Source organism: Myxine glutinosa, chromosome 7 (assembly GCF_964187855.1).
Source record: "Myxine glutinosa chromosome 7, kmMyxGlut1.1, whole genome shotgun sequence".
Lineage (NCBI taxonomy): Eukaryota > Metazoa > Chordata > Myxini > Myxiniformes > Myxinidae > Myxine > Myxine glutinosa.
In genome coordinates this window covers 35135602-35263473 of record NC_136267.1, presented here as the reverse complement: position 1 = coordinate 35263473, position 127872 = coordinate 35135602, and the positions used below count along the sequence as shown (strand labels likewise).

Below are 127872 nucleotides of genomic sequence, written 5' to 3'. Positions count from 1 at the left end.
ATACTATAATTTCTGAAGTTATTCTTCACCTTTGAGAGGTCGGGGCCACAAAACGATAGTCGCACGATATCTTGAAAAGTTATGGACAGATTCGGACGCATTGTGATCAAGCATTCTGAGTATTGCGCTGCAATACATGTCCTCTACCGGCAGTCTGTCATCCGGAAAACTGTTGGGGAAATTACCAAAGTTCAAAGTGCCATAACTTTGTCAAAAATGATCGAAACGTCGTGAAGTTCGAACTTGATCTGTAACTTGTCATGAGGAAACCATGTGCCAAGTTTGAAATCATAAGCATTAAGAGTATAGAAGAAAAAAAAGTCCGAAAAACTGTTCTTTGTGTGACACTGAGTGACTGACAGACGGAGGGACGGAGTGCAAACCTATAGTCCCCTCCGGTGAACACCGGTAGGGGACTAATAAGCCCGCAAGGTCACTCCGTGGAGCAGCCTGCACATATTGCACTATGTGTGAATTATATAATTACCAACTCACGGGCTGAGGTAACTCGGCTAAAATTATCCAATTTGCACCAAATAAAGTTTATGAATGGTTGCACAGACCCCTATTTCTCACTAAAAGTGGAAACAGAATGTAAATTGGAGTTAAAACAAGGAATATTAACAGCTTTGACTTACCGCACTCCAAATTATAGTCCGGAAACTGTTGGGGAAATTACCAAAGTTCAAAGTGCCATAACTTTGTCAAAAATGATCGAAACGTCGTGAAGTTCGAACTTGATCTCTAACTTATCATGAGGAAACCATGTACCAAGTTTGAAATCATTATCATGAAGAGTTTAGAAAAAGAAAGTCCGGAAAACTGTTCTTTGCATGACTGACGGACTGACGGACGGACTGACGGAGGGACGGAGGGCAAACCTATAGTCCCCCCCGGTGCACACCGGTATGGGACTAATAAAAGGAATGGACTGAATGTTTGTATGATTGTTTCCTGAATTAACTTTTTTTTCCTGAATTTTCCTGAATTTCCTGAATGGACTGAATGTTTCCATGTGAACAAGCATTCTGAGTATTGCGCTGCAATACATGTCCCCGACCGGCAGTCTGTCATCCGGAAAACTGTTGGGGAAATTCCCAAAGCTCAAAGTGCCATAACTTTGTCAAAAATGATCGAAACGTCATGAAGTTCGAACTTGATCTGGAACTTATCATGAGGAAACAATGTACCAAGTTTGTAATCATTAGCATTAAGAGTTTAGAAAAAAAAAGTCCGGAAAACTGTTCTTTGCGTGACGGACTGACTGACAGACTGACTGACAGACGGAGGAATGGAGTGCAAACCTCTAGTCCCCTCCAGTGTTCACCAGTAGGGGACTAATAAATGGAAACCTAAAAGACTCCGAAGACCCAAAACACCCGAAGACCCAAAACACCCCGAAGACCCAAAACACCCCGAAGACCCAAAAACACCCCGAAGACCCAAAACACCCCGAAGACCCAAAACACCCCGAAGACCCAAAGTGCCCCAAAGACCCAAAACGCCCCGATCACCCAAGCACAACCAACCCCTACCCCTTCCAAAAACCACCCCCATTGTACTCCACATGGGGCCTACACTATCCTTCGAGTCTGTTCAGGATCAAGTAAAGTACTAAGATGTCTTTGAAAGGATCATCTGACAATCCTACCCATCTGTCTTCTTAACAATCCTCTTGAAATTCATGCACAAACTCTTGGGTCTCACTGTCAGCCATTTTATTTATGGAGCAAACCACATTTTAAAGCTCATTTCCAAAGCCAGCTGCTTCCTGGACATCGGTCGTGGTAAGTCCTTCCTTGGTACACCTGAACATTTATCCACCTTCAAAGCCTCCATCCGCAGCTTGGAGTACTCCTCTCCCCTCTGGTCTGTGCCTCTGTCTCACCTTGCTCAATTAGCGACATGGAAACTCAGGACTTTAAGATAATTGGAATTTCCCACGGCGAAGCTGAGTCGATTGGCCTATCACTTTCACATCACAAGCAGCTCGGTGGTCTCTGTATTCTACCACCTCCTTCCTGGTCTTGCATCCCCTGCTCTTTCTTTCCATGCTCTCTCCCCTCCTCGTCCCACCTCAAAGTTTCTGCAGTGTGCAGGCGATCAGCCAGCAACCCCCTTTTGGTGAAACTTGGACTCCCTGCACAGCTCCATTCATTCTTTCCTCCTTCCCCCTCCCCTCCACCCTCGCTTCTCCCAATCCTCCCCCCTCTCCCCACCTGTAGAACGAACTTCCGCATTCCCCTCAATCTCAATCTTTCCTTCAGGGTTCAAGACGCATGTTCACCGTCTCAGGTCATCCTCCATCCAAAGCTATCATCTTTTTACCCCCACTAACCATTCCCAAGTCCACCTCTTTATAAGTTTACAGTTTTTCCTTCCTGAGAATTCCCAGTTGCATCCATCTTCTGCATCCCCTCTGTCCTTACCTAGACTTCTTTCTTTACCACATCCCTCGTTTCTCCAAGTCTCGCTCCATTTTGTCCCTCAACCCTGCCGTTGATGCCCCGTTTCCCCCCCCCCCCCCCCCCCACCCATTCTACTGTTCTTTATTTTGCTGTTACGTCCCGATCTGTTCTTTGTTCTAGCTCCTCAATGAGCTTTGACATGGTGTGCGAATGAATGAATGAATAACAAGTGAATCCTCTTGGATTGCGCTGAGGTTTGGGCATGGAATTTCTAGGAGGAAGTATAATTTGTATGCAATGAAAGTACATGTAATATGGGATCGAGTACGATCGAGTAAGCTTCACCAGTGCGCGTGCGCGAACTTACGTCACGTCGGCAGCGAGAAGGCGTTCCCCAACACGAACCAATCAGGAACTGCCACGCCCACTTATATGATCTCAGAATTCCTGTGACAGGAATTAGCGTTACACTGGCTGGAAGTCATTCGCTGGAGGCGCTTCCTCAGCGCCAATCACCAGTGCGCGTGCGCGAATTTACGTCACGTCGGCAGCGAGAAGGCGTTCCCCAACACGAACCAATCAGGAACTGCCACGCCCACTTATATGATCTCAGAATTCCTGTGACAGGAATTAGCGTTACACTGGCTGGAAGTCAATCGCTAAAGGCGCTTCCTCAGCGCCAATAAATATATATATTAAAGCGCGGCGTTACGTGCGCTGCTTGCGAGCAAGGAGGAAGCGGACAAGCGGTAACTTATAAGCGTCTTTATTTCAGGAGCTCACTGTAACACTGGCGCGCTCCGGGCTGCGCGCCCGGTGTATATCATGAGGCCACGCCTACCCCTCGGGCGTGGCCACCGCCCACTTGGTGCGCGGAATGATGTCACCCCGCCAGTGGGCTTTTGTGTCCGCCACAATATTACTCTACCTTTAACCTTTGAACATTCCAAATGTCACCCTAAACCTCAATCAATTAGACCTAATAACTTCATTTTTTTCATCATTACCCCTCCCCACTCCAACCCTAAATGGGGCCTACACTCTCCCTACCAAGTTTGGTGAAGATCAGTCAAGCCATTACAGAGATTCCCCCTCCCCCTATTTCAAATCCTCCCTTCCTACTGTAATAACTACATTTTCTTTTCTCCATAAATCCCCCACGGGGCTCCCATTCTGCCTCTGATGACACAACGGCCCATTGGGCTGACATGAGTGGCTGAACCCTAATATAGAGAACCCTATCTCTCCGCTCCCCCACTCCCCTACACCTATATTATTCCCCACAACCACCACCTGTTTTGTCTGTGCTCTTCCATCCTAAAAAAAAAAACACCTTTAGAGGCCATTTTTTCCCGCAAAGCGGGGGTTGGCCTTTTTCGGGCACCGTGGTTGTTGTTTTTTTTGGTTTTTTTGGTCCCCTTTTTGAAGCAATGTTTTACGGCCGGATGCCCTTCCTGCCGCCAACCCTTTCTGTCGCCAACCCTTTCTGTCGCCAACCCTTTCTGTCACCTTTTACGACAAGCAGGGAATTACAAGTGAACTGGTACTCAATTAGTCGACCTCGGAAGGATGACAGGCTGAGTCAACCCCCCTGGCGTTAATTCAGCAATCGACCGGGATTCGAACCCAGGATCCTAGGATCCTAAGCTGGCACCCTAGCCGCTAGCCCAACACCAGGGGATGACGATTTACGTCTCCCTCTCTGCCAACATGGACCATCTTGTAACCATCCATCCCATCTTGCTCTCTTCCTCGTGTGTGCCAATTTCAACTGTCACCATGCCAATATGGGACTTCCAAAATGACGCAATCCGCAATTCTTTGCGCACATGCACAGAAACTCATGGCAACAGCGTTCATCAGAGCACGCTAAAATATATCATGCGTGGGAGATAAGGAGTTGGCTAAAATGGCTCACAAAGCTTCCAAAATACAGCTTTTCCTTGTGTGCACGTTTATACCAGTTGCTATACCTATCCTCTCACCACTGGCCCACAGAATCCACTGTTGAGACAGTTTCCTTCAAACAACTCACCTTCTCTTCCTGGAATACAAATCCAACCAAAGGCAATCTCGGATCATTCCACAAAACCCGGAACGAGTGTGTCCACTCTCGGGAGAGCCAGAAAGCAACATCTGTCCAAACTCAAGATTGAACTCTCAAACCCGTCTCCTTCAAAGACCTGGTGGTGCCGTGTTAAGTCTGTCTCTGCCTCTGGAGTATGAACCAACTTTAGAGGCCATTTTCCCCGCAGAGCAGGGGTTGGCCTTTTTCGGGCACTGTGGTCCCCTTTTGAAGCAATGTTTTATGATTGGATGCCCTTCCTGCCGCCAACCCTGTTAGTCGCCTCTTGCGACACACAGGGAATTACCAGTGAGCTGATACTCAATTTGCCGACCTCGGAAGTATGACAGGCTGAGTCAACCCCCCTGGTGTTCATTCAGCGATCGACCGGGATTCGAACCTAGGATCCTAGGATCCCAAGCCAGCACCCTAACCGCTAAGCCAACATCTGCCTCTGGAGTATGCCGCCCCTTAATCCCTTCCCTCACTTCAAATAACACCACAGCTTACTCTGCTCATGAGAAGACAGAATAGTCAATTGTGTTTGCTTCCAAATATTGTGTACCCAACCACTCACTCCCTACACCTACCCTACCCTCATACCCAACTGCTCCTGGATACTCTTTTTCTCTTGAAGGTGGAGATGCTTTAGGCAAACCTCGACTCCGATTCTGCAACTGGCCTGGACGGCATCAGTGCATATGTCCTAAAAAAAAACTGCTCTGCTGCTCTTGCTCATACTCTTTCTGCTGTGTTCACTCGATAGTTCTCTTTTTGTCAATTTCCCTCCGCCTGGAAGTTGGACAATGTCACTGCAATGCACAAACATGATGCCAAAACGTATCCTCTTAACTGCAGGCCCATTAGCTTGCTTCCAATTATAAGCAAGGCCATGGAATCTATAATGGCAGTTGACATCAAATAGTTTTGTGTTTTTCTCGTGGACTGATCTCAGATCATCAGTTTGGTTTCAGGCCCAGTAATTTTACGCCCAGAAGACGTGCATGGTGTTGGTGTCATGTTTTCTGAGGAGTTTGTAGACAGTGTGGTGAGTGTGAATAGAGTGAGTGATAGGTTGATGATGGTGAAAATGATGATTGGAAAGCTCTTGGTGAACGTCATCTCGGGATATGCTGCGCAGGTTGGTCGGAGCGTTGAAGAGAAAGACAAGTTCTGGTGTGCAATAGAGAAGCTGATGGAAAACGTGAAAGATGAGGAAGTTGTTGTGGTAGGAGTAGACCTAAATGGACATGTGGGAAGGAGTATGGACGGTTTTGAGGGAGTTCATGGGGGTTACGGATATTGTGTGAGAAATGGAGAAAGTGAAAGGATTTTGGAGTTTGCTGATGGAGCTGATTTGTTGATTTGTGATACTCAGTTCCAGAAAGAGGATAATAAGCTTGTTACATACACGTCAGGTGGGTCGACGACAACGGTTGACTTACCTGATGGTGCGTTGGCGAGATAGGGGGCACCTCTTGGACACAAAGGTGATCCCGGGGAAGGAGGCTGTTTCACAGCACCACTTGGTTGTCTGCGACATAAGGGTGAAAGGTGCGAGGAGAGCATGGCGGGTGAAGTACCAACCGAGAATGAAGGTGTGGAGGTTGAAAGAGGTGACAGTGAGGGAGGCATTAAAAGAGAAGCTGAGTATGGTAGAGGATGATGTGGTTGAGCTTGAAAGTGGTTGGATGTCAATGAAAGATAGTCTGTTGGGAGCCGTTGGTGAGGTATGTGGATGGACAAAGGGACCACCGAGGCACTCGGAAACATGGTGGTGGGATGATGAAGTTGGAAAGAGGATTGACGAGAAGAGGAAGAAGTTCAAGGAGTGGCAGAAGGCGAAGGGTACGGGGGCAGAAAAGGCAGAGTATGAAAATTATAAGGCAGCCAAGAAGGCTGCAAAGAAAGAGGGAGCAAAGGCGCAGGAGGCATGTAGGAAAATGTTCGGAGAACGCTTGGATTCGGAAGACAGTCAGAGAGCGGTATTCAGGACTAGCAGAAGTACCCAGCATTGCCGGGTGGGGGTGAGAAGGGGTAAAGGGGGGGGGGGGAGGGGAGGGGAACGGGGGGAGAGCGAGCCCCTTGGTAAAGCGAGCGAATTTTTTTTTCATAGCGTCATAGCGATTTTTTTTTTCATAGCGTCATATCGTTCATAGCGTTCATAGCGTCATAGCGTTTCATTGCGTCGTAGCGTTTCATAGCGGCATAGCGATTTTTTTTGTCATAGCGTCATAGTGTCATATCGTTCATAGCGTCATATCGTTCATAGCATCATAGCGTCATCACGTGATCGCTCTGAGCGAATCAGCGCCCACCTGCTCTGATTCCGTTGATTCCGTGCGCTGAAATGCGCTGAGGTAAATATGAATAAAAAATATGGATCGTCAAATATTTTGAGTTCGGCCATGTTCGTCCCAGGCTCAATGGCCATGTCTATGCCAAATATCAAGCACGTAAGCCTCTCCGTTTAGGAGTCTATCGGTAACATTACACACACACACTGTGTTTTATATATATAGATTGCAAAGCATATAGCGAAAGAGAGGTGTGATGTGATGGGGGTGAGTTGCTTGAAGGATGAAGTGGGACAAATCGTTGTGGACCCAGATGGAATTAAAGGAATATGGAAGAGATGTATGGAAATGCTGTTGAATGCAGAGAATGAATGGGATGGCAACATTGAGAGTAACCCAGTTTTAGGACCGGCAGAGAAGATAACTGAGAAGGAAGTTGAGGAAGCGATAAAAGCAATGAAGAGTAGAAAAGCGGGAGGGCCGGCGGGAGTTGTGGGAGATATGTTGAAGGCAGCAGGAAGTTGGGGTGTGAAGAGAATGACAGAGATCTGTAATCTGGTGGTGAAAGAAGGCTGCATTCCAGTGAATTGGGAACTGAGTACCCTCGTCCCTCTCTACAAGGGGAAAGGTGACCCTCTGGACTGTGGCTCGTATCAAGCGATAAAGTTATTGGAGCATGGAATGAAGGTATTGGAGAGGAGGATAAGAAAGAAAGTGAAGATCGACGAAATACAGTTTGGATTTATGCCAGGAAGAGGAACGACAGACGCGCTTTTTATTGTAAGGCAGTTGCAGGAGAAGTACATGGAGAAGAGGAAGAAGTTGTTTCTTGGGTTTGTTGATCTGGAGAAAGCATCCGATGGGGTTCCATGCGAAGTAGTGACATGGGTGTTGAGGAAGTTAGGAGTGGAGGAATGGTTGATCAGAGTAGTGATGGAAATGCACGAAAGAGTGCGCACAGCTGTAAGGACGGGAACAGTGGTGAGTTTGAGGTGAAGGTGGGAGTACATCAGGGGACGGTACTAAGTCCACTACAATTTGGAGCTGTGATGGAGGTGCTGGCTCGGAACGTAAAGGAGGGTTTACTGTGGGAGTTGTTGTATGCAGATGATCTGGTGTTGATTGCAGAAAGTATGGATGGACTGAAGGAGAAGATGAACAAGTGGAAGGAATGTATGGAGACAAAAGGTCTGAAGGTGAATATCGGAAAGACGAAGGTGATGGCAAGTCGTAAAGCATGTGGTGAGGTGGAAAGAACTGGGAAGTGGCCGTGTGCTGTGTGCAGGAAGGGTGTCGGAGTGAACTCCATTCAATGTACAATGTGCGCCGAGTGGGTTCATCAAAAATGTAGTGGTTTGAGAGGGTCATTAACCAGTGTGGCAGCTACATTCAAGTGTAAGGTGTGCACAGAGGGAGCTGCTGATGAAGGAAATGTTGAGTTGGATGTTGGAGACGGCGTGAAGCTGGAAGGTGTCAAAACATTTTGCTATATAGGAGACATGCTGGATGGAGAAGGTGGATCAGACTCCGCAACGGTTGCTGGAGTGAGATGCACATGGAAGAAGTTTCGGGAACTGAGTGGTGTGCTGACGAGGAGGGGAGTGTCGTTGAAGCTGAAGGGAAAGGTGTATGCTGCATGTGTGAGAAGTGTTATGATTTATGGGAGCGAGACATGGGTGATGAACGGAGAGCAGCAACGAAGGCTGGAAAGGGTGGAAATGCAAATGGTTCGGTGGATGTGTGGAGTATCGTTGAGAGAGAGGAAGACAAATGATGAATTGCGAAAGATGATGGGAATAGAGCCTGTGATGGATGCTGTGAAGAGAAACAGGTTGAGATGGTTTGGTCATGTGTTGAGGAAGGACGAAAGTGACTGGCTGAGAAGAGTGATGGAAATGAATGTAGAAGGAAGTAGAGGAGGGGGAAGACCGAGAAAGACTTGGCTGAAGATGGTGGAAGAAGAAATGCGTGCAAGGGGAGATGCAGAAAATAGGGCAAAATAGAGATTATTGTCATGGGGACCGCAAGGCCAACCTTCGCTCTAGCAGGAACAATGGCCTTAAAATGCCTTGTTGTTGTTGTTGTTGTTGTTGTTGTAATACTACCTATGGACGTGCTGCTTATACTCTCCCAACAATTGATGGGAGTCCTGAATCTCAAACACGAGATCACACCCGTCTTTCTTATTTGAGCATTTGACAGTCTGGCACCACACCATGATCTCCAAACTCTCTACTTATGGAATCCAAAGCCACCTTCTCTCATGGATCACTGACTTCATCCTCTCCCGCATTCTGCACTTAGCTGTTCAAGGGATCCTCTCATATGCTCTCCCTTTCAAGTATGTAGTGTCCCAAGGCAGTCTTTTTTTTTTTTTCTTTTTTTTTTTAATACTGAATCGAGGCTCGTGAAAGAGCTGACATTTACTTCACAAACAAATCAACCAGACAAACAAAATATATAAAAAGAGGGAGCGGAAGACAAGAGAATGGGAAGCACACAAACACTTGAGAGCACACAACATTTAAGAGCAGGGAGATGTGTGGGAGGGAGAGGGCTTGGGGGGAGGAGGCGTGGGAAGGGGGTGCGGGGGTGGGAGAAGTATAAAACACAAGGACACCAAGGACTTCCAGGACAGAAGTTGGTATTTCAAAAAGTGGAATTGGGGTGAAATTATCGGGGATAGAAAAGATCAAGGTTTTGGATGGGGGAAGATAAGAGATGGTGGTGAACAGCTGTTTTAAAGACCTGGAGGGTGGAGTGGGATTGAAGAGAGTGAGGGAATTTGTTCCAGAGGCGGGAGAAAAGAGGAATGAAGGAGTGAAGGTGAGCAGAGAGTCTTGATTTTGGCAGTTTAACCATAAGAGGGTTGCAGGCAGATCTTGTGCGACCTGTAGGAATATTTGCGGGACAGATCCCAGAGAGAGCTGGGGGGGGCAAGGCCAGAGAGGAGTCGGTAGAAGACTGAAAGACCACCAACCTGCCTGCGGTGAGTGAGTGAGAGGCCCTTGGAGTTAGCTTCATCGCAGGAGATTCCAATGATTCTGAATGCTTTGCTTTCAACAGCGTGAAGACGAGCTAGGTGTGAGGCAGGAGCACCAGCCCAGAGGGGAGAGCAGTATTCCATTGAGCTGCGGATGAAAGCCTTGTACGTGGTGAGGAGCTCAGGTGTGCCAAGGAAGGACTTCGCACGACGGAGGATGCCCAGTCGGCGACTGGCTTTGGAGGCCAGATTTGAAATGTGGTTTTCCCAGGAAAGATCATGGCAGACAGTGAGACCCAAAAGTTTGAGTGACAGAACTTCTTGGAGAGGATTATTCAGAAAGTAGATGGGAGGGTTGTCCAGTCGGTCTTTTCGGAGAGACATCGTAAGAGTGTCAGATTTGTCAGGATTGAAAGACATGTTCCACTTGTTTGCCCAGTCTGTGATTTTGTCCAGGTCTGCAGAGAGTGAGGAGGCTGCAGACTGCCAATCTGAGGGATGAAGAATGGAGCGACAGAGAGTAGAGTCATCAGCAAAGAGATAGAGAGGATTTTCAAGAGAGTCGGAGAGATCATTGATGAAGACCAGAAAAAGCACAGGGCCCAGAACACTGCCTTGGGGAACTCCAGCCTGAACAGGAAGAGGAGATGAGAGAAACCCATTCAGGGCCACACGTTGACTACGACTAGAGAGGACGTCCGCCAGCCATGCGTGGAGATTTCCATGGATACCAACAGAGGAGAGTTTGGTGAGCAGAGCGGGGTGCCAGACCGTATCAAAGGCACGTGATTTGTCAAGGGAGACAGCTCTAATTTCCTGTTTGGCATTGAGGACCTCCATCCATTGCTGAGAAAGCAGTAGCAGCATGTCCAGAGCAGAGTGACCTGGTCTGAAACCAAATTGATGTTCAGAGATCAAGCCATTGGAGAAGAGGAAACATTTCATATCTGAAGCAATGATGGATTCCATGACTTTACTGATAATTGAGAGAAGGCTGATTGGTCTGTAGTTGCTGGGATCTGTTTTTGCACCTTTTTTGTGCAAAGCCTCAGCCTTGGTCCTCATTTTCATCAATTATCCTGATTCCCTGAGAAATCCTGCCTAAATCTTTGCTGATGATGCCACCATCTGCCGTATCATCACTCATCCTTCAGACAGCCTCTTCCCTCTCTGCAGACCTCGATCGAATCAGGAACTGGTTTAACGATTGGAATACGTCCTTCAACCCCGCCAAATCTCACACTTAGCCAGTCTCTCGGAAAAGACTGCCGGGCAAATCCTCCCATTTGCTTCCCAAAGAAACCACTTGAAGAGGTTAAGTCACTTACTTTTGTGCCTCACCATCAGCCATGATCTTTCTTGGGCAGACCATATTTCCAATATGGCTTCCAAAGCCAGCTGCCGACTGGGTATCCTTCATTGTGCGAGGTCTTTCCTTGAATCCATCTGAACTTTTGACAACTCGCAATGTTGATGGAGTATTGCTCTTTGGGCTGGTGCCCCTTCCTCACACTTTGCCCTTCTTGATGTCATGGAAAGCAAGGCCCTCAAAATCATTGGGATCTCCCACAACAAAGCTCAGTGTCTGACTGTTACCTTCATATCGCAGGCACTTGGGTGGCCTCTGTATTGAACCACCTCCTTTGTGGTCTTGCACCCTCAGCCCTCTTGGCTCAGTCTCTCCCAGGTTTCTGCAGGGTCTTTCTGCATGGTATGCCAGTAACCATCTTGTTAAACTCCCAAAATGCCGGCTCACTACTCACCTCCACTCGTTTTTTTTCTTTCTCTCTCTCGTCTGTGAAACCAACATCCCCGTTCTGTTCATTACCATTTTTCTGTTCTTCCGAAGCTTCAATACAGTCGTCACCACCACCCCATCCATATTTATGATCTCTTCTGTCTCAAATGACCACATTCCCAAGCACTCCCTTTTTCCATGTGATTGTGATTTTTTTTCAGCTTGTGTGCAGCTTGTTCACCCCCACGTGTCCTTCTCCCCTTCTCCTTGATCTCACTCTCACTTGTATTCTGCTGTTGGTGTTTCCCCTTTTCCATTTTGAGCTCGCTCTTCCCCAAGCATTGGTCATGTATACAAAATAATCTGTTCATTAAATTATTTGTTTTTTTGCATGAGAAACCAGTTTTACTCAAATTGTCGACTCTTCACTTGTGTTCATCACCAAGGTGAAAACCTTCAAGCAAAACGTTTTGTTTTTGTCATCTCAAACCCATCTCGCATTTATAAAATCACAAGACTTTCCTCGGTCATTAGAAGTCGTCGTAAAACGATACGGACGTGATTTTATTGGCTCGCATCACCCAACTAGCTAACCACGTTTCGCCCTCTTCTTCACAATTTTATTCAGGAATCCCTCCAATTGGCATTGATCGCCTTTGCTTCTTGGAAATGGTGTATGCGAGCTTGCTTTGGCAACTGTTTGCAGCTAAAAAACAGAAAAGATAACTTTTTATTACCCATTGGAATTATTGTCCCAATCACGTCACATTGTTCAATATCCGTCCATTTTTGTTGAAACAGATTCTCTGATAAAGGGTTTGTCAGAGGGTTATTAACTTCATTCTTTGTAAAACATCCTCTCAAGGCAAGAGATGCTTGGAAGCAATAACGCAAAATCAAAATGTAATTTTTCCGACCTTCTCCCCCCTTCCCATCTCCCTCCCTCACAATATTGCTAGATATGTCTGGATATCGATAATGATGGAGTGTTTGAGGCTTTCATTGTCACAATCAATCACGTCTGTTGTGTGGGAAAAAAAATTTAAATTATTTTTTGGAATGATGTTAACTTTACACATCTGGAATGCCCACCGTGATCGATATAAACTTTCTTATCGACAATTCGAGGCGTTCGGCCATCACATGAGAAGCTTTCTCCAGAGATCTTCCTCTGTCGCAAATACACTTTGCCATCATGGATAAATGGTGCTGAATATTCACCAGATCTTGTGGAATCGGTGTGTCTTTTCTCCCTTGTTCGGGCCGAGCTTGGTGAGGTACTGACTTGTTTTTACACCAATACTGTAGTTTCTTTTATGGATCATTTGAGTAATGTATTGTGCGGGAGGGGAGTTGTTGGATTAAGGGAGGGATTTACTTTTTATTAGTTCATGAGCCAGTAAATGTTTTGTATTGAACTTAGACATTCCTTTTACCTGTTTGAAGAACCAAATAATGTGGACATGTTGTTGATTAAACCAAATTTTCATTGATAATCACCTCCGCCACCAAAGGTGGACGGAGGTTATGTTTTCGCCCATGTCTGTTTGTTTGTTTGTGTATCTGTCTGTGAGCACTATATCTCAAAAAGTTATTGACGGATTTGGACAAAACTAGTGGATGAGTTGGGTAAGTGACAAGAACGATCCCATTAGATTTTGGTTCAGTTCCGGATCCAGATCCGGCCTAATGGTGGCATCGAACCCGTAAACTGTTCAACCTGACCGAGGTATGCGCTCCACCGAGTGCCGTTCTAGTTTGATCCGTGGTCATCTCTGCGTTTTTATTTTGCTCATTGGTTTAATTATAGACTCTTCATGCGAGTCCTTCATCAGTCCAGTCCTGCTGGCAGGATATGACGTGGTTTTCAACTCGGTTGTCTTCTTTGGCCTTTATTCTGTCTGATTAATTATTTTATTTATTTTCTACTTCTGTCTTTACTTTCCGAAACGAATTTGTCTTTTTTCTATCCTTGCAAGTAAGGGTTGGGTAGATGGACACAACAGGTACATTTGGAGGAAGAATGGACATGGGGAGGAAATGTCAAATAGAGGGTGGGGCGGAAGGTGGGGGGGGGGGGGGACTTTAGGTTAATAAACTGGATGTAAGGTCAAAGTCAGCAAGAGGAGTAAGGGAAAAGTGGGGATGAAACATAAAATGGAACAAAAAACTCAAAGGAGGCTGTGGGAGAGTGGGGAGAACACAATAACCTGGAAAGGAAGGGTGTCTAAGAGAGTTAATGAGAGTAGAGAGTATCATGAATATGGATGGGGGTGGAGGGAGTGACCTGTGGTAGTGGTGAACAGCAGGGAGCATGGAACTGAAGAATGAGGAAGTCTGGTTCACATGTGGGAAAAGAGGAACAAATGAGTTGAGGTGAGCAGTGAGCCTGGATTTTGGGAGTTAAACCAGAAGAGGGAAGGAGATCGTAGAAGACAGAGGCCACCAACTTGTCTGCATTATGACCAGGCATTTTGGCCTTATTGCCAAGGTGCAGATGTTTTGGCTTGACTATCCTTGCGGGATCATGGAGTTTGGTGTGTCCGTATGTGTGTTCATGTTTGTGTTCAGATTTGTCCCAATGTTTTGATTTATTTTATTTTTAACTTTTCATATCAAAAGAAATAACTCTGCCCAGAATTGAAAGAGAAACAACTATGTTCCGAAATGCATTTGTATACAAACTTGTGAAAATCCACCTGACGTGCACGAACCCTTTTGGATTGTTGATCTATGGTGTCGCCCTGTGGAGATTTCTCCTTCATAAGATGCTTCATAATATGCTGTTTTATTGGTGAAGCCAGTTGCAATTCCATCTTCTGTAAGGCTTGCAAACATCTCGATGACATCGGTGACCTAAAGTTATGAATGGCTGGCCTGACTGCAAGGATTAAACTCTCTGGGTAGTGGACATTAAGCGATAATCGAAAAATCAGAAGTGTAAATCTCCGTTTTGCATGTGAACTTCCCTCTCCCACCCAAGGCGAGCAAAGAGACTGGGTGGGTGCAAGTCGGCCGAAAGCCCTTCCTTCCCTTGCGACGCGTGGTGTCTATCGCAGTCACCCTTACCCAGGGTACTGAACTGCCCTGATGCTCCCAACGCCACACACCTGGCCCAGGCCCTTTAAATCGAGTCTTTCTCAAATTCCCAATCGAGTATTAGCTTGCCCTGTTGTGACACGTCCTCTGAATTCAATTTTTGGGGGGGGGGGGGGGGGTGGTTAGCAAGGAGTACCGTATTTACATAGCTCCTGTTATAGATTTTGTGGACTGTAGATCTTGTATTTTATTTTTTTGGGGGGGGGGGGTCAAAGTTGAGGCATGTGCATTTTTCTTTTTCACATTCTGTCCAAAATAATCTCTATCTAAAAGCTCAAGTACTGCTGCATGGATGTAGTTGAAATGACGAATATTTTTAAGAGTCAGTATGTCTGTTGGAATTACCAGCATAACTGGACTACTTCGCACTCAACCTCACTGCACCCAATGGATATTGTTACATCAATAAACCACGCTCGGAGGGCCGAGGTGGTGGAATTGCCGTAATACACCGATAGGACATCAAGACCAGCCTCATCTCAATCTCATCTGCTCCATCATTTGAACACCTGGCTTTTAAACTCTCTGGTCACACACAGTCAGTCATGGCTGTCATCTACCCCCCCTCCCAAACCACACCCATCATTCCTGTCTGACTTCTCCTACTTTCTGACCCAGCTCTGTTCCCTCTCCCCCTCAATCCTCCTCCTTGGTGATTTCAAAAGCCACATGGACTCCACTGACTCCACAATAACCACTGACTTCACTGATTTACTCACCTGCTTTAACCTCACTCAACATGTCAACTTTCCTACCCATAACCGTGGTCACATTCTGGACCTTGTCTGCTCTGCTGGATTAATTTTGCACCATCTCTCTGGCTCCGACCTCACCCTCTCTGACCACTTAGCCATCACTATGACCATCAACATCCCCACCCCAGCACCAAGGCATTATCGCACTATCAACTTCCGTAAGCTAAACGCTCTTTCACCTACCTCATTCTCATCCACCCTCTCTGAAAAAATGTCCACTTCTCCCTTCATTGACCTCCACACCCCTTCTGACCTCACTGACTACTACAACCACACTCTCTCCTCCTGCCTTGACCAGCTTGCGCCTATAAAAACCAAAACAGTTTCTTTCACCCATTCTGCTCCCTGGTTTACCCCTGAACTCTGCCTGATGAAAACTCGTGCTCGCCAACTTGAAAGACTCCGCAATAAAACAGGTCTCACAATTCACTCCCAAGCCTACAAGGACCACCTACAACACTACAAAGATGCCCTCTCCCGTGCCCGCTCCGCCTACTACTCTCAAATTATCCACTCTGGCTCTGGAAACCCAAAAGCACTCTTCTCTACAATAAGCAAACTCCTCAGCCCCCTGAACACCACCACCCAGTCATTCACAGTAGACAACTGCATCTCCTTCCTTTCATTCTTCCAATGCAAAATTGACAACATCTAGAACAGCTTAACCACCACCGCACCCGCTCCCCCTCAAACCACCTGCCCCCCTTATCCTGCCACGCCTGTCTCAGTTCTCCCCAGTCTCCCCTACTGACCTCTCTGAACTCCTCATAGGAATGAAAACTGCCACCTGCACTCTTGACCCCATCCCCTCCAGCTTTGTCAAGGACTCCCTGCTCTCTCTCTCCACTTATCACGACAACAATAAACTCCTCCCTGTCTCAAGGCATCGTCCCACCATCCCTCAAAATTGCTGCTGTTATCCCCATTCTGAAAAAACCTGGACTCAACCCTGACACCCTAAATAACTTCAGACCCATCTCCAACCTACCCTTTCTGTCAAAAGCTTTGGAACGCGCTGTAGCCACTCAACTCAAACATCACCTCTCTGCCAATAACCTGTATGAAACATTCCAATCCGGAATTCCGCTCCAACCACAGTACTGAAACTGCTCTCCTCAAAATCACCAACGACCTTCTCCTCTCCTCTGACGCTGGCAACCTCAACATTCTCATCCTCCTCGACCTCAGCGCCGCCTTTGACACCATCAATCACACCATCCTCCTCACCCGACTTGAAACCACCTTTAACATTACCGGCACTGCCCTCTCTTGGATCAAATCATACCTATCTGACAGATGCCAGTTCATCTCCATCAATAACTGCAAATCCCCCACTGCTCCCCTCCCCCAAGGTGTCCCCCAAGGTTCAGTTCTTGGCCCCCTCCTCTTCGTCCTGTACCTGTCCCCCCTTGGTCACTTAATCCGCCGTCATAGTCTCCAATTCCACTGCTTCGCCGATGACATCCAGCTTTTCATCTCCACCAAGTCCATCTCCACCGCCACCCACTCTATCCTGACAAACTGCATCACTGAAATAAAATCCTGGCTTCAAATCAACTTCCTCAAACTTAACTATGATAAATCTGAAATAATCATCATTGGCCCAAAAACGCTCACCAAATCCACCCATAACTTTGCCCTCAACATCGACGGTTTCCCAGTATCCACCTCCCCTCACATCCGGAATCTTGGCATCATCTTTGACCAAGCCCTCTCCTTCGACAAATACACTAAACAGATCACAAAGACAGCCTTCTTTCACCTGAAAAACATCGCCCGTCTCCGTCCATCCCTCTCCCCCACGGCTGCAGAAACCCTCATCCACGCCTTCATCACCTCCCGTCTGGACTACTGCAACAGCCTCCTCTATGGTTCACCATCAATAATCACCAATAAACTCCAATACATTCAGAACTCCGCTGCCCGTCTACTCACCCATTCCCGGACCCATGGCCACATCACCCCCGTCCTTTACCAGCTTCACTGGCTCCCCATCCCCCAGAGAATCCAGTACAAAGTCCTCCTCTTGACCTACAAAGCCCTCCATAACCTGGCCCCATCCTACCTGACTGACCTCTCCAGACACACTCCCACTCGCAACCTCCGCTCTGCTGGTACCAACCTCCTGACCCCCCCCCCCGCCCCCCATCCGGACCAAATTCAGATCCTGGGGGGACAGGGCCTTCTCCATCGCTGCTCCCACCCTCTGGAACTCACTACCTCACACCATCAGAGACTCCTCACTCACCACATTAAAACATCACTCAAGAGTCAAGACCCACCTGTTCAACACTGCATTCAACATTGAACCCACAGCACTTAACCCCTGACTATCTCTTCTCCTTCTCCTTCCTTTTGCTTTGATTATTTACCTATTGATTTTTGTCTTTTTGCACTTGTTTTTTGAACTCTGTCAAAGTGCCTTTGGGCTTCTTGAAAAGCGCTATATAAAATAAATGTATTATTATTAGTATTAACTTGATGGTTCTTTCCCATTAGCTTAATTGTGGCTTTTTAATGGAAAAATAAATGCCAAAATTTGTTTTCAGCTTGAGGACGCATTCGTCTGTACGTCATTTTTAAATGACTGAATCAACTGCTGTTGTAACAAATGGGTATTTTTTTTTTTCATTGGGAAAAATTAATTTGTTTAGGAAACATGTACTCCAACTTGCATATTCGGTGTTGCGGCTGCCTTGTTCAGTAATGCAGGATTGTATTTTTGGTTCGACGATAATGAATTATTTTGTAGTTATTATTCGGTACATGCTCATGTAACTGTTCTTAAAAACTGGAGCCAATAACATTTTTATGGCCTGTAGTTAAAATGTGAAACTTTCTTTTTCAGCATTTTCACTGTAGAAAAAAAAATTGGTTTCATTGGAAATAAAGTTAGATGTTTCCTTCAAAATAAGCTTTCTACCCTGTGTGACTTCAAAGTGCTGCTTCAAAGGGAATGGTTTTAATGGCTCGTGCAGTGCTGCTGCCCACAAACGTTTTGCCTTTAAAATGATGGCTTGCCACCTGAAGGAACTGCCAATCATTTTGCTTCAAGCACCTTCACACCCCACACCTGCTCTCTGCTTCCAGCTTTACCAGGTCAGATACACTTATGCTTACTTAACAAACGAGGAACAATGTTACTGAATGTTAATTTATGTCGTTGGGTTCATAGTCCCAAGGACACATTGAATTTTGCAAACAAACAAAAACAAATGAAATTTTAAATCGGTTCAATTTAACATGAATTGCGTTGACATTAACTATCTTACAATTTCGTTTTGATGTGACGAATAGGTATGACGGTAACCTTTTTAGTTGTCGGTGCGAGTAATATATCCCACATTATTTGAACTACGGTAAATCACCCAGCAGTAGTTACAACAACTCGTGTGAAAGTTCTGAAATATAATTTGGCAGTGAAGACCAATAAAACATTGGTGGCAAGGAAAATTACAAAAACAAAGTTGCTACCATTGAGATTCAAGACAATATTACTTATTGAAATTTTAAGCGACACTGGATTTAAACATAAATTTGAGGGAATTTGAGCCGTTTTGTATAGCTTCCGGCTCCTTTTGAAGAACCTTCTTGTTCAATTTCAGAAGTGTTGAGTGCAGAGTGTTGGCATAGAAAAAAAAATCAAACAAGATAATCTGCGACTGCCAAGGGTAAGCCGGGGAGGCTTACGGTGGGCAATCACCTGCGACTTACCAATGATGGAATATTTTGTTCGGAATGCCATATGACCTTGACCTTCAACGTTTGTGGATATTTTGTTAATTAATAAAATGTGTCTCCCTCGACAATCTATCCATAAACGTCATGAAAATCGGAGGAAAATTATTCAAGTTATGATCAATGAGGTGTTATTTCTTAATTGGGTTCCCATTCGGAAAAAAAGAGTAAGTATGTCAAGGACACTTATCAAATATGAGGTGCACAACTTCAGTGCAGGTACACCGTTATGATGCAATAACATCTTAGAAGGCCAAGCAGTCTTTGAAATTCTGCATTGTCAGAACTGAGATGACATAAAATGGGTTTGTTGTTATTGTTGTTTTTTTTTGTTTTTTTTTATCTGACCACCATTTCACATTGACCTTTAGCCTGGGGGGATGTGATGTAAATTATGTTCCGATCAGACAAACCTTCGTCAAGTTGTGGAGAAACAGGAAGTTTCGTAAGAAAACATTCATAAGCAAAGCAGGAAACGTTCACGTATATCGTACGCATAACATAAGAGACTTTCTAACATTCACCTTCAGACCTTTTGTCTCCATACATTCCTTCCACTTGTTCATCTTCTGCTTCAGTCCATCCATACTTTCTGCAATCAACACCAGATCATCTGCATACAACAATTCCCGCAGTAAACCCTCCTTTACGTTCTGAGCCAGCACCTCCATCACAGATACAAATAGTAGTGGACTTAGTACCGACCCCTGATGCACTCCCACCTTCACCTCAAACTCACCACTGTTCCCGTCCTTCGTCCTTCACAGTCCACGTGAACCATTTTGAAAGAATTGCATCGCATGGAGGAAACAACAGCCAAAGAAGACAGCGACCCAGAATATGAGCACGGGGCTAATGCCGTGTTAATTCGTAGTCGGGGTTAAGGATACTTTCCCCTGTTCGCAATACCCTCTGTGGCTATCCCTAACACTTATAACATCAGCCGGGCAAGCTATTCACGCTCCAATGGACACGATAGCAAAAAGACCTGCCTAGAAGAGGCGGAGCTACAATGGTTTTATGGGCGGGTGGGTGGGGGGGAGGGCTTGGACAGGGTCGGCAGGCCACGTCCCCCCGCCCCTCCAGAGTGATGTGGCCTGATGAGGTGGGCGAAGTGTGAAGAAGAAGCTTCGGAATTCTGGCTTTAGCAGTGTGACTGTGAGGAGGCCCGTTGTCTCGGGTGTGCTGGTATGCTGCAGGATGTGGTCGTGCTTCCTTTTGCAAAGAACAAGATTTTTTTTTTATATCTCTCGTGAACGAGTGTGAAGTGGTGGACAGGGGAGAAAAGAACGAGGGCTGTGCTCCCTGATCGCCTCGATCCCGGGTGCCATCGGCTTTTGGTTTTGCCGCCACCTTTCTGGGCTTCCCACCTGTGTGGCTTCGGGCTCCAACAACTGCCGACTTAGCATGGGATCCATTTTGGGCCAGTTGAGTGCCGGAGTGTGAACTTTACTTTATTACCTTACCCTGTGTGTGTTTTTGTGTCTGTGTGGAGGATCCTCACCTTATCATTTTTACCTCGGCATTTATTTTCTTTATTTTCATTCCGTGCCTTATTTTATTGAAAATAATTATTGTTACATTTTTTGTTGTATTATTCTTGATTGGGTTTCAAAATAAACCCGTGCATTCGCGAGAATAAACGCTTCCTGGTTCTTCAGTCCCGCGGGTCAATAACCGCCAAAATTGTAAATCACCTCGGGAGTTAAAGCTGGTTCGGCTCATCCATCCAAGGCTTGGTGGTAACCCAGCTGTGGACAGGACAGTATTTTTCGTGGTAATGAGTGTGGAAATATTGGTACGAACATGGTTTAAAAGACCGCTCAAGGGAACCCCCGAAAAGTTTGATGACAGGTTGTCTCTTGTTCCAACCAAACCAAAACAGACTTGTTCCACACAAGATTTGTTTTAAATTATAACTGTAACTTGAAAAAAGTCTTATAAATTGTTCTAAAGCACGTAATGTCATACAGTGTATGTGAAGAAATATTAAACGTTTTATCAAAAAATATGAAACAACTGAAGTTCTCCATCTCTGTTATGATTAGCACATGAAGTGGTTAAAGGCAAAAACAAACTTTTACTTTGACATGTACATATGTGCAACGATTCTACTATAATGTGAGAACCTTAAGCGACATTTTCCCGACCTATTTCCCGACGAAATGCTCCTACACATCACACGGTCCATGCTATTCCTAACTCAAACCTACCTTACCTACCTCCATAAACATAACAATACATTTATACTCCATGCATATTCCTATTCGTTGGAGAAATACATTTTTAATGCTGAAGGAACTTGTGAACAGGAGTAAATACAACTTTACATGTACACATAATCCTGTACCGCACTCTTTACTTGTCATTCTACGACAATGTGAGAAGTGTCTGTTTCATTGTACGTTTCTTTATTTGACGTTTATGCATTCCTAAACCGCTGGATAGAATGAGGTGAAAGCTGGTGATTGTTTCTATCCATGTCTTGACTCAATTAGTCATGCTAGAACCTTACAAGAACCGTCAAAACAATTGAACATTTTACATTGTTCATTTTAAAAAGAAAAGATCTGCCAGCAAGCTTGTGGCTCATGCACAGAACAACATACTGTATTTACAAACCAAGTGCAATCCTAAGTACAATATCAACATACAAAATAAGTGAAATCATAATTACATCAACATAAAAAATAAGTGAAATCCTAATTACATTAACATACAGTATCGACAGCCCAAGTGAAAATCCTAACATTTGAAGTTAGTCATAACTTTTATACTTGCTGAAACTGGGAGGAGAAAGTGGAGAGGGAGGAGCGAAGATGGGATTGGTCGCATGAAGAAAAGGGGAGGAGAGCAGTAGGATTGGTTAAGCAAAGTGTAGGTGGGAGGGATGAGGGAAGTGGGGATTGGTCGAATGAAATATTGGGGTGGGAGGGAGCAAAGATTGAGGGATACAATGTGATTGGTCGAGTGAATGCTGCGATGGGTGGACTTCCCGCCGAGTAGGTCCACATATCAAATCTTTTAATGAGGCACATCTGTTTCCCATTGTCTTCTGCTAGACTTTTCGGAGCAATCATCCTTTTAAAGTTCTTGAAGACTTCATTAATTTTTGAAGGTCATTCATTGACTATCTTCAAAAAAAACTTTATTTCAAAGTACCATATCTTTAACTATATTAGCCTTAGTCATAAATAAATAATTACAGTGCCTTTATTATTAAAATTATACCAAATTATTTACCATTCTGTGGTTTTATCCATAATTCATTTATCCTTAACATCATTGTTTCCACAGGACCTGAGTATTCTGCCAGTTGATGTAAGGGTGAAAAACGTGAAAAATGGCACGTGAAACGTGAAAGCTGAATGCCTCAACTCTGTGTTTGCCTCTAAATCTTGTGTCCCAAACCCATCCCTCTCTGTACCCACCGTAACCAGTCGTACCCAGCTGCTCCTGGACTCTGTGTCCTTTCCTCCTGACAAGGTGCAAAAGTTTCTGTCAACCCTCGACTGATTCTGCAACTGGTCCTGATGGCATCAGCCCACGGGTCCTAAAATCCTGTTCCTCCGCTTTACAGAAAAAAGGTGCAAAAACAGATCCTAGCAACTACAGACCAATCAGCCTTCTCCCAAATTATCAGCAAAGTCATGGAATCCATCATTGCTTCGAATATGAAATCTTTCCTCTTCTCCAATGGCTTGATCTCTGATCATCAATTTGGTTTCTGACCAGGTCACTCTACTCTGGACATGCTGCTTCTGCTGTCTCAACAATGGATGGAGGTCCTCAATGCCAAACAGGAAATTAGAGCTGTCTCCTTCGACATATCATGTGCCTTCGATACGGTCTGGCACCCCGCTCTGCTCACCAAACTCTCCTCCTTTGGTATCTGTGGAAATCTCCATGCATGGCTGGCGGACTTCCTCTCTAGTCGTAGTCAACGCGTGGCCCTGAATGGGTTTCTCTCATCTCCTCTTCCTGTTCAGGCTGGAGTTCCCCAAGGCAGTGTTCTGGGCCCTGTGCTTTTTCTGGTCTTCATCAATCATCTCTCCGACTCTCTTGGAAATCCTCTCTATCTCTTTGCTGATGACGCCACTCTCTGCCGCTCCATTCCTCATCCCTCAGATTGGCAGTCTGCAGCCTCCTCACTCTCTGCAGACCTAGACAAAATCACAGACTGGGCAAACAAGTGGAACATGTCTTTCAATCCTGACAAAGCTCACACTCTTATGATGTCTCTCCGAAAAGACCGACTGGACAACCCTCCCATCCACTTTCTGAATCAGGATGCACCATAGGAATCAAACGGCATAGGAATCAAAATGGCGGTGTGTGGAGTCAGCCGTCGCACCGCCGAAATGACATCACATCACCCCTGTCACGTGACCAGATCCTCAACTCTGATTGGTGTACGTTTGAGGGGGCATACATTCATACATACATACATACGGACAGACAAACACTGTTCTCGACGGCTTTGCCCGATGGGCTACGCAGTAAAAAACTTTTAATAAGACTATGCAATGACAACACAGACAAGCACATGTCATTGCCACGCACGATAGGAGGGGTTCTTATTGGAATACTCTGCACTTTGCACTTCACTCACCTTTCTGACAATCGTGAGATGGGGATGTAGGTTCGACATGCCACCAGGAGGTAACGATGAACAACTGGTGGTGAACTGCAGCAAGGCCTCACGTTCGTGCGGGGCCATCTTGCAAAGCACATTCACAAAGCGCAAAAAGCCCGGACTGTGGGAACGCACGCCCACAATGTCATGTGCTCCAATGGTTATTGGGTAAACACAAATCCTATTAAGCTACTGCAAAACCCACAAATGAATTGTGCAGATTTCGTTCCTCTGCTGTGGTCAACACTTCAAGTTCAATGGAAGAGATTTCTGTTGGTTTGGGAGCACAATCCATCAAATTTGCATTGAGATCACAGTAGCTTTACCATCTCTTCCCATCGGAAGGTCAAAGCAAACAGCCATCATTCACCAAATGATTTAGAAGCTGAACACGAGCAAGCTTTTTTAAAAACATGTTTGAGGTGATGAGAAACGTCTGCATTCATGCCAAATTGCAGGAATTCCAATGGGACAGCTGAGAAACAGTAAAGTCTTTTGGGTCCTCTGGATATTTGGGGTCCTCGTGTATTTTCGGTCATATGGGTCTTTGGGTAATTTTGGTCTTTGAGATCCACTGCACCCTCAGGATCTTTAAGGGTCTTTTTGGTGTTTTGGATTGACATCCCACAGACGTAAATGAAGAATCAGTTTACTCTGCACACTTTGCACGTCACGTTCAGCGAATTTCACCTCCCTACACCGTGTATTTATTGTATTTTTTTTTAAAACGCCACCGTACACCGACCTTGAGGCTCGGTTTGCAAGCCACCGTCCACAAATCCGGACATATAATTGCGGCCAACGATATCCCCGAGAGAGGAGGCGGGAAAAAGGATCGTGTGGCATGCCGGGAAACTAAGCAAATCGCCATTCACGCCTCATTAGTGTCCACAGCTCATTTGTACAGGTGAATAATTTGTACAATAAGAACAAAAAAATCAGAATTTACTCACACGATTTTTAAAGGTTGAAAATTTATTTTCTTTATTGGTTCTTGAGTTTACTCTGACACTTTCTTCTCTCAGCTTTCTTTTATTTTTATCGTTCTTTCTTAAACACACACACAATTTCGCGCGTCCTCTTGCATCATCCGCATTACACGCACCTCACCTGCACCTGTACAGGGTGGCCACAAAGTCCCTATGCATAATAATTAATATCGTGTGCCCTATGTTACTTTTGTTTTTATTTTAAAAATTGTATATAAGATCGAGGCTCGTGTAAGAGCTAACATTAATAACAAAAAACAGACACATAAAACATATAATAAAGGGAGCAGGAGACAAGATGGGGAAGAGAGGGTAGCACAAAAGCACAACAAAAGTAGTTCAACGGTATTAGACGGCGGACACTGAAGCACTGATTGACTGGTTGGTATCCACGGTTGATTTATCGACCTGCTGCGGCACAAGAAGTTCATGCGCGGTAGCCTCAGGCCCTGTAAATTTGAGGTCAACTGATGCTACCCCTGTTAGTAGCCACGAAACCCAGGGCCGCAAAAATATAGACAGTTCTGAAGATGTTAATTACATAGGCCAAGGGATTGACCGGCTCTGAAATGACTGGTAACCATGGTGACAATATTTGAAAAATGACGGAATAACACGATACCACAATAATTATAATGGGAACTAGAACGCCACTAAGTAGAGCGCATACTCCCGCCGTGGGTTTAGTTGGAATAATACGTTTTGTTTAACATCCCTTCTCCCCAAAACAATAAATGAAAAAGAAAGTAGGCCCGAACTGTCAGAGAATTTATTTTGATATATCTCGGAATTGGAGGAGAAAAACATCATTTAAGAATAAGAATAAAAGATTTAATGCAGTAAAACAGAAAAATCTTTCCCAAAAAAATTCCTTGATCCGGAATAATATCCTGAGCTTCACCAAAAACTAATGATCAATTCTTCCTTATCCCAAGGGCAATCATCCCACCAACTTTCATCCAAATCCGTTCAGAACTTTTCCAGATATCTTGTTCACAAACACACGAACACATGAACATACGAACACACACACGGACTCCCTTGCGGGAGTAATAAACCTGAAAATCGCAGAGCCAGAACGAGAATTATTTATTTGGTCTGGGAAGCCCATGCGAGGTTTCTTCTTCTTCAGCCTCTCACAACCCTGGGTGAATATGCGATCTTTTAAAAAAAAGTTCGAATTTTGCCAAATCTGTTTTATTCGTTTGTTAATATACCTCAGCCATTGACAAATCTGGAATTATAATTTTATTTGAGGTTCAAATTAACCCGGGAGATTGTGTCAAACGATGCCTGCAAGTCTGTACATGTGATAAATAATTAATCCGCCACAGTCGAAGACTCTTCTTCTTCACACAATAACAACTTCTAGCTTCCAGACCATACATCCAATGATCTTCAAATTTTGCACACTTGTTACTCTTCATGACTTCTACTACAGTATGAAGTTTCACAGCGATCAATGATCGTTTGCAATGCAATCAATGAACCGTTTCATGGTTCAAGAGATATAAATGTTTTTATTATTTGCGTTTAATTAACGATGTCTGCCAAACCACGTGACCTATCGCAAATTCCAAAAGGACATTTTAGTAGACTGATATGCTGAACAGATCTGTGAAGTTTCCCCTCGATTGGATCACAAATGAGGGAGGAGCTAGGTTTTAAATGTTTGTGCTTAAAAACGTTATATAACTCTGAAACCATGTGATGCATGACGTCATGCTCGTTGACTTTTTTGTTCGTCATGGGTATGCGATTCTGCCTGCAAAGTTTGGCCTCGATCTGTTCAGGCGTTTTGGAGAAAATTGGATTTTAGTGTTTTTCACTCAAAACAATATGGCGGCCGAACCACATGGCCTGTGACGTCATAATTACCATAAAAATATTGTACAGACCGAGTCCCTCCTATGGTGAAAATTTGCTCTCAATCGCTCCAATTATTGCAGAGAGAATGGTTTTTAAAGGAAAACAGAAAAAAAAATTCCTGAAAAAATTCCCAAAGAAAATTCCTGGATCCGGAATAACATCCTGAGCTTCACCAAAAACTAATCAATTCTTCCTTATCCCAAGGGAAATCATCCCACCAACTTTCATCCAAATCCGTTCAGAACTTTTCCAGATATCTTGTTCACAAACACACAAACACAGACACGCACACACACACATGGACGGACACGATCGGATGCATTACTCCCTGGCGGGCGTAAATATATGGAAACAAATGACGAGGGCTCATCATCAATGGGTTAACGAACATACTGGAAATTAAATTCCATTTCAATTCGACTATTAGAAGCGACAGCCATCAGAACCCTTAATTGTGAAGTCACGAATGGGCGTGACTGCATGAGTGTGTGACGTCACAGAGCGACAGTTATTTATCGCATTTGAAACATTGCTTCAAGATGGCGAGGACGTGTTTCTTTCTCGTTGCTTTGATTTGTTGTTTCATGCTCTACTTCAACCTCGGTTACCTGCTAGGACTTCAACAGGTGAGCTTTAAAGGAGTGGGAAGATTTACGAGGAGGAAGAAGTGAGAAGGAACAAATGAAGAGTGAGGAGGGAAATCAGGCTGTGATACGTTTTACCTGGTTTAAAGGTGCGGTTCGAAAACCTTCCATGTGGATGGTAAAATGTGCAGGTGCTCGTTTCCACCTCGCTGGAGCTGAGTTTTTCGAACCGACTTCGTCGTGTGTGTGTGTGTGTGTGTGTGTGTGTGTGTGTGTGTGTGTGTGTGTGTGTGTGTGTGTGTGTGTGTGTGTGTGTGTGTGTGTGTGTGTGTGTGTGTCCGATTTCACCACCAATTGGTCCAAATAAGTTTTCCTGATCCAAAATGTTTTTTGCTTCCATCTCTCTCATATAGAAGCTGCCAGGATATTTCGGATACATCTCCGAGAGTCTGGTAAACCTCGTTACGTTTCAGGTATGACGTCAAACAACACTCCATCAATATGTGACAAATTTTCCGTGTAAGCAACAGTACACAAGTGTTTTATAAGAGGAGGTAAAATTCAAAGAGCAGAGATAAAGGACACCAGCAGGAACCTTACAAACAGGTAGGGAAGTGGGAAAGGCAGGTGAGTCGGCTGTGGAATAACTTTGTATCTCCTGAGTCGATATCTCTTCCAACGCACACTTCCACAACATAATAACATTGTCCAGACAGAGCTTATGACGTGGTGTTTTAAAACCTTGTGGTCTCCACACATCATTCGCCACAAACATAAACAATCTCGTCAGGTACAATCGTCCCAATGTTGTTCTTCTGAGTGACCACATGTGCATCAGAAAGAGCTGATGGACAATTTGTATCGAGCTCTGAGTTTACATCGTACACATTTCCGGGTGGTACTTTCCCTTCGACAGTAAAACACAATTCAGGAAATTCACTTTGACTGATACAAGATGTTTTGTTTATCTCTGTCTGTCGTACAGGAGCCTCCAGGTCTTTCTGACCATCTTTGGGAAAGATTCTTCAACTATGTTCCCTTCTTGAAGATAAGATGGTTTCGAGAGGGGGGTGGGGGGGGGGGGCATTGGGATTCCCATGTTTGTATGAGATTATAACCGTGTGTAGCTTTTCTTGGTTACTTGATGCAGCTTTCTTCGCTGGAAGAGCATGGGACTTGATTTATTTGATAATCCTAGCCACCTGGGGTAATTGGTTAGGTGAGAGCGGATTGGTTATACCCTCCAATTGTGGGTGAGAGACGTGATTGCGTCTTGTTATTTATTTGCATGTTCACTGGGATTAGCAGTGCAGATGGTACATCAAGATATTTTGTTTGTGTCTGTCCTCCAGAAACCTCAAAGTTTTTCCGACCATCCCTTGAAAAGACTCTTCAACCTTGTTCCTTTCTTGAAGGTAAGATGGCATGGATGACTCCAGGTACGTGATATAAAATACTATATTGGGATGAAGGTTAAAATTTATATATAACATTAAACCGGTAAACCAGTTCAGTTGCAGTTTGTAATAAAACACAGAACCACCGCTGCCTGATACAGTACCAGCTGCTACACCGCTAACTGTAGCAACAATCAGCCTAGACGCCTTCAGAAGGCTTTTATTTGGCAAATCAGGAGCCCACCTCTTGAGGAAATGGATCAATCCAGGGACATATTTCTGGCTCACTGGTTGTCATCAGCATGGAGTGGATACCCCTTGGGCTGAGGAGTTTGGCTGGTAGACCATCCTGTGGTGTGTGTGCACGTCTGTGTGCATGAGTGCATCTGTGTGCGCTTGTTGTGAGAGAGTACAACTTTGACTCGAGGACTCAAACTCGAAGAAGAAGATGAGTGAAAACCTATCCTTTTTGACATTGTTGCTCTTTCTATTCTAACGCAGCCCCGGAAAACAAACTGGATATCAAAACTCTCTCAGGGTAAGTCATTATGTTCCATTATGTTCATTTTCATCTTTGTTCTATTTGCCATACATGATGAGATTGCAGATTGAATCGAATTCACACGCATTGAACAGAACACCACAAATGTAAGTATGTTTATTCACTTCTTTTTTTTGTATACAAGATCGAGGCTCGTGAAAGAGCTTACACTTGAACAAGCATGTGGTAAGATGAACCGATTGGAGCAGAAGAAGAGCAGCAGACATTTGCAGTGAAGTTCGTCATAACCAAGTCTCGAAGAGAAGATACTCCATTGACTGAGATCCGGGTCGGGAAATTGACAGATTGTGCCAGTCCCCGTTGGTCGCAGAAGTCCTTTGCTGAAGAGCCATGACTGGTGAGAGAGGTACCCACACCCAGCCAACTGGCATGGTGACAGTTGAAATCACCACATATGAGGAAGAGACGGTTGGGATGAGTGGATAGAAGTTGGTCCATGTTGTCAGACAGCGAGATGTAGATGGAGTCATCACTGTTTGGTGGACGGTACAACACACACATGAAAAAAAGGTGGGAGCGAAGGGGATGCCGTAGCCAGAGGTACTCCTGGGGGTGAGATGGAAAGAGGGCAGTGCAGGGCAAGTGAGGAAGAGAGTTTTTGATAAAGATAGCAACCACACCACCAGGACGAGGCTCAGGTCTATCATACCGGAGGAGGGAGTAACCAGGGAGAGATATTAAGGAATCAGAGACATCTTGAAGGAGGAAAGTTTCTGTTAAGCAGATCAAGTCTGGTTTGTCAGAAGCAACCTGAATGGAGAGATCAATCAAGTTTGAGCGAAGGCCCCAGATGTTTGAGGTCCATACCGTTAATGAAGAGGAAGGGGGAGCATCGGATACAGGACAGGGGAGGGGAGGGGTCGGGTAAGATGTGGAAGAGGAGGAGGAGGTAGGGAGAGCTGTTGAAGGTGTGTCAGAGATTTCAGAATAGTTCGGAGGAAGGGAAGGATGAGGAGGACAAGGGGTTTGATGGTGATTGGGTGAGGCACAGCGAGGTGTTGTTTCAGGGGGGTGGGGAGGGGCAGAGAGAGGAAGAAGTTTGGAGGAGTTGGAGGTTGACAATTGGAAGGGAGAGGAAGCGGGGAGGATGCTTTGAGGAGGAGGGGGGAGAAGGGAGAATTGGAGAAAAAAAAGTCGAGTGGGGAGATTTGAAGGGGAGAGGGGAGTTTTTAAGGAGAGGGGTGAAGGTGTAATTTAGGAGGAGCGAGGTGAGGGGGGAGTTTGGGAGGGGATGGTGAGGGGGGAGTTTCGGAGAGGAGGGGTGAGGGGGATGTTTAGGAGGGGAGGGGCGAGGGTGGAGTTTAGGAGGGGAAGGGTAAGGGGGGAGTTTGGGAGGGGATGGTGAGGGGGGAGTTTAGGAGAGGAGGGGTGAGGGGATGTTTAGGAGGGGAGGGGCGAGGGTGGAGTTTAGGAGGGGAAGGGTGAGGGGGGAGTTTGGGAGGGGATGGTGAGGGGGGAGTTTAGGAGAGGAGGGGTGAGGGGGATGTTTAGGAGGGGAGGGGCGAGGGTGGAGTTTATGAGGGGAGGGATGAGTTTGGATTTTAGAAAGTGTTGGACAATTATAAATGGAAAACGAACATTTATTGCAAAATTAGTTTCTTGTGATTTTCAAGTCAGAGATCCTTTTGAAAACGTTGGAAGAACGAACGAACACGAACAAAGAAGGAAATAAATAATGTATATATATGTATTTTTTTAATTAAGATTTTAAACAAAGGGTAAGATGTTCGGGGGAAGTATGGGGTGAAAAGAAGACTCGGAAAAACTGTGAGAGAACGAAAATAAATGGACCACAATCGACCGCTGAGAGAAGACAACAAGGCCTCAAGGCAGTAAACTTGAAAGACCAGGCCTCAAAATCGTGGCAGGAAATAACCGACGATTTTATACAGGTGTGCATGATTTACACCAAGATCTTCCTAGAGACACATAGTAAGTACACACACCGTGACATAAAAATACAGTTTTGACAAAAATACAAACGGGAACAATTACTTAACTTTGATAGCATGGAGAGCGTGGAGATCTTCGAAAAAACACAACTTCGCCTGCAAAAGCGGCAGCGGAAGTTCCCTTCTTCAGGCAAATTTCAGGTAAATTACCTTTTCTTCAGGTGAAACTTCGGGTAAATTACCTTGTCTAGTTTTGATCATTTATAACTTATCTCCTATTATTTGAAGCACAATGAAACCAAGAAACCACTTTCTCTGGGTTAATCTGCTGGTGGTCTTTATCTGAACTCCTCGCTCATGTTGCCAAGGAAGATAGGTGTTCAGGTCCCTCGTGCGATGGAATTGTTCATTGTCTACCAATGTCTTTGTAATTCACATTCAAGTACACAGATGTTTATATCAATATCCTTGTCCCCTAATTGATGTATGTATCTTTGAATCAATGAAAGTTGAAATAAGCCTTTTAACACTCTCTTTGCTCTTGTTTACAGGACTAACATCTTCCTGGAGCGAGTACTTCAACCGAGCCGCCACTCAACACTGGCAGATGGGAATGATGATGAATTACCAAAAATTTATTACACTTGTCGTGTTCCTCAGCCTCATCATCGAGGTATAAAAGTGATATAAGCTCATGGGCTTTGGTTAACAATCTCGTTGACAGACCATTTCAGAGTTTATTTTGGGTGAAAAAGTTCAAGTGATAAAATGCAGTCCCAAACGGAATTACACCTCAGATTGAACAAGTGATGCTAAACAGCAGGAGGTCATATACCCAAGGATCCATCGCTACTTGGTGGAGGAGTAGACCGTGGGGTTTGTGATTAGTCTCAGTCAAGATTGAGAAATGTCAGGTTTTAAATTTTAAAATATCCCAAAACAACAACCCAACAAAAATATGCCAAGACACAAGGTCCTCTCTTAATGTGTATTGTTTGCTGCTCTTTGTGTTACAGATCATAAATGGCTTCCAGAATCACCGACATCGCAACAAATGCTGTAAGTTCAAGCTTCTGGAATTGAGATTGGGGACATTTTACGAAAGTACACTAATAATAAAATTAAATTAACTTGAGGAATTGCCACTCCATCTGGTAATGATTTTGTTAACTCATTCACAGCCTGCACGGGAAAAAACTACACGAAGAGCAGAAGCACCGGGAGACGGAATGATGGGATCCCGGAAGTGGATGCTCTTATGGTGATCATGGAATCACAGCAGCATCACACATCGCGACCACCAGCTCTTCAGAATCAGACGGCCATGCTACAGAGAGGTGATGGTTTATCCACAGTGATGCAGAGCGGCTTCAGATCATATGGCATCAGATCAGAGGCCCGAGAGAATGTGTCTCTTGTGTCTCATGGAATGGAGAATGGAAATTTAGAGTTTTGTACAATCCTCAATTTGATGTCCATTTGGTTCACGACAATCAATCAGCAAGTGATCATCACTGTTCATGCATCCCGACATGTAAACACCCGATGGTGTATGATTGAATCGGATTCAGTCGGAATCGGAATACCCAACCAACTAGGAATACCTGTACAGTGTGAACTTGGCCAGTCAGCCTGTAAGAATGCACTGGGATCACCTGGATCAACTAAATACATCCTGACATCTAAAAGTTCCTCCCCAGTCCTTGAGCAACAGGGATGGTCTGATATTACTCACCATCTGGTATCACTAGTATCAGATAATGTAACTGAACAAGGCAACACTCATTTTGCAATAAATGTTCGTTTTCCACTAACCGTCCAACACTTTCTACAATCCAAACTCCACCCTCCCCTCCCAATTTCCCCTCTCCTCCAAACTCACCCCTCCCCTCCTAATCTCCAAACTCACCCCTCCCCTCCCAATCTCCCCCATATCTGAACTTAGTGATATTCTGTCCATTGATCTTTTTCTGTCACAATATCTGTTTCATGTTCATTTTTCCTCTTCTTTCCAGGATCTTCTCTCTGTCATGGTGAAGATGATGAGAGTTCTTCCGGTGATGAGAGTACTTCCGGTGATGAGACTACTTCCATTGATGGTAGTTATTGCAGACCTGATCTTGGAGAGTACGAGGTGCAGCAGGTGGTGGTAAGCAAGACATTCAATTTCCTTTTTGTGCCTCTGTTACCGAAGTCGCCGGAGGCATTATGTTTTCAGGTTGTCCGTCCGTCCGTCCGTGATAGGTTTTCATTACCGCGATAACTTGAGAACTGCTGAAGGGATCTTAGTCAAACTTGGTGCAGGTATGTATAATGAGGTAAAGATTAACTGATTAGATTTTGGGGTCACGAGGTGAAAGGTCAGAGGTCATGTTTGGAAAAATCCTGTTACCGCAATAACTTGTGAACCAGTGATGTGATCTGCCCAAAGTTGATACAAGGATGTATTATGATGCTGAGATTAAATTATTTGATTTTGGCGTCAAGAGGTTAAAGGGTCAAAAGGTATCTGTGATAGGTCTACAACTTGAGAATGACTGAAGCGATCTAATTCAAACTTGGCACAGGTATGTATAATGATGTAAAGATGAACTGATTAGATTTTCTGGTCAAGAGGTTAAAGGTCACAGGTCATGTTAAGTAAAAAATTATGTTGCTGCGCCAACTCCTGAACCAGTAATGGGATTTTGAACACACTTGGTGTTAGTGTTTATGATACAAACATGAACTGATTGGATTGTGGCATCAACAAATTAAAGTTCAGAGGTCACGCCAGGTAAAAATGTGATAACTTGAGAACAGCTGATGGGATTTAAATCAAACTTGGTGCAGGTATTATAATGATGTAAACATGAGCTGATTAAATTTTGGGGGGAAGAGGTCAGAGGTCCTGTTTCGGAAAAAATGTTTTGCTGTTCTAACTTGTGAACCGGCAATGGGATTTTGCCCAAACTTGGTACAAGTATATATTATGATGCAAAGATGAACTTCTTATATTTTGGCATCAAATGTGAGAATTGAGGTGATTTGGTGATTTTAGTGAGGTCAGAGGTCATGTCAGGTAAAATGTGATAACTTGAGAACAGCTGATGGGATTTAAATCAAACTTGGTACAAGTTTCAAGTTCACAAACGTACAGTCGTTCTGTCGACGATTTTGCGATTTCCCAATTTTGTACTTTGTGATGTATTATGGTGTTTCTATCAGTCTTGTAAGTTCTGAAAACGTTCGAGAATAAAAGTTCAGTCTTATCAAGTGATGTACGTGTGAGTTGAGGCGACGCAAGTCGGTGGTGCTATAATTACGTGATGACATAATTGGTGGTATTACTCCATTTATTTATTATTCCAATTATTTCTTCCTTTTTAGTTCCCATGAGATATCTTAGTCGTTGATGTGAGCTGTCTAGCCTGGGTTTGAATCCCAACCCAGCTATAAACTGTCATTCCGGTGTTTCATAGGCCCTGTGATTCATCAATGTGTGTGTCGTCCTTCGGATGGACGTTAAACTGGTCATCCGTATGCCAGAATTAGTTGGTGGACATTAAAGATCCCACGATGTACTTCACAAAGAGGAGGCAAACTATCGCTGGCAACCTGAACACATTTCAAATTCCTGCCCCAACTTCCGTACGCTGAGCTGGAGTGGTGACCTGACCAGCATTGTGGCCAAATATCTGCTCTGCTTAGACTAGGAGTTTCAATAAAAGGAAGAAGAGGAGATGCAAGGAGTAAAGGAAGAAGAGAATCAGGGAAAGGAAGAAAAAGATGCATTGCTAGCGAAACGAGAGGTGCAGAAGGGACAGAAAAAGGAACACCAATTAGAGCTGGAATCCACTAATTACCACTAATTACCAACCAATTATAATTATCGTTGCTTGTATGTGTGAATTATTATCTTCATTATGCTATTTCTGTCTCTTCGTGAGCGCAATGTTTCTACCACACAGGTCGAGGTTCTTTCAGAACGCTTGATCATGCAAGATGATCAATTCGATGAGATCACCGTGAAAAACAACAAACTTTCGGCGGATCTCAAAAACGTTACCAGCATCTTGTCGGAAGTGGAACTTCAGCTCGAGGAGCAGCAACAACAACATGAGGAACAGCAACAGAAGAACGTTGAGAGCTGCCAAAAGGTAAATAACCGTTATCAAACATGTGGGACTACAGATGGCCAAGGTGGTGAACATCATGCTCACCTGCACATGTTCTGATGAGTTTTAACACCTTGCACGGTTCATGCTGCTCTTGAGACTTTCACAAATGGAAGACTGTTGATTGAGATTTGTGAAACTAGTCCACCTGCTAACTACAGGAGAGCCAGGAAGGGTCATTCCTCTTTGGGGTATTTCGATTACAGTCGATCTATGGTCGGGTCTCAAGAACATTGGGTGTGTGTTCATTTACCAAGCTTCTTGTGGAGAGATCGTCAAGTGGTTTAAGCATTTGAGCAAGCACTCCATTCAAAACCGTGAAAGAACGGCTGGCTTGGCAAGCGCTAGCTAGCTGCTTGGTAAAGGAGCACAGCCCGAGCTTGTCCCTTTCAGTTTCGCGTTGAACAGAAGGAGCTTGTTTCAAAAGTTCACTACGAAAAACGCCACGTTAGCGCCAGGAAAGGCCATGTTATTAACCCAACATTTGTGGGTTATTTAGAGTACAGTAGATCTTCGCTCAGTTCTGTAAGTAAACCTTACTTCACGGATGTTGGGATTCCTCCAAATTTCTTAATTTAGTGTTTTAAAGAGCATTAGCGACTGTTTAAAAAGTTAATCACACGTGTTTGTAGTTCATAATAGCCGGCGAAGCCGGTGTTGTCAATAAACGCGTACGTATTATGTCGAAAACCTGATTATGCCTTGGCTTGAGAATTCCGAAGCGCAATGGAGGCCGCCAACTTGCGGATGCGGAAGTATGCATAACAAATTGAAAACGTTCAATAGGAGTTTCTTTCACCCGTCATTGTTTGATTCACAATCTTATGCACCTCTAATTTATTATTAAAATACTTTAAGACCAACCTCGGCCCGCACGGGCCTGGTAATAGCCGGCGAAGCCGGTGTTGTCAATAAACGCGTACGTATTATGTCGAAAACCTGATTATGCCTTGGCTTGAGAATTCCGAACGCAATGGAGGCCGCCAACTTGCGGATGCGGAAGTATGCATAACAAATTGAAAACGTTCAATAGGAGTTTCTTTCACCCGTCATTGTTTGATTCACAATCCTATGCACCTCTAATTTATTGTTAAAATACTTGAAGGTATTACCAGGCCCGTGCGGGCCGAGGTTGATCTTAAACGAAACGCGTCACCAAACACCGGACCCAATGAGAGTCGAGCATTTGAAAAAATATTTCTAAAACCAAATCACGCACTGGAGGCCGCCATTGACCGGATGCGGAAGTTTGCATAAACCAATTGCGAAAAAGTTCAATAGGAGTTTGTTTCACCCGTCTTTCTTTGATTCACAATCTAATGAATCTCTAATTTGTAATTAAAATACGTTAAGACCAACCTCGTTATCTTCACCGAAAATCGTCACCAAACACCAAAACCAATGAGATTCGAGCATTTGAAAAAGAAAAATTTTAAAGCTTATTACGCGTTTCGGAAGGTGAAAACGGCATCCAATATTCTAAAATTGACGAAGAATTATTTTTTTAGAAATCTCTTGGCCATCGGGGATAGTTTTTCACCGCCAGAAATATGGTATAAGCGGTTTACATATTTAGTTTAGAAATATGGATAGTTTTTCACGGCCAGAAATACGGTATAAGCGTTTACATATTTAGTTTAGAAATACGGATAGTTTGTCACGGCCGGAAATATCCGAAGTTGAGACGGAATTCACCGAATTCATCACTGTAAGCTAACTTCTTCTGGTGGAGGAAGCCGCAGTGCCCGGAGAGAACCAGTCCTGACAGCGACTGAAGTTAGAAGACTACACACATACTGCGAAAACGTATGTTAAGCCCAGTTAAAATTTCTTAAAATAGGCCTTAAGCTAGCACATCGTATAGTTACTTCCTTAAGCTTCTTGTGACATTTATTGTATGCAGGTATTGGGGAGGACTGTCTGCTCTTCTCTTTTACCAAGTCATACCAGGTACGGTACCTACACCGACCTACTATCAACTACCTAACCTACTGATGCCATAGTGATGGGTAAAATAGTGGCAAGAGGCTTTGGCTTCGCCAGCTCATTGTGGCTTTGCAGTCGGTACTAGTATTTTTACTTCCAGTAGAAGCTGTTGATCACACAGAAACGCCATTATAGCAATAAGATATTTATACACGTTATCACTGCAGGAAAAACACCTTGGGGAAGTCGGACATTATTAGTATGAATATTATTTTGTATTAGCATCAATAATATGCGATTATATTATCATTAATTTTGTTATTAAAAGCGTCTTTGGAAAAACGCCACGATAAATCTTCTTTGGAAAAACGCCACGATAAAGCTAATTTAACATTTATATACACCTCAACGTTCAACCCCATTGACGGCAATGGCGGGGAAACTCGCCCGGGGGGAGAAAACCCCCTTGGGGAGGGGGGCAAATGAATGTGCTACAACCTTCATTGTGCAACCCTTCGTCATGCTGTCAGGTTTGGTTGAGATTGGTCTTGGATAAGTAACGACAGAATGTGTTGGCGTCAAAAATTCATCAGATCAGACACGAAATGGCGTATTTAGTGTGATTCCATGTGAACTTTGCACTGAAACCAGAATTGATCCCACTTTAGACTTGAGAACACACCTCCATAAAGTATTGATTATGTGTAGATCAGAAAACAGTAACTTTAACTGTTGATTACACTGTCATGTTTCTACCACACAGGTCGAGGTTCTTTCACAACGCTTGATCATGCAAGATGATCAATTCGATGAGATCACCGTGAAAAACAACGAACTTTCGGCGGATCTCACGAAAGTTTCCAGCACCTTGTCGGAAGTGGAACTTCAGCTCGAGGAGCAGCAACAACAACATGAGGAGCAGCAACAGAAGAACGTTGAGAGCTGCCAACAGGTAAAGAACCGTTATCCAACATGTTGGATTACAGATGGCCAAGGTGGTGAACATCATGCTCACCTGCACATGTTCTGATGAGTTTTAACACCTTGTAGGATTCATGCTGCTCATGAGACTTTCACAAGTGGAAGACTGTTGATTGGAAAGTAGAACAGAAAACAAACTTTCCTGTCAATGACACCGTCATGTTTCTGTCGCACAGGTCGACCTGCTACCTGAGCTGTTGAAAGCAAATGAGCATAAACACCATGGGCTCGCTGTCCAATTTGAAGGACTTTCAGGGCATCAATCACACCTGAGCAGCAGGTTTGCTGCATTGGAACAGCAGCAGCAAGAACAGCGAGAGAGGCAGGAGCACCAGGATGTTGATTACCATCAACAGGTGAGCAACCGTTATCAAACAATGTGGGACTTGCTCTGCAATGTGTAACCGGTGAACACAAAAGAGCAGATACCAAAGAGTTGAAGATAATGTTTCCCTTGATGTGTCTTATGTGTTTTAATCACTTGCAGGTGACGCAGCTGGAGACGGATTTGGAGGATCGAGACAACCGCTGGAGAGACGTGGCCGTTAAAAACCACAACGCCATGAAAGCGATGTACGAGCTGTTCAAGTGGATGGAGAAATTGAAAGCGAAGGAACAGGTGTGCCGAAAGAACCAGCAGCAGGTGTATCCATCACAGCCAAATAAGGTACCGCAGCACAATCTCAAGAAGCCAACACAAATACTACAGTTAACCCATGAAGTGCTCCATTTACTGCTTGTTCGGCCATAAATGCTTTTTGTTAACGGCTTTTCTCCACCAATTAGAAGCAAGATTTCCATAAGTTACCTGGGAATTACACATTGTAAGAAAAGTCATGATTCGTTCTTTTGGTTGACGTCAGTTTAAACTCATTTACTGGAGGATAGTGGCCCAACGCTCTTTTTGGGTTAACAATGTTTATGATAACAGTTTTTGGGGTAACTTTATAGGTTAAAAACAACATTGTTGGGCAGTCATCAAAACACGGAAACCAACTTGCATTTCTGAACATTCGAATCATTTTCCAATCTGGTTTTACTTTGGAACACGATATTTACTGGTGAAGAACTCGTCCTCAGGTTCGGGTTAATTCCGTCGAAAATGGCGTATTTTAGTCCAACTTGTAATATCGACTTTCACCACCAGGAGGCGCCACACGATAAACATTTACATAGAGAGAATTGGTGTACACGTCCACCCTGAACCCTGGGGACTGAATTGTTTTTACCCCCTAAAACTTTCATGTGCACACCCCTCATACAACCAAAAGTTTTCAACTCATTCTGTCCAGTGGTTCAGGAGTGCATGGATGTCAAACAAACACACAAACAAGTACAGATACATTCAAAGTACACCGACCCCATGCCAAATAATTAAATATCCTACAGCGCGGCATGTCCGGGCGCCTATGGCGCCCGACAATACCGCAGTGCAGCTCATAGAGACTGCATTGGGAGGGAGAGGTGTATGCTAATTGATTGATTAATTGTATAATTAAAATCATATAAAGGATTATCACAAAATATTTTCTTAATAAATTGGCTATTAGCATAACTAAACCACTAGTGCTTCATCCGAAGACGTTTCTTTTAGAAATTTAATTAAATATGTCATCAATAAAAAATTAAATAATTGATTGATTAATCAATAAATAATTAATCGATTAAATGATTAATCAATAAATCAAATATATCCTTGATAGCCACATCACTTGGTCACTCATGTCCAAATATTAGCTACCCAGCTCAAAAGGTGCCTGAGATATTGGCCAAATGAGAAAGAAAATAACTAAATGATTAATAATGAAAATAAATAAATAATAATCATTAAAAAATTAAATTATCAATCATTTTGGTCACAGAACACATAAACCACCACCATTTCATCAGAATCTGTAACTGAAAAAAAAAAAATTTTGGTCATTAATCGAATAATTAAATAATTAATCGATTAATTGATTAATTAATAAATCAAAAATAGCCTTTGCAGCCAAATCACATGGTCACTCATGTCCAAATATTAGCTTCTGAGCTCAAAAGGTGCCTGAGATATTGGCAAAATTAGAAAGAAAATAAATAAATGATTAATAATGAAAATAAATGAATAATAATCATTAAAAAATTAAATTATTAATCAATTCGGTCATAGAACACATAAACCACCACCATTTCATCAGAATTTGTAACTAAAAAAAAAATTTTTTTGGTCATTAATCGAATAATTTAATAATTAATCGATTAATTGATTAATTGATTGACAAGAAAGAAAGACAAGTACAGATACATTCAAAGTACACCGCCCCCATGCCAAATAATTAAATATCCTACAGCGCGGCATTGTCGGGGCGCCTTCGGCGCCCGACAATACCGCAGTGCACCTCATAGAGGCTGCATTCGGAGGGAGAGGTGTACGCTAATTGATTGATTAATTGTAGAATTAAAATCAATAAAAGATTATCACAAATTATTTTCTTAATCAATTGGCTAATAGCATAACTAAACCACTCGTGCTTCATCCGAAGATGTATCTTTTAGAAATTTAATTAAATGTCATTAATAAAAAATTAAATAATTAATTGATTCACCAATAAATAATTAATCGATTAAATGATTAATCAATAAATCAAAAATATCCTTGATAGCCACATCACTTGGTCACTGTCATGTCCAAATATTAGCTTCCCAGCTCAAAAGGTGCCTGAGATATTGGCCAAATGAGAAAGAAAATAAATAAATGATTAATAATGAAAATAAATAAATAATAATCATTTAAAAATTGCATTATCAATCAATTCGGTCATAGAACACATAAACCACCACCATTTCATCAGAATCCGTAACTGGGAAGAAAAAAAAAAATTGCCATCAATCAAATAATTAATCGATTAAATGATTAATTGATTAATTAATAATTGATTAATCAATAAATCAAAAATATCCTTGATAGCCACATCACTTGGTCACTCATGTCCAAATATTAGCTTCCCAGCTCAAAAGGTGCCTGAGATATTGGCCAAATGAGAAAGAAAATAAATAAATGATTAATAATGAAAATAAATAAATAATAATCATTAAAAAATTAAGTTATTAATCAATTTGGTCAGAGAACACATAAACTACCACTATTCCATCAGAATCTGTAACTTTAAAAAAAAAAAAATTTTTGGTCATTAATCGAATAATTAAATAATTAATCGATTAATTGATTAATTAATAAATCAAAAATAGCCTTTGCAGCCAAATCACCTGGTCATTGGCATGTCCAAATATCAGCTTCCTAACTCAAAAGGTGCCTGAGTTAATGGTCAGAAGAGAAAGGAAATTTGATTAATTAAATAAGTACTTAATTAATCGCTAATAATTAAATAACTCCTCAATTTATTGATTAATCAAAAAAAAAAAAACGTTTTTGACAAAGGACTTGCTCACTATTGTGCCGAAATTTCAGCTTCCTAGCTCAAAGGATGGCTGAGATATCGCCCGGAAAAACAAACAAGAAAGAAAACAAGAAAGAAAACAAGTACACATACATTCAAAGTACACCGCCCCCATGCCAAATAATTAAATATGCTGCAGCGCGGCATTGCCGGGGCGCCTCGGGCGCCCGGCAATACCGCAGTGCAGCTCATTGAGGCTGCATTGGGAGGGAGAGGTGTGCACTAATTGATTGATTAATTGCATAATTAAAATCAATAAAAGATTATCACAAAATATTTTCATAATCAATTGGCTAATCGCATAACTAAACCACTAGTGCTTCATCCGAAGATGTATCTTTTAGAAATTTTATTAAATAAGTCATTTATAAAAAATGAAATAATTAATTGATTACTCAATAAATAATTAATCGATTAATCAATAAATAATTAATAGATGAAATGATTAATCAATAAATCAAAAATATCCTTGATAGCCACATCACTTGGTTACTCATGTCCAAATATTAGCTTCCCAGCTCAAAAGGTGCCTGAGATATTGGCCAAATGAGAAAGAAAATAAATAAATGATTAATAATGAAAATAAATAAATAATAATCATAAAAAAATTAAATTCTTAATCAATTTGGTCAGAGAACACATAAACTACCACTATTTCATCAGAATCTGTAACTTAAAAAAAAAAATTTTTTTTGTCATTAATCAAATAATTAAATAATTAATCGATTAATTGATTAATTAATAAATCAAAAATATCCTTTGCAGCCAAATCACCTGGTCATTGGCATGTCCAAATATCAGCTTCCTAACTCAAAAGGTGCCTGAGTTAATGGTCAGAAGAGAAAGGAAATTTGATTAATTAAATAAGTACTTAATTAATCGCTAATAATTAAATAACTCCTCAATTTATTGATTAATCAAAAAAAAAAAATACCGTTTTTGACAAAGGACTTGCTCACTCTTGTGCCGAAATTTCAGCTTCCTAGCTCAAAGGATGGCTGAGATATCGTCCGGACAATCAAGAAAGAAAACAAACAAGAAAACAAGTACACATACATTCAAAGTACACCGCCCCATGCCAAATAATTAAATATGCTGCAGCGCGGCATTGCCGGGGCGCCTCCGGCGCCCGGCAATACCGCAGTGCAGCTCATTGAGGCTGCATTGGGAGGGAGAGGTGTACACTAATTGATTGATTAATTGTATAATTAAAATCAATAAAAGATTATCACAAAATATTTTCATAATCAATTGGCTAATCGCATAACTAAACCAGTAGTGCTTCATCCGAAGATGTATCTTTTAGAAATTTAATTAAATAAGTCATTTATAAAAAATTAAATAATTAATTGATTACTCAATAAATAATTAATCGATTAATCAATAAATACTTAATAGATGAAATGATTAATCAATAAATCAAAAATATCCTTGATAGCCACATCACTTGGTCACTCATGTCCAAATATTAGCTTCCCAGCTCAAAAGGTGCCTGAGATATTGGCCAAATGAGAAAGAAAATAAATAAATGATTAATAATGAAAATAAATAAATAATAATCATAAAAAAATTAAATTATTAATCAATTTGGTCAGAGAACACATAAACTACCACTATTTCATCAGAATCTGTAACTTAAAAAAAAAAATTTTTTTTGTCATTAATCGAATAATTAAATAATTAATCGATTAATTGATTAATTAATAAATCAAAAATATCCTTTGCAGCCAAATCACCTGGTCATTGGCATGTCCAAATATCAGCTTCCTAACTCAAAAGGTGCCTGAGTTAATAATGGTCAGAAGATAAATGAAATTTAATTAATTAAATAAGTACTTAATTAAACGCTAATAATTAAATAACTCCTCAATTAATTGATTATTCAAAAAACAAAAAATACCGTATTTGACAAAGGACTTGCTCACTACTGTGCCGAAATTTCAGCTTCCTAGCTCAAAGGATGGCTGAGATATCGTCCGGACAACCAAGAAAGAAAACAAACAAGTACAAATACATTCAAAGTACACCGCCCCATGCCAAATAATTAAATATGCTGCAGCGCGGCATTGCTGGGGCGCCTCCGGCGCCCGGCAATACCGCAGTGCAGCTCATTGAGGCTGCATTGGGAGGGAGAGGTGTACACTAATTGATTGATTAATTGTATAATTAAAATCAATAAAAGATTATCACAAAATATTTTCATAATCAATTGGCTAATCGCATAACTAAACCACTAGTGCTTCATCTGAAGATGTATCTTTTAGAAATTTAATTAAATAAGTCATTTATAAAAAATTAAATAATTAATTGATTACTCAATAAATAATTAATCGATTAATCAATAAATAATTAATAGATTAAATGATTAATCAATAAATCAAAAATATCCTTGATAGCCACATCACTTGGTCACTCATGTCCAAATATTAGCTTCCCAGCTCAAAAGATGCCTGAGATATCGGCCAAATGAGAAAGAAAATAAATACATGATTAATAATGAAAAAAAAAAAAAAATCATAAAAAAATTAAATTATTCATCAATTTGGTCAGAGAACACATAAACTACCACTATTTCATCAGAATCTGTAACTTAAAAAAAAAAATTTTTTTTGTCATTAATCGAATAATTAAATAATTAATCGATTAATTGATTAATTAATAAATCAAAAATATCCTTTGCAGCCAAATCACCTGGGCATTGGCATGTCCAAATATCAGCTTCCTAACTCAAAAGGTGCCTGAGTTAATAATGGTCAGAAGAGAAATGAAATTTAATTAATTAAATAAGTACTTAATTAAACGCTAATAATTAAATAACTCCTCAATTAATTGATTATTCAAAAAACAAAAAATACCGTATTTGACAAAGGAATTGCTCACTACTGTGCCGAAATTTCAGCTTCCTAGCTCAAAGGATGGCTGAGATATCGCCCGGACAACCAAACAAGAAAGAAAGCAAGAAACCAGAGTGAAAACTGAGTACTCTCTTTCAGCGTGCGTCACTGCCGAGCCCCCTTTGGTGCCCGGCAATGACGATTTGCAATGCCTGGAGATGGCATAGGAAAGGAGCGGTGTACAACAAGTACACATACATTCAAAGTACACCGCCCCATGCCAAATAATTAAATATGCTGCAGCGCGGCATTGCCGGGGCGCCTCCGGCGCCCGGCAATACCGCAGTGCAGCTCATTGAGGCTGCATTGGGAGGGAGAGGTGTACACTAATTGATTGATTAATTGTATAATTAAAATCAATAAAAGATTATCACAAAATATTTTCATAATCAATTGGCTAATCGCATAACTAAACCACTAGTGCTTCATCCGAAGATGTATCTTTTAGAAATTTAATTAAATAAGTCATTTATAAAAAATTAAATAATTAATTGATTACTCAATAAATAATTAATCGATTAATCAATAAATAATTAATAGATGAAATGATTAATCAATAAATCAAAAATATCCTTGATAGCCACATCACTTGGTCACTCATGTCCAAATATTAGCTTCCCAGCTCAAAAGGTGCCTGAGATATTGGCCAAATGAGAAAGAAAATAAATAAATGATTAATAATGAAAATAAATAAATAATAATCATAAAAAAATTAAATTAGTAATCAATTTGGTCAGAGAACACATAAACTACCACTATTTCATCAGAATCTGTAACTTTAAAAAAAAAATTTTTTTGGTCATTAATCAAATAATTAAATAATTAATCGATTAATTGATTAATTAATAAATCAAAAATATCCTTTGCAGCCAAATCACCTGGTCATTGGCATGTCCAAATATCAGCTTCCTAACTCAAAAGGTGCCTGAGTTAATAATGGTCAGAAGAGAAATGAAATTTAATTAATTAAATAAGTACTTAATTAAACGCTAATAATTAAATAACTCCTCAATTAATTGATTATTCAAAAAACAAAAAATACCGTATTTGACAAAGGACTTGCTCACTACTGTGCCGAAATTTCAGCTTCCTAGCTCAAAGGATGGCTGAGATATCGCCCGGACAACCAAGAAAACAAACAAACAAGAAAACAAGAAACCAGAGTGAAAACTGAGTACTCTCTTTCAGCGTGCGTCACTGCCGAGCCCCCTTTGGTGCCCGGCAATGACGATTTGCAATGCCTGGAGATGGCATAGGAAAGGAGCGGTGTACAACAAACAAGAAAACAAGAAACCAGAGTGAAAACTGAGTACTCTCTTTCAGCGTGCGTCACTGCCGAGCCCCCTTTGGTGCCCGGCAATGACGATTTGCAATGCCTGGAGATGGCATAGGAAAGGAGCGGTGTACAACAAGAAACCAAGAAACCAGAGTGAAAACTGAGTACTCTCTTTCAGCGTGCGTCACTGCCGAGCCCCCTTCGGTGCCCAGCAATGACGATTTGCAATGCCTGGAGATGGCATAGGAAAAGTGCGGTGTACAACAACCAAGAAAACAAACAACCAGAGTGAAAACTGAGTACTCCCTTTCAGCGTGCGTCACTGCCGAGCTCCCTTCGGTGCCCGGCAATGACGTTTTGCAATGCCTGGAGATGGCATAGGAAAGGTGCGGTGTTCAACAACCAAGAAAACAAACAACCAGAGTGAAAACTGACTACTCCCTTTCAGCGTGCGTCACTGCCGAGCTCCCTTCGGTGCCCAGCAATGACGATTTGCAATGCCTGGAGATGGCATAGGAAAGGTGCGGTGTTCAACAACCAAGAAAACAAACAACCAGAGTGAAAACTGACTACTCCCTTTCAGCGTGCGTCACTGCCGAGCCCCCTTCGGTGCCCGGCAATGACGTTTTGCAATGCCTGGAGATGACATAAGAAATGTGCGGTGTACAACAAACTATAACTGCACTCAGTAGAGACATACCTCCGCAAGGTGAACAGTTCACGTTTTGTATCCCAGAGTAGACCAGAAAATCACAATACAGAATCACATTTAATCAAAATCATCCATCCACAACTTTTTGACAAATCCGGCTTTGTAGCATTTTTGGCCCAATCTCCCGATGGTGAAGAATCGCTTAAAAATTATAGTAGCCGGATCCGGAGCTTCACCAAAATCTAATAATTTAGTCCTGCTCACGTCTCTGACAAATTTCGTCCGCATCCATCCACAAATTTTTGAGATATCTTGTTCACAAACGGACAGACGGACAGACAAACTGACAAACGGACAGACAGACAGACAGACAGACAGACAGGGGTGAAAATATAATCTCCATCCACCTTTGGTGGCGGAGGTAACAAACAGACAACCACACAATCAAACAGACAAACACAAACAAACAAACAAACAAACACACAAACAAACACACAAATGGACAAACACACAAACAAACATACAAATGGACAGACACACAAACAAACACACAAACAAATGGATAAACACACAAACAAACACACAAATAGACAAACACACAAACAAACACACAAACAAACACAAACAAACAAACAGACAAACACACAAACAAACACACAAACAGACAAACACACAAACAAACACACAAACAAACACACAAACAAACACAGACAAACACACAAACAAACACACAAACAGACAAACACACAAACAAACACACAAACAGACAAACAAACACACAAACAGACAAACACACAAACAAACACACAAACACACAAACAAAGACTTCTCCAGTGATAAATTGGATGATTGCTATTATTATGATGATTATGATGATTATTATGATTAATATTATCATTTTTGGAGCAGGTGCGGTGTTCACTTTACAGTATTGTCAATTTCATGTTCTTCTGCTGCTGTTTTATTTGAAAAACTCTTCATTTGTTTCCACAGGGTGCTCGCGTTGTTAAGCACGTCGTCCCAAGTGCTCTGGACCTCAAAACTTCCAACAATACCTGGAGGTCCAGCACGAAAACAGGGATGACAAGTTGTGATCAAGTGAGTTTGCTGTGTTCTATTTGAGAGGATGCTCATTTGTGTCGATTTCACGTTAAAACATCAAACTTTCCTTTCTTCTCTCATTTATTATGATGATTATTATGATTATTATTATTAATATTATCATTTTTGGAGCAGGTGCGGTGTCCACTTTACAGTATTGTCACTTTCATGTTTTTCTGCTGCTGTTTTATTTGAAAAACTCTTCATTTGTTTCCACAGGGTGCTCGCGTTGTTAAGTACGTCATCCCAAGTGGTCTGGACCTCAAAACTTCCAACAATGCCTGGAGGCCCAGCACGAAAACAGGGATCACAAGTTGTGATCAAGTGAGTTTGGTGTGTTCTATTTGAGAGGATGCTCATTTGTGTCGATTTCACGTTAAAACATCAAACTTTCCTTTCTTCTCTCATTTATTATTTTGACACCTCACCAATGACACCTCCTTTGTTTTATTCCCATTTCCTTCCCCAAGGATGTATGTCGACAGTTTCGAGTTCTCCTCAACAAAATGACACCGGAAAATTTTGGCCGCCTCATAAATCAGATGAAGAGGGTCAATATCACCAAAGAAGAAGATCTTGAGGACATTGTACAGCTTGTCCTGGACAAGGCGATAAAGGAATCCAAATTTTCTGAGGTGTACGCACACGTGTGTCACCACCTTGCAAAGGTGAGTTAAGTTAACCACTACCACAACTCATGAGAGGAAGAACACCATACCAACAGACATCATTTTCTGAAACTTGTGAAATATCTGCTCTGCGCCACTCCTATCACCTCCTACCACCTCCTACTACCCCCTCCTACCACCACCTCCTCCCCCCTCCTACCACCACCTCCTCCTACCCCCTCCTACCACCCCTCATACCACCCCCTCCTAACACCTCCTCCTACCATCTCCAACCACCCCCTCTTACCACCACCTCCTACCATCCCATCCTACCACCTACTCCTACCACCCCCTCTTACCATTGCCCTCCTACCATTTTCTCCGACCACCGCCTCCTACCACCTCCTACCACCCCCTCTTACCACCTCCTCCTACCACCTCCTCCTACCACCCCCTCCTAACACCTCCTCATACCACCTCCTACCACCCCCTACCACCCCCACCTTCCCCACTCCCCTTTTCACAAACTGATACACAGTGTGCATTACTCTCATTTCCTTGGTGATATTTCCTCCCAAACTTGTTTACCCTCCATTACAGGCCTCACTGCACTCCTTCCCTTCTTTTTTTCACTCCCTCTATTACAGGCCTCACTGCACTCCTTCCCTTCTTTTTTTCACTTTTGATTTTCTCAATTTATCTCCCTTGACCCACACCTGTTTAGAAAGTATTTAATAAACAGGTACCCCCTTTTCTTCAACAACATCCACCATTCTTTGATGTTTTCATAGATTGAGGTACAAGGAAGAGATAAACCTGGAAAGGTCCTCAACTTCCACACGCTCCTCATTGAAAGCTGCAAGAATGAGTTGAGAATGGGGAATGATGCGAACTCCAGCTCGGATGATGACGCATCCAAAGAGAAAGGTCGACAGCGCGCGCTGGGCCACGTGGTCTTCATCGGGGAGCTTTTCAACGCACAGGTATTGGACGAATCATTTATCACCAACACAGGTAAGGGATTGCTCCAGGATGGGAATGAGCAATCTCTCGAGTGCTTCTGTCGTCTCATTGGAATTGCTGGAAAGGTCATCGACTCGACGCAAGCCAAAATGGTAATGAACCTTCACTTTGGAGTTTCCATAAACACCTTTACTCTTCAACTTCCCCTTTAAAATCATCCTTCTTGCTCGTCTTCGTTTTGCTCACCGAGCACCATGTTTTTCTGTCTTCACAGATGGATGAGTATTTCACCTTTTTGGACAAATTAATGAAGGAGCGGAAAATGGTGCCACGCATCCGTTTCATGCTCCAGGATCTGGTAGATCTTCGTATGGTAAGTCACACCTATCGTCCTCAGGTGTGCCAATTCACAATGAATACCTGTCTCAAGCCGTCTACCGTCCCGGTTCCTCGAGCTCGGTCATGCTGATCTTTAGACTCCCTGCCCTCTTTTCAGTGAATTCCCAGACGGTCTTCACTGTTTTGTTTTAAAATGTTTAAACTTCCTTCTTCCGCGTTGTTTACTCTCTTCTATTACAATTCACTGTTCTCCTTCTTTTCAAAAGGCTGTTTTCAAATCGCTCTTTAAATCATTCCCTTTATAAAAGTTTAACCTCTTACAGTTTTTCCTTTCTCAAAACTCTAAACTCACCTTCATTCCACCCTTCCTCCAACGTTTTCAAATGTATCTGACTTGAAAATCCCGAGAACCCCAGTTTGTTTGCAGTTGATGTTCGTATTTCATTAATCGCTACTTTTGTACATCTTCAGTGCCAAACCCTTCCCTGTCTTTTCCCTCCTCTCCTGGTACTCGCCCCGATCCTACCAACCCTATCTCTTACCAGCATCCCACTCCATACCCCCATTCCATCACTACCTGCCCGCTACCACTCCCTTTCAAAACTCCCCCCACACCCCTTCCCTTCATTTCTCCCCCCATAAACTCTCCCCTTTAAATAACCCCCCCCCCACACCCCTTCCCTTCTAATCTCCCCCCTCAACCCTCCCCTTCAAATGTCATCACGCCAGCTGGTTGTGTGTGGGTTCCTCTCTCACAAGCCATGGCATCTCAGCAAAGGACTTCTGTGACTCACTGGGACTGACACAATCTGTAAATTCCCGACCCGGATCTCAGTCAATGGAGTATCTTCTCTTCTAGACTTGGTTATGACAAACTTCCCTGCAAATGTCTGCTGCTCTTCTTCTGCTCCAATCGGTTATTCTGATCATGTGCTTGTTAAAGTGAACATCTCTCTGGCCATTCTCAGAGAGCCTCCTCAGCGCCGACGAGTCTGGCATTTCACTCAGGCCGACTGGCACGGTCTGCAAGCAGCCATCAATCACCTGGACTGGTCTCCCATCTCTACTGCCTCTGACATCAATTCTTCCTGGGAATTCTTCCAAAGCAAACTGCTCTCTCTCTCATGCGCAGATTTATCCCATCTCGTCTTCAGTTGTCTTACCCTTCCTCCCGTCCATGGTACACTGAGTCTTGTGTTGAGGCAGTTGCCCTGAAACAACTTGCCTTTGCCTCTTCGAAGGCTAATCCAACTGAAGGCAATCTCAGTTCCTTCCACCAAGCTCGGAACAAGTGTGTGTCTACCCTCAGGAGTGCCAGGAAGCACTATCTCTCCACACTCAAGAATGAACTCTCAAACCTGTCTCCTTCCTCCAAATCCTGGTGGCGTCTGGTCAAATCCGTTTCTGGTGTTTGTTCCCCCTCCCTTACCTCAAATGGTGACACAGTTGACACCGCACGTGACAAAGTCAAATGCCTCAACTCTGTTTGCTTCAAAATCTTATGTCCCAAACCCATCTCTCTCTGTTCCCACCTTACCCAGTCATACCCAGCTGCTCCTGTGCTCTGTGTCCTTCTCTCCCGACAAGGTGGAGAAGTTTTTTCAAACCTCGACTCTGATTCTGCAACTGGACCAGACGACATCAGCCCACGGGTCCTAAGATCCTGCTCTGCCGCTCTATCTCACCCTCTCTCTATTCTCTTCACCCTCTCTCTATTCTCTTCACCCTCTCTTTTGCTCAAGGTCATCTGCCATCTGCTTGGAAATCAGCCAACATTACCGCTTTACACAAAAAAGGTGCAAAAACAGATCCTTGCAACTACAGACCAATCAGCCTGCTCCCAATTATCAGCTCATGGAATCCAATATTGCTTCTGATATCAAATCCTTCCTCTTCACTAATGGCATGATCTCTGATCATCAATTTGGATTCAGACCAGGTCACTCCACTCTGGACATGCTGCTTCTGCCATCTCAGCAATGGATGGAGGTCCTCAATGCCAAACAGGAAATCAGAGGTGTCCCCCATGACGTATCACGTGCCTTCGATACGGTCTGGCACCCAGCTCTGCTCACCAATCTCCCATCCTATGGTATCCATGGAAACCTCCACTCATGGCTTGCGGACTTCCTCTCCGGTCGTACTCAACGTGTGGCCCTGAATGGGTTTCTCTCATCTCCCCTTCCTGTTCAGGCTGGAGATCCCCAAGGCAGTGTTCTGGGCCCTGTGATTTTTCTGGTCTTCATCAATGATTTCTCCGACTCTCTTGAAAATCCTCTCTATGTCTTTGCTGATGACTCCACTCTCTGCCGCTCCATTCCTCATCCCTCAGATCGGCAGTCTGCAGCATCCTCACTCTCTGCAGACCTGGACAAAATCACAGACTGGTCAAACAAGTGGAACATGTCTTTCAATCCTGACAAATCTCACACTCTTACTATGTCTCTCCGAAAAGACAGACTGGACGACCCTCCCATCTACTTTCTCAACAATCCTCTCCAAGAAGTTCTGTCGCTCAAGCTCTTGGGTCTCACTATCTGCCATGATCTTTCTTGGGAAGACCACATTTCCAAGCTGGCCTCCAAAGCCAGTCGCCGACTGGGCATCCTCCGTCGTGCGAAGTCCTTCCATGGCACACCTGAGCTTCTCACCACATACAAGGCTTTCATCCACAGCTCAATGGAATACTGTTCTCCCCTCTGAGCCGGTGCTCCTGCCTCACACCTAGCTCGGCTTCACGCGGTTGAAACGAAAGCTTTCAGCATCATTGGAATCTCCTGCGATGAAGTTAACTCCGAGGGCCTTTCACTTACTCACTGCAGGCAGGTTGGTGGTCTTTCTGTCCTATGGTATCCATGGAAACCTCCACTCATGGCTTGCGGACTTCCTCTCCGGTCGTAGTCAACGTGTGGCCCTGAATGGGTTTCTCTCATCTCCCCTTCCTGTTCAGGCTGGAGATCCCCAAGGCAGTGTTCTGGGCCCTGTGATTTTTCTGGTCTTCATCAATGATTTCTCCGACTCTCTTGAAAATCCTCTCTATGTCTTTGCTGATGACTCCACTCTCTGCCGCTCCATTCCTCATCCCTCAGATCGGCAGTCTGCAGCATCCTCACTCTCTGCAGACCTGGACAAAATCACAGACTGGTCAAACAAGTGGAACATGTCTTTCAATCCTGACAAATCTCACACTCTTACTATGTCTCTCCGAAAAGACAGACTGGACGACCCTCCCATCTACTTTCTCAACAATCCTCTCCAAGAAGTTCTGTCGCTCAAGCTCTTGGGTCTCACTATCTGCCATGATCTTTCTTGGGAAGACCACATTTCCAAGCTGGCCTCCAAAGCCAGTCGCCGACTGGGCATCCTCCGTCGTGCGAAGTCCTTCCATGGCACACCTGAGCTTCTCACCACATACAAGGCTTTCATCCACAGCTCAATGGAATACTGTTCTCCCCTCTGAGCCGGTGCTCCTGCCTCACACCTAGCTCGGCTTCACGCGGTTGAAACGAAAGCTTTCAGCATCATTGGAATCTCCTGCGATGAAGTTAACTCCGGGGGCCTTTCACTTACTCACTGCAGGCAGGTTGGTGGTCTTTCTGTCTTCTACCGACTCCTCTCCGGCCTTTCTCCCCCAGCTCTGTCTGTGCTCTGAACCCCAAATATTCCTACAGGTCGCACAAGATCTGCCTGCAACCCTCTTATGGTTAAACTGCCAAAATCTAGGCTCTCTGCTCACCTTCACTCTTTCATTCCTCTTTTCTCCCGCATCTGCAACAAACTCCTTCACTCTCTTCAATCCCACTTCTACCTCCAGGTCTTCAAAACAGCTGTTCACCACCATCTCTTGTGTTCCCACATCCAAAACATTGATCTTTTTCACCCCCGTTAATCCATGCCAAGCCCACCTCTTGAAATTCCGTTTTCTTTCCTGAAATCCCCTGTAGCGTCCATCTTGTTTATACCGTGTACCCCGCCACAGCCCTCTCCCTTCCACAGATCACCCAATGTGCATGTTCTCTACTGTTGTTGTGCTTCCCTCTCTCCCCCTCTTGTTTCCTGCTCCCTTTATTATATGTTTTTATACGAGTGTGTGTTGGCGCTTATACGAGCCTTGACTTTGTTTGAAAATAAAATAAATAACAAACCACCTGCATCCATAACCACAGGTATGCGCTTCCCTTCCTTAGCATAATTGGATTCCACGCCGAAAGGTCGAGCGACCAAACTACCTCCAAACGATACGTGAGGAAGCTCGTGCAGAACAGCGATGAAGGAGATCACACCACCACTGAAGTTACCATGTGCTGCTCTTTTATGACACAGCACATGGCACACACACACACACACACGTACACCGACACACATGCATACACATACACACACGCATATATATATGCACATTTTTTACACACACACACACACACATATACACACACACACACACATATACACACACACACACACACACACACATATGTACACCTACACACATCCCACATGTATATACATATTTAAAGTGTACGTGCCCTTCCCCTCTCCCCCCCTCCTTCCCCCTGCGCCCCCACCTCCCCCGTCCCTCCCTCCCCCACCCGGCAACGCCGTGTACTTCTGCTCGTAACTAATAAAATTAAAACGAAGAAATATCTCTGTAATTTCCTGAAACTCAGTGAAATTCGATGAAATTCGCTCGGTGAATTCACTCTGTTTATCGGTGAAATTTTTCCTTTGGGCGATGTATAATCGCTCCGAACGAAATATCAATCAGCAATTTCCCATCTGATAATTTATTTATTTAACATATGTGAATTACACGTCCATGCACACGTAAAATGGAGTTTGTTTTTGCACAGGTGAAATGAACACGTGAACCTTTACTTCCGGATAATAATGCTGAATGAAATAAGAACGAAGATCCCAGAGTAGACCTTCCCGTCGTTTGATATGGACTCTTCTCTTCTCGGAAGTTCTTCTGCCCCTTCCGTTATCCAGCAGAAGAGGCGGTTAGAAGAGGAAGAGGCGGAAGAGAAGAGGTTATACTTACGCAGCAAAACTTGCAAGTGAAAACACAATCTGGATATTTGCATCAACTTGTGATGTCCTGTCATCTTTGTCTAATTATTCCATCATGAGCGCGAGTAATACATGTTTGGCCGCCATCTTGCTTCTCTTCTGCCTGTTCGGCGCAAAGCAATCTTTCGGAAGAGGCTTCTGTCTTCGGAAGAGACCAAATCGCACACGCTTCAGAAAATCACAATACAGAATCACATTTAATCAAAATCATCAGTCCACAATTTTTTGAGATATCCTGCTATGTGTCGTTCTTGGCCCAATCTCCCGATGGTGAAGAATCACTTTTAAAATTATAGGAGCCGAATCCGGATCTTGATGCAACATAGATTCAAACTATTGGGAACACAGCCTTAATTACACACATACTAATGAGATATCTATAGAGATCCTAAGGTGTGCTACGTGTTGCTCGTGGCCTAACTAGGGTGCGACCTTTGACCTTTGCACCAAAAATGGGATTATTTACAGGGGATTATTTATAAGGGAATATTACAGATATTTACAAAGTGGAGGGTTCTAAAAACCACAACACTGCACCCTCATTACCTCCAGGGCCGTCCCGGCCCGAAAGAACTTTAACTTAGTGTGACACTCAGGTGTGGTAACCCTCTACTATTAACTTCACCCTGAGTGCGACATTTTAAAAACCATTAAGTATGTCCCGCCTGCTGCGTTGCATTCTATCTAACAGATTCACGCCCACAGGATAACCGAATCACGGATTTAATTTCAAAACTAAACATGGACGGTGGGGAGCATTATTTACAAAGACACTATTTGGTATTTACAAACGCGAACCCAGGACCTGTCTTTTGGGAAACAAAAAGAAGATGTTTTGAAAAGAGGAAAGCATACACTGCACTGCACCGATACCACCAGCACCAATAAGCACCATAGAACAAAAAGCACCAAAACACCAATATGCACAAAAAGCACCATCCGGTGCACAGTCATACATTGCAATAAACGAAGCCTTGCGATGTCTCCTCTGCTGGGCCGCTGGTTCTGGATGACTTCTTTGCTTGCGGCCCATTTGGTAATAATAAAAAAGGCACAAAACGCGTCCACTTTTTTAAAATTAGGGCCAGCAGGGGCCAACTAAAGGTGGTTCACCTGCTTGGCTTAGGTGCCACCTTTGCCGTGGTCCGCAAGCAAGATCTCCCTGGTCACAACGGCCGGGTCCCAGCAGAGGTGCCAGGCCCCAAAATGTGGGGTCCATGAATGTGGTGCTCGGCCACAGACCTGTGGTCCATATGGTGGTGCTCGGCCACAACAACGTGCGGTCCATAAGTGTGGTACCGGTCCAGGCAGGCAGCAGCGAGGGTGCGGGCACACAACTGTGACACCTGCACACTTTCCCCTCGCCACACAAAGACCACGGTCCATGAGTGGGGAAGGAAGACAAAGCAGGGTTAGCGGGGTGCAAGGGCGCAAGAGTACACGTTAACACAAGGTAATGCAGAGGTGAGGTGCGTTGGAGAGCGAGCGGAGAAAGATTGTCCCTAGCGTATGCTCCCCCCCTGTCACCTAATCTACCCTTGCCCTTACCCCATATTTACACAATTTACAAATTCGTCGCGACGTCTTGTCTTCCCCATATCTTCCCTCTATACCAAATTCGTCATCAATCCCAATTTCTCATTAATCCATTTATTCCGAATTTACCATCAATCCCTCATAAGGAGGAAGAGATGGAATAACAAGCACAATGTCACCCCCACGTCAAGATGCGTCTTACATACCAGACATTTGCAAAAAACCGGTGGTGTTGAGTGCTATCACCCTGGTGAGTGGATGCAGATGGTGCGAAGAGACTTCAATCCTAACTATCTTCTAAATGACTTTAACACTTTTACCCTACCCGGGGTCTTTCCCTGCAAAACCATTGGCCATTTTACACGATGTGGTTCTAAAAATCGAACTCCCATTGACCAAACTGTGGTGCTCACCAATTTGGGGTCTCACTCCCCCGATTCTTCACCCTGTGCCCTCGCACAATTTCAAGGCTGAGTCATGTGGAGCTCCCAGCAGGTCCGCTCACCTGCACACCTCCGCCACTGCAGTTGTCTCCCGAGCTTACCTGCTCCTTACCCTAACCTACCTGGGGAAGGCCCTCTGGCTCCCTTACCCCACTACCGCCCTCGCTGGCGTCGGGCTACCCGGGTCCGTCCTCCGGATCGTTGGGCACCATTGAACAACTCTACTGGCTCCCAGAGCCTACCTGTGGCCTCACCTGGCCGACAGACTAACAGTGGCGGAGTGCCCATTTAACCATACGTACTAACAGGCCACACGCCCAACCAATTTCGTTCCACTATTGCACCCATCCAAGCAGTACTCTGCGACTCTCGCACCACAGATGCCAATATCCAAACACAATTTACCTACTCCCTCTACCTAACTTTTAAACTACCCTACCCGGGTACTCGTGAAGGGCGGGTCCATCCTTCCCCATCCACTCCTTTCGCACCAACCACTCCACTCCACGTATTCCACACTACTCACTCCACACCATCCATTCCATACTCCATGTATTCCATACAATTTATTCCATGTAACCATTCTTCATTCATCGGTACTTTCACTTGCACACCTTGTGCCCACACACCTGGTGGCACTTGCACACCTGGTGGCACCTGCACACCTGGTGGCACTTGCACACCTGGTGGCACCTGCACACCTGGTGGCACTTGCACCCTCCTTCCCTCCAGGACCATTCACTCAATACAATACACTCAACTCAATGCACAATCACACCTTTCACAATACTCTGCTCAATCACTTCCTACACACACACTGCATCATCTGATCTACCTGGTTTTCCCACTAACTTAGTGCTTCCCATCTTCCCTTATACTATTGCACATCCCACGTCGTTATCATCCAAACTAATCTACCTACGTCCCCTCCTACAGGTATGATGTCGCTACTTAAATCTACAGTTACCTATGGTCATCTTTCTAAATCCCTATCATTATCCAAATCCTCCCTGGCTTGGTTTTCACTGCCCTACCCCATAAAACTATAGCTCCTCTGCCCCCGCCTACGATGTGAGGGATGGTAAATCTACCATCCCTCTACACCATATACCATTTGCCATTAATTTCCCTATTACACGATCACTATCGCCATCACAGTCCATTAAACTTGAGCCACCCGGAACGTCAATACATCATTAAATCTCGGCTTCACAAAGCCGAGCAATGAATACGGGTGGTTTGGTCTGCTGCAGGTTGGGTCCGTCCGGCATTTGGTTCAGGGGGGGAGGTTTGCTCGGGCCAAGGCTCCAAGCACCATCCCGGCGCGGGGCCTTGCGCTCCCAAGCGCGATGGCCTAGCCTTGCCCGGGTGGAGCGCCGCCACCACAAGGGGGCACCGCGCCGGCCCCTCCTCCTTCCTCTCGAACCGAGCCGCCCGCTTTGCCTGGCAAAGCGTGGACTCGACCGTGCAGGGCGGGGCCCGGCCCGAATCGTGCACGACTCTCCGAACAGGAGCGACGCGACACCGATCCCCGCCGGTTCCCGCAGCACACACCACCCGTCACGGACCGAGGGCTCGTGTCGGCTATCCGTCAGCCTAAACGCTGCCGCGGTCAACATCGATGCCCTACTCGCATGCTCACACCACTCGTTCCATTCTTTACTCATACATCCCATACACTCCGTCAATTCCACCACCGCACTCTCTGTTACACACCACTCGCTGTTCGCACACTCCATAACACACCTTGGCGCACACTCGTCGTTCGCACACCTCACGTGCACTCACCCCCGTTACGTATTCCGTAACCACCACGGGTGTGCACTCTTCCTTACATCCCCTGTAACACTCCCCATCACGCGCTCCACCACCAACTCAGGTGTGCCTCCTCGCACACGCTCAACCATTCCAAGTGTGCATCCTCGCACCCGCTCCTCATCCATCTCACTCTCCGTATCACTCGTCGTTCCACTTCCACACTCCGATGTGCATTCACTCTCGCACTCGGTATCACTCCCATACTCTGTCATCATTCGCACACGCGCGCCGTTCACCTTCACACACCTTTTCCTCACACGTGCGCCATTGCCATTCACACAGCGCACCACGGCCCTTTTACGAGTGCCCGGGTTACGCCTGCATCCCAAGCGCGCGAAAATTATTTTTGCACCAACCACAGCCCGACTCACCTGGGTGCTTCCTCTTCCTCCTCGCTCCAACACCTGCAAATCTTTATAAGGATTAAGCAGGGCATCATGATGCGAGCACAGACTCTGTGCATTATCCATCTCTCCCTTCAATTCCTGGACTACCTCCGTCGTCTTTTCATTTTCAATTTCGACTATTTGTTCGATTGATTCGATTCTAATTTCTTTTTCTTTAATTTCAATGTCTTTTCCCTCGACGACCGCTGGCTCTATTAAAATTTTCTCTACTTCGGCGGTCGCCGGCTTCCCCATACCCCGGGTCACGATCTCTACCCCGGTCCACGTGACTTTGCCTTGCTCAACGTCGCTTCTCCCGCGCTCTTGTCACGTACAAATGCGCTATTCCCGCTTGACCTGCGGTCAAAGTCCTTCCCCAATGCTTTTATCTGGCCACCTATTCGGGTTCTAAACCCTTCAATTTGATTTCCTAATCCCCCAATCTGCTTCCTAATCCCCCGAATTTCCTTCCTAATCTCCCCAATTTGCTTCCCAAATCATTTCTCATTCCCCCAATTTTGCTGTCTAACTTCCCAATTTGGCTTCCCACTTGCTCTTCACGTTTATTACTCTGAGCATCCATTTTATTGTCCATCTGCTTACTACTCTTTGCCATCTCCAATTGTATGACCGCCTGCAGCTGCGCCATGAGGGCCTGCATGTCAAAGCAGCACGCAGCACACGGCCACTTCCCAGTTCTTTCCACCTCACCACATGCTTTACCACTTGCCATCACCTTCGTCTTTCCGATATTCACTGAAAAGTAGGGTTTGAAATCCTACGGTAAAGGCGAGCTAGTATGGAGGATAATAGAGAACAGTGGATCCAGGAAAAGGGCCGTGATCAAACGGTTCGGACAGGACGAGACACTAAACTCCCTTTCGGCACAACATTTAATAAAACAAGGCAAAGATGGCGGCAATCAACTCGCTCACACGAGCCATCAGCAAGAAGCCGGAAGTCTCCTCCCTTTCCGGTGCAAATTAAGAGAAAAAAGTAAGAATTACAGGCTCACACTACACCAACATAGCATCAACATATTGCAAGAAAACATTCCTAAGCAAAGCAGGAAACGTTCACGTATATCGTACGCATAACATCAGAGACTTTCTAACAGCCACCCTCCAATTTGTGGAATAAATTTGAAAAAAGGGAAAGTCTTTCAGTCCATTCACCCCTCACCCATCATCTTGAAGCTTCGACAGCCGGATCAATTTAGCAAGTGGTCGAACATAGTTCTTGCCACGAACTTGAACACTGGCAGTTCGAGCACGGTCATCTGAGCCCGGAAAGGTCTCGTGAGGTTTCCCTCTATGGGCGATGAGGCGACGGACGGACATTAGGAAGGCATCAGCATCAAGGCCCTCCAGGAGGCCCAGATGTACGCTGCGGGTAGTGAGGCACTTGAGGATTATACCCCAGCGCTTCTCCGTTCGTCTTCCAATTTTTATGGTGAAAGGACCGAAGCAGTCCACTCCAGTAGAGTAGAAGGCAGGCTTGTATAGTCGTAACCGAGCAGAAGGTAGATCAGCCATCCTTGGCACCTCTGGATTGGCACGCCATCTTCGGCACTCGTGGCATTGATGTTGGTGTCGACGAATAGCCTCTCAACCACGCAGAATCCCGTACTTGCTACGTACTTCAGCAAGAATTCTCTCCGGACCACAGTGAAGCAGTTGGTCATCACATTCTTGAATGAGGAGCTTGGTTACTGGGTGAGGAGGATCTAAAACAATAGGATGCACAGCATCTTGTGTAAGGACATCCGCATGGCGTAGTCTTCCTCCTACTCTGATGAGACCAAGGGTACGGTCATATTCAGGTGAGAGAGATGCCAGTCGACCTCTGATGGGTAAATCCCTACCCGTGGCAAGTATCTGGACTTCGTCCGGAAAACTATTGTGCTGTGAGCGTTGAAGCAGAAGATTCTCTATCTCCCCATGCTGGTGAGCGCTTAAGGTAAGATAGTCTTGATCGTAGGCCACCCCGTTGGGACACTGCTGTGCAGCCACAACCATAGTGTTCCAAGTCTTGTACTGTGAAGGGTCAGGGAAGGCCTGTATGTCCACCGACATTGTTCCACAGAAGGTTGACTTCCAGAGCTCAGTCACATCACTTTGTACCAACCTGGGCTGGTCACTACAAGGACCGGTCAGCGTACTAGAGCAAACTGCTACTGGAGCACCCATGGGGCCAAATCGCACAGGTTGCTTTGGTAAGATGAGGTGCGGATAGTCTGACCCGATCAATATTGTTGGTTGAGCCTTGTTAATCAAAGGGAGTGGTATCCCAGCTAGGTGGGGGTGCCGTTTCTGAAGATCGGCCACTGGGTATGAATACTCAGATGGTGCAACGTGTAGGTCTGATTAGAATCTGCATTTAAAAGTCCTTGGTTAATGCAGTGCTCAATAAATCCATCACGATAGCTCGGAGGCAGTTTGCTAATTAGCCTGTCGACATGTGAGCCACATCGTAGTTCAAATCCATGCTCACCCTCGAGGGATTGTAACATACCCTCAAGGGAGTGCACTGCAAGAGCAAATTCTTCAAAGGCCTCTGCATCTCCAGTCCTCACTGGTGCCATGTTCATGATGGCACCAATTTCGCTCTGTACGAGTTGCCTTGGCTGTCCATACTTGTCCCGCAGGGCCCGTAAGGCCACCGTGTATGGCTTCGGATCATGCATGTAGGCCTGAGCAAGTTTGTATGCACTTGGTAGCTTCAGGTGGGTTAAGAGTACTTGATATTTGTACTCCCCTGACAAGTAGGTGTGATTACTTATCAGGCGATCCAATGCAAGCTTGAGAAGGGCAAAGTCACTTTCTCTGCCACTGTGGAAATAAGGCAGACTCGGTTTTGGTACGCCATAGGATGAAGCTATGAGTAGGTCCATGAGGTTGGGTGTTGCATGCGTCTCAGATGGGTGAACTGCATGCCCATGTGGTAAAGTCGAGGGTGGTAGATAGGGTGCATGATGACATGGTAACATGTTAGGATGAAAATTTGAAGCTTGGAATGGAGCTGTGGTTGCGGATGAATATGCAGTTGGATGAGTTTGCTTCACCTTCTTTTTCGGTGATGGATTGTCATTGATGATTAATCGAGGAGTAGATGTGGATTGCAGGTCGGCAGTGATGGCAATTTCAGGCTCTGGCCGCAGTAGCGGCAGCTGCGTTGGCAATGGTTTGTTTGGTTGAACTGAGGGAGTACATGACGCTCCACCACCGTGCAGAATCGTATGCTGGGCGGTAACGGTTGGACGCCCGGTTGGAGAGGTAGGCGCTTCATCTCCTGCATTTAAGAACGACACTATCAACCGTGCTTCCTCCAGTTCCTATTCGGCCTTCCTCAGATGTCTCTGTCTTGTTAGCTGGACGGACAAGGTCTCGCGTTCCCTCAGAGCCTGGCGCTCCATCTCCTGAGCCTGGCGCTCCATCTCCTGAGCCTGGCGCTCCATCTCCTGAGCCTGGCGCTCCATCTCCTGAGCCTGGCACTCCATCTCCTGAGCCTGGCGCTCCATCTCCTGAGCCTGAAGGACTTCATCCTGCAGCTGCTGTCCACGTTTCTCAGCTCTCTCATCCTCCCCAACTTGACATGTCAGTTCCTCCAGTTCATACTGTTTTCGTTTTTCCATTAGAATAGCTGATTGTACACCACTGAGTTGGGATGTAATGGATGTACGGCTGTAGCTGGAACAATAGCTGCGTCGTGAGCTATGTGCACTGCATAGTGAGGCAGTCTTTGGTCGGTGGCTTCCTGACGAATGTCGTCGGGAAGAAGAACTCGGCCCACACTCCTGATTAAGGGAAGAACCACTCGTGTTTGAGGGTACGTAGTTAAGAACATAGTCTTTCAAACGTTCAGGGATACGTATATTCCTTTCGGGTCGGGAAAACGCCGTTAATTCATTGCCAATGCTGATGATGGCCGGATCCGGTAATTCGGTGGCTGATACAGGCGCGGGGCTGATGGCGGCCACCGAAACAGAGACAAATGGATTCGTGCCATGAGTCGTTAAAAGACTAACCGGTATAATGTCGCTGGTATTGTCTGCTGTTTGAGTACACTCCGCAGTCAGGGTAGCGGCGACATTCTCATCCATGATTTCCTTGTCCAGCTGTTCGTTATCCGGCTCAAAGGACCATGAAAAGTAGGGTCTGAAATCCTACGGTAAAGGCGAGCTAGTACGGAGGATAATAGAGAACAGTGGATCCAGGAAAAGGGCCGTGATCAAACGGTTCGGACAGGACGAGACACTAAACTCCCTTTCAGCACAACATTTAATAAAACAAGGCAAAGATGGCGGCAATCAACTCGCTCACATGAGCCATCAGCAAGAAGCCGGAAGTCTTCTCCCTTTCCGGTGCAAATGAAGAGAAAAAAGTAAGAATTACAGGCTCGCACTACACCAACATGGCATCAACATATTGCAAGAAAACATTCATAAGCAAAGCAGGAAACGTTCACGTATATCGTACGCATAACATCAGAGACTTTCTAACATTCACCTTCAGACCTTTTGTCTCCATACATTCCTTCCACTTGTTCATCTTCTGCTTCAGTCCATCCATACTTTCTGCAATCAACACCAGATCATCTGCATACAACAATTCCCACAGTAAACCCTCCTTTACGTTCCGAGCCAGCACCTCCATCACAGATACAAATAGTAGTGGACTTAGTACCGACCCCTGATGCACTCCCACCTTCACCTCAAACTCACCACTGTTCCCGTCCTTCGTCCTTCACAGTCCACGTGAACCATTTTGAAAGAATTGCATCGCATGGAGGAAACAACAGCCAAAGAAGACAGCGACCCAGAATATGAGCACGGGGCTAATGCCGTGTTAATTCGTAGTCGGGGTTAAGGATACTTTCCCCTGTTCGCAATACCCTCTGTGGCTATCCCTAACACTTATAACATCAGCCGGGCAAGCTATTCACGCTCCAATGGACACGATAGCAAAAAGACCTGCCTAGAAGAGGCGGAGCTACAATGGTTTTATGGGCGGGTGGGTGGGGGGGAGGGCTTGGACAGGGTCGGCAGGCCACGTCCCCCCGCCCCTCCAGAGTGATGTGGCCTGATGAGGTGGGCGAAGTGTGAAGAAGAAGCTTCGGGATTCTGGCTTTAGCAGTGTGACTGTGAGGAGGCCCGTTGTCTCGGGTGTGCTGGTATGCTGCAGGATGTGGTCGTGCTTCCTTTTGCAAAGAACAAGATTTTTTTTTATATCTCTCGTGAACGAGTGTGAAGTGGTGGACAGGGGAGAAAAGAACGAGGGCTGTGCTCCCTGATCGCCTCGATCCCGGGTGCCATCGGCTTTTGGTTTTGCCGCCACCTTTCTGGGCTTCCCACCTGTGTGGCTTCGGGCTCCAACAACTGCCGACTTAGCATGGGATCCATTTTGGGCCAGTTGAGTGCCGGAGTGTGAACTTTACTTTATTACCTTACCCTGTGTGTGTTTTTGTGTCTGTATGGAGGATCCTCACGTTATCATTTTTACCTCGGCATTTATTTTCTTTATTTTCATTCCGTGCCTTATTTTATGGAAAATAATTATTGTTACATTTTTTGTTGTATTATTCTTGATTGGGTTTCAAAATAAACCCGTGCGTTCGCTAGAATAAACGCTTCCTGGTTCTTCAGTCCCGCGGGTCAATAACCGCAAAAATTGTAAATCACCTCGGGAGTTAAAGCTGGTTCGGCTCATCCATCCAAGGCTTGATGGTAACCCAGCTGTGGACAGGACAGTATTTTTCGTGGTAATGAGTGTGGAAATATTGGTACGAACATGGTTTAAAAGACCGCTCAAGGGAACCCCCGAAAAGTTGGATGACAGGTTGTCTCTTGTTCCAACCAAACCAAAACAGACTTGTTCCACACAAGATTTGTTTTAAATTATAACTATAACTTGAAAAAAGTCTTATAAATTGTTATAAATTGTTCTAAAGCACGTAATGTCATACAGTGTATGTGAAGAAATATTAACAAATGTTTTATCAAAAAATATGAAACAACTGAAGTTCTCTGTCTCTGTTATGATTAGCACATGAAGTGGTTAAAGGCAAAAACAAACTTTTACTTTGACATGTACATATGTGCAACGATTCTACTATAATGTGAGAACCTTAAGCGACATTTTCCCGACCTATTTCCCGACGAAATGCTCCTACACATCACACGGTCCATGCTATTCCTAACTCAAACCTACCTTACCTACCTCCATAAACATAACAATACATTTATACTCCATGCATATTCCTATTCGTTGGAGAAATACATTTTTAATGCTGAAGGAACTTGTGAACAGGAGTAAATACAACTTTACATGTACACATAATCCTGTACCGCACTCTTTACTTGTCATTCTACTATAATGTGAGAAGTGTCTGTTTCATTGTACGTTTCTTTATTTGACGTTTATGCATTCCTAAACCGCTGGATAGAATGAGGTGAAAGCTGGTGATTGTTTCTATCCATGTCTTGACTCAATTAGTCATGCTAGAACCTTACAAGAACCGTCAAAACAATTGAACATTTTACATTGTTCATTTTAAAAAGAAAAGATCTGCCAGCAAGCTTGTGGCTCGGGCACAGAACAACATACTGTATTTACAAACCAAGTGCAATCCTAAGTACAATATCAACATACAAAATAAGTGAAATTAAAGCGCGGTGTTACGCGCGCTGTTTGTAAACAAGGAGGAAGCGGACAACGCGGTAATTTGTAAGAGTCTTTATTCAAGAGCTCACTGTAACACTGAACTCTCAGGGCTGCGCACCCCGTGTATATCGTGATGCCACGCCTCTCTCCCGGGCGTGGCCCACCTGCACTCGGTGTGCGGGGTGATGTCACCACGTCAGTGCTTTCGTGTCTGCCACACGCGCCCCCCCAGAATCCCCGCGCACCTGAAGGGCCAGTTTGCGGGGCAAACGGATGACCCGGCCGAAGCACCCCCTGGCGTCTGGGATTCAGCGATGCCATCTGGGATGCCTCCGGCTGCCCCTGGGATGGGTGCAGGACCGGGGGCGGCGGGGCTGGGCGGTGCCGGGGGTCCGCCCGCAGGGGGGCGGCCCCGACGCGGGGGTCGGGCCACTGGCGGTGGATGGTCCACGTCGAGGTGGGCCGGCTTGAGGCGGTCCACAGAAACGTGGTCAGGAGTACCGCCGATGTCCAGGGTGAAGTGCTTCACCCCGGTCTCCAGCACGCGGAAGGGCCCGTCGTACGGGGGCCGCAGTGGTGTCCGGTGGGCATCGTGGCGGACGAAGACGTACTCCGCCGTGCAAAGCTCCGGGGCGACGTGCGTCGGTGGGTGCCCGTGGTGTGCCGTTGGCACCGGGGCGAACCTCTGGGCGGTCTCCTGCAGAGCGGAGCGCTGCTGTGCCGCGGACCATGGTGCCGTGGAGTCGGGGAGGAACTCGCCCGGCACCCGCAGCGGTTGCCCGAAGACCAACTCCGCCGCAGATGCGCGCAGGTCCTCCTTGGGCGCCGTCCGGAGGCCCAGCAGGACCCAGGGGAGCCTGTCGACCCAGCCGCCGTCGCGGAGGGTGGCCCGGAGCGCGGCCTTCAATGAGCGGTGAAATCGCTCACACAGGCCGTTAGCCTGGGGGTGGTAGGCCGTGGTTCGGTGCAGCCAGACCCCGAGCCCCTGCGCGACCGCCCCCCAGAGCTCCGAGGTGAACTGGGGGCCGCGGTCGGATGAAATCTCTGAGGGGGCGCCGAACCGGGCGACCCAGGTGGCGATGAAAGCCTGCACGACGTCCGCCGCCATCGTCGACGCCAAGGGCACGGCCTCCGGCCACCGGGTGGTGCGGTCCACCATGGTGAGGACGTGGGTGAAACCCCGCGAGGGGGGCAGAGGTCCCACCAGGTCCACGTGGACGTGGTCAAACCGGCGTTCTGGCACCGTAAACGGGGCCAACGGGGCCTGGGTGTGCCGGTGCACCTTGGCGCGCTGGCACGCGAGGCACGTCCTGGCCCAACCACGGACGGCCTTCCGGAGGCCATGCCAGACGAATTTGTCGGCGATCAACCTTTGGGAGGCCCTCGCGCCCGGGTGGGACAGGCCATGTATGGCGTCAAACACCTGGCGCTGCCAGCCCGCGGGCACGATGGGGCGAGGCCGCCCGAGGGAGACGTCGCACAAGAGGGCCACGCCCGCTCCGTCGAACGGCACCTCGGTGACGCGGAGGCCCGTGACGGCGGTCCGCAAGGCCTGGACGTCGGGGTCAGCGGCCTGGTCCGCTGCCATCCGGGCATAGTCGATGCCGAGGTGGACTGCGTGGGCGACGGCCCGGGAAAGGCAATCCGCCACCAGGTTGTCCTTCCCCGCGACGTGCCGGATGTCCGTCGTGTACTCGGACACGGCCGAGAGGTGACGCTGCTGCCGGGCCGACCACGGCTCGGTGACCTTGCCTATCGCGAAGACCAGCGGCTTGTGGTCGACGAAGGCCGTGAAGGCACGGCCCTCGAGCAGATGGCGGAAGTGCCTGACCGCCAAGTGAAGCCCGAGCAACTCGCGGTCAAAGGTACTGTAACGGCGTTCGGGCGGGCGAAGCTGCCCTCTAAAGAACGCCAGCGGTTGCCAAGCTCCACGCACCCATTGCTCGTGCACCGCACCCACCGCGTAGTCCGAGGCGTCGGTGGTGAGGGCGATCGGCGCATCGGGCGCCGGGTGCGCGAGCATGGTGGCGTTGGCCAAGGCGAGCTTCGCGCCCGTGAACGTCGCGTCCATCTGCTCGGTCCAGGTGACGTCGCCTTTGCCCGGCTTACCTCGGAGAGCTTCGTGCAGGGGGCGCAGGAGCTGGGCGATACGGGGCAGGAACCGATGGTAAAAGTTCACCATGCCCAGGAACTCCTGCAGCCCCCTGATCGTGCGGGGGCACGGAAACCCCCTCACCGCCTCCACCTTGGCCGGCAGGGGGACGGCTCCGTGCCTGGTGACGCGGTGCCCCAGAAAATCGAGTTCGGTGACGCCGAACCGGCACTTTGCGGGGTTCACAATCAGGCCATGCTGGCCCAGGCGTTCGAAGAGCGTGCGGAGGTGGTGTAGGTGCTCTTCGCGGGACGCGCTGGCGACGAGGATATCGTCCAGGTAGACGTATACAAAATCTAAGTCGCGCAGGACGCTGTCCATCAGCCGCTGGAACGCCTGAGCCGCATTCTTCAGACCGAAGGGCAGCCGCAGGAATTCAAAGAGTCCGAACGGCGTGATGACCGCCATCTTCGGGACGTCCTCCGGCCTGACGGGGACCTGATGGTAACCGCGTATGAGGTCCACCTTCGAGAAGAAGGACATGCCCGCCAAACGGGTGGAAAAGTCCTGAATGTGGGGGACGGGGTAGCGGTCGGGGGTGGTGGCGTCATTGAGACGGCGATAGTCCCCGCACGGTCGCCATCCCCCGCCGGGCTTCGGCACGATGTGCAGCGGCGACGCCCAAGCACTCTCCGTGCGCCGAACGATGCCGAGTCGCTCCAGGGTAGCGAACGCCGCTTTTGCTACCGCCAGCTTCGTCGGCTCGAGGCGGCGTGCCCGGGCGTAGACTGGTGGCCTGACGGTGGGGATGTGATGGGCCACCCCGTGCTTGACGGCCCCCGCCGAGAAGGTGGGCCACGTGAGGGCCGGGAGCCGGCGAGGAGGCGGGTGAATTCGTCCGCTGCCGGAAGCGTACAGATCAACGTGGCCGGAACCGTACCGTTCAGCAAGCCGCTTGGCAAGCCGCTCGGTGAGCCGCTCAGTGGGCTGCTCGACGAGCTGGGCAGTGCACAAGTGAGCGAGCTGAACGTCTCAGCCTGGACAAGACGTCTGTGCTTTACGTCGACCAGGAGCCCATTTGCGCACAGGAAGTCCGTGCCAAGCAATGCCATGGGCACGTCGGCGGTGATGAACGACCATCGGAAAACCTGCCCTCCGAACCGCAGAGAGAGGCAGCGTTTTCCATACGTACGGATGGGCGTCCCGTTTGCGGCAAGCAGCGCGGGGCCCCCGCCCGCGGCGTGCTTGTCCAACGTACCGGCAGGAACGACACTCACCTGCGCTCCTGTGTCGCACAGGTAACGGCACCCAGATAAGGTGTCCGTGATGAACAGCAGGCTGTTCGAATGGCCGGCGCTCATTGCCACTATCGAGCGCCGGCCCGGGCGTTTCCCGACCTGTTGAAGGAGCATGGCGGATGACACTGTCGAGCCTCGTGGCCGAACTTGGCGTGGAACCAGCACCAGGTGGTGGAGCTGGAGGAGTGCGGCTGGCTCCGCCAGGCCGGCGGAGTTGGCGGTGTTCCCCACGGTGGCGGTTTTCGCCGCGGCGGTGGGCGGGGTTGTGGCGGCGGCCACGAGGTGCGTATCAGCATGCTGCATATGCTGTGTAAGCTGATGCTGTGGATCAGCATCATCAGCAGCATCAGCCTCGAGGTCCGTGACGGCCGCACCGACTCTCGCCCACGTGTCCGAAGCCGCGAAGTACCTGTCCGCCGCAGCAGCCAATGCTCGGGGTTCCGTTAGCACGGTCCCGGCCAACGCGAGGCGTACCTGTGCTGGAAGTTGGCGACGGAAAAGCGCCCGGAATAGAGAACCAGGGGCTTCGTCACCCAACAGTGACAGCATATGGTCCATTCGGACCGACGGGCGCGTGTTGCCGAGCTCGGGGAGATCCAGGAGGCTGTCGGCCCATGCGTCCTCCGTGAGGCCGAACGTGGCTAGGAGCAGCCACTTGAGTGCCTCGTACTTGTGGCCGTCCGGTGGGTGGCGAAGGACGGACACAACTCGAGCGGCCGTGCCGGGCCCGAGGGAGGCGACGACGTGGCAGTAGCGCGTGTCGTCGTGGGTGAGGCGCCGAAGCTGAAACTGGGCTTCGGCTTGGACGAACCAAACTTCGGCCTGGGCCTCCCAAAATTCGGGAAGTTTAATCGACATCGCGTTGTGGGCCATGGCAATGGCGTCGTGTTTGGAAGGATCGCTACGGCAGATCCAACGTCGAGGGTCACCAGTAAAGCGCGGTGTTACGCGCGCTGTTTGTAAACAAGGAGGAAGCGGACAACGCGGTAATTTGTAAGAGTCTTTATTCAAGAGCTCACTGTAACACTGAACTCTCAGGGCTGCGCGCCCTGTGTATAACGTGAGGCCACGCCTCTCTCCCGGGCGTGGCCCACCCCCACTCGGTGTGCGGGGTGATGTCACCACGTCAGTGCTTTCGTGTCCGCCACAAAATCATAATTACATCAACATAAAAAATAAGTGAAATCCTAATTACATCAACATACAGTATCGACAGCCCAAGTGAAAATCCTAACATTTGAAGTTAGTCATAACTTTTATTCTTGCTGAAACTGGGAGGAGAAAGTGGAGAGGGTGTAGCGAAGATGGGATTGGTCGCATGAAGAAAAGGGGAGGAGAGCAGTAGGATTGGTTAAGCAAAGTGTAGGTGGGAGGGATGAGGGAAGTGGGGATTGGTCGAATGAAATATTGGGGTGGGAGGGAGCAAAGATTGAGGGATACAATGTGATTGGTCGAGTGAATGCTGCGATGGGTGGACTTCCCGCCGAGTAGGTCCACATATCAAATCTTTTAATGAGGCACATCTGTTTCCCATTGTCTTCTGCTAGACTTTTCGGAGCAATCATCCTTTTAAAGTTCTTGAAGACTTCATTAATTTTTGAAGGTCATTCATTGACTATCTTCAAAAAAAACTTTATTTCAAAGTACCATATCTTTAACTATATTAGCCTTAGTCATAAATAAATAATTACAGTGCCTTTATTATTAAAATTATACCAAATTATTTACCATTCTGTGGTTTTATCCATAATTCATTTATCCTTAACATCATTATTTCCACAGGACCTGAGTATTCTGCCAGTTGATGTAAGGGTGAAAAACGTGAAAAATGGCACGTGAAACGTGAAAGCTGAATGCCTCAACTCTGTGTTTGCCTCTAAATCTTGTGTCCCAAACCCATCCCTCTCTGTACCCACCATACCCAGTCATACCCAGCTGCTCCTGGACTCTGTGTCCTTTCCTCCTGACAAGGTGCAAAAGTTTCTGTCAACCCTCGACTCTGATTCTGCAACTGGACCTGACGGCATCAGCCCACGGGTCCTAAAATCCTGTTCTTCCGCTTTACAGAAAAAGGTGCAAAAACAGATCCTAGCAACTACAGACCAATCAGCCTTCTCCCAAATTATCAGCAAAGTCATGGAATCCATCATTGCTTCGAATATGAAATCTTTCCTCTTCTCCAATGGCTTGATCTCTGATCATCAATTTGGTTTCTGACCAGGTCACTCTACTCTGGACATGCTGGTTCTGCTGTCTCAACAATGGATGGAGGTCCTCAATGCCAAACAGGAAATTAGAGCTGTCTCCTTCGACATATCATGTGCCTTCGATACGGTCTGGCACCCCGCTCTGCTCACCAAACTCTCCTCCTTTGGTATCTGTGGAAATCTCCATGCATGGCTGGCGGACTTCCTCTCTAGTCGTAGTCAACGCGTGGCCCTGAATGGGTTTCTCTCATCTCCTCTTCCTGTTCAGGCTGGAGTTCCCCAAGGCAGTGTTCTGGGCCCTGTGCTTTTTCTGGTCTTCATCAATGATCTCTCCGACTCTCTTGGAAATCCTCTCTATCTCTTTGCTGATGACTCCACTCTCTGCCGCTCCATTCCTCATCCCTCAGATCGGCAGTCTGCAGCCTCCTCACTCTCTGCAGACCTAGACAAAATCGCAGACTGGGCAAACAAGTGGATCATGTCTTTCAATCCTGACAAAGCTCACACTCTTACGATGTCTCTCCGAAAAGACCGACTGGACAACCCTCCCATCCACTTTCTGAATCAGGATGCACCATAGGAATCAAACGGCATAGGAATCAAAATGGCGGTGTGTGGAGTCAGCGATCGCACCGCCGAAATGACATCACATCACCCCTGTCACGTGACCAGATCCTCAACTCTGATTGGTGTACGTTTGAGGGGGCATACATTCATACATACATACATACGGACAGACAAACACTGTTCTCGACGGCTTTGCCCGATGGGCTACGCAGTAAAAAAACTTTTAATAAGACTATGCAATAACAACACAGACAAGCACATGTCATTGCCACGCACGATAGGAGGGGTTCTTATTGGAATACTCTGCACTTTGCACTTCACTCACCTTTCTGACAATCGTGAGACGGGGATGTAGGTTCGACATGCCACCAGGAGGTAGCGATGAACAACTTGTCATGAACTGCAGCAAGGCCTCGCGTTCGTGCGGGGCCATCTTGCAAAGCACATTCACAAAGCGCAAAAAGTCCGGACTGTGGGAACGCACGCCCACAATGTCATGTGCTCCAATGGTTATTGGGTAAACACAAATCCTATTAAGCTACTGCAAAACCCACAAATGAATTGTGCAGATTTCGTTCCTCTGCTGTGGTCAACACTTGAAGTTCAATGGAAGAGATTTCTGTTGGTTTGGGAGCACAATCCATCAAATTTGCATTGAGATCACAGTAGCTTTACCATCTCTTCCCATCGGAAGGTCAAAGCAAACAGCCATCATTCACCAAATGATTTAGAAGCTGAACACGAGCAAGCTTTATTAAAAACATGTTTGAGGTGATAAGAAACGTCTGCATTCATGCCAAATTGCAGGAATTGCAATGGGACAGCTGAGAAACAGTAAAGTCTTTTGGGTCCTCTGGATCTTTGGGGTCCTCGTGTATTTTCGGTCATATGGGTCTTTGGGTAATTTTGGTCTTTGAGATCCACTGCACCCTCAGGATCTTTAAGGGTCTTTTTGGTGTTTTGGATTGACATTCCACAGACGTAAATGAAGAATCAGTTTACTCTGCACACTTTGCACGTCACGTTCAGCGAATTTCACCTCCCTACACCGTGTATTTATTGTAATTTTTTAAAAAACGCCACCGTACACCGACCTTGAGGCTCGGTTTGCAAGCCACCGTCCACAAATCCGGACATATAATTGCGGCCAACGATATACCCGAGAGAGGAGGCGGGAAAAAGGATCGTGTGGCATGCCGGGAAACTAAGCAAATCGCCATTCACGCCTCATTAGTGTCCACAGCTCATTTGTACAGGTGAATAATTTGTACAATAAGAACAAAAAATCAGAATTTACTCACACGATTTTTAAAGGTTGAAAATTTATTTTCTTTATTGGTTCTTGAGTTTACTCTGACACTTTCTTCTCTCAGCTTTCTTTTATTTTTATCGTTCTTTCTTAAACACACACACAATTTCGCGCGTCCTCTTGCATCATCCGCATTACACGCACCTCACCTGCACCTGTACAGGGTGGCCACAAAGTCCCTATGCATAATAATTAATATAGTGTGCCCTGTGTTACTTTTGTTTTTATTTAAAAAATTGTATATAAGATCGAGCTCGTGTAAGAGCTAACATTAATAACAAAAAACAGACACATAAAACATATAATAAAGCGAGCAGGAGACAAGATGGGGAAGAGAGGGAAGCACAAAAGCACAACAAAAGTAGTTAAACGGTATTAGACAGCGGACACTGAAGCACTGATTGACTGGTTGGTATCCACGGTTGATTTATCGACCTGCTGCGGCACAAGAAGTTCATGCGCGGTAGCCTCAGGCCCTGTAAATTTGAGGTCAACTGATGCTACCCCTCTGAGGAGCCACGAAACCCAGGGCCGCAAAAATATAGACAGTTCTGAAGATGTTAATTACATAGGCCAAGGGATTGACCGGCTCTGAAATGACTGGTAACCATGGTGACAATATTTGAAAAATGACGGAATAACACGATACCACAATAATTATAATGGGAACTAGAACGCCACTAAGTAGAGCGCATACTCCCGCCGTGGGTTTAGTTGGAATAATACGTTTTGTTTAACATCCCTTCTCCCCAAAACAATAAATGAAAAAGAAAGTAGGCCCGAACTGTCAGAGAATTTATTTTGATATATCTCGGAATTGGAGGAGAAAAACATCATTGAAGAATAAGAATAAAAGATTTAATGCAGTAAAACAGAAAAATCTTTCCCAAAAAAATTCCTTGATCCGGAATAATATCCTGAGCTTCACCAAAAACTAATGATCAATTCTTCCTTATCCCAAGGGCAATCATCCCACTGTGGCGGACACAAAAGCCCACTGGCGTGGTGACATCATTCCGCGCACCAAGTGGGCGGTGGCCACGCCCGAGGGGTAGGCGTGGCCTCATGAGATACACCGGGCGCGCAGCCCGGAGCGCGCCAGTGTTACAGTGAGCTCCTGAAATAAAGACGCTTATAAGTTACCGCTTGTCCGCTTCCTCCTTGCTCGCAAGCAGCGCGCGTAACGCCGCGCTTTACTGGTGACCCCCTCGACGTTGGATCTGCCGGAGCGATCCTTCCACACGCGACGCCATTGCCATGGCCAACTTCATCAAACTTCCCGAATTTTGGGAGGCTCAGGCCGAAGTCTGGTTCGTCCAGGCCGAAGCCCAATTTCAGCTTCGACGCCTCACCGGCGATGACACGCGCTATTGCCACGTTGTCGCCTCCCTCGGGCCCGGCACGGCCGCTCCAGTTGTGTCCGTCCTTCGCCACCCACCGGACGGCCACAAGTACGAGGCACTCAAGCGGCTACTCCTAGCCACGTTCGGCCTCACGGACGACGCACGGGCCGACCGCCTCCTGGATCTCCTCGAGCTCGGTGACACGCGCCCGTCGGTCCGAATGGACCATATGCTGTCACTGTTGGGCGACGAAGCCCCCGGTTCTCGATTCCGGGCGCTTTTCCGTCGCCAACTTCCAGCGCAGGTTCGCCTCGCGTTGGCCGGGACCGGGCTAACGGAACCCCGAGCATTGGCAGCCGAGGCGGACAAGTACTTCGCCGCTTCGGACACGCGGGCGAGAGTCGGCGTGGCCGTCACGGCCCTCGTGGCTGATGCTGCTAATGCTGCTGATGCTGCTGATCCACAGCATCAGCTTATACAGCGTACGCAGCATGCTGATACGCACCTCGTGACCGCCGCCACGCCCCGCCCACCGCCGCGGCGAAAACCGCCACCGTGGGGAAACCCGCCAACTCCACCAGCCTGGCAGAGCCAGCAGCGCTCCTCCAGCTCCACCACCTGGTGCTGGTTCCACGCCAAGTTCGGCCACGAAGCTCGGCAGTGTCATCCGCCATGCTCCTTCAACAGGTTGGGAAACGCCCGGGCCGGCGCTCAATAGTGGCGATGAGCGCCGGCCGTTCGAGCAGCCTGCTGTTCATAACAGACACCTTCTCCGGGCGCCGTTACCTGTGCGACACGGGAGCGCAGGTGAGTGTCGTTCCCGCCGGCACGTCAGACAAGCACGCCGCGGGTGGGGGCCCCGCGCTGCTTGCCGCGAACGGGACGCCCATCCGTACGTACGGAAAACGCTGCCTCTCTCTGCGGTTCGGAGGGCAGGTTTTCCGATGGACGTTCGTCACCGCCGACGTGCCCATGGCACTGCTTGGCGCGGACTTCCAGTGCGCTAATGGGCTCCTGGTCGACGTCAAGCGCAGACGTCTTGTCCAGGCCGAGACGTTCAGCTCGCTCGCTTGTGGGTTGCCCAGCTCGCCGAGCAGCTCAACGAGCGGCTTGCCAAGCGGCTTGCCGAACGGTTCGGTTCCGGCCACGTTGGTCTGTACGCTTCCGGCAGCGGACGCATTCACCCGCCTCCTCGCCGGCTTCCCGGCCCTCACGTGGCCCACCTTCTCGGCGGGGGCCGTCAAGCACGGGGTGGCCCATCACATCCCCACCGTCGGGCCACCGGTCTACGCCCGGGCACGCCGCCTCGAGCCGACGAAGCTGGCGGTGGCAAAAGCGGGGTTCGCTACCCTGGAGCGACTCGGCATCGTTCTGCGCTCAGAGAGCGCTTGGGCGTCGCCGCTGCACATCGTGCCGAAGCCCGGCGGGGGATGGCGACCGTGCGGGGACTATCGCCGTCTCAATGACGCCACGACTCCCGACCGCTACCCCGTCCCCCACATTCAGGACTTTTCCGCCCGTTTGGCGGGCATGTCCTTCTTCTCGAAGGTGGACCTCATACGCGGCTACCATCAGGTCCCCGTCAGGCCGGAGGACGTCCCGAAGACGGCGGTCATCACGCCATTCGGACTCTTCGAGTTCCTGCGCATGCCCTTCGGTCTGAAGAATGCGGCTCAGGCGTTCCAGCGACTGATGGACAGCGTCCTACGTGACTTGGATTTTGTCTACGTCTACCTGGACGATATCCTCGTCGCCAGCGCGTCCCGCGAAGAGCACCTACGCCACCTCCGCACGCTCTTCGAACGCCTGGGCCAGCATGGCCTGATTGTGAACCCCGCAAAGTGCCGGTTCGTCGCCGCCATAATCGATTTTCTGGGGCACCGTGTCACCAGGCATGGAGCCGTCCCCCTGCCGGCCAAGGTGGAGGCGGTGAAGGGGTTTCCGCGCCCCCGCACGATCAGAGGGCTGCAGGAGTTCCTGGGCATGGTGAACTTTTACCATCGGTTCCTGCCCCGTATTGCCCAGCTCCTGCGCCCCCTGCACGAAGCTCTCCGAGGTAAGCCGCGCAAAGGCGACGTTACCTGGACCGAGCAGATGGACACGGCGTTCACGGGCGCGAAGCTCGCCTTGGCTAACGCCACCATGCTCGCGCACTCGGCGCCTGATGCACCGATCGCCCTCACCACCGATGCCTCGGACTACGCGGTGGGCGCGGTGCACGAGCAATGGGTGCGTGGAGCTTGGCAACCGCTGGCGTTCTTTAGCCGGCAGCTTCGCCCGCCCGAACGCCGTTACAGTACCTTCGACCGCGAGTTGCTCGGGCTTCACTTGGCGGTCAGGCACTTCCGCCATCTGCTCGAGGGCCGTGCGTTCACTGCCTTCGTCGACCACAAGCCGCTGATCTTCGCGATGGGCAAGGTCACCGAGCCGTGGTCGGCCCGGCAGCAGCGTCACCTCTCGGCCGTGTCCGAGTATACGACGGACATCCGGCATGTCGTGGGAAAGGACAACCCGGTGGCGGATTGCCTTTCCCGGTCCGTCGCCCACGCCGTCCACCTTGGCATCGACTACGCCCGGATGGCGGCGGACCAGGCCCCCGACCCCGGTGTCCAGGCCTTGCGGACCGCCGTCACGGGCCTCCGCGTCACCGAGGTGCCGTTCGACGGCGCGGGCACGGCCCTCTTGTGTGACGTCTCCCTCGCCCCATCGTGCCCGCGGGCTGGCAGCACCAGGTTTTTGACGCCATCCACGGCCTGTCCCACCCGGGCACGAAGGCCTCCCAGAGGTTGGTCGCCGACAAGTTTGTCTGGCATGGCCTCCGGAAGGCCGTCAGCGGCTGGACCAGGACGTGCCTCGCGTGCCAGCGCGCAAAGGTGCACCGGCATACCCAGGCCCCATTGGCTCCGTTTGCGGTGCCGGCACGTAGGTTTGACCACGTGCACGTGGACCTGGTGGGACCTCTACCCCCCTCGCGGGGTTTCACCCACGTCCTTACCATGGTGGACCGCACCACCCGGTGGCCGGAGGCTGTGCCTTTGGCGGCGACGACGGCGGCGGACGTCGCGCAGGCGTTCATCGCCACCTGGGTCGCCCGGTTCGGCGCCCCCTCGGACATCTCGTCCAACCGCGGCCCCCAGTTCACCTCGGAGCTCTGGGCCGCAGTCGCGCAGGGGCTCGGGGTCCAGCTGCACCGAACCACGGCCTACCACCCCCAGGCCAACGGCCTGTGCGAGCAGTTCCACCGCTCGTTGAAGGCCACGCTCCGGGCCATCCTCCGCGATGGCGGCTGGGTCGACAGGCTCCCCTGGGTCCTCCTGGGCCTCCGGACGGTGCCCAAGGACGACCTGCGCGCATCCGCGGCGGAGTTGGTCTTTGGACAACCGCGGCGGGTGCCGGGCGAGTTCCTCCCCGACCCCACGGCACCATGGTCCGCGGCGCAGGAGCACTCCGCACTGCAGGAGACCGCCCGGAGGTTCGCCTCGGAGCCGACGGCGCACCACGGGCACCCACCCACGCACGTCGCCCCGGAGCTTCGTACCGCGGAGTATGTCTTCATCTGGCACGACGCCCACCGGACGCCACAGCGGCCCCCGTACGACGGGCCTTTCCGCGTGCTGGAGACCGGGGTGAAACACTTCACCTTGGACATCGGCGGTACTCCCGACCGCGTCTCGGTGGATCGCCTCAAGCCGGCCCACCTCGACGTGGACCACCCACCGCCGGTGGCTCAGCCCCCGCGTCGGGGCCGCCCCCCTTTGGGCGGACCCCCGGCACCGCCCAGCACCGCCGGCACGCCGCCCCCCGGTCCGGCACCCATCCCGGGTACAGCCGGGGGCATCCCAGCTGGCATCCCTGCACCCCGGATGCCGCCGGTCGCCAGAGGGCGCTTCGGCCGGGTCATCCGTTTGCCCCGCAAACTGGCCCTCCAGGTGCGCGGGAATTCTGGGGGGGCGCGTGTGGCGGACACGAAAGCTCACTGGCGTGGTGACATTATTCCGCGCACCAAGTGGGCGGCGGCCACACCCCAGGGGTAGGCGTGGCCTCAGGATATACACCGGGCGCGCAGCCCGGAGCGCGCCAGTGCTACAGTGAACCCGTTGGAATAAAGACCCTTAAAACCTACCGCGTTGTCCGCTTCCTCCTTGGTAGCAAGTAGCGCGTGTGGCACCGCGCTTCATTGTTATGTTTATGGAGGTAAGTAAGGTAGGTTTGAGTTAGGAATAGCATGGACCGTGTGATGTGTAGGAGCATTTCGTCGGGAAATAGGTCGGGAAAATGTCGCTTAGGGTTCTCACATTATAGTAAAATCGTTGCACATATGTACATGTCAAAGTAAAAGTTTGTTTTTGCCTTTAACCACTTCATGTGCTAATCATAACAGAGACGGAGAACTTCAGTTGTTTCATATTTTTTGATAAAACGTTTGTTAATATTTCTTCACATACACTGTATGACATTACGTGCTTTAGAACAATTTATAACAATTTATAAGACTTTTTCAAATTACAGTTATAATTTAAAACAAATCTTGTGTGGAACAAGTCTGTTTTGGTTTGGTTGGAACAAGAGACAACCTGTCATCAAACTTTTCGGGGGTTCCCTTGAGCGGTCTTTTAAACCATGTTCGTACCAATATTTCCACACTCATTACCACGAAAAATACTGTCCTGTCCACAGCTGGGTTACCACCAAGCCTTGGATGGATGAGCCGAACCAGCTTTAACTCCCGAGGTGATTTACAATTTTGGCGGTTATTGACCCGCGGGACTGAAGAACCAGGAAGCGTTTATTCTCGCGAATGCACGGGTTTATTTTGAAACCCAATCAAGAATAATACAACAAAAAATGTAACAATAATTATTTTCAATAAAATAAGGCACGGAATGAAAATAAAGAAAATAAATGCCGAGGTAAAAATGATAAGGTGAGGAGCCTCCACACAGACACAAAAACACACACAGGGTAAGGTAAGAAAGTAAAGTTCACACTCCGGCACTCAACTGGCCCAAAATGGATCCCATGCTAAGTCGGCAGTTGTTGGAGCCCGAAGCCACACAGGTGGGAAGCCCAGAAAGGTGGCGGCAAAACCAAAAGCCGATGGCACCCGGGATCGAGGCGATCAGGGAGCACAGCCCTCGTTCTTTTCTCCTCTGTCCACCACTTCACACTCGTTCACGAGAGATATAAAAAAAAAATCTCGTTCTTTGCAAAAGGAAGCACGACCACATCCTGCAGCATACCAGCACACCCGAGACAACGGGCCTCCTCAGTCACACTGCCAAAGCCAGAATCTCGAAGCTTCTTCTTCACACTTCGCCCACCTCATCGGGCCACATCACTCTGGAGGGGCGGGGGGACGTGGCCTGCCGACCCTGTCCAAGCCCTCCCCCCCACCCACCCGCCCATAAAACCATTGTAGCTCCGCCTCTTCTAGGCAGGTCTTTTTGCTATCCTGTCCATTGGAGCGTGAATAGCTTGCCCGGCTGATGTTATAAGTGTTAGGGATAGCCACAGAGGGTATTGCGAACAGAGGAAAGTATCCTTAACCCCGACTACGAATTAACACGGCATTAGCCCCGTGCTCATATTCTGGGTCGCTGTCCTCTTTGGCTGTTGTTTCCTCCATGCGATGCAATTCTTTCAAAATGGTTCACGTGGACTGGGAAGGACGAAGGACGGGAACAGTGGTGAGTTTGAGGTGAAGGTGGGAGTGCATCAGGGGTCGGTACTAAGTCCACTACTATTTGTATCTGTGATGGAGGTGCTGGCTCGGAACGTAAAGGAGGGTTTACTGTGGGAATTGTTGTATGCAGATGATCTGGTGTTGATTGCAGAAAGTATGGATGGACTGAAGCAGAAGATGAACAAGTGGAAGGAATGTATGGAGACAAAAGGTCTGAAGGTGAATGTTAGAAAGTCTCTGATGTTATGCGTACGATATACGTGAACGTTTCCTGCTTTGCTTATGAATGTTTTCTTGCAATATGTTGATGCCATGTTGGTGTAGTGCGAGCCTGTAATTCTTACTTTTTTCTCTTAATTTGCACCGGAAAGGGAGGAGACTTCCGGCTTCTTGCTGATGGCTCATGTGAGCGAGTTGATTGCCGCCATCTTTGCCTTGTTTTATTAAATGTTGTGCCGAAAGGGAGTTTAGTGTCTCGTCCTGTCCGAACCGTTTGATCACGGCCCTTTTCCTGGATCCACTGTTCTCTATTATCCTCCGTACTAGATAGCCTTTACCGTAGGATTTCAGACCCTACTTTTCATGGTCCTTTGAGCCGGATAACGAACAGCTGGACAAGGAAATCATGGACGAGAATGTCGCCGTTACCCTGACTGCGGAGTGTACTCAAACAGCAGACAATACCAGCGACATTATCCCGGTTAGTCTTTTAACGACTCATGGCACGAATCCATTTGTCTCTGTTTCGGTGGCCGCCGTCAGCCTGTATCAGCCACCGAATTACCGGATCCGGCCATCATCAGTTGGCAATGAATTAACGGCGTCTTCCCGACCCGAAAGGAATATACGTATCCCTGAACGTTTGAAAGACTGTGTTCTTAACTACGTACCTTCAAACACGAGTGGTTCTTCCCTTAATCAGGAGTGTGGGCCGAGTTCTTCTTCCCGACGACATTCGTCAGGAAGCCACCGACCAAAGACTGCCTCACTATGCAGTGCACATAGCTCACGACGCAGCTATTGTTCCAGCTACAGCCGTACATCCATTACATCCCAACTCAGTGGTGTACAATCAGCTATTCTAATGGAAAAACGAAAACAGTATGAACTGGAGGAACTGACATGTCAAGTTGGGGAGGATGAGAGAGCTGAGAAACGTGGACAGCAGCTGCAGGATGAAGTCCTTCAGGCTCAGGAGATGGAGCGCCAGGCTCAGGAGATGGAGCGCCAGGCTCAGGAGATGGAGCGCCAGGCTCAGGAGATGGAGCGCCAGGCTCAGGAGATGGAGGGCCAGGCACTGAGGGAACGCAAGACCTTGTCCGTCCAGCTAACAAGACAGATAGTAGGGGAGCCAGAGTGAGCTATCGTGCAAAATAACGGTTGGAGGTGGGGATGGATGCTATACTTTCTTTGAATGGATTTTCTGGTAGATATATTCATTCCGCACAGATTCTAGGTTGTGTGCTCTGCGAAAACTCTTGCGAACTGAAATTATGGCCATAACTTTGAATTTTTGCATGCAACAATTTTTGTCAAAAAATTAGGGGTAGGGGAAATACATTTGGGATTTAGATAGGGTCAGCTTTGACGAAAACACACATGTTAGGCATTAATAGAAAGGTATTGGCCCATGCTACAATTTGGTAGTAAAATTATTTTGATTACATCACCGATGACGTCATCAGAGGTCAAAAGGTCACCGATTTGGAAGGGAAGTGAAAATTAAGGTATCTCGTCAATAGATTGCCCCATTTCAGACATACCAATAAAGTTAGAATAACAAATATACTCTTTATATAAGAAGACATATAGGCAAAGTTTTTAATATAAATAAAGTTTACAAAAGATGCGTATTTGTTATGTAAACCCATTTCAACGGAACGGTAATTTTTGGAAAAATCACCAAAATTGGGAAATTCTTGAGAAATACAGATAGCATTCATTATTTTCACTTTATGGTGTAGCAGCATAGATTCTATCTTGATCTAGCTTCATAATGCATTCCATAACAATTTTATATCAGATATTAACACTTTGGGTAGTAAAATTAATTTTATTACATCATCGAAGACGTCACCAGAGCTCAAAAGCTCATTGATCTAAAAGGGAAGTGAAAATCTGTTTTTATGTTATTCATATATCGAATAATGTGTCATTCATTTTTATTTCAGGCTTGTTGCTACACCCATCTTGGAACATCTATAGGGGACTCATCGATTCAAGTTGGTCAGAAAAGAAAGACTCCTAATGGGACAAATGTGAAAATCTAGGTACCTCTTCAATAAGACGTCTTATATCACATAAACCATGAGAACTAAAATAAACATATTACTGAAGAAAGTGAACTCACAAACAAAGTTTTTGATAGCGAGATATTCATCAAAAGTAATATAGTCATTATGTTGACCCCTTGTATTGTTCGAGCCAAATTTGTGGAAATTGCTAGAAAAAGATGTATCCTGCATAATTTTACATTATAATGTTTTTTGTTATTTTACTCATCGGTACTCATGATGTGTTATTCATGTTACAGGTTTGTTGCCACAACAATTATGGAACCTCTGGGGGACTCATCGATTCAAGTTGGTCAGAAAAGGAAGACTCCTCATGAGACAGATTACGACTCCTGTCTAATCTGCCAGAAGAAGATATCATCTCCCCTTCAGAAAATCACAAGTAGAGGTTATGCATCATTATTGCAAGCTGTAACGCAACGGGGTGATAGTGTCGCATGCCGTCTCATAGACGATGCCAAAAATAAGGACTCATTCTTGCACAGAAATCCCAAGGTTCACGCTGACTGCCGCAGTGCATATGTCAACAAGAAAACCGTAGAACAGAAAAGGGTGAAGTTGCAAGCAGAGATCGATTCAAGTGAAGCACCTGTTGGCTTATCAACTCGCTTAAAGATTGTTTCGAAATTCGATTTAAAAACGACATGTTTTGTTTGTGGTAAAGAGAGAGACAGAAAAGGTGATAGAAAACTTTGTCTTGTTGCCACTGAGGATCGACAGCAATCGATATGGAACAAAGCGAAAGAACTACATGACGAAACAATGTTGCATTTATTGCAGGGAAGTGGTGATGATATGATTGCTAGTGATTTCAGGTATCATAAACTGTGCTTAGAGAACTTCTTAACGAAACGTGTTATAGCAAAAAATACTGATAAGGGGTTAACGTCATACGAAGAAGGATTTCTATGGGTAATTTCTAAGATTGAACCGAAATTGTTCAACGATGGTTGTGTTTATTCAGTTTCTCGTTTGCGTGATATGCTAAGAAGTTGGTTACTTGATAATAATGTTGAAAATGCAATGTCAGTTGGTAGTGATATGCGGCTCTTGTCTAGGCAGTTTCAAAACCATTATGGCGACAGGGTAATTATTGTTCCACAGGTTGGAGCTTCCAATCTTTTATGCTCCTCTGAGCTAAATTTGGCAAAAGTACTTGCAGAAGTTAAAAAGGTAAAGAGTCAGTTAAAAGATTTTGATTACATCGAGCTTGGCACTGAAAATGAAAAAGTTACCACAGAGTCTGAACAGGTAGGTGTAGGTCAATACTGTGTGTCAATGAAAGAATCATCCATACCGCGAAAGCTATTCGTAGTCAAGTGAAATATATCAGTATTAAGGATAAGATGCAATCAAGTATGTCATCAGAACAAATGAATGTTCAACAAACTAACATGGCCATCTCTTATGAGTCTGCTGAGAAATGTGTCCCAACTGATCTTTACAACCACATTGCATGGATGATAACAGGAGCAGATGAAGAAATAGGGTCTGAAGGGCGTGTTGTACAAGAAAAGAAACAGCATGAAAATGTTCTTAACCTAACTCAGGATATATGTGCTGCCATTTCCAATGTAAAAACTCTGAAACATGTAGGTACTGCTATACATATAATAAAACAGACACGGAGCAAAGACACAGTTACATTACTAAATAGATTTGGCAACTATTAGTTATACGGATGCCCAGAGATATATAGCAACTATGGCGGCTGAACCCGATGACCAGGAAGAGAGGCGAGGCTATTTCATCCCTCATAATATTGGTGTTGGTCTTGGGCGAGCGGCTAGGGTGTCGGCTTAGGATCCTAGGATCCTGGGTTCGAATCCCGGTCGATCGCTGAATTAACGCCAGGGGGTTGACTCAGCCTGTCATCCTTCCGAGGTCGGCTAATTGAGTACCAGTTCACTGGTAATTCCCTGTGTGTCGTAAAAAGGCGGCAAAAAGGGTTGGCGTCAGGAAGGGCATCCGGCCGTAAAACATTGCTTCAAAAAGGGGACCCCAAAAACAACAACAACCACGGTCCCCGAAAAAGGCCAACCCCTGCTTTGCGGGGAAAAATGGCCTCTAAAGGTGGTTATTGTTTTTATATATATAATATTGCCAAAAGTGTTTTTACCCAATTTACTATTGACAACCTAGATTTCAGAGAAAATACTGTTGATGGAACTCCAACTCATGGAACCACTCACATAATTTATCAATATCCTAACAATTCTTCCCAACATGTTAAATCAGGCATCCCACTGCAGAAATCTCGCACAGTGACAGTAAAAGAACCAGAACCTTTACAACCACGGTCAAGCGGGATCACTCTTACTGATCGACAGAGAAGCCGCTCTCTTTGTGGCGTTAAACGAATTCCAGATAACAGGAACCGATTTGAAGAAATACAGAACCATTATATCTTGTTCAAGCTATGTCAGACTGGCTCTACTAACTTACTGGATATTACACATGAAATGCAGCCAGTGTCCTGGAAGGAATTCAACGAAACTTTCACCAAAACTGCGCAGAAAGCCTCTGTGATTGGCTATGGCCCATTCTTTCCTATGTCCCCAACAAGCCCAGATGTGGTCCAAGAGTCTGTCGATTACTGCATGTCTGTTGCAAAAGATCTAGGCCAAGAATTTTGTGTTTTGACTTGTGACCAGGCAATTTATGAGATTGTTTTAGCATTGCAGAAAAAACGTCCAGAGAAATATCAAAACCTTATCATACGAATGGGTGGCTTCCACATCGTCATGAATTTCCTTGGAGCCATCGGTTATTTGATGAAATGCACTGGTCTTGAAGACCTTTTTGTCGAATCAGGTGTGTGTTTACCAGGGACCTCCAAACAGATTATGGATGGGAAAGACTACTACCAGATGCTTCGGGCACACACCTTGGCTGAGAATGCGATCTACGCTCTTCTATGGGAAGCTTTCGAGGACTGGATCTTGGCTGAGTCATGCGAAACTGATGATATGTCCTTACTTTCAGTTCACGTCAACAGGGTATGTGAATTAATAAACAACAGCAAAAACAATTATGATATTGAACATCTTCATTCAACATGTGAAGACGCACATGAGAGTATAATGGCTGTTAAGAGCAAGCTGGACGAATTTATAAAGACATGTCAATCTCCAACGAGCCAACTTTGGTTGATGTATATCGATTTAATTAGCATCCTGAAGAAGTACATCCACGCGGAGAGGTCTGGCAACTGGGACCTTCATTTAGCATCTACCGAAGAGATGCTGCCGTATATAGTGGCTGCTGGACATACCAAATATGTATCATGTCTTCCACATTACTTGGATGCTATGAAAACGCTACCGCCTACAGTTGAGGCCGAGTTTAGGAACGGTAACTTTGTTGCCAGGCAGAAGGAAGGAAAGCTAAACGGAGTATGGACAGATATGGCCCTGGAGCAGACGTATAATAAGGACGCGAAAACGAAGCTCTTCACAGGCATATCACAGCAGCCAGCTGCAATTCACAAGTACCTGAAGGCACTCCCGGGCATGACATCAATATCAGAACAAGTTAAGATGATGGCGAATCTGAAGAACGATAGCTTGTCTGGAGGAGAAGAGAGGTTGAAGAAAGAAAAGGAAACGGTCACCAAAATTAAACATCTAGTCAAAGAGAAGATGATCAATCCCTTCAGATATAATACTACAGGCCTCACAAACATTTCAACAGGCCAATTAGCTTCATGCAACGAGCTAGTGGAGGCAAAAGAGAGGGGACTGAAAGCTCTCAACGCAGCACAAAATGCCAATGGCCACAAAGTGGAGCCTATACGCCTGAAAACATTCATTGAAAAAGGAAAAAAACAAACAACACCCGCACAGAAGACTAAACAACTACAAATGAAAGAAAGTGCAGTGATAAGAAGTCTGTGCTTTGCACAAAATCTAAATGACTCGGGAAAAATGGAAGCTTTTTCACATGAATGGGCAAACTACCCTAGCTCACTGTTTGACCCAGATGAAGGACACCCATCCGGATACGGGATGAGAAAAGGCAATAAGGCAGATTATGTTATGGCTTTGAAGAGTACAATGGGCTCTCACTGGGAAGAGATGGATGAACTGCCTCCTTCCCAAGAAAAGACAGCCATGGTAGTTGATATGATGGCATTTATTCAACGTTGTCAAGGTATGGGATGCACCGATTTTGATCAACTACAGCAAAAGTACCTTCACAAGATTCTCAGTATGAAACCAGTAGGTTGTGATGTGATTCATGTCATTGGTGACAAATATGACATCAATCCATCAAGTAGCCTGAAATATGAGGAAAGATACCGCAGGCGAAAAGGTACACAGAATCTCAAGACCTTTTGTCCCAACTCTGCTCTGTCTGTACCACAGTGGAAAAACTTCATTTCTAAAATGGAGAACAAGGAGAAGCTACTGAACTTCCTTCAAGAGTCTTGGTCAAAGAACACCCAACATATCCCAGATCAGTGTCAAGTCATCATTGGAGGATTTTCACCTGGACCAGCCATCCAGTTAACAAAAAATACAGCCTCTGAATTGTCCGATTTAACTTGTCAACCCCATGAGGAGGCCGACACAAGGATATTTGCGCATATTTCCCACTGCGTGCGAGAAGATAAATGCAACAGAGTGTTGATTGTAGCCAATGATACAGATGTCGTAATCATGGCCATCTACCATGTATCACACATGCCTGAATTAGATGAACTGTGGATATGTAAAACTACCTCATCATGCTCCAGTCCAATCGAGAGAACCAAAGTACTCCTGCCATGCCACAGAATAGCAGATTAATCTTTCCTCTTCCTACCCAGCAGTAGACATAACAGCAGTACTCTTGGCTGCATATATAATAACAGGATGTGACACTGTCAGCTACCCTTATTTCGTTGGAAAAAAACGCGCACTTTTTTTTTTTTTTTTTTTTTTGTATACAATATCGAGGCTCGTGAAAGAGCGAACATTAATCACACAGAAAGACAAACCGACACATAAAACATATAACATAGGGAGCGGTAGACAAGATGGGGAGAGAGGGGGAAGGACACAAACACAACATTTGAGAGCAGGGACCGAGAGACATGGAGACATCGAGAGATCTGAGAGAGGGCGAGGGCTTTGGGGGGGGGGGCGTGGGAAGGGGGCAGTGGGAGAGGTATAAAACATATGGACACTGCCAGGACTTCCAGGAAAGAAGTTGGAATTTCAAACAAGGTGGATCTGGGGTGAATTAGCGGGGGTAGAAAAGATCAAGGTTTTGGATGGGGGAAGATAAGAGATGGTGGTGAACAGCTGTTTTAAAGACCTGGAGGGAGGAGTGGGATTGAAGGGAGTGAGGGAGTTTGTTCCAGAGGCGGGAGAAAAGAGGAATGAAAGAGTGAAGGTGAGCGGAGAGCCGAGATTTCGGCAGTTTAACCATCAGAGGGTTGCTGGCAGATCTTGTGCGACCTGTAGGAATATTTGGGGGACAGAGCACAGAGAGAGCTGGGGGTGCAAGGCCGGAGAGGAGTCGGTAGAAGACAGAAAGACCACCTACCTGCCTGCGGTGAGTGAGTGAAAGGCCCTCAAGCCTTTGCTTTGATTGCTTTGGACTGTGCTCCCGCTCTTGGGCCCCTAGCAGAATATGCCAACATTGGGGACACCTTAGATATCACAACAGATGTTGTCATTTCAGCCAAGAAATTCTTTTTTGCACTGTATGGAAAAAAAGATTTCTCTGGGAACTTAAATGAACTCCGTTGCCACCTCTTCATGACAAGGAAAGCGGATATTCGTTCTCTGCCAGCAACAGAGGATGCATTCCATCTCCACCTACTGCGAACCGTACACCAGCTAGCCATTTGCAAACGAGCATCCCAGTCTCAACCAACCCTACCAGATCCAATCAAATTTGGAAGGAAAGTAGAAAATGGCATCCTAATTGCAAACAGAATGACAAAGCCCCCAAAACCCAAATTAGTAAACACTTCCTGCAAATGCCAGAAAGGTAGATGCAAACGGCGTTGCCCTTGCAGGGAGGCAACTGTTAAATGTACCATTGCTTGCTTGTGTTGTGGTGATCCACAAAAGTGTGATCTATCATCAGATAGTGAATACTGAATTCATGAAACTACAAATAGCTTTTGGTATGATTAAAACTAGAGAAGTTACTTTAGTCTAGACTTCCTTGCTACCCAGTGCCTAGAATTACAAATCCAGATCGTGCTTATACGTTCATTGCCACCTTCTGAAGATCGCGTAAAAATGTCTCTTTGGGGTTAACATTACGACTATTTTACTGAATGATGATTGTCTTGCTATCAATAATGTTTATGAGTTTACATTCTTAGTAATATTTTAGTTATCTAATGGAAGAGGTGCCTAGCTAGATATTCACTTCCAGGGACATTTACGATCGATGACCTTTTGAGCTCTTATGACGTCATCGATTATGTAATCAAAATAATTGTACTACTAAGGTATAGTTCAGTGTTATTTCTGATTTAAAATAGTTATTGAGTACATTATGAAGCTGGATAAAGTTAGAATATATGCTGTTAGACCATAAAATGAGAAGAAATGAAGGATATATGTGTTTCTAAGAATTTCCCGATTTTGGTCATTTTTCAACATTTTCCCTTTCTGTTGTAAGGGGCTTACATAACAACTATGTATCATCTATAAACTTTAATGATATTAAAAACTTTGCCTATAAGTCTTCTTATATAAAGAGTATATTTGTTATTCTAACTTTATTGGTATGTATGAAATGGGGCAGTCTATTGACAAGATACCTTAATTTTCACTTCCCTTCCAAATCGGTGACCTTTTGACCTCTGAGGACGTCATCGGTGATGTAATCAAAATAATTTTACTTCCAAATTGTAGCCTGGACCAATACCTTTCTACTGATGCCTAAAATGTGTGTTTTCGTCAAAGCTGACCCTATCTAAATCCCAAATGTATTTCCCGTACCCCTAATTTTTTGACAAAAATTGTTGCATGCAAAAATTCAAAGTTATGGCCATAATTTCAGTTCGCAAGAGTTTTCGCAGAGCACACAACCTAGAATCTGTGCGGAATGAATATATCTACCAAAAAATACAGTCAAACAAAGTATAGCATCCATCCCCACCTCCATTGGGATTTTAGGGCCTTGGCTCCCCTACTAAGACATCTGAGGAAGGCCGAATAGGAACTGGAGGAAGCACGGTTGATAGTGTCGTTCTTAAATGCAGGAGATGAAGCGCCTACCTCTCCAACCGGGTGTCCAACCGTTACCGCCCAGCATACGATTCTGCACGGTGGTGGCGCGTCATGTACTCCCTCAGTTCAACCAAACAAACCATTGCCAACGCAGCTGCCGCTACTGCGGCCAGAGCCTGAAATTGCCATCACTGCCGACCTGCAATCCACATCTACTCCTCGATTAATCATCAATGACAATCCATCACCGAAAGAGAAGGTGAAGCAAACTCATCCAACTGTATATTCATCCGCAACCACAGCTCCATTCCAAGCTTCAAATTTTCATACTAACATGTTACCATGTCATCATGCACCCTATCTACCACCCTCGACTTTACCACATGGGCATCCAGTTCACCCATCTGAGACGCCTGCAACACCCAACCTCATGGACCTACTAATAGCTTCATCCTATGGCGTACCAAAACCGAGTCTGCCTTATTTCCACAGTGGCAGAGAAAGTGACTTTGCCCTTCTCAAGCTTGCATTGGATCGCCTGATAAGTAATCACACCTACTTGTCAGGGGAGTACAAATATCAAGTACTCTTAACCCACCTGAAGCTACCAAGTGCATACAAACTTTCTCAGGCCTACGTGCATGATCCAAAGCCATACACGGTGGCCTTACGGGCCCTGCGGGACAAGTATGGACAGCCAAGGCAACTCGTACAGAGCGAAATTGGTGCCATCATGAACATGGCACCAGTGAGGACTGGAGATGCAGAGGCCTTTGAAGAATTTGCTCTCGCAGTGCACTCCCTTGTGGGTATGTTACAATCCCTCGAGGGTGAGCATGGATCTGAACTACGATGTGGCTCACATGTAGACAGGCTAATTAGCAAACTGCCTCCGAGCTATCGTGATGGATTTATTGAGCACTGCATTAACCAAGGACTTTTAAATGCAGATTCTAATCAGACCTACACGTTGCACCATCTGGCAGCTTGGCTGCAGGCGAAGGCCCGAGCTAAACGCATAGCGAACCAAGCTGCTGTCCTCTACAAATGTGAGGGCCAGGGATTAGAGAGAAAGGAACAGCATTCTTCATCTTTCAAGAAGAAAGAATCACAGGCCTCGGTGTTTCACAACTCTGAGTCACCAATAGCTGGCACGAGGCCACAGCCATTGCGTAATGTTTCTTCAACAACCAAGACCAAGCCTTATTAACCTCATTGTGACACCAGTGATCATTACCTCGGTTCCTGTGCGGAATTCAAGAAGCTTTCCACAGACCATATTATTAAGTGGATAAGGGAACATGACTGTTGCTGGAGGTGCGGTAGGTCACACCCAGCTGATCGCTGTACACTTCGGAAGCCATGCATTGCTTGCAACGAGTTGCACCTAACCATCCTACATGATGCAGCGCAGAGATCCAGCGATACCGTCCTCATGACAGGCTCTGCACCATCTGCAGTGCACCTTGACGAGCCTTCCCGTCCACATGATGTCCTGTTAAAGGTCGTAAAGGTGCTTCTTCGTGGCCCACAAGGGTCCAGAGAGACCTATGCCATTCTAGACGATAGTTGAGAAAGGACTATGCTTTTGAATTCAATAACAGAGCGGCTGAACCTGGTGGGTAAACCTGAAGCATTACTGCTCAAGACAGTGCGAGAAGATAAGTTGCAGTGTACCGGGGCTTCTGTCAAGCTTCAGATATCATCGGTCGAGAACCCGAACCAGAGGTATGGGATAGATGCAGCATTCACTGCCACAATGCTGCGCTTATCTGAGTATCCGTACCCAGTGGCCGATCTTCAAAAACGGCACCCCCACCTAGCTGGGATACCACTCCCTTTGATTAACAAGGCTCAACCAACAATATTGATCGGGTCAGACTATCCGCACCTCATCTTACCAAAGCAACCTGTGCGATTTGGCCCCCTCGGTGCTCCAGTAGCAGTTTGTACCAACCTGGGCTGGTCACTACAAGGACCGGTCAGCGTACTAGAGCAAAGTGATGTGACTGAGCTCCGGAAGTCAACCTTCTGTGGAACATGTCAGTGGACATACAGGCCTTCCCTGACCCTTCACAGTACAAAACTTGGAACACTATGGTTGTGGCTGCACAGCAGTGTCCCAACGGGGTGGCCTACGATCAAGACTATCTTACCTTAAGTGCTCACCAGCATGGGGAGATAGAGAATCTTCTGCTTCAACGCTCACAGCACAATAGTTTTCCGGACGAAGTCCAGATACTTGCCACGGGTAGGGATTTACCCATCAGAGGTCGACTGGCATCTCTCTCACCTGAACATGACCTTACCCGTGGTCTCATCAGAGTAGGAGGAAGACTACGCCATGCGGATGTCCTTACACAAGATGCTGTGCATCCTCTTGTTTTAGATCCTCCTCACCCAGTAACCAAGCTCCTCATTCAAGAATGTGATGACCAACTGCTTCACTGTGGTCCGGAGAGAATTCTTGCTGAAGTACGTAGCAAGTACGGGATTCTGCGTGGTTGAGAGGCTATTCGTCGACACCAACATCAACGCCACGAGTGCCGAAGATGGCGTGCCAATCCAGAGGTGCCAAGGATGGCTGATCTACCTTCTGCTCGGTTACGACTATACAAGCCTGCCTTCTACTCTACTGGAGTGGACTGCTTCGGTCCTTTCACCATAAAAATTGGAAGATGAACGGAGAAGCGCTGGGGTATAATCCTCAAGTGCCTCACTACCCGCAGCGTACATCTGGGCCTCCTGGAGGGCCTTGATGCTGATGCCTTCCTAATGTCCGTCCGTCGCCTCATCGCCCGTAGAGGGAAACCTCACGAGACCTTTCCGGGCTCAGATGACCGTGCTCGAACTGCCAGCGTTCAAGTTCGTGGCAAGAACTATGTTCGACCACTTGCTAAATTGATCCGGCTGTCGAAGCTTCAAGATGATGGGTGAGGGGTGAATGGACTGAAAGACTTTCCCTTTTTTCAAATTTATTCCACAAATTTGGGGGTGGCTGTTAGAAAGTCTCTGATGTTATGCGTACGATATACGTGAACGTTTCCTGCTTTGCTTAGGAATGTTTTCTTGCAATATGTTGATGCCATGTTGGTGTAGTGTGAGCCTGTAATTCTTACTTTTTTCTCTTAATTTGCACCGGAAAGGGAGGAGACTTCCGGCTTCTTGCTGATGGCTCGTGTGAGCGAGTTGATTGCCGCCATCTTTGCCTTGTTTTATTAAATGTTGTGCCGAAAGGGAGTTTAGTGTCTCGTCCTGTCCGAACCGTTTGATCACGGCCCTTTTCCTGGATCCACTGTTCTCTATTATCCTCCATACTAGCTAGCCTTTACCGTAGGATTTCAAACCCTACTTTTCAGTGAATATCGGAAAGACGAAGGTGATGGCAAGTGGTAAAGCATGTGGTGAGGTGGAAAGAACTGGGAAGTGGCCGTGTGCTGCATGCTGCTTTGACATGCAGGCCCTCATGGCGCAGCTACAGGCGGTCATACAATTGGAGATGGCAAAGAGTAGTAAGCAGATGGACAATGAAATGGATGCTCAGAGTAATAAACTTGAAGAGCAAGTGGGAAGCCAAATTGGGAAGTTAGACAGCAAAATTGGGGGAATGAGAAATGATTTGGGAAGCAAATTGGGGGGATTAGGAAGCAAATTCGGGGGACTAGGAAGCAGATTGGGGGATTAGGAAATCAAATTGAAGGGTTTAGAACCCGAATAGGTGGCCAGATAAAAGCATTGGGGAAGGACTTTGAAGCGGGAATAGCGCATTTGTACGTGACAGGAGCGCGGGAGAAGCGACGTTGAGCAAGGCAAAGTCACGTGGTAGAGATCGTGACCCGGGGTATGGGGAAGCCGGCGACCACCGAAGTAGAGAAAATTTTAATAGAGCCAGCGGTCGTCGAGGGAAAAGACATTGAAATTAAAGAAAAAGAAATTAGAATCGAATCAATCGAACAAATAGTCGAAATTGAAAATGAAAAGACGACGGAGGTAGTCCAGGAATTGAAAGGAGAGATGGATAATGCACAGAGTCCGTGCTCGCATCATGATGCCGTGCTTAATCCTTATAAAGATTTGCAGGTGTTGGAGCGAGGAGGAAGAGGAAGCGCCCAGGTGAGTCGGGCTGTGGTTGGAGCAAAAATAATTTTCGCGCGCTTGGGATGCAGGCGTAACCCGGGCGCTCGTAAAAGGGCCGTGGTGCGCTGTGTGAATGGCAATGGCGCGCGTGTGAGGAAAAGGTGTGTGAAGGTGAACGACGCGCGTGTGCGAATGACGACAGAGTATGGGAGTGATACCGAGTGCGAGAGTGAATGCACATCGGAGTGTGGAAGTGGAACGACGACTGATACGGAGAGTGAGATGGATGAGGAGCGGGTGCGAGGTTGCACACTTGGAATGGTTGAGCGTGTGCGAGGAGGCACACCTGAGTTGGTGGTGGAGCGCATGATGGGGAGTGTTACAGGGGATGTAACGGAAGAGTGCACGCCCGTGGTGGTTACGGAATACGTAACGGGGGTGAGTGCACGCGAGGTGTGCGAACGACGAGTGTGCGCCAAGGTGTGTTATGGAGTGTGCAAACAGCGAGTGGTGTGTAACAGAGAGTGCGGTGGTGGAATTGACGGAGTGTATGGGATGTATGAGTAAAGAATGGAACGTGTGGTGTGAGCATGCGAGTAGGGCATCGACGTTGACCGGGGCAGCGTTTAGGCTGACGGATAGCCGACACGAGCCCTCGGTCCGTGACGGGCGGTGTGTGCTGCGGGAACCGGCGGGGATCGGTGTCGCGTCGTGCACGATTCGGGCCGGGCCCCGCCCTGCACGGTCGAGTCCGCGCTTTGCCAGGCAAAGTGGGCGGCTCGGTTCGAGAGGAAGGAGGAGGAGCCGGCACGGCGCCCCCTTGTGGTGGCGGCGCTCCACCCGGGCAAGGCTAGGCCATCGCGCTTGGGAGCGCAAGGTCCCGTGCCGGGATGGTGCTTGGAGCCTTGGCCCGAGCAAACCTCCCCCCCTGAACCAAATGCCGGACGGATCCAACCTGCAGCAGACCAAACCACCCGTATCCATTGCTCGGCTTGGTGAAGCCGAGCTTTAATGATGTATTGACGTTCCGGGTGGCTCAAGTTGAATGGACTGTGATGGCGATAGTGATAGTGTAATAGGGAAATTGATGGCAAATGGTATATGGTGTAGAGGGATGGTAGATTTACCATCCCTCACATCGTATGCGGGGGCAGAGGAGCTATAGTTTTATGGGGTAGGGCAGTGAAAACAAAGCCAGGGAGGGTTTGGATAATGATAGGGATTTAGAAAGATGACCATAGGTAACTGTAGATTTAAGTAGCGACATCATACCTGTAGTAGGGGACGTAGGTAGATTAGTTTGGATGATAACGACGTGGGATGTGCAATAGTATAAGGGAAGACGGGAAGTTAGTGGACTAAGTAGGGCAAGCACTAAGTTAGTGGGAAAACCAGGTAGATCAGATGATGCAGTGTGTGTGTAGGAAGTGATTGAGCAGAGTATTGTGAAAGGTGGGATTGTGCATTGAGTTGAGTGTATTGTATCGAGTGAATGGTCCTGGAGGGAAGGAGGGTGCAAGTGCCACCAGGTGTGCAGGTGCCACCAGGTGTGCAAGTGCCACCAGGTGTGCAAGTGCCACCAGGTGTGTGGGCACAAGGTGTGCAAGTGAAAGTACCGGTGAATGAAGAATGGTTACATGGAATAAATGGTATGGAATACATGGAGTATGGAATGGATGGTGTGGAGTGAGTAGTGTGGAATACGTGGAGTGGAGTGGTTGGTGCGAAAGGAGTGGATGGGGAAGGATGGACCCCCCCTTCACGAGTACACGGGTGGGGTAGTTTAAAAGTTAGGTAGAGGGAGTAGGTAAATTGTGTTTGGATATTGGCATCTGTGGTGCGAGAGTCGCAGAGTACTGCTTGGATGGGTGCATTAGTGGAACGAAATCGGCTGGGCGTGTGGCCTGTTAGTACGTATGGTTAAATGGGCACTCCGCCACTGTTAGTCTGTCGGCCAGGTGAGGCCGCAGGTAGGCTCTGGGAGCCAGTAGAGTTGTTCAATGGGGCCCGACGATCCGGAGGACGGACCCAGGTAGCCCGACGCCAGAGAGGGCGGTAGTGGGGTAAGGGAGCCAGAGGGCCTTCCCCAGGTAGGTTTGGGTAAGGAGCAGGTAAGCTCGGGAGACAACTGCAGTGGCGGAGGTGTGCAGGTGAGCGGACCTGCTGGGAGCTCCACACGATCCAGCCTTGAAATTGTGCGAGGGCACAGGGTGAAGAATCGGGGGAGTGAGACCCCAAATTGGTGAGCACCACAGTTTGGTCAATGGGAGTTCGGTTTTTAGAACCACATAGTGTAAAATGGCCAATGGTTTTGCAGGGAAAGACCCCGGGTAGAGTAAAAGTGTTAAAGTCATTTAGAAGATAGTTAGGATTGAAGTCTCTTCGCACCATCTGCATCCACTCACCAGGGTGATAGGACTCAACACCACCGGTTTTTTGCAAATGTCTGGTATGTAAGACGCATCATGACGTGGGGGTGACATTGTGCTTGTTATTCCATCTCTTCCTCCTTATGAGGGATTGATGGTAAATTCGGAATAAAGGGATTAATGAGAAATTGGGATTGAAGACGAATTTGGTATAGAGGGGACATATGGGGAAGACAAGACGTCGCGACGAATTTGTAAATTGTGTAAATATGGGGTAAGGGCAAGGGTAGATTAGGTGACAGGGGGGAGCATACGCTAGGGACGATCTTTCTCCGCTCGCTCTCCAACGCACCTCACCTCTGCATTACCTTGTGTTAACGTGTACTCTTGCGCCCTTGCACCCCGCTAACCCTGCTTTGTCTTCCTTCCCCACTCATGGACCGTGGTCTTTGTGTGCCGAGGGGAAAGTGTGCAGGTGTCGCAGTTGTGTGCCCGCACCCTCGCTGCTGCCTGCCTGGACCGGTACCACACTTATGGACCGCACATTGTTGTGGCCGAGCACCACCATATGGACCACAGGTCTGTGGCCGAGCACCACATTCATGGACCCCACATTTTGGGGCCTGGCACCTCTGCTGGGGACCGGCCGTTGTGGCCAGGGAGATCTTGCTTGCGGACCATGGCAAAGGTGGCACCTAAGGCAAGCAGGTGAACCACCTTTAGTTGGCCCCTGCTGGCCCTAATTTTAAAAAAGTGGACGCGTTTTGTGCCTTTTTTATTATTACCAAATAGACAGCAAGCACAGAAGTCATCCAGAACCAGCGGCCCAGCAGAGGAGACGTCGCAAGGCTTCGTTTATTGCAATGTATGACTGTGCACCGGATGGTGCTTTTTGTGCATATTGGTGTTTTGGTGCTTTTTGTTCTATGGTGCTTATTGGTGCTGGTGGTATCGGTGCAGTGCAGTGTATGCTTTCTTCTTTTCAAAACATCTTCTTTTTGTTTCCCAAAAGACAGGTCCTGGGTTCGCGTTTGTAAATACCAAATAGTGTCTTTGTAAATAATGCTCCCCACCGTCCATGTTTAGTTTTGAAATTAATTCCGTGATTCGGTTATCCTGTGGGCATGAATCTGTTAGATAGAATGCAACACAGCAAGCGGGACATACTTAATGGTTTTAAAAATGTCGCACTCAGGGTGAAGTTAATAGTAGAGAGTTACCACATCTGAGTGTCACACTAAGTTAAAGTTCTTTCGGGCCGGGACGGCCCTGGAGGTAATGAGGGTGCAGTGTTGTGGTTTTTAGAACCCTCCACTTTGTAAATATCTGTAATATTCCCTTATAAATAATCCCCTGTACATAATCCCATTTTTGGTGTAAAGGTCAAAGGTCGCACCCTAGTTAGGCCACGAGCAACACGTAGCACACCTTAGGATCTCTATAGATATCTCATTAGTATGTGTGTAATTAAGGCTGTGTTCCCAATAGTTTGAATCTATGTTGCATCAAGATCCGGATTCGGCTCCTAGAATTTTTAAAGTGATTCTTCACCATCGGGAGATTGGGCCAAGAACGACACATAGCAGGATATCTCAAAAAGTTGTGGACTGATGATTTTGATTAAATGTGATTCTGTATTGTGATTTTCTGAAGCGCGTGCGATTTGGTCTCTTCCGAAGACAGAAGCCTCTTCCGGAAGATTGCTTTGCGCCGAACAGGCAGAAGAGAAGCAAGATGGCGGCCAAACATGTATTACTCGCGCTCATGATGGAATAATTAGACAAAGATGACAGGACATCACAAGTTGATGCAAATATCCAGATTGTGTTTTCACTTGCAAGTTTTGCTGCGTAAGTATAACCTCTTCTCTTCCGCCTCTTCCTCTTCTAACCGCCTCTCCTGCTGGATAACGGAAGAGGCAGAAGAACTTCCGAGAAGAGAAGAGTCCATATCAAACGACGGGAAGGTCTACTCTGGGATCTTCGTTCTTATTTCATTCAGCATTATTATCCGGAAGTAAAGGTTCACGTGTGCAAAAACAAACTCCATTTTACGTGTGCATGGACGTGTAATTCACATATGTAAAATAAATAAATTATCAGATGGGAAATTGCTGATTGATATTTCGTTCGGAGCGATTATACACCGCCCAAAGGAAAAATTTCACCGATAAACAGAGTGAATTCACCGAGCGAATTTCATCGAATTTCACCGAGTTTCAGGAAATTACAGAGAGATATTTCTTCGTTTTAATTTTATTAGTTACGAGCAGAAGCACACGGCGTTGCCGGGTGGGGGAGGGAGGAGGGAGGGACGGGGGAGGTGGGGGCGCAGGGGGAAGGAGGAGGGAGAGGGGAAGGGCACGTACACTTTAAATATGTATATATATGTGGGATGTGTGTGGGTGTGTATGTGTATATATGTGTGTGTGTGTGTATATGTGTGTGTGTGTGTAAAAAAAATGTGCATATATATATATATATATATATATATATATATATATGTGTGTGTGTGTGTATGCATGTGTGTCGGTGTACATGTGTGTGTGTATGTGTGTGTGTGTGTGTGCCATGTGCTGTGTCATAAAAGAGCAGCACATGGTAACTTCAGTGGTGGTGTGATCTCCTTCATCGCTGTTCTGCACGAGCTTCCTCACGTATCGTTTGGAGGTAGTTTGGTCGCTCGACCTTTCGGCGTGGAATCCAATTATGCTAAGGAAGGGAAGAGCATACCTGTGGTTATGGATGCAGGTGGTTTGTTATTTTATTTTCAAACAAAGTCAAGGCTCGTATAAGCGCCAACACACACTCGTATAAAAACATATAATAAAGGGAGCAGGACACAAGAGGGGGAGAGAGGGAAGCACAACAGTAGAGAACATGCACATTGGGAGATCTGTGGAAGGGAGAGGGCTGTGGCGGGGTACACGGTATAAACAAGATGGACGCTACAGGGGATTTCAGGAAAGAAAACGGAATTTCAAGAGGTGGGCTTGGCATGGATTAACGGGGGTGAAAAAGATCAATGTTTTGGATGTGGGAACACAAGAGATGGTGGTGAACAGCTGTTTTGAAGACCTGGAGGTAGAAGTGGGATTGAAGAGAGTGAAGGAGTTTGTTGCAGATGCGGGAGAAAAGAGGAATGAAAGAGTGAAGGTGAGCAGAGAGCCTAGATTTTGGCAGTTTAACTATAAGAGGGTTGCAGGCAGATCTTGTGCGACCTGTAGGAATATTTGGGGTTCAGAGCACAGACAGAGCTGTGGGAGCAAGGCCGGAGAGGAGTCGGTAGAAGACAGAAAGACCACCAACCTGCCTGCAGTGAGTAAGTGAAAGGCCCTCGGAGTTAACTTCATCGCAGGAGATTCCAATGATGCTGAAAGCTTTCGTTTCAACAGCGTGAAGCCGAGCTAGGTGTGAGGCAGGAGCACCGGCTCAGAGGGGAGAACAGTATTCCATTGAGCTGCGGATGAAAGCCTTGTATGTGGTGAGAAGCTCAGGTGTGCCAAGGAAGGACTTCGCACGATGGAGGATGCCCAGTCGGCGACTGGCTTTGGAGGCCAGCTTGGAAATGTGGTCTTCCCAAGAAAGATCATGGCAGATAGTGAGACCCAAGAGCTTGAGCGACAGAACTTCTTGGAGAGGATTGTTGAGAAAGTAGATGGGAGGGTTGTCCAGTCGGTCTTTTCGGAGAGACATAGTAAGAGTGTGAGATTTGTCAGGATTGAAAGGCATGTTCCACTTGTTTGCCCAGTCTGTGATTTTGTCTAGGTCTGCAGAGAGTGAGGAGGCTGCAGACTGCCGATCTGAGGGATGAGGAATGGAGCGGCAGAGAGTGGAGTCATCAGCAAAGAGATAGAGAGGATTTTCAAGAGAGTCGGAGAAATCATTGATGAAGACCAGAAAAAGCACAGGGCCCAGAACACTGCCTTGGGGATCTCCAGCCTGAACAGGAAGGGGAGATGAGAAAAACCCATTCAGGGCCACACGTTGACTATGACCGGAGAGGAAGTCCGCAAGCCATGAGTGGAGGTTTCCATGGATACCATAGGATGGGAGATTGGTGAGCAGAGCTGGGTGCCAGACCGTATCGAAGGCACGTGATATGTCAAGGGGGACAGCTCTGATTTCCTGTTTGGCATTGAGGACCTCCATCCATTGCTGAGACGGCAGAAGCAGCATGTCCAGAGTGGAGTGACCTGGTCTGAATCCAAATTGATGATCAGAGATCAAGCCATTAGTGAAGAGGAAGGATTTGATATCAGAAGCAATATTGGATTCCATGAGCTGATAATTGGGAGCAGGCTGATTGGTCTGTAGTTGCAAGGATCTGTTTTTGCACCTTTTTTGTGTAAAGCGGTAATGCTGGCTGATTTCCAAGCAGATGGCAGATGCCCTTGAGCAAAAGAGAGGGTGAAGAGAATAGAGAGAGGGTGAGATAGAGCGGCAGAGCAGGATCTTAGGACCCGTGGGCTGATGTCGTCTGGTCCAGTTGCAGAATCAGAGTCGAGGTTTGAAAAAACTTCTCCACCTTGTCGGGAGAGAAGGACACAGAGCACAGGAGCAGCTGGGTATGACTGGGTAAGGTGGGAACAGAGAGAGATGGGTTTGGGACATAAGATTTTGAAGCAAACAGAGTTGAGGCATTTGACTTTGTCACGTGCGGTGTCAACTGTGTCACCATTTGAGGTAAGGGAGGGGGAACAAGCACCAGAAACGGATTTGACCAGACGCCACCAGGATTTGGAGGAAGGAGACAGGTTTGAGAGTTCATTCTTGAGTGTGGAGAGATAGTGCTTCCTGGCACTCCTGAGGGTAGACACACACTTGTTCCGAGTTTGGTGGAAGGAACTGAGATTGCCTTCAGTTGGATTAGCCTTCGAAGAGGCAAAGGCAAGTTGTTTCAGGGCAACTGCCTCAACACAAGACTCAGTGTACCATGGACGGGAGGAAGGGTAAGACAACTGAAGACGAGATGGGATAAATCTGTGCATGAGAGAGAGCAGTTTGCTTTGGAAGAATTCCCAGGAAGAATTGATGTCAGAGGCAGTAGAGATGGGAGACCAGTCCAGGTGATTGATGGCTGCTTGCAGACCGTGCCAGTCGGCCTGAGTGAAATGCCAGACTTGTCGGCGCTGAGGAGGCTCTCTGAGAATGGCCAGAGAGATGTTCACTTTAACAAGCACATGATCAGAATAACCGATTGGAGCAGAAGAAGAGCAGCAGACATTTGCAGGGAAGTTTGTCATAACCAAGTCTAGAAGAGAAGATACTCCATTGACTGAGATCTGGGTCGGGAAATTTACAGATTGTGTCAGTCCCAGTGTGTCACAGAAGTCCTTTGCTGAGATGCCATGGCTTGTGAGAGAGGAACCCACACCCAACCAGCTGGCGTGATGACATTTGAAGGGGAGGGTTGAGGGGGGAGATTAGAAGGGAAGGGGTGTGGGGGGGGGGGGTATTTAAAGGGGAGAGTTTATGGGGGAGAAATGAAGGGAAGGGGTGTGGGGGGAGTTTTGAAAGGGAGTGGTAGCGGGCAGGTAGTGATGGAATGGGGGTATAGAGTGGGATGCTGGTAAGAGATAGGGTTGGTAGGATCGGGGCGAGTACCAGGAGAGGAGGGAACAGACAGGGAAGGGTTTGGCACTGAAGATGTACAAAAGTAGCGATTAATGAAATACGAACATCAACTGCAAACAAACTGGGGTTCTCGGGATTTTCAAGTCAGATACATTTGAAAACGTTGGAGGAAGGGTGGAATGAAGGTGAGTTTAGAGTTTTGAGAAGGGAAAAACTGTAAGAGGTTAAACTTTTATAAAGGGAATGATTTAAAAGAGCGATTTGAAAACAGCCTTTTGAAAAGAAGAAGAAGAGTGAATTGTAATAGAAGAGAGTAAACAACACGGAAGAAGGAAGTTTAAACATTTTAAAACAAAACAGTGAAGACCGTCTGGGAATTCACTGAAAAGAGGACAGGGAGTCTAAAGATCAGCATGACCGAGCTCGAGGAACCGGGACGGTAGACGGCTTGAGACAGGTATTCATTGTGAATTGGCACACCTGAGGACGATAGGTGTGACTTACCATACGAAGATCTACCAGATCCTGGAGCATGAAACGGATGCGTGGCACCATTTTCCGCTCCTTCATTAATTTGTCCAAAAAAGTGAAATACTCATCCATCTGTGAAGACAGAAAAACATGGTGCTCGGTGAGCAAAACGAAGACGAGCAAGAAGGATGATTTTAAAGGGGAAGTTGAAGAGTAAAGGTGTTTATGGAAACTCCAAAGTGAAGGTTCATTACCATTTTGGCTTGCGTCGAGTCGATGACCTTTCCAGCAATTCCAATGAGACGACAGAAGCACTCGAGAGATTGCTCATTCCCATCCTGGAGCAATCCCTTACCTGTGTTGGTGATAAATGATTCGTCCAATACCTGTGCGTTGAAAAGCTCCCCGATGAAGACCACGTGGCCCAGCGCGCGCTGTCGACCTTTCTCTTTGGATGCGTCATCATCCGAGCTGGAGTTCGCATCATTCCCCATTCTCAACTCATTCTTGCAGCTTTCAATGAGGAGCGTGTGGAAGTTGAGGACCTTTCCAGGTTTATCTCTTCCTTGTACCTCAATCTATGAAAACATCAAAGAATGGTGGATGTTGTTGAAGAAAAGGGGGTACCTGTTTATTAAATACTTTCTAAACAGGTGTGGGTCAAGGGAGATAAATTGAGAAAATCAAAAGTGAAAAAAAGAAGGGAAGGAGTGCAGTGAGGCCTATAATAGAGGGAGTGAAAAAAAGAAGGGAAGGAGTGCAGTGAGGCCTGTAATGGAGGGTAAACAAGTTTGGGAGGAAATATCACCAAGGAAATGAGAGTAATGCACACTGTGTATCAGTTTGTGAAAGGGGAGTGGGGAAGGAGGGGGTGGTAGGAGGAGGTGGTTGGAGGTGGGAGGAGGAGGTGGTAAGAGGGGGTGGTAGGAGGTGGTAGGAGGCGGTGGTCGGAGAAAATGGTAGGAGGGCAATGGTAAGAGGGGGTGGTAGGAGTAGGTGGTAGGAGATGGTAGGAGGAGGTGTTAGGAGGGGGTGGTAGGAGGGGGTAGGATGGGGTGGTGGTAGGAGGGGGTAGTAGGAGGTGGTAGGAGGTGAGAGGAGGGGCGCAGAGCAGATATTTCACAAGTTTCAGAAAATGATGTCTGTTGGTATGGTGTTCTTCCTCTCATGAGTTGTGGTAGTGGTTAACTTAACTCACCTTTGCAAGGTGGTGACACACGTGTGCGTACACCTCAGAAAATTTGGATTCCTTTATCGCCTTGTCCAGGACAAGCTGTACAATGTCCTCAAGATCTTCTTCTTTGGTGATATTGACCCTCTTCATCTGATTTATGAGGCGGCCAAAATTTTCCGGTGTCATTTTGTTGAGGAGAACTCGAAACTGTCGACATACATCCTTGGGGAAGGAAATGGGAATAAAACAAAGGAGGTGTCATTGGTGAGGTGTCAAAATAATAAATGAGAGAAGAAAGGAAAGTTTGATGTTTTAACGTGAAATCGACACAAATGAGCATCCTCTCAAATAGAACACACCAAACTCACTTGATCACAACTTGTGATCCCTGTTTTCGTGCTGGGCCTCCAGGCATTGTTGGAAGTTTTGAGGTCCAGACCACTTGGGATGACGTACTTAACAACGCGAGCACCCTGTGGAAACAAATGAAGAGTTTTTCAAATAAAACAGCAGCAGAAGAACATGAAATTGACAATACTGTAAAGTGGACACCGCACCTGCTCCAAAAATGATAATATTAATAATAATAATCATAATAATAATCATAATAAATGAGAGAAGAAAGGAAAGTTTGATGTTTTAACGTGAAATCGACACAAATGAGCATCCTCTCAAATAGAACACACCAAACTCACTTGATCACAACTTGTGATCCCTGTTTTCTTGCTGGACCTCCAGGTATTGTTGGAAGTTTTGAGGTCCAGACCACTTGGGACGACGTGCTTAACAACGCGAGCACCCTGTGGAAACAAATGAAGAGTTTTCCAAATAAAACAGCAGCAGAAGAACATGAAATTGACAATACTGTAAAGTGAACACCGCACCTGCTCCAAAAATGATAATATTAATAATAATAATCATAATAATCATCATAATCATCATAATAATAGCAATCATCCAATTTATCACTGGAGAAGTCTTTGTTTGTGTGTTTGTTTGTGTGTTTGTCTGTTTGTGTGTTTGTTTGTGTGTTTGTCTGTTTGTGTGTTTGTTTGTCTGTTTGTGTGTTTGTCTGTTTGTGTGTTTGTTTGTTTGTGTGTTTGTTTGTGTGTTTGTTTGTGTGTTTGTTTGTGTGTTTGTTTGTTTGTGTGTTTGGTGTTTGTTTGTGTGTTTGTCTGTTTGTTTATTTGTTTGTCTGTTTGTGTGTTTATTTCTGTGTTTGGTGTTTGTTTGTGTGTTTGTCTGTTTGTGTGTTTGTTTGTTAGTGTGTTTGTTTGTGTGTTTGTCCATTTGTGTGTTTGTTTGTGTGTTTGTCCATTTGTGTGTTTGTTTGTGTGTTTGTTTGTTTGTTTGTGTTTGTCTGTTTGTTTGTGTTGTTGTCTGTTTGTGTGTTTGTTTGTTTGTGTGTTTGTTTGATTGTTTGTTTATTTGTTTGTCTGTTTGTGTGTTTGTTACCTCCGCCACCAAAGGTGGATGGAGATTATATTTTCACCCCTGTCTGTCTGTCTGTCTGTCCGTTTGTCAGTTTGTCTGTCCGTCTGTCCGTTTGTGAACAAGATATCTCAAAAATTTGTGGATGGATGCGGACGAAATTTGTCAGAGACGTGAGCAGGACGAAATTATTAGATTTTGGTGAAGCTCCGGATACGGCTACTATAATTTTTAAGCGATTCTTCACCATCGGGAGATTGGGCCAAAAATGCTACAAAGCCGGATTTGTCAAAAAGTTGTGGACGGATGATTTTGATTAAATGTGATTCTGTATTGTGATTTTCTGGTCTACTCTGGGATACAAAACGTGACCTGTTCACCTTGCGGAGGTATGTCTCTACTGAGTGCAGTTATAGTTTGTTGTACACCGCACCTTTCTTATGTCATCTCCAGGCATTGCAAAACGTCATTGCCGGGCACCGAAGGGGGCTCGGCAGTGACGCACGCTGAAAGGGAGTACTCAGTTTTCACTCTGGTTGTTTGTTTTCTTGGTTGTTGAACACCGCACCTTTCCTATGCCATTTCCAGGCATTGCAAATCGTCATTGCCGGGCACCGAAGGGGGCTCGGCAGTGACGCATGCTGAAAGGGAGTACTCAGTTTTCACTCTGTTGTACACCGCTCCTTTCCTTTGCCATCTCCAGGCATTGCAAATCGTCATTGCTGGGCACCGAAGGGAGCTCGGCAGTGACGAACGCTGAAAGGGAGTACTCGGTTTTCACTCTGGTTGTTTTCTTGTTTTCTTTCTTGTTTGTTTGTCCGGACCAGTGTTTCCCAACCTGTGGTACACGTACCACTAGTGGTACGCGAGGGCCTTCCAGGTGGTTCGCGACAACCTTTAAAAAAAATGATTTGGCCTGATAATTTTTTTATTTCTGATTTCTGATATATTTCATGATTTCCGATGTGCTGTGAGCAAAGTTATGCCCCGCATCGACCAGCTGGTGGAGAAGAAACAGATGCAGCCCTCGCATTAAATTGAAATAAGCCTGATATCTTATCGAATTGAGTTTTTCTGGAACCAGGTGGTACGCGGATTGGGTTTTTCTGAAACCAGGTGGTACGCGGCGACGGTACGGGACCTCCAAGTGGTACTCGATCAGAAAACGGTTGGGAAACACTGGTCCGGACGATATCTCAGCCATCCTTTGAGCTCGGAAGCTGAAATTTCGGCACAGTAGTGAGCAAGTCCGTTGTCAAAAATATTATTTTTTTGTTTTTTGATTAATCAATTAATTGAGGAGTTATTTAATTATTAGCGATTAATTAAGTACTTATTTAATTAATTAAATTTCCTTTCTCTTCTGACCATTAACTCAGGCACCTTTTGAGTTAGGAAGCTGATATTTGGACATGCCAATGACCAGGTGATTTGGCTGCAAAGGCTATTTTTGATTTATTAATTAATCAATCAATTAATCGATTAATTATTTAATTATTCGATTAATGACTAAAAAATTTTTTTTTTATAAGTTACATATTCTGATGAAATGGTGGTGGTTTATGTGTTCTCTGACCGAATTGAATAATAATTTAATTTGTTTATTATTATTATTTATTTATTTATTTATTAATTATTTAATTATTTAATTATTTGATTCATGACAAAAAAAAATTTTTTTTTAAGTTACAGATTCTGATGAAATGGTGGTGGTTTATTTGTTCTCTGACCGAATTGATTTATAATTTAATTTTTTATGATTATTATTTATTTATTTTCATTATTAATCATTTATTTATCTTCTTTCTCATTTGGCCAATATCTCAGGCACCTTTTGAGCTCAAAAGCTAATATTTGGACATGAGTGACCAAGTGATGTGGCTATCAAGGATATTTTTGATTTATTGATTAATAAATTATTAATTAATCAATTAATCAATTAATGGATTAATTATTTGATTAATGACAAATTTTTTTTTTCTTCCCAGTTACAGATTCTGATGAAATGGTGGTGGTTTATGTGTTCTGTGACCGAATTGATTGATAGTGCAATTTTTAAATGATTATTATTTATTTATTTTCATTATTAATCATTTATTTATTTTCTTTCTCATTTGGCCAATATCTCAGGCACCTTTTGAGCTGGGAAGCTAATATTTGGACATGACAGTGACCAAGTGATGTGGCTATCAAGGATATTTTTGATTTATTGATTAATCATTTAATCGATTAATTATTTATTGGTGAATCAATTAATTATTTAATTTTTTATTAATGACTTATTTAATTAAATTTCTAAAAGATACATCTTCGGATGAACACGAGTGGTTTAGTTATGCTATTAGCCAATTGATTAAGAAAATAATTTGTGATAATCTTTTATTGATTTTAATTCTACAATTAATCAATCAATTAGCGTACACCTCTCCCTCCCAATGCAGCCTCGATGAGGTGCATTGCGGTATTGTCGGGCGCCAGAGGCGCCCCGGCAATGCCGCGCTGTAGGATATTTAATTATTTGGCATGGGGGCGGTGTACTTTGAATGTATCTGTACTTGTCTTTCTTTCTTGTCAATCAATTAATCAATTAATCGATTAATTATTTAATTATTCGATTAATGACCAAAAAATTTTTTTTTTAAGTTACAAATTCTGATGAAATGGTGGTGGTTTATGTGTTCTATGACCGAATTGATTAATAATTTAATTTTTTAATGATTTTTATTCATTTATTTTCATTATTAATCATTTATTTATTTTCTTTCTCATTTTGCCAATATCTCAGGTACCTTTTGAGCTCAGAAGCTAATATTTGGACATGAGTGACCAAGTGATTTGGCTGCAAAGGCTATTTTTGATTTATTAATTAATCAATTAATCGATTAATTATTTAATTATTCGATTAATGACCAAAATTTTTATTTTTTCAGTTACAGATTCTGATGAAATGATGGTGGTTTATGTGTTCTGTGACCGAAATGATTGATAATTTAATTTTTTAATGATTTTTATTTATTTATTTTCATTATTAATCATTTATTTATTTTCTTTCTCATTTGGCCAATATCTCAGGCACCTTTTGAGCTGGGTAGCTAATATTTGGACATGAGTGACCAAGTGATGTGGCTATCAAGGATATATTTGATTTATTGATTAATCATTTAATTATTCGATTAATGACCCAAATTTTTTTTTTTCAGTTACAGATTCTGATGAAATGGTCGTGGTTTATGTGTTCTGTGACCAAAATGATTGATAATTTAATTTTTTAATGATTATTATTTATTTATTTTCATTATTCATCATTTATTTATTTTCTTTCTCATTTGGCCAATATCTCAAGCACCTTTTGAGCTGGGTAGCTAATATTTGGACATGACAGCGACCAAGTGATGTGGCTATCAAGGATATATTTGATTTATTGATTAATCATTTAATCGATTAATTATTTATTGATTAATCAATCAATTATTTAATTTTTTATTGATGACATATTTAATTACATTTCTAAAAGAAACATCTTCGGATGAAGCACTAGTGGTTTAGTTATGCTATTAGCCAATTTATTAAGAAAATATTTTGTGATAATCTTTTATTGATTTTAATTATACAATTAATCAATCAATTAGCGTACACCTCTCCCTCCCAATGCAGTCTCTATGATCTGCACTGCGGTATTGTCGGGCGCCATGGGCGCCCGGACATGCCGCGCTGTAGGATATTTAATTATTTGGCATTGGGTCGGTGTACTTGAATGTATCTGTACTTGTTTGTGTGTTTGTTTGACATCCATGCACTCCAGAACCACTGGACAGAATGAGTTGAAAACTTTTGGTTGTATGAAGGGTGTGCACAGGAAAGTTTTAGAGGGTAAAAACAATTCAGTCCCCAGGGTTCAGGGTGGACGTGTACACCAATTCTCTCTATGTAAATGTTTATCGTGTCGCGCCTCCTGGTGGTGAAAGTCGATATTACAAGTTAGACTAAAATACGCCATTTTCGACGGAATTAACCCGAACCTGAGGACGAGTTCTTCACCAGTAAATATCGTGTTCCAAAGTAAAACCAGATTGGAAAATGATTCGAATGTTCAGAAATGCGAGTTGGTTTCCGTGTTTTGATGACTGCCCAACAATGTTGTTTTTAACCTTTAAAGTTACCCCATAAACTGTTATCATAAACACTGTCAACCCATAAGCATTGTCAACCCATAAAGAGCGTTGGGCCACTATCCTCCAGTAAATGAGTTTAAACTGACGTCAACCAAAAGAACGAATCATGACTTTTCTTACAATGTGTAATTCCCAGGTAACTTATGGAAATCTTGCTTCTAATTGGTGGAGAAAAGCCGTTAACAAAAAGCATTTATGGCCGAACGTGCAGTAAATGGAGCACTTCATGGGTTAACTGTAGTATTTGTGTTGGCTTCTTGAGATTGTGCTGCGGTACCTTATTTGGCTGTGATGGATACACCTGCTGCTGGTTCTTTCGGCACACCTGTTCCTTCTCTTTCAATTTCTCCATCCACTTGAACAGCTCGTACATCGCTTTCATGGCGTTGTGGTTTTTAACGGCCACGTCTCTCCAGCGGTTGTCTCGATCCTCCAAATCCGTCTCCAGCTGCGTCACCTGCAAGTGATTAAAACACATAAGACACATCAAGGGAAACATTATCTTCAACTCTTTGGTATCTGCTCTTTTGTGTTCACCAGTTACACATTGCAGAGCAAGTCCCACATTGTTTGATAACGGTTGCTCACCTGTTGATGGTAATCAACATCCTGGTGCTCCTGCCTCTCTCGCTGTTCTTGCTGCTGCTGTTCCAATGCAGCAAACCTGCTGCTCAGGTGTGATTGATGCCCTGAAAGTCCTTCAAATTGGACAGCGAGCCCATGGTGTTTATGCTCATTTGCTTTCAACAGCTCAGGTAGCAGGTCGACCTGTGCGACAGAAACATGACGGTGTCATTGACAGGAAAGTTTGTTTTCTGTTCTACTTTCAATCAACAGTCTTCCACTTGTGAAAGTCTCATGAGCAGCATGAATCCTACAAGGTGTTAAAACTCATCAGAACATGTGCAGGTGAGCATGATGTTCACCACCTTGGCCATCTGTAATCCAACATGTTGGATAACGGTTCTTTACCTGTTGGCAGCTCTCAACGTTCTTCTGTTGCTGCTCCTCATGTTGTTGTTGCTGCTCCTCGAGCTGAAGTTCCACTTCCGACAAGGTGCTGGAAACTTTCGTGAGATCCGCCGAAAGTTCGTTGTTTTTCACGGTGATCTCATCGAATTGATCATCTTGCATGATCAAGCGTTGTGAAAGAACCTCGACCTGTGTGGTACATGACAGTGTAATCAACAGTTAAAGTTACTGTTTTCTGATCTACACATAATCAATACTTTATGGAGGTGTCTTCTCAAGTCTAAAGTGGGATCAATTCTGGTTTCAGTGCAAAGTTCACATGGAATCACACTAAATACGCCATTTCGTGTCTGATCTGATGAAATTTTGACGCCAACACATTCTGTCGTTACTTATCCAAGACCAATCTCAACTAAACCTGACAGGATGACGAAGGGTTGCACAATGAAGGTTGTAGCACATTCATTTGCCCCGCTCCCCAAGGGGGTTTTCTCCCCCCGGGCGAGTTTCCCCGCCATTGCCGTCAATGGGGTTGAACGTTGAGGTGTATATAAATGTTAAATTAGCTTTATCGTGGCGTTTTTCCAAAGAAGATTTATCGTGGCGTTTTTCCAAAGACGCTTTTAATAACAAAATTAATGATAATCGCATATTATTGATGCTAATACAAAATAATATTCATACTAATAATGTCCGACTTCCCCAAGGTGTTTTTCCTGCAGTGATAACGTGTATAAATATCTTATTGCTATAATGGCGTTTCTGTGTGATCAACAGCTTCTACTGGAAGTAAAAATACTAGTACCGACTGCAAAGCCGCAATGAGCTGGCGAAGCCAAAGCCTCTTGCCACTATTTTACCCATCACTATGGCATCAGTAGGTTAGGTAGTTGATAGTAGGTCGGTGTAGGTACCGTACCTGGTATGACTTGGTAAAAGAGAAGAGCAGGCAGTCCTCCCCAATACCTGCATACAATAAATGTCACAAGAAGCTTAAGGAAGTAACTATACGATGTGCTAGCTTAAGGCCTATTTTAAGAAATTTTAACTGGGCTTAACATTGAAGGAGCTGGGGCTCCCACGTCGATCGGAAGAATGGACGCGACAAAAAGCTAGAATTCATCCGAGTTGCTTTAATGAAATCAAACACTCAGGCACTCTGAAAACCCGTTTATCGGTCAGCAATATATATCTATTCTCCCAGGGGGTTTGCCCAGGCCCGGCGCCAGGGGGCGTGGCCCAGCGTCCTGGCTGCGGCCTGGCAAGTTGAGGGCGAGCCTGCCCGGGCATGCCCGGGCATGCCCGGGCGTCCCGACCGAGGCCTGGCAAGTTGAGCGCGGGCCTGCCCGGGCGTCCTGGACGAGCCCGGCATGGTGATCGCTCCGCGTCCTTGATAGGTGCAAGGCGATTGTGAAAACCCAGCGGCAGCCGCTACACACGTCCCCCCAGAATCGACTTGCACCGGCAGGGTCAATTTGAGGGGGGTCCTGATGACCCGGCCGAAGCGACCCCTGGCGGGTCGTGGGAGGGGGTCCGGTGAGGTGGTGGGCGGTCGAGTGGGGGGCACCGTGGACGGGGGGCGGCCTCGCCGCGGCGGAAGGGCCACCCGTGGTGGGTGGTCGACGTCCACGTGCGCCGGCTTGAGGCGGTCCACTGCAATCCGGTCCGACCTGCCGCCGATGTCGATGACGAACGACTTGTCGTCCCGTCGCAGCACCCGGAAGGGCCCGTCGTACGGCGGCTGGAGTGGCCACCGATGTGCGTCGTGACGCACAAAAACATACTCCGCTGTGCGGAGTGCTGGGGGGACGTAGGACTGGGGGTCACCGTGGTGGGATGTTGGCACGGGGGCAAACCGTCGGGCGGCCTCCTGGAGGTCCGAGCGCTGGTGAGCTGCGGACCAGGGACTGGTAGCGTCGGGCACGAATTCGCCCGGGACGCGTAGCACCTGGCCATAGACAAGCTCGGCGGTGGATGCCTGGAGGTCCTCCTTGGGGGCCGTGCGAAGGCCCAAAAGGACCCACGGCAGCCGGTCGGCCCAACCGCCGTCTTGAAGGCCGGTCATGAGCGCGGCCTTCATGGAGCGGTGGAATCGCTCGCACAACCCGTTTGCTTGGGGGTGGTAGGCCGTAGTACGGTGGAGCTTGACCCCCAGGTTGCGGGCGACCGCGCCCCACAGCTCGGAGGTGAACTGTGGTCCGCGGTCTGACGAGATGTCCGCCGGTGCGCCGAAGCGGGCGACCCAGGTGGCGATGAAAGCCTGCGCTACGTCGGCGGTGGTGGTGGAGATGAGGGGAACGGCCTCCGGCCACGTGGTGGTCCTGTCCACCATGGTGAGCAGGTGTGTGAACCCCCGTGACGGGGGGAGGGGGCCCACCAGATCCACGTTGACGTGGTCGAAACGTCGTTCGGGCACGGTGAAAGGTGCCAGCGGGGCCTGGGTGTGTCGGTGGACCTTGGCCCGTTGGCAGGCCGTGCAGGTGCTGGTCCAATCGCGGACGTCCCGGCGAAGGCCGTGCCAGACGAAACGCGCCGACACCAGCTTCTGGGAAGCTTTCCGGCCCGGGTGGGAAAGGCCGTGGAGGGAGGCGAAGATGCGGCGTTGCCAGGTGACGGGCACGATGGGGCGAGGCTGGCCTTGGGAGACGTCGCAGAGCAGGACAGTGTCCGCGCAGGGGATGTCGGCCAGGCGGAGGCCCGTGTCCGCCGCCCGGAGGGCTTGCACCATGGTGTCGGTGGTTTGGTCCGCCGCCATAAGCGCAAAATCCACGCCCAGGTGGACCGCGTTCGCGCTGGCCCGGGAAAGACAGTCGGCCACGGCGTTGTTTTTGCCGGCGACGTGCCGGATGTCCGTGGTAAACTCCGACACGGCGGAGAGGTGGCGCTGTTGGCGGGCCGACCATGGCTCCGTGACCTTGGCCATGGCGTAAACCAACGGCTTGTGGTCGACGAACGCCGTGAAAGGTCGGCCCTCCAGGAGGTGGCGGAAATGGCGGACGGCCAGGTGTAGACCGAGGAGCTCCCGGTCAAACGTGCTGTATTTGAGCTCGTTCGGCCGGAGCTGCCGGCTGAAAAAAGCGAGTGGCTGCCAAACCCCGTTCACCCATTGCTCATGTACGGCGCCCACCGCGTAGTCGGAGGCATCCGTGGTGAGGGCGATGGGAGCGTTGAGCACCGGGTGAGCGAGCAGTGTTGCGTCGGCGAGGGCCCGCTTTGAGCGTTGGAAGGCCGCATCCATTGCTGCGGACCAGGCGATGTCGTGCTTGGCCGGCTTGCCCCGGAGGGCTTCGTAGAGGGGCCGCATGAGTTGAGCCGCGCGGGGCACGAAGCGGTGATAAAAATTCACCATTCCCAGGAATTCCTGCAGGGCCTTTATGGTGCGGGGACGCGGGAACGTGGTGATGGCCTCGACCTTGGTTGGCAGCGGCACGGCCCCGTTCTTGGTGATGTGGTGGCCCAAAAAATCAACGGCCGTCGTGCCGAAGTGGCATTTGGCCGGGTTGACGATGAGGCCGTGCTCGCTGAGGCGCCCGAACAGTGTTCGGAGGTGGAGGAGGTGCTCGGCCCGGGACGTGCTGGCGACGAGGATGTCGTCCAGGTAAACGAAAAGGAACGGCAGGTCACGCAGCACGCCGTCCATCAAGCGCTGGAACGCCTGAGCCGCGTTCTTGAGACCAAACGGCATCCGCAAGAATTCGAATAAGCCGAACGGCGTGATGACTGCCGTTTTAGGGACGTCGGCCGCCCTGACAGGTACCTGGTGATATCCCCGTATGAGATCAATTTTCGAAAAAATGACCCGTCCCGCCAGACGGGCGGAGAAGTCTTGGATATGCGGGATCGGGTACCTGTCGGGGGTGGTAGCGTCATTGAGACGGCGGTAGTCGCCACACGGGCGCCATCCACCCCCCGGCTTTGGCACGATGTGCAGTGGCGAGGCCCACGCGCTATCGGAGCGCCGCACGATGCCGAGGTGCTCCAACGCGTCGAATTCGGCCTTCGCTACGGCGAGCTTGGCTGGGTCGAGGCGGCGGGCCCTGGCGTAGACCGGCGGGCCCGTGGTTGGTATGTGGTGCTCGATCCCATGCCGTACTGCGACGGCCGAAAAAGTCGGCCGCGTGAGGGCCGGGAACTCCGTGAGCAGGCGAGCAAACTCGTTCGCCGCCGGGACGGTGCATGCCAGCTCGGTCGGCGCGGAGCTGCTCAATGTGCATACCAGGGAGCTGAAGGTTTCAGCGTTGATTAAACGACGCCGTTGGACGTCCACCAGCAGTCCGTGTGCGCAGAGGAAGTCGGCGCCTAGCAGAGCCATGGGCACGTTGGCGGTTACAAACATCCAAGCAAAGCGTTGGCCGCCGAAGCAGAGGGTGACGTTGCGCGGGCCGAAGGTGCGGATAGTCGATCCGTTGGCCGCAACCAAGGAGGGGCCGCAAACCGCGGATTGCCTGTCCTGGTCAGAGGCGGGTATGACGCTCAGTTGGGCGCCGGTGTCGCACAGGAAGCGCCGTCTGGACGCTTTATCCGTGATGAACAGTAAGTTGCCCGTGTGGCCGGCGCTCATGGCTGGTAATGAACGCCGGCCCGGCCGTTTCCCGGCCTGCCGAAGGTGCACGGGGGTCGGCATGTTCGGGCCTTCTGTCCGAACCTGGCATGATAGTAACACCACGCTTGGTCAGGTGGAGGCCTCGGTCATCGTGCTGGAGGTGGTCGGCTCGGTAGAGCGGCCGCCAATTGCGTCGGCAGTTCGGCCGTCGACCGTGCCGGGTGCTCGGGCGCCATGGGTGTTGCGTCGGACGGCGGTGGGTCCCATGTCGCCACTGCGATGCGCTGTCCTGCGGCGGAGATCTTGTCGGCTTCTCTGGCAAGGGCCCGGGGATCTGTGATCGTCGTGCTTGCCAGGGCGAGGCGTACCGGGTTAGGCAGCTGACGGAAGAACAGCTCCCGGAACAGGAATGCCGGAGAGTGCTCGCCGAGCAGTGAAAGCATGTAGTCCATTCGCTCGGAAGGGCGCGTGTCGCCGAGCTCAGGCAGTTCGAGCAGGCGCCGTGCGCGTTCCGCCGATGGGAGGGCGAAAGCATCGAGGAGCAGCTTCTTAATCGCGCCGTATTTGTCAGCGGCTGGCGGGCTTTCGAGGAGGCTCAGGGCGCGGGCCGCGGTAGCCGACCCGAGCGCAGCTACCACATGGTGGAAGCGGGTGTCGTCGGCCGTGATGCCTCGCAGGGCGAACAGGGACTCCGCCTGTGCGAACCAAACCGCCGCGTGAGCCTCCCAGAAGGTAGGCAGTTTAAGGGCGACTGCCGTGTCCATGTCGATAGGTCACCAATGAAGGAGCTGGGGCTCCCACGTCGATCGGAAGAATGGACGCGACAAAAAGCTAGAATTCATCCGAGTTGCTTTAATGAAATCAAACACTCAGGCACTCTGAAAACCCGTTTATCGGTCAGCAATATATATCTATTCTCCCAGGGGGTTTGCCCAGGCCCGGCGCCAGGGGGCGTGGCCCAGCGTCCTGGCTGCGGCCTGGCAAGTTGAGGGCGAGCCTGCCCGGGCATGCCCGGGCATCCCGACCGAGGCCTGGCAAGTTGAGCGCGGGCCTGCCCGGGCGTCCTGGACGAGCCCGGCATGGTGATCGCTCCGCGTCCTTGATAGGTGCAAGGCGATTGTGAAAACCCAGCGGCAGCCGCTACAACATACGTTTTCACAGTATGTGTGTCGTCTTCTAACTTCAGTCGCTGTCAGGACTGGTTCTCTCCGGGCACTGCGGCTTCCTCCACCAGAAGAAGTTAGCTTGCAGTGATTAATTCGGTGAATTCCGTCTCAACTTCGGATATTTCCGGCCGTGACAAACTATCCGTATTTCTAAACTAAATATGTAAACGCTTATACCGTATTGCTGGCCGTGAAAAACTATCCCCGACGACCACGAGATTTCTAAAAAATAATTCTTCGTCAATTTTAGAATATTGGATGCCGTTTTCACCCTCCGAAACACGTAATAAGCTTTTAAATTTTTCTTTTTCAAATGCTCGAATCTCACTGGTTTTGGTGTTTGGTGACGATTTTCGGTGAAGATAACGAGGTTGGTCTTAACGTATTTTAATTACAAATTAGAGGTTCATGAGATGGTGAATCAAAGAAAGACGGGTGAAACAAACTCCTATTGAACTTTTTCGCAATTGGTTTATGCAAACTTCCGCATCCGGTCAATGGCGGCCTCCAGTGCGTGATTTGGTTTTAGAAATATTTTTTCAAATGCTCGACTCTCATTGGGTCCGGTGTTTGGTGACGCATTTCGTTGAAGATAACCAGGCCCGTGTGGGCTGAGGTTGGTCTTAAAGTATTTTAATAATAAATTAGAGGTGCATAAGATTGTGAATCAAACAATGACGGGTGAAAGAAATTCCTATTGAACGTTTTCAATTTGTTATGCATACTTCCGCATCCGCAAGATGGCGGCCTCCATTGCGCTTCGGAATTCTCAAGCCAAGGCATAATCAGGTTTTCGACATAATACGTACGCGTTTATTGACAACACCGGCTTCGCCGGCTATTATGAACTACAAACACGTGTGATTAACTTTTTAAACAGTCGCTAATGCTCTTTAAAACACTAAATTAAGAAATTTGGAGGAATCCCAACATCCGTGAAGGAAGGTTTACTTACAGAACTGAGCGAAGATCTACTGTACTCTAAATAACCCACAAATGTTGGGTTAATAACATGGCCTTTCCTGGCGCTAACGTGGCATTTTTCGTAGTGAACTTTTGAAACAAGCTCCTTCTGTTTAACGCGAAACTGAAAGGGACAAGCTCGGGCTGTGCTCCTTTACCAAGCAGCTAGCTCGCGCTTGCCAAGCCAGCCGTTCCTTCACGGTTTTGAATGGAGTGCTTGCTCAAATGCTTAAACCACTTGACGATCTCTCCACAAGAAGCTTGGTAAATGAACACACACCCAATGTTCTTGAGACCCGACCATAGATCGACTGTAATCGAAATACCCCAAAGAGGAATGACCCTTCCTGGCTCTCCTGTAGTTAGCAGGTGGACTAGTTTCACAAATCTCAATCAACAGTCTTCCATTTGTGAAAGTCTCAAGAGCAGCATGAACCGTGCAAGGTGTTAAAACTCATCAGAACATGTGCAGGTGAGCATGATGTTCACCACCTTGGCCATCTGTAGTCCCACATGTTTGATAACGGTTATTTACCTTTTGGCAGCTCTCAACGTTCTTCTGTTGCTGTTCCTCATGTTGTTGTTGCTGCTCCTCGAGCTGAAGTTCCACTTCCGACAAGGTGCTGGAAACTTTTTTGAGATCCGCCGAAAGTTTGTTGTTTTTCACGGTGATCTCATCGAATTGATCATCTTGCATGATCAAGCGTTCTGAAAGAACCTCGACCTGTGTGGTAGAAACATTGCGCTCACGAAGAGACAGAAATAGCATAATGAAGATAATAATTCACACATACAAGCAACGATAATTATAATTGGTTGGTAATTAGTGGTAATTAGTGGATTCCAGCTCTAATTGGTGTTCCTCTTTCTGTCCCTTCTGCACCTCTCGTTTCGCTAGCAATGCATCTTTTTCTTCCTTTCCCTGATTCTCTTCTTCCTTTACTCCTTGCATCTCCTCTTCTTCCTTTTATTGAAACTCCTAGTCTAGGCAGAGCAGATATTTGGCCACAATGCTGGTCAGGTCACCACTCCAGCTCAGCGTACGGAAGTTGGGGCAGGAATTTGAAATGTGTTCAGGTTGCCAGCGATAGTTTGCCTCCTCTTTGTGAAGTACATCTTGGGATCTTTAAAGTCCACCAACTAATTCCGGCATACGGATGACCAGTTTAACGTCCATCCGAAGGACGACACACACATTGATGAATCACAGGGCCTATGAAACACCGGAATGACAGTTTATAGCTGGGTTGGGATTCAAACCCAGGCTAGACAGCTCACATCAACGACTAAGATATCTCATGGGAACTAAAAAGGAAGAAATAATTGGAATAATAAATAAATGGAGTAATACCACCAATTATGTCATCACGTAATTATAGCACCACCCGACTTGCGTCGCCTCAACTCACACGTACATCACTTGATAAGACTGAACTTTTATTCTCGAACGTTTTCAGAACTTACAAGACTGATAGAAACACCATAATACATCACAAAGTACAAAATTGGGAAATCGCAAAATCGTCGACAGAACGACTGTACGTTTGTGAACTTGAAACTTGTACCAAGTTTGATTTAAATCCATTCAGAAGATCTCAAGAATCACATTTTACCTGACAATGACCTCTGACCTCACTAAAATCACAAAATCACCTCAATTCTCACATTTGATGCCAAAATATAAGAAGTTCATCTTTGCATCATAATATATACTTGTACCAAGTTTGGGCAAAATCCCATTGCCGGTTCACAAGTTAGAACACCAACAGATATTTTCCGAAACAGCACCTCTGACCTCTTCACCCCAAATTGAATCAGTTCATGTTTACATCATAATAATACCTGCACCAAGTTTGATTTAAATCCCATCAGCTGTTCTCAAGTTATCACATTTTACCTGACATGACCTCTGACCTCACTAAAATCACCAAATCACCTCAATTCTCACATTTGATGCCAAAATATAAGAAGTTCATCTTTGCATCATAATATATACTTGTACCAAGTTTGGGCAAAATCCCATTGCCGGTTCACAAGTTAGAACAGCAAAAGATTTTTTCCGAAACAGGACCTCTGACCTCTTCCCCCCAAAATTTAATCAGTTCATGTTTACATCATTATAATACCTGCACCAAGTTTGATTTAAATCCCATCAGCTGTTCTCAAGTTATCACATTTTTACCTGGCGTGACCTCTGAACTTTAATTTGTTGATGCCACAATCCAATCAGTTCATGTTTGTATCATAAACACTAACACCAAGTGTGTTCAAAATCCCATTACTGGTTCAGGAGTTGGCGCAGCAACATAATTTTTTACTTAACATGACCTGTGACCTTTGACCTCTTGACCAGAAAATCTAATCAGTTCATCTTTACATCATTATACATACCTGTGCCAAGTTTGAATTAGATCGCTTCAGTCATTCTCAAGTTGTAGACCTATCACAGATACCTTTTGACCCTTTAACCTCTTGACGCCAAAATCAAATAATTTAATCTCAGCATCATAATACATCCTTGTATCAACTTTGGGCAGATCACATCACTGGTTCACAAGTTATTGCGGTAACAGGATTTTACCAAACATGACCTCTGACCTTTCACCTCGTGACCCCAAAATCTAATCAGTTAATCTTTACCTCATTATACATACCTGCACCAAGTTTGACTAAGATCCCTTCAGCAGTTCTCAAGTTATCGCGGTAATGAAAACCTATCACGGACGGACGGACGGACAACCTGAAAACATAATGCCTCCGGCGACTTCGGTAACAGAGGCACAAAAAGGAAATTGAATGTCTTGCTTACCACCACCTGCTGCACCTCGTACTCTCCAAGATCAGGTCTGCAATAACTACCATCAATGGAAGTAGTCTCATCACCGGAAGTACTCTCATCACCGGAAGTACTCTCATCATCTTCACCATGACAGAGAGAAGATCCTGGAAAGAAGAGGAAAAATGAACATGAAACAGATATTGTGACAGAAAAAGATCAATGGACAGAATATCACTAAGTTCAGATATGGGGGAGATTGGGAGGGGAGGGGTGAGTTTGGAGATTAGGAGGGGAGGGGTGAGTTTGGAGGAGAGGGGAAATTGGGAGGGGAGGGTGGAGTTTGGATTGTAGAAAGTGTTGGACGGTTAATGGAAAACGAACATTTATTGCAAAATGAGTGTTGCCTTGTTCAGTTACATTATCTGATACTAGTGATACCAGATGGTGAGTAATATCAGACCATCCCTGTTGCTCAAGGACTGGGGAGGAACTTTTAGATGTCAGGATGTATTTAGTTGATCCAGGTGATCCCAGTGCATTCTTACAGGCTGACTGGCCAAGTTCACACTGTACAGGTATTCCTAGTTGGTTGGGTATTCCGATTCCGACTGAATCCGATTCAATCATACACCATCGGGTGTTTACATGTCAGGATGCATGAACAGTGATGATCACTTGCTGATTGTTTGTCGTGAACCAAATGGACATCAAATTGAGGATTGTACAAAACTCTAAATTTCCATTCTGCATTCCATGAGACACAAGAGACACATTCTCTCGGGCCTCTGATCTGATGCCATATGATCTGAAGCCGCTCTGCATCACTGTGGATAAACCATCACCTCTCTGTAGCATGGCCGTCTGATTCTGAAGAGCTGGTGGTCGCGATGTGTGATGCTGCTGTGATTCCATGATCACCATAAGAGCATCCACTTCCGGGATCCCATCATTCCGTCTCCCGGTGCTTCTGCTCTTCGTGTAGTTTTTTCCCGTGCAGGCTGTGAATGAGTTAACAAAATCATTACCAGATGGAGTGGCAATTCCTCAAGTTAATTTAATTTTATTATTAGTGTACTTTCGTAAAATGTCCCCAATCTCAATTCCAGAAGCTTGAACTTACAGCATTTGTTGCGATGTCGGTGATTCTGGAAGCCATTTATGATCTGTAACACAAAGAGCAGCAAACAATACACATTAAGAGAGGACCTTGTGTCTTGGCATATTTTTGTTGGGTTGTTGTTTTGGGATATTTTAAAATTTAAAACCTGACATTTCTCAATCTTGACTGAGACTAATCACAAACCCCACGGTCTACTCCTCCACCAAGTAGCGATGGATCCTTGGGTATATGACCTCCTGCTGTTTAGCATCACTTGTTCAATCTGAGGTGTAATTCCGTTTGGGCCTGCATTTTATCACTTGAACTTTTTCACCCAAAATAAACTCTGAAATGGTCTGTCAACGAGATTGTTAACCAAAGCCCATGAGCTTATATCACTTTTATACCTCGATGATGAGGCTGAGGAACACGACAAGTGTAATAAATTTTTGGTAATTCATCATCATTCCCATCTGCCAGTGTTGAGTGGCGGCTCGGTTGAAGTACTCGCTCCAGGAAGATGTTAGTCCTGTAAACAAGAGCAAAGAGAGTGTTAAAAGGCTTATTTCAACTTTCATTGATTCAAAGATACATACATCAATTAGGGGACAAGGATATTGATATAAACATCTGTGTACTTGAATGTGAATTACAAAGACATTGGTAGACAATGAACAATTCCATCGCACGAGGGACCTGAACACCTATCTTCCTTGGCAACATGAGCGAGGAGTTCAGATAAAGACCACCAGCAGATTAACCCAGAGAAAGTGGTTTCTTGGTTTCATTGTGCTTCAAATAATAGGAGATAAGTTATAAATGATCAAAACTAGACAAGGTAATTTACCCGAAGTTTTACCTGAAGAAAAGGTAATTTACCTGAAATTTGCCTGAAGAAGGGAACTTCCGCTTCCGGTTTTGCAGGCGAAGTTGTGTTTTTTCGAAGATCTCCACGCTCTCCATGCTATCAAAGTTAAGTAATTGTTCCCGTTTGTATTTTTGTCAAAACTGTATTTTTATGTCACGGTGTGTGTACCTACTGTCTGTCTCTAGGAAGATCTTGGTGTAAATCATGCACACCTGTATAAAATCGTCGGTTATTTCCTGCCGCGATTTTGAGGCCTGGTCTTTCAAGTTTACTGCCTTGAGGCCTTGTTGTCTTCTCTCAGCGGTCGATTGTAGTCCATTTATTTTCGTTCTCTCACAGTTTTTCCGAGTCTTCTTTTCACCCCATACTTCCCCCGAACATCTTACCCTTTGTTTAAAATCTTAATTAAAAAAATACACATATATACATTATTTATTTCCTTCTTTGTTCGTGTTCGTTCGTTCTTCCAACGTTTTCAAAAGGATCTCTGACTTGAAAATCACAAGAAACTAATTTTGCAATAAATGTTCGTTTTCCATTTATAATTGTCCAACACTTTCTAAAATCCAAACTCATCCCTCCCCTCATAAACTCCACCCTCGCCCCTCCCCTCCTAAACATCCCCCTCACCCCACCTCTCCTAAACTCCCCCCTCACCATCCCCTCCCAAACTCCCCCCTCACCTCGCTCCTCCTAAATTACACCTTCACCCCTCTCCTTAAAAACTCCCCTCTCCCCTTCAAATCTCCCCACCCGACTTTTTTTTCTCCAATTCTCCCTTCTCCCCCCTCCTCCTCAAAGCGTCCTCCCTGCTTCCTCTCCCTTCCAACTGTCAACCTCCATCTCCTCCAACCTTCTTCCTCTCTCTGCCCCCCCCCCCCTCAAACAACACCTCGCTGTGCCTCACCCAATCACCATCAAACCCCTTGTCCTCCTCATCCTTCCCTTCCTCCGAACTATTCTGAAATCTCTGACACACCTTCAACAGCTCTCCCTACCTCCTCCTCCTCTTCCACATCTTACCCGACCCCCCCCCCCTCCCCTGTCCTGTATCCGATGCTCCCCCTTCCTCTTCATTAACGGTATGGACCTCAAACATCTGGGGCCTTCGCTCAAACTTGATTGATCTCTCCATTCAGGTTGCTTCTGACAAACCAGACTTGATCTGCTTAACAGAAACTTTCCTCCTTCAAGATGTCTCTGATTCCTTAATATCTCTCCCTGGTTACTCCCTCCTCCGGTATGATAGACCTGAGCCTCGTCTTGGTGGTGTGGTTGCTATCTTTATCAAAAACTCTCTTCCTCACTCGCCCTGCACTGCCCTCTCTCCATCTCACTCCCAGGAGTACCTCTGGCTACGGCATCCCCTTCGCTCCCACCTTTTTTTCATGTGTGTGTTGTACCGTCCACCAAACAGTGATGACTCCATCTACATCTCGCTGTCTGACAACATGGACCAACTTCTATCCACTCATCCCAACCGTCTCTTCCTCATATGTGGTGATTTCAACTGTCACCATGCCAGTTGGCTGGGTGTGGGTTCCTCTCTCACCAGTCATGGCTCTTCAGCAAAGGACTTCTGCGACCAACGGGGACTGGCACAATCTGTCAATTTCCCGACCCGGATCTCAGTCAATGGAGTATCTTCTCTTCGAGACTTGGTTATGACGAACTTCACTGCAAATGTCTGCTGCTCTTCTTCTGCTCCAATCGGTTCATCTTACCACATGCTTGTTCAAGTGTAAGCTCTTTCACGAGCCTCGATCTTGTATACAAAAAAAAGAAGTGAATAAACATACTTACACTTGTGGTGTTCTGTTCAATGCGTGTGAATTCGATTCAATCTGCAATCTCATCATGTATGGCAAATAGAACAAAGATGAAAATGAACATAATGGAACATAATGACTTACCCTGAGAGAGTTTTGATATCCAGTTTGTTTTCCGGGGCTGCGTTAGAATAGAAAGAGCAACAATGTCAAAAAGGATAGGTTTTCACTCATCTTCTTCTTCGAGTTTGAGTCCTCGAGTCAAAGTTGTACTCTCTCACACAACAAGCGCACACAGATGCACTCATGCACACAGACGTGCACACACACCACAGGATGGTCTACCATCTTTGAGGTTTCTGGAGGACAGACACAAACAAAATATCTTGATGTACCATCTGCACTGCTAATCCCAGTGAACATGCAAATAAATAACAAGACGCAATCACGTCTCTCACCCACAATTGGAGGGTATAACCAATCCGCTCTCACCTAACCAATTACCCCAGGTGGCTAGGATTATCAAATAAATCAAGTCCCATGCTCTTCCAGCGAAGAAAGCTGCATCAAGTAACCAAGAAAAGCTACACACGGTTATAATCTCATACAAACATGGGAATCCCAATGCCCCCCCCCCCCTCTCGAAACCATCTTATCTTCAAGAAGGGAACATAGTTGAAGAATCTTTCCCAAAGATGGTCAGAAAGACCTGGAGGCTCCTGTACGACAGACAGAGATAAACAAAACATCTTGTATCAGTCAAAGTGAATTTCCTGAATTGTGTTTTACTGTCGAAGGGAAAGTACCACCCGGAAATGTGTACGATGTAAACTCAGAGCTCGATACAAATTGTCCATCAGCTCTTTCTGATGCACATGTGGTCACTCAGAAGAACAACATTGGGACGATTGTACCTGACGAGATTGTTTATGTTTGTGGCGAATGATGTGTGGAGACCACAAGGTTTTAAAACACCACGTCATAAGCTCTGTCTGGACAATGTTATTATGTTGTGGAAGTGTGCGGTGGAAGAGATATCGACTCAGGAGATACAAAGTTATTCCACAGCCGACTCACCTGCCTTTCCCACTTCCCTACCTGTTTGTAAGGTTCCTGCTGGTGTCCTTTATCTCTGCTCTTTGAATTTTACCTCCTCTTATAAAACACTTGTGTACTGTTGCTTACACGGAAAATTTGTCACATATTGATGGAGTGTTGTTTGACGTCATACCTGAAACGTAACGAGGTTTACCAGACTCTCGGAGATGTATCCGAAATATCCTGGCAGCTTCTATATGAGAGAGATGGAAGCAAAAAACATTTTGGATCAGGAAAACTTATTTGGACCAATTGGTGGTGAAATCGGACACACACACACACACACACACACACACACACACACACACACACACACACACACACACACACACACACACACACACACACACGACGAAGTCGGTTCGAAAAACTCAGCTCCAGCGAGGTGGAAACGAGCACTTGCACATTTTACCATCCACATGGAAGGTTTTCAAACCGCACCTTTAAACCACGTAAAACGTACACGTAAATCTTCTCACTCGTTTAAGGCTCACCTGTTGAAGTCCTAGCAGGTAACCGAGGTTGAAGTAGAGCATGAAACAACAAATCAAAGCAACGAGAAAGAAACACGTCCTCGCCATCTTGAAGCAATGTTTCAAATGCGATAAATAACTGTCGCTCTGTGACGTCACACACTCATGCAGTCATGCCCATTGATGACTTCACAATGAAGGATTCTGTTGGCTGTCGGTTCTAATAGTCGAATTGAAGTCGAATTTCACCCCAAATCCACTTTTTTGAAATACCAACTTCTTTCCTGGAAGTTCTTGGTGTCCTTTCGTTTTATACCTATCCTGCCTCCCCCCAATCCCTCTCCCTCCCACACATCTCCCGATGTCCCTGCTCTCAAATGTTGTGTTTGTGTGCCTCCTCCCCTTCTCTCCCCATCTTGTCGACCGCTCCCCTTTTTATATACTTTGTTTGCTTGTTTGTTTGATTTGTTTGTTTGATAAATGTTAGCTCTTTCACGAGCCTCGACTCTGTATACAAAAACAAACCAAAAAAAAAATGGAATTTAATGTCGAGTATGTTCGTTAACCCATTGATGATGAGTGCTCGTCATTTGTTTCCGTATATTTCCCATTATAATTATTGTGTTATCGTGTTATTCCGTCATTTTAAAATTATTGTCACCATGGTTACCAGTCATTTCAGAGCCGGTCTATCCCTCTGCCGATGTAATGAATGTCTTCAGGACTGTCTATATATTATGTACGTATTTCTGCTAAATTTTACGAATCATGAGCTTTGGCAGGGCTGGGAGGATTGTACGTTCGTTATTATTATTGCCAAATGATGTTACTCTTATTATTGTTGTTAATATTATTAGTATTAATTATTATATACTTTGTTACAATGTTATGATTCTTTTTGTTGTTTATTTTGAATGACATGCCATGGAAGGACCTATTAAGCTGCTCTCTATACACCTGAACATGATGTGTGTTAAAAACATTGAAAGCCTAATCAACTCAGGAGGTCATAACGATCATTCTGTTGTATCACATTCCACATCAGAACGCTCAAGTAAAACTCCACAAAAAACATGGCACACACACACACAAAGGTGGATATATCGAGACCTGGCAGGAATCCGTTCAACCTCTGAAACCCGCATGTGGAGATAACAACCAACGTCACACACATTGACACACACACACACAAACAGGACCATTCGGTTCAGAAAACTCAGCTCCAGCGAGGTGGGAACGAGCAGCTTAGCTGTGCATGTCACCATCCACTTGGAAGCTTCGATTCTCAAACCACACTTCTAAACACGTTAAAACGTACACGTAAATCTTCCCACTCGTTTAAAGCTCACCTGTTGAAGTACTAGCAGGTAACCGAGGTTGAAGTAGAGTGTGAAACAGAAAAGCAAGGCAACGAGGAAGAAACACGTCCTCACCATCTTGAAGCAATGTTTCAAATGCGATAAATAACTGTCGCTCTGTGACGTCACACACTCATGCAGTCACGCCCATTGGTGACTTCACAATTAAGGGTTCTGATGGCTGTCGCTTCTAATAGTCGAATTGAAATGGAATTTAATTTCGAGTATGTTCGTTAACCCATTGATGATGAGCCCTCGTCATTTGTTTCCATATATTTACGCCCGCCAGGGAGTAATGCATCCGATCGTGTCCGTCCGTGTGTGTGTGTGCGTGTCTGTGTTTGTGTGTTTGTGAACAAGATATCTGGAAAAGTTCTGAACGGATTTGGATGAAAGTTGGTGGGATGATTTCCCTTGGGATAAGGAAGAATTGATTAGTTTTTGGTGAAGCTCAGGATGTTATTCCGGATCCAGGAATTTTCTTTGGGAATTTTTTCGGGAATTTTTTTTTCTGTTTTCCTTTAAAAACCATTTTCTCTGCAATAATTGGAGCGATTGAGAGCAAATTTTCACCATAGGAGGGACTCGGTCTGTACAATATTTTTATGGTAATTATGACGTCACAGGCCATGTGGTTCGGCCGCCATATTGTTTTGAGTGAAAAACACTAAAATCCAATTTTCTCCAAAACGCCTGAACAGATCGAGGCCAAACTTTGCAGGCAGAATCGCATACCCATGACGAACAAAAAAGTCAACGAGCATGACGTCATGCATCACATGGTTTCAGAGTTATATAACGTTTTTAAGCACAAACATTTAAAACCTAGCTCCTCCCTCATTTGTGATCCAATCGAGGGGAAACTTCACAGATCTGTTCAGCATATCAGTCTACTAAAATGTCCTTTTGGAATTTGCGATAGGTCACGTGGTTTGGCAGACATCGTTAATTAAACGCAAATAATAAAAACATTTATATCTCTTGAACCGTGAAACGGTTCATTGATTGCATTGCAAACGATCATTGATCGCTGTGAAACTTCATACTGTAGTAGAAGTCATGAAGAGTAACAAGTGTGCAAAATTTGAAGATCATTGGATGTATGGTCTGGAAGCTAGAAGTTGTTATTGTGTGAAGAAGAAGAGTCTTCGACCGTGGCGGATTAATTATTTATCACATGTACAGACTTGCAGGCATCGTTTGACACAATCTCCCGGGTTAATTTGAACCTCAAATAAAATTATAATTCCAGATTTGTCAATGGCTGAGGTATATTAACAAACGAATAAAACAGATTTGGCAAAATTCGAACTTTTTTTTAAAAGATCGCATATTCACCCAGGGTTGTGAGAGGCTGAAGAAGAAGAAACCTCGCATGGGCTTCCCAGACCAAATAAATAATTCTCGTTCTGGCTCTGCGATTTTCAGGTTTATTACTCCCGCAAGGGAGTCCGTGTGTGTGTTCGTATGTTCATGTGTTCGTGTGTTTGTGAACAAGATATCTGGAAAAGTTCTGAACGGATTTGGATGAAAGTTGGTGGGATGATTGCCCTTGGGATAAGGAAGAATTGATCATTAGTTTTTGGTGAAGCTCAGGATATTATTCCGGATCAAGGAATTTTTTTGGGAAAGATTTTTCTGTTTTACTGCATTAAATCTTTTATTCTTATTCTTAAATGATGTTTTTCTCCTCCAATTCCGAGATATATCAAAATAAATTCTCTGACAGTTAGGGCCTACTTTCTTTTTCATTTATTGTTTTGGGGAGAAGGGATGTTAAACAAAACGTATTATTCCAACTAAACCCACAGCGGGAGTATGCGCTCTACTTAGTGGCGTTCTAGTTCCCATTATAATTATTGTGGTATCCTGTTATTCCGTCATTTTTCAAATATTGTCACCATGGTTACCAGTCATTTCAGAGCCGGTCAATCCCTTGGCCTATGTAATTAACATCTTCAGAACTGTCTATATTTTTGCGGCCCTGGGTTTCGTGGCTACTAACAGGGGTAGCATCAGTTGACCTCAAATTTACAGGGCCTGAGGCTACCGCGCATGAACTTCTTGTGCCGCAGCAGGTCGATAAATCAACCGTGGATACCAACCAGTCAATCAGTGCTTCAGTGTCCGCCGTCTAATACCGTTTAACTACTTTTGTTGTGCTTTTGTGCTTCCCTCTCTTCCCCATCTTGTCTCCTGCTCCCTTTATTATATGTTTTATGTGTCTGTGTTTTTTGTGATTAATGTTAGCTCTTACACGAGCCTCGATCTTATATACA

The 127872-nt window shown here is 46.2% G+C and overlaps 2 protein-coding genes and 1 long non-coding RNA gene across 3 annotated transcripts; 1 reads left to right on the top strand and 2 right to left on the bottom strand.

Moving 5' to 3' along the window:
• The first annotated feature begins 28297 nt into the window (after positions 1–28297).
• Positions 28298–83688, top strand: LOC137431110 (uncharacterized). The gene is made up of 16 exons (XM_078782672.1): positions 28298–28576; positions 29060–29096; positions 31564–31685; positions 32029–32071; positions 32194–32349; positions 33028–33161; positions 37859–38047; positions 38253–38432; positions 38564–38743; positions 47329–47433; positions 47656–47760; positions 47907–48104; positions 48836–49159; positions 49282–49380; positions 81932–82030; positions 82294–83688. Exons 1-15 carry the CDS (start codon positions 28475–28477, stop codon positions 82028–82030), a joined length of 2073 nt encoding a protein of 690 aa, XP_078638798.1. The 5' UTR covers positions 28298–28474; the 3' UTR covers positions 82294–83688.
• On the bottom strand, positions 62862–71877 carry LOC137431111 (uncharacterized). Its single transcript, XR_013624056.1, has 2 exons — positions 71751–71877; positions 62862–63196 (listed from the first exon to the last, which is right to left on the bottom strand). It is a non-coding gene; the product is annotated as an uncharacterized LOC137431111 (long non-coding RNA).
• A 14564-nt stretch (positions 83689–98252) lies between the features above and the next one.
• LOC144893054 (uncharacterized) lies at positions 98253–124298 on the bottom strand. The gene is made up of 16 exons (XM_078782671.1): positions 124257–124298; positions 123896–123955; positions 122809–122845; positions 120435–120556; positions 120049–120091; positions 119771–119926; positions 118959–119092; positions 116685–116873; positions 109478–109666; positions 109094–109273; positions 108783–108962; positions 103598–103702; positions 103271–103375; positions 102927–103124; positions 101762–102306; positions 98253–98392 (listed from the first exon to the last, which is right to left on the bottom strand). The coding sequence occupies exons 1-15, from the start codon at positions 124296–124298 to the stop codon at positions 101923–101925; spliced, it is 2124 nt and encodes a 707-aa protein (XP_078638797.1). The 3' UTR covers positions 98253–98392; positions 101762–101922.
• Between the last annotated feature and the right edge of the window lie 3574 nt (positions 124299–127872).

Excerpts from the sequence above, each read along its gene's own strand:
- LOC137431110 (XM_078782672.1), top strand. The coding sequence starts at position 28,475 with ATGGTACATCAAGATATTTTGTTTGTGTCTGTCCTCCAGAAACCTCAA. Across the intron at positions 31,686-32,028 it reads TCCTCAGCCTCATCATCGAG|ATCATAAATGGCTTCCAGAA; the intron begins GTATAAAAGTGA and ends TTTGTGTTACAG. Across the intron at positions 38,048-38,252 it reads ACGTTGAGAGCTGCCAACAG|GTCGACCTGCTACCTGAGCT; the intron begins GTAAAGAACCGT and ends TCTGTCGCACAG.
- LOC144893054 (XM_078782671.1), bottom strand. The coding sequence starts at position 124,298 with ATGCTCTACTTCAACCTCGGTTACCTGCTAGGACTTCAACAG. Across the intron at positions 108,963-109,093 it reads ATGTTGATTACCATCAACAG|GTGACGCAGCTGGAGACGGA; the intron begins GTGAGCAACCGT and ends AATCACTTGCAG. Across the intron at positions 103,376-103,597 it reads GGATCACAAGTTGTGATCAA|GGTGCTCGCGTTGTTAAGTA; the intron begins GTGAGTTTGGTG and ends TTGTTTCCACAG.